This window comes from Halichoerus grypus, chromosome 1, assembly GCF_964656455.1.
Source record: "Halichoerus grypus chromosome 1, mHalGry1.hap1.1, whole genome shotgun sequence".
Taxonomy (NCBI): Eukaryota; Metazoa; Chordata; class Mammalia; order Carnivora; family Phocidae; genus Halichoerus; species Halichoerus grypus.
The window spans coordinates 138,140,593-138,284,771 of NC_135712.1; the positions used below are offsets into that span (position 1 = coordinate 138,140,593).

The following is a 144,179-nucleotide window of genomic DNA, read 5'->3' on the forward strand; positions in this document are numbered from 1 at the left end:
CTTGCACTCACAGAGCAAAATGGAAAGGTTCCCCCAAATAGCATGATTTAGGATTTATGATACGGAGAGTAGCATCTGAGAAGTCAGATGTAGAATATTTCCATTCTTCCACTGCAAACAGGCTTTAGGAGTAGTTGAGCGTTTAATACGCATGCTTATGTGTTAGCAGGCATTCCCACAGCTCCTCTGTGATCTAGGGACTGGCGTGGGAATATTCCATGGACAAGTGGAAGGAGAGCAGGAGGCGAAGCACCCACTCTTGGCTGGCGGCTCAGGCAGAACAGGAACTTGGTGACACCTCCGTGGAGACACACATTCCCATACATCTGGATAAGGGGGAAATGGCAGCCAGGTTCTGTATCTTTTGTGCAGCTGCCCTCCCACCCGGCATGTTCAGGTTGACAGTATTTTTCCTTAACGGCAAAGATGGCTGACTTCATGGCGTGGCCGTTCAGTGCTGACTCTCCTTATCCCGTGAGGTGATTTGAATCCAGCTGAAATTACAGCACTCGTTTCTTCAACCGTGGATCTTTGAAATTCAACTACTTCATGATTCACTTTACAAAGTTCTCCCACCATCTTTCTCCCTCAGCATTTAATCTGTTTCACATTTAAGTTTACTAGAAGTACAAGAGCTTTGATGAGTCCATATTTATTAAATGAAGATCAAAGGCCCTCTTTGCTTTTTTTAGTCTTTTACATCTGTGAGGGATGACATAACATTTCAGATGACAGTCTTTCTTTCCACCAAAGAATGCCTTCATTTTCAAGCATTTGCCTCTTTCTAAGCCTAAATGTTCTCCAAACTATAAGCATGCTGCCATCACACACGGAATTCCATTCAGTGTTACATTTCGAGAACACCAGGAATATAACACACCATCATTCTATACTGCCACCAGGATCCTGCTTTGTCCCTTTACTTTGCACAAAGCCCTGTGCCTAATAAGACTGGCTTCAGGGCTTATAAGAAGATTTAAGTCAAAGATTGTTATCTTCCTAAGTAGATCTTGTTGAGAAGATGGCTTTTTGCTGTATTATGTTGTTTCTGTCTAATAAAAGATCATAAACAAATTTAAAAGATGGATCACATATAGAGGGAAACACATAATAGACAAATGATTACTGTCCCAAATACATAAAGACCTAAAAGTCAGTAAGAAAAGGACAAAGAACCCAATAAAAAAGGGAGCAAAATATATGAATAGGCATTGACAGAATAGGGAACCCAAACGATCAATAAATGTGAAAGAAAACTCAAACTCACCAGTAATCGGGAAAATACAAAGTGAAGCAACAAAATACTATTTCACACAGATCATAATGGTAAAAATTATAAAACTTAATAATACTATGTGCAGGCCAGGATGTAGAAAAGCAGAAATCTGGGTAAATCGCCAATAGCACTGTTGGCAGTAAACATCTTGGAAAACAATTGGCAATGAATTTGAAAATGTGCATAGCCTATGACTCAGGAATTTTATTTCTAAGAATATATCCTAGAGAAACTGCACTTACCCACAAGGAGATCTAGATAGCTTTGATTGTAATAGTAATAATAACTGCTTGTCATAAACACTGAGCATCAACTAAATACCCATCAAGCTGGTAAGGGAGAAATCAATTGCGGTACTGTTAAGTGATGGAATCTATGCACAGTTAAGATAGTTAAGGTCTAAACGTAACAACGTGGATATAGAAAGTAATGGAAAAAGCAAATTGTAGAACATTATGTGTTATTTATAATGACTTAAAACTGTACAAATCAATATAATTAATAAATAATATAGTAAAAGGAAAAAATAATAAGATAAACTCTAATTTGTTTTTTAATTTCTGATAATAGTTGTCTCTGGGGAAGGAGAAAGGGGGATTGGGACTGAGAGAGGGGTCCATAGGGGACTTCAACTTTGTAAGTGCTGTTTTGATTTTCATTAGAAGATAAAGCAAATAAATTAAAATGTTAATGTATTTCACTTTTCAGTGGAGAGTACACTGATTTTGTCATATTGTTCTTCGCACTTCTGTGTATTTTAAAAAAATTTTTACAACCAAAACATTAACAAGTAATGGGGAGGGGGGAGGCTTAACTGGAGAAAAAACACTGCAGGTACCCATGATAATCCTTTGAAACCGTGAGAGTGCTGTGGTGGGGCTGGCCACTCAGCAGAACCACTTTCCTAAAATGCAAATGGTGGAATTTATGAAGCATTCTGAGTATTAATTACAAAGATCCAAAGACAATTACAAGAAGTGAGTGTATTTGCCTCACAGAAAATTAAAAGAAGTGGGGAAAGGTACAAATTATAGAAATAAAGATATAAAAATTGGTACATTTCCTACATTTGGTTTTTGATCGCAGGAATGATTTCTACAATCTTAAGTAACTTACTGATGAATCTGAAGTTCCTGAAAATTCAAAGTCAACAACCTTCCCCAAAGCTATTCAATATGCCAATTATCTTGCTTTAAGCAACTTGTAATATGAAGTAATTACTTTAAATTTGACTGAAATATGAACAAATAAAATAGTGCATCTCTTTGGGGCAATCACATACCATAACATGTTATATAGGCAGATAACTTTTATACGTGACTGTAGGTAAAAATGAATTAGTGAAGAAATAAAACCATGCAACCCGCTTAGTCTTTGATTTTACAGTCTTGGCAGACATGACAACAGAGCGGTATTTTCTGAGAACAGTAGTGCAAGTGTTACAGTAAATGGTGACTACTGCTGGGTTTTAGCATTGGAGCTGGAGGCAGGGGATATGGGTCCCTAAAACCCCCATAATGGGGAATGCAGGTCCTGTCTTTTTTTTTTTTAAAGATTTTATTTTATTTATTTGACAGAGAGAGAGAGGGACAGCTAGAGAGGGAACACAAGCAGGGGGAGTGGGAGAGGGAGAAGCAGGCTCCTGGCCGAGCAGGGAGCCCGATGCAGGGCTATTAGTCAGCCTCAGCTAAGTGCTGCCATTATGGACACATTGTTGTTGTGTCATCCAATTTTACAATATAAGCTGGAATTCAGATTTTTTTTTTTATTAAGTCTACTCACATAATTTTAAATTGTTGGTTGTAAAAGGCTGGAGAAAGCCCAAAATGTGAACTATCATGCACTCAAAGGAATATTATGCACCGGTAAAAAGGATGAGGAAGCCCTTAAGGTATCGATATAGAGTGATCTCCATGATACATCAAGTAAAAAAAGACAAGGTGCAAAACAGTGTCTGGAGAATAGTTGAGTGTCTATTGTGGTGGAAAGGGGGAGGTTTTTTGTTTTTTTTTTGCTTATATTTTCAAAAAGAAAAAAAATAGACTTAGGACACCTGGGTGGCTCAGTCAGTTAGTTAAGTGTCTGCTTTTGGCTCAGGTCATGATCTCAGGGTCCTGGGATCGAGTCCCCCATCGGGCTCCTTGCTCAGCGGGGAGCCTACTTCTCCCTCTGCCTGCAGCTCTCCCTGCTTATGCCCTCTCTGTCAAATACATAAAATCTAAAAAAAAAAAAAAAAAGAAGAAAAAGAATAAACCCAAATAAGTAAATATGGCTACCTGTGAGGGTGGGTTGGGTGGGAGAAGAGAACAGGGATATAAGCAAGACTTCCGTGACTCCAACTTGTTGTATAGTTTTGACTTTGGAATTATGTAGATGTTCAATCTAAGAAAAACATATCAGATCCTAAAGAAAAAAAAGAAAATCCCTGAAACAAATGAGCCTATGGATATTGAGCAGGGAGGGACTAAGTGTGAGAGTCCAGCAAGTCTGCTTGCTTGACGCCTAGACACCCAGTAGGGAAGCTCACTGTTGGCCTGCCACACCCAACACTTAGACGCTCTGCAATCAGCCCTCCCAACCAGGGGAGGGACCTGGTGAAGAAATACCCTCCACATTGAGAAAAACCAAACCAGCTACCTCTTATCAGCTTAGTCCTTAATCATAAATACAGCAGAACAAACATTTAAAGAAAACAAATAGCATGAAAGAGAAACCAAAATGAACAATATATGATCCAGAAGAAAATAGAGATAATTATTTAACAAAAGAGACCTCTAGAAAATTTCTAATTAGTAATCTTATAGAAATAGAATATTACAATCATTAAGCAAGCACAAGATGATATGAAGGAAAGCAATCATAAAGAGTTGGATATAACAATGATTATCAAAGAATCTACTCAGGAATACCTCAGAGATATTGTGGGTTTGGTTGAGATATAAAGTGAGTATCGCAATAAAGCTAGTCAAATGAATTGTTGGTTTCCCAGTGCATATAAAAGTTGTCTTTACACTATATCATAGTCTATTAAGTGTGTAATAGCATTATGTCTAAAAATACAAGGTACATACCTTAATTTAAAAATACTTTATTGCTAAAAATTGTTAGCCATCATTTAAGCTTTCAGTGAGTCATAAACTCTTTCTGGTGGAGGGTTTCTCTTGAAGATTGATGGCTGCTGACTGATCAGGGTAGTGATTGCTGAAGGCTGGGGCGGCTATGGCAATTTCTGAAAATAAGACAACAATGAAGTTTTCCACATCAATTGACTCTTCCTTTCATGAACAATTGATTTCTCTGTAGCATGCGATGATGTTTGATAGCATTTTACCCATAATAGAACTTCTTTTCAAAATTGGAGTCAATTCCCTCAAACCCTGCTGCTGCTTTATCAACTCAATTTATGAAATATTCTAAATCCTTGCTGTCATTTCAACAATCTTCCCAGCATCTTCACCAGGAGTGGATTCCATCTCAAGAAACCATTTCCTTTGCTCATTCATGAGAAGCAACTCCTCATCCGTTCAAATTTTATGAGATTGCAGCAATTCAATCCCATCTTCAGGCTCCACTTTTAATTCTAGTTCTCTTGCTATTTCCACCACATCTGCAGTGACTTCCTCCACCAAAGTCTTAAACTCTTGAAGTCATCCACGACAGTTGGAATCAACCTCTTCCAACCGCTTGTTAAATGTTGATATTTTGACCTTTTCCCATGAATCACAAATGTTAATGGCATCTAGAATTGTGAATCCTTTCCAGGAGGTTTCAATTTCCTTTGCCCAGATCCATCAGAGAAATCGTCATCTATGGCAGCTATAGCCTAAAATATGTGTTTCTTAAATAATAAGACTTGAAAGTCCAAATGACTCCTTGATCCCTGGACTGCAGAATGAATGTTAGCAGGCGCGAGAACCTTAATCTTGTGCATCTCCATCAGAGCTCTTGGGGAACCGGGTGCATTGTCAATGAGCAGTAATATTTTGAAAGGAATCTTTTTTTTTTTTTCCTGAGCAGGTCTCAACAGTGGGCTTATAATATTTAGCAAACCATGATGTAAACAGATGTGCTGTCATCCAGGCTTTGTTCCATTTATAGAGTATAGGCAGAGTAGATCTAGCATAGTTCTTAAGGGCCCTAGGATTTTCAGAATGGTCAAGGAACATTGGTTTCAACCTGAAGTCACCAGCTGCATTTGTCCCTAAGAGTCAGCATGTCCTTTAAAGCTTAAAAGCCAGGCTTTCTCCTCTCTAGCTATGAGCGTCCTAGATGGTATCTTCTTCCAATAGAAGGCTGTGTGGTCTACACTGAAAATCTGTTGTTCAGTGTAGCCACCCTCGTTAATGGTCTTAGCTAGGTCTTCTGGATAACTTGTGGCAGCTTCAACCGCTTGCTGCTTCCCCTTGCACTTTTATGTTATGGAGCCGGCTTCTTTCCTTACCTTACCCCTCATGAACCAATCTCTGCTGGCTTCAAACTTTTCTTCTGCAGCTTCCTCACCTCTCTCAGCCTTCACAGAATTGAAGAGAGCTAGGACTTGCTCTGGATTAGACTTTGGCTTAAAGGAATGTGTGGCTGCTTTGATTTTCTATCCAGACCACTCAGACTTTCTGCATATCAGCAATAAGGTTGTTTTGCTTTCTTATTATTTGTGTGTTCATTAGAATTTTTAATTTCCTTCAAGAAATTTTCTTTGCATTCACAACTTGGCTGTTTGGTATAAGAGGCCAAGCTTTTGGCCCATCCTTGCTTTTGACACACCTTCCTCACTAAGCTGAATCATTTTTAGCTTTTGATTTAAGGTGAGAGACATGCGCCTTTTCCTTTCACACGAACACCTCAGAGGCCATTGCAGGGTTATTCATTGGCCTAATTTCAATATTGTGTTTCAGGGAACAGGAAGGCCCAAGAAGAGGGAGAGGCAAGGGAACAGCTGGTTGGTAGAGCAGTCAGAACACACACATTTGTTAGGTTGCTGTCTTCTATACGGGTGCCGTTCATAGCACCCCAAAATAATTACAACAGTAACATCAAAGATCACTGATCACAGATCACCGTAACAAATATAATAATAATGAAAAAGCTTGAAACATTGCCAGGATTACTTAAAGGTGACACAGAGACACAGAGTGAGCAAATGCTGTTGAAAAAATGGTGCTGATGGACTTGCTGGAAGCAAGGTTGCCACAAACCTTCAATTGGTAAAAAATGCAATGTCTGCAAAGCATAATAAAGTGGAGTGCAATGGAACAAGGTATGCCTGTGTACAGAAAACTTAAGAAACAAAAATGGCTAAGAAACACGTGAAAAATTGTTTAACCTCACAACTCATCAAGGAAATGTAACTTAAAACTAGATATTTTTCATCCATGAGATGGGAAATACAGCATTGCTGTTTTATTCATTGTCTTAGTTTGGGCTGCAGTAACAAATGACCATAGACCAAGAGGGTTAACCAACAAACCTTTCTCTCTCACAGGTGTGGAAGCTGGGAGTCTGAAATCAGGTCTCTGGGTGAGGGGTTCTGGGTGAGGGCCCTCCCCTCTTCTGGGTTTGTAGATAGACCTCTTGTGTCCTCACAGGGTGGGAAGCAGAGAAGCAGCAAGCGCTTTCAGGGGCACTCATCCCATTCATGAGGGCTCCACTTTCATAACCTATTTCCCGAAGGCCTCCCCAGCTAATACTACCACATTGGGGGTTAGGATTTCAACACAGGCCTTGGTAGGGGGAGTGGAGAGGGGGGACACAAATACTTAGTCCATAACAGTAATATAATGCTGTATAAACAAAGCACTCCCAAAGTGTCTTTTTAAAAATCAATTAGCTATAATGGTTTTCTGGGCATTAGGAATTCAGTAGTGGTTGGGTTGGCATTTCCATCTCGAGGCGTCTCATTCTCATGAAGCTAGTCACTGAAGGCTGGAGAATCCACTTCTGTGGCTGGAAGGTTGGTGCTAGAGGTTGGAGGGAGCCTCTGGTCCTCCCCACAGAGTGGCCTTAGGGCATGGCAACAGATTTCCTCCAGAGTAAGCAATATTAGCAAGCAAGGTTGTTTATGATAAAGCCTCAGAAATCCCACATGGTCACTTTTACCATATTCTATTGGGCACACAGGCCAGCTCTAATTCAGCGTGCAAGGGACAACACAAACACATGGAGGCAAGGCTCATTGAGGGTTGGCTACCACAACTACAATATGTGGTTTTGGCAAGAATGCGAGGAAATGGGTGCTCTCGAGCACTATCACTGAAGTGTGTAAACTGATGTACCTCCTTTCGAAAATGATGGGATGGTAGACAGGTTAAGATTAAAAATGCACATATCTTTGCATATATTCTGTGTGAAAGAAATATGATGTTCACTGCAGTAGTGTTTGAAATAACAAAAAAGGGAAAAACTTAAATATCTGTAAAGAAGGGAATAAAGGAGTTAAAAAGAATGTGGCAGATCTATGGCCAACCATGTAAAGATTTCTTTAGACACGTTGTTAAGAACACAAGCAAAGAAAATTCACTTCTACTTACATAAAAAGACAAAAACCCAATACATGAAAACTGATTTTGTGTGTATGTGTACATGTATGAATACAAAACTCTCCAGGAAAGCTCTGGAAAAACACATGGAAACATTTCTGGCAGTGACTCCTGCAAACGGTGTAGTGTGGGGAGCACTTTTGCTTTATTGTCTTGTTTGAATTTTTTAACAAAAATGGCTTTAACAATTTAAACATTTAAAATCAGTAAATAACAGACTTCGAGAGACAACCCAAAATGCTCTCTCCCAATAAAGAATATGGGCTTCCGTGGTTAGACTTTATGATACTTATTTTAGCCCCTCAGAAGCCCTTTCTGGCTTACTTATGGATTTCTAGTTGCTGCTGCAACTGTTGGAGCAAGTCTTTAGAAAATTAAGAGAGCAAGGTCTCACCTTCTGAGTCTGTATTCATTGTGGTGTTTTAATGATAGGGAATGACATTAAAACACTGCTGGCTCCTCTTAGCCTCTCAGTTTCAAAATACATACAATGTCACTAGGCCTAGCACACGATGCCACTATGATCGAATGAGACACTGAAGTCATGGGCACTCATTAGACACTACAAAGGTGACCATTATTAGTTTAGGTCCATTCCAAATCTCTTATCAGAAATAAAGCACTGTTTTGGTCCATATAAAGATGTGACGGTAATACACGCTAAGTGGAATAAAACCAATCATGACTTGTGTTGGTTTATTCTTATTCTTTCCCCCCCCCAAGAGTGTTTAAGGAAGGAATGCCACCTGAGTCAGAGTTACTAGCTTAGAAGAGTGTATTCACTTGGACTATAAAATCAACATACAATTTATTGTTACAGAGGAAAAAAATTATTAAAAAAATTTTCACACAAACGCCAAAGCATCCATATCTAGAACAATCTGTCATCAAATTACAATAAATTTGTTCTCCAGGAAAGCTTACCTATACGTAGAAAAATCGCTGATTCTAGTATCAGTTTTAACATCTCAACTCGAACATTCCTATCGAAGTATCTATATTCGTGAAACACCCACTAGAACAGCAACTCATTGTTTAGACAGGTCATTTAACTTCTCTGGGTTTGAGTTTCCTCAGGGAAAAGTGAGGAGTCCGGGTGAGATGATCACCAACAACCTTTCTTATTCCAAAAGTCCACGATAAACTGTTCTCTAACCCTCCTTTAACGTGAGGCACTTCTCCTTGTAAACTGATAAAACTCACGATTTTCGGGGCGCCTGGGTGGCTCAGTTGGTTAAGCGACTGCCTTCGGCTCAGGTCATGATCCTGGAGTCCCAGGATCGAGTCCCGCATCGGGCTCCCTGCTGAGTGGGGAGTCTGCTTCTCCCTCTGACCGTCCCCCCTCTCATGCTCTATCTCATTCTCTCTCTCAAATAAATAAATAAAAAAATCTTTAAAAAAAAAAAAAAAAACTCACGATTTTCTCAGTTGTAGCTTCTTGTTCATCTTGAGAATGTGAATTCCAGCACAAATACTTTTTTAAACGGCCCTCCACCCAAACTCACTGTAACCAAAAGCAGACTGTAAAACTATCATGATGGGACTTGACCTGAAGCCAGAGTAGAAAGCTGTTCAACCAGACAGAGCCCGTTTCCAGAAGGTGGTGCAGTTACGCCCCCAGTGCTCTGGCATTCACTCTAGGCATAAGGCACCATGTACTCCTAAGTGAGAAGATCCTAAAGGACTGCTACATAGACTGAGCTCTGATATTAGTGCCACTGTGAGGGGGGTCTGCCCGATCAGCCCTTCTTTGCCTGTTCCTTCGGCCTTACCAGTTTATCGTCACTTAGCATTATACATTACCGAGAATCATTTTGCTCTGTAATTTCTGCACTATTGCCAATATTTTCTGTATAATAAAGTATCTATTATCATGTACTGGGTACCCTTGGGGTTGAGACTCTCATGGAATACGTTTAAGAAAAGTGTGCAGCTACTTTTCCTCTTCAACATTTCATCTCTATAAAAATAAGACATTTGAACTTGAATCATTTTTCTTACAGCCACAGTAAAAATTAGAATGTACTCTTTTCACAGCTGAGGGACATTCCGTCGAGACTGACATTTTTCTTACATCTTTATGCTTGCCAATCTCTAGGTTTTCTCGTGAGGGTTAGGGAGGCTGGGCCACCTGCTCATCACAGGACTCAGGTGCCGGTACCAGACACCTCAAGACAGGTAAAAAGTCAAGGCTCTCCAATTTTATGTATTTGGCCACATATGAAGCTATGATCAACTCAGGAGAATTCCAGAAAACTTTTTAATATTCAAGACTCCTACCTTTAGAGGCATGAACATTTTTTTGAAATGTAACTTTTTAGCAAGAAACTGATCCTCAACAGTTTGACTACAATGAAAAAGCAAATGTAAGACCTTTGTTCAGGATCTTAGTGCATTTTTAATAATGCACACGAATGTCCTACTGAGTTGCACAGGGTGAGAATCTGAGAATGCACTTTTCTTGTATGAAGAGTTGAGAACTCACTTTGCAGAACATCACAAAGAGTGAGAATACAGGAGCTGTGTCCTCCTCTCCTCTGCCTCCTTTGGTGCTATCACAATGCTTGCACAAACGCTTAATAAACGGTCACTAAATTCAACTGGCGAGGTTATATGGACGTACCAAAAACTCTTGATTAACATATACTGTACAATCTAGTTACATAGTTTCAAAGACAGGAACAGATCTTTATTCAATGAGGTAGATAGAAATACTCAAAAGTAAACTCGAAATGTCCACACATGGATTTATAATGTATTTCTGAATATACGCAATAAATGTTTTCATAACTCTCGTCTATTCCAACAGTTTTCAATGTTTAGCATACTTATTAAAGATTATTTAGCCAAAGTAAACACTAAAATGATATAAGGCAAAATAATTCATTTTATTTCTTAAATGCCTATGTATTTACAATCATAAAAATGTTCATGCATTATAACTTATGAGATACTATACTTTCACATTTATTAAAAATTAAAAATCTTAGGAAATCTAATTACTTATGAAGAAATTAATGGCTGATCAAAAAATGTCATATAACTATTATTAGCTTAAGATTATATCATAATCATGAATAGCATTTCATCATGAATACCTTCATTTTACTTTTACAACTATACTTAAGAGTTTTTAGATTAAAATCTCATATTGAGGCAATAAGACTTTACTTCAAATTACAGTCACATATGGAAGGGAGCTTTTAATTCAAGGTTTCATTATGGTCCATAGTATAAAGATATATTTTCATGAGGGGTACATGATGGATAGCCAGCAAAAGAAATATGCTAGCAGAGGGTAGTAAATTGCCAACTAAGCATGCACTGAACCAACAGACTACTTTAGAACATGGTAAGTCCTTGATTATTGCCAGCTTTTCTATAATGTTCAGGTTCTCAAAGGTCACCGAATTTTATAATTATCTCCAAACAATTTTCTTCATGGTCATTTAAGCTTTGTCTAAACAGCTGGGTATGTTGCCAAGCAACACCACCATCTCCTCTGCTTAATTTTGCTTCCAAAATAACTTCAGTGGCACCAGAAAAATCAAGATAGGAGTGAAGAGTTTTATCTGTTGGAGGAAAAAAAAATAATTAACACTTTGCTTTTAGTAACTTAAAGAATATAAAGAAATAGTTTTGGAATACATAGTTTATACCTAACCTGTAGGTACAATCAACCCTTAAAAAAATAAATATAAATTATTCCTTATAGAGGAAGTATGTCCTTTGAAACAAAGAAATGGCTTTTCTTCATCCATTTGTGTTTCACAATAAAAAACACAAACAGTTCTATTAGAATGAGGTTATACAAGTTTTAATTTTATTTATTTATTTTGCTGCAGTAGTATGAATGACTCTTGGGTATGAAAAGCTCAAATAAGTGCAATTATTTTTCAGAGTGTTAAATATACTCATCATGATTAATTCTTCAGTCAAATGCTTACCGCCTGACAGTTCTACTTGGGCTGTTTCAGATCGCAATTTCCACTGTATTGTTCCAGTCTGAAAGGTTTGACTACTTGTTCTAATGGAAATGCTATCTACTTTTAGGCCAACTGACCCACACTCAAACTTCCAGGAAATATAAGCATAAGATGATCCTTCCCTTCGGGCTAAATATACCTACAAAGGAGGAAGGGAACAAAGAATTGTCACAAATAATAAAACAGTGCAGAAAACACATATAGTCAAAGTCTTACTGTCATAGGGTACTATATACAAACGGTTATTAAAAACCTAATTTCTTCCCCACTGAGAAGATTTTCACTGTTAACATTTTGCATTTTATCAGCAATTTTTCCTATAGTGTATTTTGCTCTGGAAGAAAGATACTTGGATACAGGTGCCCCGATAAATATAACGCTAAGGGGTAGATGCTAACCAAATTCTAGTAAATCATATTTTCTTTTAAATTAGTTAAGTCCAGCTATTTAACATGAACTTTATGATGAGTCCTGCTGAAAATGAAGAATCCTTTTAAATGCAATTATTCTTTATCTTCTTTTCTAAGTCTGGATTTTCAGATAAGCTTTCCTAGAGCGAGATGGGCCATCTACCTAAGTTAAGAAAATAACTCAGTCATTGTTAAGTAATGGTTTAAAATATAGTATTCATGCTGTCTCTCTACATAGTATGCTCCCATTCTTTCACTATCAGTGACCCTTACCACTTTAAATATATACTATTTAAGGCATCCAAGTTTACTGGCTGCTTCCAGCTCATCTCCTCTCATAGTTTCAAGTACATTCTTGAAGATGTGGACGTGAACACTGACATCCACAGCCTTGGTCTTTCACAGGTAACTCCATTCACCCAGGCCCAAACCCCTAAAAATTTGACTCTTTAATCACTTATCCCTGATGCTCAAACTCACACAATAACTCATGCATTTCTTTGAAATAAATCTCAAAAAAACCCTTTCCTTATTTATACCACACTTACCACTATAGTCATGACTTTATGCTCATCTCTCTCCAACTGCCTAATTAATCTTTTTAAAAGCCCACTTCCTTCCTATCATTTGCATGGTCTAGAATGTATAGCAAGTAACTGGCTTGAGCTTAAAATCCGAACTCTCAGCTTTCACAGTCCTCCAGAATTTCACACCATTGTGAACTGCCAATAATTCTTTGCCCAAATGTAACTTGTATCAGGTGTATACTTAGTATGATCTTAACCAAATCATAAGTTTTCTGGGGGCACAGGCTCTGGATTCATATGGGTTTAATAAATAGTATTTAAGTATTAAAAGTTTGCATACACACATATTCTTTTAGAAACCTCTTACTTCTTGGGACAAATAGAAGTACCATATGATACATCTGCCATGGAAATGTCCTACTACCTGTTTTTAGTCATCAAGTAAAAAATCAATCGCTGCTAGCATTCTATTGATAGTCTATTCTATTTCACAACCTATAGTTTTTCTTCCAGGTTAAATATGTCAGCTAATTTAATTGGAAAGTTTTTAGAATCAGTGAGCTGGAAGTTATCAACAACTAAAAACAATCACTCCTCAAGGAAAATGACTTAAACTCTTTAGACTAGATTGCACTGGATGGCACACCTAGATGTATGGAAGTGTTGACTGCTCCACTCAAGTTTAGGGCAATCTCACTATAAACTCCTCTAATGCCCACATATTCCCACTGCAGTGTTTCTCCTACACCTGGGGCTGAGGACTGACCAGTGCTCCCTGGGAGTCACTGGTTCCATCTATCCTAAACTACTGGCCGTCTACGGATTACCTGTAATTTAATTACTACTTCAAAGCCATGCCTAGTAAAGGGGATTAACTGGAAAAGATGAGCCAAACAGTAGGGTTATTGGAAGAAAGGTGGCTGGAAGAAACTAAAAGAACTGGGGAAAAGTAATCTTAAGACAAATACATTCAGATTTATGTCTCAGTATATACTTTTTTACGTCTTGTATCTTTTTTAGAGTTCAGTAGTTTCAAATGATCCCCTCCCCCTAAAAGTGTGGGTATAAAATATGACAGATTGAAGTCAGGTTAATTTCAAATTCCTAGCTTACCCCCAGAATTATCTTAGTTATACCACATGGGTCTGGGCCACAGCTGTGGTTTTAACTGTCATAAGAAGGTTTATAATAGCTGTTGAAAATGTCTGAGACAATTGCTTGTTCTAAAATTTACATTTTTCAGTTGTAAAGGCATCAGTTTTTAAGACTCTAAAAAGTTAAAGGATAGGATAGAATTCATCATGGAATTCTTAAATGCTTAAATAAACATTCAAACACATTGTGAGCAAATAAAAGGTCTCTTAGGCTAAAGAAACAGTATATGGAAATAAAAGACTCTATTGATATTGAAAATTCATGTCATCTTTTTCTCACAATATATTCTGTCTGTACCATTTTAACCAACTAATTTTAACTCAGCATTTTTGGAGGTAGAAGCTATCAAGAATATGTATACTCAGTTTGATAACTGAAATGTGCCCAAACAGTAAGATTTATATAAATACCCAGCTGTAGTCCTTTCTATGTGTAATAGCAACAGAACCAGTAATTATAATTTATTTAGGAGAAAAAAAGTACTTTATAAACTTTCAAATATTCAATTGTTTGGTCTAGAGAAAGAAATTTTTTTTTTTTTAAACTATTGGATGTTCCTTACTTCTTGGGTTATCTTAGACAAATTTTTGGCTGTCGGCTTTTTAATTCATCGGTGCCATTTACTGTGTGCAGTTCTACAGGCTTGGTCTTGCAGTTTCGGGGACTACCAAGAGCTACCTTACTTTAGTAGCAGGAAGAGTAAAATCAGAAGTCATGGAGTTTACCCCTACAGACTTGAAATCTATACAGCACCCCACCCCCTCCCTCTAGTGACCCATCCCTTCCCTTTTTTCGGTAACTGTAAGGCATACAGTGCAGGCAGATCACAACCTATGGGTGACAATGAGACCAGTCTGTGTATGGCTTAAGGTCTCAGCTATGCCATTAACAATGCACACAACGCAAACTTATCCTTTGGATTATGGCTGTGACCACTATTTTCAAGACTGAGAACAATATGCATGTGAGCTTCTTTATGCTTTATGTTTTTCACATTCTACAGAAGATCCTTACTTAAAGATTTTCTGATTACTGTATGCCAGGCTGTTCTGTCCACTGCTATGGTTTTCTGGAGGTTTGGTTTGTACTGCACTGTTGAAGCTGTTCTTTGCTCTGCTCTTAAAATGATTTTTCTGCTTAGCCTGTTAAGATTAACTCTAGTTAAAAAAAAAAAAAAAGATTAACTTAAGTTTACTGTACAACAGACACTCTGCACATATTCCTACACATATCTAGCAGAACAACTGCATTTCAATAGATTTTAGTTTAATGCTAGTAAATTGGTATTGCTCATGATTATTTTTGGTTATTCCATTTTATCACTGAAATCAAACATAAATCACTGTCAGTCCCCACTGTATTTACATCTTTCTGTATTACGCTTATTTTTTCTATTTGTAGCCTCCGTAATTACCTCTGGATCATGAGTGTGATCATGTCCTTCCCTTGCCTGAAATCTTTCATGGTTTCCTATTACATAACTGCAAGGTAATCAAAGTCCCTGGGACCTGACCACTGTTTGCCCCTCTAGTCTCATTTCCCACTCTTCTCCCCCGTATTTCCTACTACATACTCTTCCCTAAATATACCAGACGTTTCTCACCCCAGTGCTTTTGCACATGCTGTATCTCCTGCTCCCTTCTTCTACATCCTATCTCCACACTGAGAAACTCTCCCTCTGCCTCCTTCTCCAAAAGCCTATTCAGGTATTACTTCTTCTGCAAGGTCATCATCTCTGACTCAAGAAGGGATAGTGGCTCTTCATTCTGTCTTCTTTCCCTTAGAGTCATATACAGACCCATATTCTTCTAGCACTTATCTCACTAATCTGAACAACTGGTCCACATGTCTTTCTCCTCCAGTAGTCTATGCTCACCTTGAGGCTCGACTCCTAATTTATCATGACATCCTAAGGGCCAAGCACAATGTCTGACAATGCATGTTTACTGAATGACTAAATGAATCAATTCTTGACATAATGCCACGCCCCAAAAAGTGCTAAAGTGACTCTAGTGACAAAGATGACACTTTGCAAGAAGTACCTAAGGACATGCCAAGGGATAGTCTGAATGAAGACAGAGTATCTTTGACACTCTACACAGTCTGAGGGTGGTGTAGAATTTAGGCCATATGCATTCAAACATTCTTTCTTACATTCAGCAATCTTTTTTTTTTTTTTTTTTTAAGATTTTATTTATTTATTTGACAGAGAGAGACACAGCGAGAGAGGGAACACAAGCAGGGGGAGTGGGAGAGGGAGAAGCGGACCTCCCACCGAGCAGGGAGCCCGACGCGGGGCTCGATCCCAGGACCCTGGGATCATGACCCGAGCCAAAGGCAGACGCCCAACGACTGAGCCACCCAGGCGCCCCACATTCAGCAATCTTTACTAAACATTTATCAGGCACTATGCTAGACATATGCATACTAAGAGTACAAGTGAGTAAAAAAAGACAAAGCCTTTTCTTTGAGAATGCTTACAATTCTAGTAGGACAGAGACAAATAATCTATTCCTACACAAATTTGTTAAATAAATGTCATGAAGGAGACGTACATGTACAGTGAATAAATAAAGGGGGAAATGGATCCAGTTAGCTGGGACTAGAGGGAGTGAGGCTTATACCAAGTTCCAAGCAAAGGAATAAGCGAATCTAACACAAAGGAAAGTAAAAGGGGTTCTGTACAGAAGGAAGAAGGGCAGTGCCGCTGCTATGTAGAGCAAGGGGGTAGCATGGTGCAAGGCAAGGCCAGAGAAGAAGGCAGAGGCCAAACTCAGAAGAGACTTGATCTATTTCTTACCCTACGAGCACTCAGTAATGACTGGGGTTTGGAAAATGCTTTTCTGGCTTAACAGCATGGAAAACAACTGTGAGATGCAGGAAGACTAATTAGGAAGCTATTAACACTTTTATCAAGGTGTTATCATTTGCCTCCTAAAAGATATATTGGTCTTCTTGATTCAGCTTTTTATATTCCTTCCAAATAAGACATCACTGAACAGTGTATTTGCCAAATAGTAACATTTAGTAAGTCTCCCTGTTCCTGGGAGGCTAACTCTTTGAGAGGGTAAGAATCTGTTCTAAGTATCTGAGGGCAGGCTGCATGTGATCTGTCAGGATTCCAGGCTGGAGGTTACTGAGGAAAGGTGTGGTGGGAAATAGGCTTCTTCTATTTAGTGGAGCTAGAGAATCCCTAATTGGGAACATGCTAATACAAAACTAAAAATATTGACTTAGGTGGAAAATTCAATGTTTCAATGGCAATATATTACTTCTGAGTTATTAGACTCTGTAAGTGTAATTAAGATTCTAATATTTTCTTCATATTATAACACTAAACAGAGTCATTCAACTTCTAAGTGATGTCCTTTGTACACGTATATCAAGGCATAAACTTAAAATTGAGTGGGAGCCTGTTTTTTACTTAATGGCCTCTGCATCTCATTTACATTATTTAAATCTTACTCATAAATATACCGTCTGGCCACAATGGTCTATTTAGAGAACTCCAAAACATGCCATGTACTGCATGCTTTTCCCCTACTGTTCCCTTGCTTTATGAACACCTACTCATCCTTCAGCGTCCAGCTCAAATGTCGCCTACTCTGCGGAGCTTTCCCCAACTCCCACAGCCAGAGCTAATTACTCCCTCCTTGGTGTTTCCATAGCAATGTGTTGATATCCTTATTATAGCACTCTGCATCGTGGGTAAGATGGCTGTTTATGCTTCAGCTTCCCCTGTTAGATTTTGAGGGCAGAAACCGTATCTTTATCTTTTTATCCATGTAGCTGAGAACAACGCCTGACATAACAGGCATTCAGTAAATGTTTGCTGATGAACAAATGAGTAAGACAGAGAAGAAATATCCCATAGAATCGATCTGTTTCTCATCACACCACATCTTCTGCAGAAGTCATTATTTTCTCCATTAACTTTCTCCATTAACACTGCTGGTGAGGAAGAAAGGCATACTCTTTCTTTAGTTCCACAAGGATAGCTTAGTCCTTGGATAAATAACGTCTATCCTATCCTGCTTTCTGTTCCGAAGAATCTTTAGGCTAAGAATAGTCTTCCAGAGAAGTTCATCCTCTCTCATTAACTACATAATCAATTACAGATATACACATCTTAAAATTTTCAATTTGATCTTGCTCTATTTTTTATGTTCTTCAACTGAAGAAGAAAATTCCTAAACCTACAATTTTAATAATGTTGTAAGTTATTCTTAGTTTAATACAAAAAGATCACCAATATAAGCACCAAGGTAAATTTTAGAACCAAAACATACGACTGGAAAAGAAAAGGCAAGGATCTCATCTCTGTATGTCTTCTGTATTCTGATTAATGCCTAGAACAGTGATAAGCATAAACACTAGCAGCTGTTAACCCGTGACTTACTTTTAAAATCTAGCCAATGTGTCTTACAAATGAGAAACTTCCCTTCCTACTCAAACTTTAAAAGCTCCCTATAAGCTGATTAACTCCTATGAAAATCTATCAATAACATGGTTCGATCTACTGAGGTCATGTGAATAGTTCTGTGTTCATTTCTGGTGCGTATCTAAGGGGAGGTCAGTTTAAAGGCAAAGCTTCTTACTTGTAACAGATAACCTGTGCCGACAGTGCAGGTTGGTATAAGTAAAATACTATAGTCCTAGCATCCATTCCTTTATTCTTTAGGGCACGGAGAAGAAATAACCAATATTGCTGCTTAATCATCCACATTCTTATGAAATTAAAGTGTGTTAAATGGTTAGCTCTTGGGACTTTAGATTAAATGTTAGAGTCCCCAATAGCCTGCATTTAGTAGGTAATCAATAAGTACCTGTGAAGGAATTAAATAACACTATATTTTATATATTCAGGCAAAAACTAGTCATGAGTTGGTCACACACTTATTTTCCCCATGAGTGAATTAAGTTCAGCCTCTTTGATGAAAATGGATGCTTTCCTTGATACAAATGCACAAATTTCTTAGGGACTTTTGATTAAATAAATCTTGGAAGCAGGATTTTCTTTTACAGGTTTGAAGATCACTAAAATTTTGATATATTAGTTTTCACATTATACACAACTGAAATAATCTACATTTGTTCAAACAATGACAAAGTTTTTAAACAGTTTCATGCATGAAATTACCATGTTCCAGTCTGTTTCAACTTTTCTGAATATGGATTCCATTTTCCACACACCATTCTCCCATCCAGAAATGGTCTGATTATTATTTGAAACTCGGACGTAACTATCTTTCACAACATTATAACAAAGGTGGAGCTGTTTCAAAATCTTCTCATTTTCAGAGGGGATGAACAGGGTTTCTTTTCTCTTAAAAAGAAAGCAGAATTAGTTTTCAAAATAATGGAAGACTATATATGAGGAACTGCTATGTACAGTGGTAAGAGCTTCCTTCAACTTGAAAATGAAGAGTTGGTGCCATTAAAAAATTTGGAAAATATTTTATAGGTTAAGTAGGATTAGTATGATGTGGATATAGCACCAACAATTACTAAACAGAAAATGTGAAGTACTAAACAGAAAACGAGAAGTATAAACTATATATAGCTCTGATTTATATTTTTGTGATTTGTGTTCAACCTAAATTCACTTCTTTTTCTTCATTTCTACCACCAACATCTCCAAATTGGACTCCAATTGTCTCCTAAAGTTGACTCCCAGCTATCAACTCTTACCTCTCCTATCCATGCTCCACATGGTAATGAAAGTGATTTTCTAGATATTGGGATAAATTGGGATATGTCACTTTTTTGCTTAACTCACTCCAATGACTTCCACTGTACCTAAACTCCAAACCTTTACCATGGCTACTAGGACTCTAAATGATCTATTCCCTACTTACTTTTCCAACCAATCTCATGTTACTCTTCCATTAGCTCCTCAAAAAGGTCCAGCTAGTTCCTGCCTCAGGACCTTGACACATGCTGTTCCCACTGTCTGGAATGCTATTCTTTCTACTCTCCATATACTTGATTCTTTCTCATCCTTCTGGCCTCAACTTAAAGCCATTTCATTAGTATCATTTCCTGATACCCTAAGCTAGGAGAGTGCCTGGGACACATAGCTTGAAAGAATTCTCCACATGTGTAAATCACTACAAAAGGTCATGCTTTACCTTAAAATTCCAGGAAAAATTTACATTCTAGCCCAAAATAAATTCATGTTTGTTGTAATGTAAATCCCCAGAAATCCTAAAATCACTGAGTGAATCTAAAGTCTAAGAAAGATAATATATTTATCCTGTGTCTTTATGTGCCACTAACACAATGGCCCTTGTTCTTTAGACATGGGCATAGTAGCATTTTGTTATAGGGGCTGCCCTGTGCATTGCAGGTTGTCTTACCAGACATTGCCAAATATCCCCTGGAAGGCAAAAATCACCCACCATTGAGAACCACTGTTCTAGTCTGTGTCAATGTCTTGCCACAGTATTTGCTAATCAATCAAAAGAGTAGGCAATGCTTTTTTGTTAAACATTGGGTACTAGGTATTTAACAATATGAAAACTTCAAATGTACAAGAATCAATAAGCAGAATATAAAACATCTCAGAAACAGTGTTTGTGTATATACATCACTGTCAGCATTATTAAAATAGTAACGCTAAATATATGAAAAAGATAATTCCCTAGTAGAACCTGTGAGTATTACTGTCAAAAAGGTAAAGAAAAAAAGCAGCTTATTTTTATAAAATGATTTATAATTATGAATGATAACTTCAAAACAAGCATGTAACAAAGCTTCCCAGTTCTTTTCTTCTTTATCAAAGATATTATAGGGTGCTGACAGAAGCCAAATGGAAATAAAATTTAAAAGTAGCATTATCTACTAATTTACAAAGGATAACTAATTACCAAAGGGAAAAGATACTTATGCTACTGAACATAATCATATGTGCAACTGAATAATGGAGCAAGAATAACATTAATATTTCACAGAATCTTTTATTTTTTTAAGATTTTATTTATTTATTTAATAGAGAGGGCAAGCAAGTGGGGGGAGGAGCAAAGGGAGAGGGACAAGCAGACTCTGTGCTGAGTGTGGAGCCTGATGTGGGGCTCGGTCTCATGACCCTGAGGTCATGACCTGAGCCGAAACCAAGAGTTGGATGCTCAACTGACTGAGCCAGCCAGGTGCCCTTCGTAAAATCTTTTAAATCTAAGATTAAGATAAAACTTTTCTTTCTGGAAATAATATCACCAATGTTTCCTTCTTTTCCAAACGATTTCAAGGTGCAGTTCCATAACTTTTTAGGACTGACATTTTTCATTATTCAATTTACTTTTAAAACAAACATCTACTTCTAAAAAGGAAAATTTTTTTTTTTTTAAAGATTTTATTTATTTATTTGGAAGAGAGAGCACGAGAGGGAAGAGGGTCAGAGGGAGAAGCAGACTTCCTGCTGAGCAGGGAGCCCGATGTGGGACTTGATCCTGGGACTCCAGGATCATGACCTGAGCCGAAGGCAGTCGCTTAACCAACTGAGCCACCCAGGTGCCCAGGAAAATGATGTTTTAAATCCATGTCTGTAATGGTCTCCAGTAATTGAGAAATTAAAAAAAAATTTCAAAAGAGAAGACAATCTGGGCATATGACCCAATTCATATTTTTAAAGTTTAATCAACTTACATGCCATACAAGAGGAAGCACATCCATCCATAAAAAGAAAAAAGAATGAAGACCTAATATCGATGTTTTATTTAAATTGAACACAGCTGTGAATTAAATTAGCTCTTTTAAACTGGCTTCATTTAGATTTAAACTTGTAACTTGCACTGCATCAGCAGTGATTTGAATTATCTGTTGAATTTAGATCTTGTAATTCTGTGGCTGAACCAACACTTTCAACTGCCTCCTAAAGTAAATTAAAAAGCAAACATAAAGTTTACTGGGGATAATTCGCCCATTTTGGACATATTCCTTTATTGGAGAAACGAGTTGCAACAATGGCAAATTTAGAAAAAGTAGATATAAAACCCTAATTTCTTTGGAATTTTGATATGATACCGTGGTGGGTTATTTTCCTTCTAAGCATTTTTCATTACATATCTTCTTAGACATTTACATAAAACACTTTCTAGTGAGTCAACTTTAAGTTCCCTAAGTGCAAGGGACAGGTCTACTGTATTTTTTAATGTCCATTACAGAGCACATTGCTTTTCACCTAGCCCCTAATATAGGCATATTTCCATTGTTCATTATTTAATTTTGGGACATTAATCAAGACATAACGTCTTAATATAAATTTGACAATATAATAGTAATCACACCAGCAATGATAATTTCTAGCCAATACCAGATGTATATAGCAAATACATATGAAATAAACACGTTCATCCACTGGATTATCCAGATTCTATTATTTTTCCCACTGTACTTTATAAATTTATATATATATAAGTATACATACTTATATATATTTTCGTATATATATTTAAACATATATATGAGAATATATATATTTTCATATATATTCATATATATATATATATATAAGAAAAGGTAAACACGGCTCTCTAAAACGTATTAAATCTTATTTTGAAAAACTTGAACAAGCATTTCCCAAAAGAGGATATCCAAAAATTTAAAGAACAGGCATTCAACTTCATTAGTCATCACCAAAATACAAAGTAAAATCACAATGTAATACTACTACATACCACCAGAGCTGCTAAAATGAAAAAGACAAAACCAACTACAGGTGAAGATGTGGAAAATTCGCATTCACTGCTGGGGAGAGTGTAAACTGGCCCAACCGCTTTGGAAAGCTGCTTGGCAGTATCCACCAAGGCTGAACATACTCCTAACTCCTACTCTATCACCTAGCAATTCCACTCCTAGGTATATACCCAACTCAAATGCATAAAGACATTCACCTAAAGCATGTATATAAATGTCCACAGCAGTACGATTTTTAACAGTCAAAACCTAGCAACAGCCCAAATACCTATCAATGGTGGCATGGATAAATTGCATTTATAAAATGGAATATTATACAGTAATGAGAATAAATGTGCCATAAACATGCAGCAACAAGTCTGAATTTCACAAAATAATATTGAGAAAAAAAGTATTCACAAGAGTACGTATGTTACAATTCCATTTACATAAAGCACAGTAACAGGCAAAACTAATCTATGATGTTAGAAACCAGGATAATGGGTTATTCTTAGTGGTGGCAGAAGTGACTGGAAGGGAACTCATGGTTGTTCCTCAGATTCTGGTGGTCTATTTCTCACTCTGGTTGGTGGTTACATGGGTGCTCAATTTGCGAAAATTTGTTAAGATGTACACTTATAATTTGTATATTTTTCTGTATGTACTTCAGTAATAGTTACACTACACTGAAAATTTACATAGGAAAATCCTATTTTAAAATGCCTTGCTAACTCCTGCATGTGAATACACTATGTCAATCAATTATTGGTTCTTTCAAATGTTTATGTTTTTTAATAATTACTCTAAAAAGTTCATTGAAAGGTCATGGCCTGGGGCGCCTGGGTGGCTCAGTCAGTTAAGCATCTGCCTTTGGCTCAGGTCATGATCTCAGGGTCCTGGGACTGAGCCCCACATCGGGCTCCTTGCTCAGCAGGGAGTCTGCCTCTCCCTCTCCCTCTACCTGCAGCTCCCCTTGCTTATGCTCTCTGTCAAATGAATAAATAAGATCTTAAAAAAAAAAAAAGAAAAGAAAAAGAAAGGTCATGGCCATTGCATTTTTCTGTAAGCAAAGAGCACAGTATTGGAAACAGTCAAGTGAGAAGATTATCATGCTATAATGAATTAAATACCTCTAGACCCATTTCACCTCGGGCTACTCTCCAAGCCACTGACCCAGATATTCTTCCACCAAGTTCTCCAGGTTTAGGGGTTTTGGGAGATATAAATTCAACAAGCTCCACAATTATCCTCTGGAGAAGTTCTTTTCTTCTGTTTTCTGACAAAGATATTTGCCTCTGAAATTCATGTTTTAAAAAAAGTCATTAAGATGAGGGAAATGTAGAGGTCCACCTCTAAGGAGGAATATACATAAAACATTTGTATTTTAATGGGATCTTGAAAGATATAACCAACTTTTTGTTCACACATAGTTATTTGGAAAATAAGACACTGTGGAAAACTTAAAATAATTTTACAAATTTTATGTAATTTTATGTAAAGAAATAATTTGACATCCATATCCAACTCTTCTTTACTGTCCTAGATTTTAAAATGGAGGTAGCAACTTCTGCTTCCAGCTATGACAGACTAGCTTGTGCCAGACCAACTGTCCTACCAAGAAAAGGTACAAAAGCTGGGCAAAACATCACATGCAGACACACACGTACAAACGCCTATTTAAATACAACAGAGAGCTACCAAGGTAACCAGAGCTAAAGAAGCTAAGATCCCAAGGAAAGAAATGAATTGTGGTGAACTGAAAATACACCTCTTTCCCTTCCAGGCATCTGCCAATTATTAACTGGTATGAGCAAAAGAGAGTGAGAAAGCAACCACGAAATGATGGCTCACGTGCAGAAGAACACGGCAGAATTTTTACAGAATCACAGTACTGTGGAGTAAATAAGCTGGAGTTCAAAGCCTTTCAAGGTGAGAGGCTCTAGTAAATACTCCAGATTTTCAGGTTAGGCTCTCTGAAGGGCTGCACATTAGAAGGTGAAATTCCAAACAGATGGAAAGAAACTTCACCTTGAAACTCAATCACTGGGTTAAGTGGATCTGCCCTATTCTAACTGCTTGCCAGAAGCAAAATTAGTGGTTTGGCTTTTAAATTATAAAAAAAACCCCACACATGTATAATAGTAAAAAATTTCAGTACTACCAAAGGGATATAAAATAAAAACTGAATCTTCCTTTTTCAACCTCTAGTTCCTCTCTTCAGAAGTAGTCACTGTTAACAATTTCCTGTGCCTTGTTTTCAAAAATTTCCATCCTTGGAGAAATGTGTGTAATTATATTCAAGACACAATTTCTTTGAAAAATAAAAACATACTTTTTATGTCTAGTATTACATACACTGAAATTCTGTTTCACTAAACTTTGGAAAGAGATGTTATGACAATTGAAAATGCAAAAAAGCCACATATTTAAAATAAGTCCTCAAAATTTTCAATGAACAAAAAAACATTTAACATATTAGAATATTTTTGCTTGCAAAATAATGCTACTACTTTCAGAATTTCAATGGGTTAAAAACTGGCCTTTCCTGATTATATAAAAAACTTCAAATGTCCTTTCAAAAATGCCAAATGCTCATACCTGTTTATTAAGTCCATTAATAGTTTCTCGAAGTAATTCTTCTTTAACCTCAGTTCTTCTGGAGATTACCTCATCATGTTTACAAGAATATCGCCAAGTGACATCAACCACCTCAAATTACAGAATACAGTATTTAACAAGAATACAACCATCAACCTTTTGCTAACCACCTAGAACGTATGTAATTCTTAAATAGATTTTTAAAATGCTATCTTTTGTTTAATTTGCTAAATTTTAAAACCTATGAAAAAAAGTAAAAAAGAATATACTTTTTATTCATTTTCTAACAGGTACACTTTCAGGAAAGCCTGTGACAAAATGAGATTTCCAGAACATTTAGCTTTTAAAAACTTATTTACAAAGTTGATTACATAAAATTAAACAAATAAAACCTTGCTCCATTTTTATTGTATTAAATTTATATTAAAGAACTAATTTTTGACAAAGGTACAAAGACAATTCAATGGAAAAAAGACAACCTTTTCAACAAATGATGCTAGAACAATTTGTTATCCAAATGGAAAATAATGAATTTCAACCCACACAGTGGACTATATACAAAAATTAACTCAAAATGGATGATAGAACCCAATGTAAAACTGAAAGTATAAAACTTTTAAAACACAGGATAAAATCATTGTGGCTTGGGCGAGGCAAAAATTTCTTAGATACATCAAAAAGTACAACCCATCATTTCACATCTATACAAATACTGAATCATTCATTATGTTGTACATGTGCAACTCTGTCTGCTATACCTCATTTAAAAAAGAAAAAAAGCACAATCCCTAAAGAACAAATTGATTAACTGGACATTATCAATTTTGTCTCTAAAAGTCACTGACAGAATGAAAAGACACACCACCGAGAAGGAGAAAATCTTTGCAAAGCATTTATCTGAAAAATGACTTGTATGCAGAATATATGAAGAATTCTCAAAACTCAACAATAAGAAAATGAACAACCCAATTTAAAAAAAATGGGCAAAGAGGACTATGCATGGCAAATAAGCAATAAGAAGATACTCAGTATCATTTGTCATCAGGGAAATGCAAATGAAAACCACAATGAGATACCACCTCACATCTATTAAAAGGGCTAAAATTAAAACAAAAACAAAAACAAAAACAGATAACCATACTAAGTGTTAGCAAGGATACAGAGAAACTGGAAACTCTCACATACTGCTGGTGAGAATGTAAAATGGCACATGACTTTGGAAAAGAGTTTAGCAGTTTCTTAAAAAGTTAAACATACACCTACCATATGATCCAGTCATTCCACTTCTAGGCATTTACCAAAGAGAAAAGACAGCATATGGCGATATAAAGACTTGTGTGTAAGTGTTTACAGCAGCTTTATTTGAAATAGTAAAAAACTGGAAATTACCCAAATGCCCATCAACAGGTGAATGGATAAACAAACTATGGTACATGCATACAATGGAATACTCAGCAATAAAAACAATAAATTATTTTTTTAAGGATTTTTAAAAATTTATTTGAGAGTGAGTGGAGTGAGCAAGAGAGAACACGAGTGGGGGAGGGGAAGGGAAGATGGAGAGGGAGAGGGAGAAGCAGGCTCCCCGCTAAGCAGGAAGGCTGACATGGGGCTCGATCCCAGGACCCTGAGATCATGACCTGACCTGAAAGCAGATGCTTAACCAACTGAGCCACCCAGGTGCCCAAAAATAATAGATTATTGATATGTAAGAACAACATGGATGAATCTCAAAATAATTATGCTGAGTAAAAAAAAACCAGACCACGCTCACCAAAAAGAACATACACTGTATGATTCCATTTTATATAAAACTCTGGAAGTGCAGATTAATCTATAATGAGAGAAAGCAGATGCATGGTTGCCTAGAGAGGGGCAAGAAGAAGGGGTAAGAAAGGACATAAGGAAACTTCCAGGGACAGTGAGTATGTTCACTCTCTTGACTACAAAGATAATTTCATGGGTGCATACAAATGACAAAATTTATTAAATTATACATTTTAAATATAAGCTGTTTATTGTATGTCAACTATATCTTCAAAAGCTGTCCAAAAGGAATTATATTTCATTCATAGAAAAAATTTTTTTTGCTTATGCCGTACCTCATCCTTAGAAAATGCAATGACGTAGGAGAGCTTCTTGCCCCACCCTATTTCATAAAGGAGCGGCTTATCACACACGTCTTCACATGCGTCACAGTGCAGCCACCGCTGCTGAGAAGGAGAATACACTTCTGTCCAGACATGGTCTACTCAAGAGACAAGAGAGCAACACAAAGAAAGGAAATAAAAGTGAAGTTTCTAAAACCAGAATGATTTCCAACAACTATACGCAAACTCTTAAGGATCATGTCAGAATTTGTAAAGGTCTTAAATTTTAGTTAATAGGTCTGAGCATTTTGGGGCACACAAGACTCTAGAATACTTGTTTTAATTTTTCTGTCTCTTTGAAATCCTTGAAAATGTTTTTGGAATATGTCCTTTAATGCAGTCAGTTTTAAGCTTAATTAAAAATAATGTGAGCTGTAACTCTAAAAAGGCGAACATACTGAACAACAGCATCAAAAACATCAGTCTCAGTCTTTGCTGATATGAAGGAGCTAATGCCACTTTTGAAACTGCAGTCTCTTTTGCCCTTTAATACCCAGAACCAGTAGGAGGTCTAACAAAGGATCTCTGGTTATTGATGTTCTATATTTGATTGTAAGAGAACAGGAATTGTTAAGTGAAGATTTCATTTTATCCTAAAAAACAACAGAAACACAAGTAAAATTCTGAGAACAAGGGAAACAACTTTTTAAAATGAAGATGAGAAAAGTCATTTCTAAATAAGGACAATATAAATTTCACATGGTTTTTATTACATTTTTTTTTTTGTATACTGAGGTTTAAGATTACTACATCTTTTATATTAATCCCTACAAAAATGAAGATTTCTAGAGCATATTACACGTTATTATTCATATGGAAAAAGCATTATTACAAGTGTCATGGTAAATTGTTTATAAAAGAGTGTTTGTAGTGTCATGTTTAAAGTACCTGGCAAAATGGTAAGTGTACTACAAAAATCTTGAGATCCCCACAAAAATCTTATGAGGCTGATATTATTGTTATTTTAAAAGAAGGTAAATGGAAGCTCAGAATGACAAGGCCAGAAAGTAACAGAAAATGATGAGCCCAGACAATAAACCCAATCCTGAAGTCTGCACAGCCCTACTACTCTGCTTACACTATGTTTTGTACCTGTGTAATCCCAAACATAGCGAGCTTCAAACCCTAAGGCTCGGCAGCACAGTGTAAAACAATTGGCCCACTCGCCACACCGTCCACATCTTGTTTCCAAAAGTTTCTCAGGGTTATTATATCTGTTTTAAAATAACCATAAAAAAGCTTTGATTCATTAACAAAATCAAGAATTTTAAACAATTTATATTACCTCTGTGCTAAACAGTAAATATTTCTTCATTTCACATTTTTGAAAATTATTTTTAATAAAAATATAGTTGACATATAATATTATATTAGCTTCATTTCACATTCTTAGATAGTGATTAAAGAACCTAGACTACATGAGGCATTACGTTAATAGAAGCTTTAGTGAAAAATGATTGAACAGTGGTACAGCCTTCAAGGAGTTTACAGGCCTTAGAGGAAGAAGAAATTAACACAAATAACTATTACATGGCAGAATGTGACAAAACCACACAATAGGTCAGATTGAGTGTTATGGGAGAGTGGTTGGGAGGAGAGCTTGTATTTAAACTGGCTTTGAAGGGCAGATTAGATCTGGACAGGCAGAGATTCTCTAGGAAATCTGCTTAAAGCATTAGTATTATTCTAACAAGTGGTATAATTAGCTCATGCATTTAAAAGGTAAACAACTTTAACAAACTACTCAATAAAGATTTTAAAACTTAGTGAACTCAATTCTACTTAAAATACTACTTTTCTGTCTAATGATTTTTTAAGATTTTATTTGTCAGAAAGAGTGAAAACGAGACAGCGAGAGAGAGAGCGAGCGAGCGCACAAGCAGGGGGAGTGGCAGGCAGAGGGAGAAGCAGGCTCCCTGCTAAGAAAGGAGCCCAACTCAGAACTCGATCCCAGGACCCTGGATCATGACCTGAGCCAATACCTAAGCGACTGAGCCACCCAGGCATCCCTCTAATGATCTTTTTGATTGAACTGTTTTCCTTCTTAGTGACTTAAAGGTGCTTGCTAATTTGGAAGTTGTTTTTTGAAAGATGTTTGCAACAATGTTTTAAAAAGGTACTCCAATTATAAAATTATCATAAAATTGGAGAATACCAAATTTTCATACTGTGTTGAGAAGGATCTCGGCTGATAAAGCTAAGCAAGAAATGTGCCCTAGCTGAGCAGAGATGTTGGCCATGAGCTTGTTAAAGGAAACCATTACATGAATAAACTGGCTCGACAATGACAAGTTTGTCTTAAGCAGATGCTGTTGCTTAAACTAGCTAAATTAAATGAATTTAAAATTAAGTAGTTAAGTAACTGAAAAAAGATGTAAATTTACATGAAGAAGTAATAATGGCAGAATTAGAGCATCCTATGCCTCTTCTATATACTACTTGTGCCAAGTTGAATGATCAGGTTAGCCTAGAATTGACAGTGTTCATCATCCCAACTCTATATAGACCAGCTAACAGTTAAACAAGCAAACAAGTAGAAAGGAAAACAGTAAATATCTTTGTTAGCCTGTGCCCCTCCACACTGCATTATCAGTTTGTATCTAACTGCCTAGGAAAGTTTATGAGGAAAGAGATTTAATTATATATATTTTTTACCTTCCAATATTTGCAAAGTACCTGTGCAAATGTATGCTCACTGAAGAAATAACTTGAACTAATTTTATATAATTCCTAGATATTGAATTCTGTATATTCTATCTTGTGTATATCAGAGGGCTGGTTCCTAGTTAGGACAAAACTGAGTCCCTAAGCTCCAAAAATTAGGTATTTCAAATACTTGGTATCTTTTCTTGACCAATGATACAGCCAACGTTTATAAGTATTATCAATTAAAAAAAATTGATAGGCTTGTGAATTGACAGTAACTGAAAAAAGTTAACTGAGAAGTACAAACTTCTTTAGTTTAAAATTTAGATAATGAGAATATGTTAGGTTGGGCAGGGGAGGCACCTGATCAAAGCAAAATTCTGTTGTTAAAAAGAAAATAATATGATGGTACTATACTTCTACCTTCCATATTACCATCTGATGATTATTTTAAGTACAGCATTGTCTTTACTGTCATAATTTATCAGTATTATTATTAATGTTGCTAGTGCTGTTTTTATGTGCTATCAATCATTATTAAAGTTATCAGAAAGTTAAAAGTTATATAATTAAATGAACAATACCAGATTTACATCATTAAATGTGCTAAGACTATACTCAATTTATATTCCAGAGCAAGAATAAACAAACTTTTCCTATAAAAAGGCAGTAATTATTTTAGACTTTGCAGGCCATATAGCCTTTGCTGCTAGTATTCAACCCTTCCACTGGAATGTAAAAAGAGTTACAGATCATAAGCACACAAATCAGCATAAATGTGTTCCAGTAAAACTTGATTTATAAAAATAGGATGTGGGCTGGATTTAGCCTGCCAGCCACAGCTTGCCGACCTCTGTCCTAGAGGAATATATTTCTAATAATTGAAGAGTTCATTTAATAAATATTCTTTTCTAACCATTCCATTAAGAGATCACTCTAACTTTACTGTGCAGTGGACACCCACCTTGGGAATCGATTGCTGAACTGGCATGCATCACAGTAATGATCTTCTACTCTGTTTGCACCCCACTTCATCTCATCATCATTGGGGAACAGTGATTCACCTCTAGACTTAGTCTGGCCACCACATTTGCTGCACAAAATGTCATTCACCCATTGAAAAAATTCTTCCTTAAACCAGTGTAAAAGCTCCAGCAGAAGAAAATCCTCATCACTTACATTAGTACCTGAGAAGTTAAAACAGAGTCAAGTAAGATCTAAAGCTGACAAAAACTAAAAATACGCACATGTATTTTATTCTCGAATATGGAGCCGAAATATGTGAAAATATAAGAAGATCTAAAAGGTTTTCACAAATATGATGCAAGAAAAGAACTGTCAGCATATTGTGAACCAGGCTGAAATACGATGACATAATACATTGTACATTTATAGCAGTAGGACATTTACCACTCTGTAACCTCTAACCAACATTATGTACTAACAAGTGAGCTGAACACAACAACCTCTCAGGGAACTATGGTCAATGTGTATTTGCTCTTGAAACACAGGGAGGTTAAGAAATCAGCTTAATTTTTAAAAACATTTAAAAAGGACTACATTCGGGCGCCTGGGTGGCTCAGACGGTTAAGCGTCTGCCTTCGGCTCAGGTCATGATCCCAGGGTCCTGGGATCGAGTCCCGCATCGGGCTCCCTGCTCCTTGGGAGCCTGCTTCTCCCTCTGCCTCTCTCTCTGTGTCTCTCATGAATAAATAAAGAAAAAAATCTTTAAAAAAAAAAAAAAAAAAAAAAAAAAAAGGACTACATTCAACTTGTTATCAGGTATATATACAAGTAAACAAGAAACAATCACAAAATCACAAGCAGAAATCACAGAATTCCAGACACCTTAAAAAATCAACCTACCAGCTTTTCTATCAGTGTTTCAACTATACAGTATAATCCACCTGTGAATACTCACCATAAATCACCTAAAAACACAACAATGTCTACACAGTATATAACAACCCTGGAAAGTAAGTATGGCCTATAATATTATATAAAATTGTATCTATTTATCAAATAAAAAGATGTCTCTTGACAATATTCAAGACTGTGGTACCTCTGGGAAGAAGAGAAGGAGAGGAGAAAAGAATCTGGGAGACACATACAGGGAGTTCTCATCTCTTTCTTGTTTTATTATTAAGAAGTGATCATAATATGAAGGAAATATATGGCATAATGTGAAGATCTAGTAAAGTTTAACGCTGGTCATAGGTGTTTGATACATTATACTCTATTTCTGTTTGATATAGTGCAAAATGAAAAAAAAACGATATTAGGAAAAAACTAGAGAATATAAAGGCCAGAAATATATTATGTTCCTGGTTGGGAGAACAATATTCCAAAGTTGTTAATTCTCTACAAATTAATCTGTAATTTAATGTAAACCCAATTACAATTATAAAATAATTTTAAAAGTATTTAATTTAAAAAATTTATTTAATTAAAAATTTATAAAATATTTTTTCATAAGATTTGACTAAGAACAATATGATAAATTCATTTAGTACATGTCAAAACACATCACAAAATTCTAATAATCAAAATATTGTGATACTGGTGAAGAACATACAAAGCAGATCACTGAAACAAAAGAATGACTCCTGAAAAACAGATTTCTAAGTGATACATAGTATCTAGTAAAGTTAGCCTTTCAAAGTAGTTCTAAGAGGATGGACTGTTCAATAAATGATTTGGGGACAATATAAAAATTCTATATTGAGAGAAGGAATACATAAAGGTAATAGAAGTTACAAAACAATACGTTTATGACTTTGTGATAGGAAAGGGCCTTCTTAAACAAGATGCAGACTGTGAAATCAATAATGGGAAAAAATAAACTTTCTTATATTTAAAGTTACAGCTTATGAATTTCAAAAGATACACTAAATTAAACAAAGAACACTGGGAGAAAAAAAAATGTAACATGTCTAATAAAGAAAAGTATCCAGAATATATAAAGAACTTCTATAAATCGGTAAGAATATTAGCAAACCCATTAGAAAAATTCGAAGTCTATAAAAGAAGTCCAATAATTTCATTAAGTGGAAATAAATACTCTCGGACACTTCTGATGTGAACTGAAAGGCAATTTGCTTGACAGGATCCTTTACAGTGTTAAAGTCACACACCCTTGACATTTTTATATTTATCTCAGAGAAACACTTGTGCATATACACCATAAGGCATGCTTTACAAGAATTCTCACTGCAGGAGCATTTAGAATAGAGAAAAATGGTAAATAATCTCAATGTCTATCAATAGGAAACTGTATAAATATTAGTATATGCATACTATAGAACACTATGGAGGATTAAAAAGATTTCTAAGACAAGTTAGTAAATGAAAAACACCAAGAAACTGAAGATACATGGGATGATAAATTTTATGTAAACCCATACAACTTAAACTATTTTTTCAGGTAACTATTTATGGGTATAAATACACAGGAGAAGATATGAAAAGGAACGTCTCACATGATAACAGCTGTTACCTATGGAAGAGGTGTAGGACCGACTGACAGGGAGAATTTAGTTTTTCTCATATAATATGAAAGTTTGTATTTGATTAAAAATGAACTTTAGTAATACAGCACTGCCACCGTTCTTCTCTATCAAGTGCCTAAAGCAGAGTAATCTTTTTAAAAATGCAAGGTAGATTATATCACTCAAAACCCTCCAATGAGGTTTCCATCTCACTCAGGATACAATTCAAAGTCTCTACTCTTATTCTTTGTTATCACAGCTGGTCTCCTCTGGTAGACTGAACAACGGTCCACCAAAAGATATCCACATTCTAACCGCTGGAGTCTAGAACTGTTACCAAATACAGCAAAAAAAGAAAAAAAAAGGTCTTTGAAGATATGATGAAGTTAAGGACCTGGAGATGGGTGGATTATACTGGATTATCTGAGTGGACCCTAAATGCATACTATCCTTCTAAGAGGGAAGCAGAGAGAAATTTTACACACACACAGAGAAGGTGATGTGATAGCGGAACAGAGAGAGATATCGTGGCCCCAGTGACACTGATTATGGCCTTCTGGTTTCCAGAACTGGGAGTGAATAAATTTCTGTTATTTTAGGTCACCAAGTTTGTGATAATTTGTTACAGCAGACAGAGGAAACTAATGTACCCCCTTTACTTTTCTGACCTCTGTCTTGTTCATTCTGCTACAGGCATCAGGTCCTCCCTGTCATCCTTTCAATGCGCCAAGCTCACTCTCACCTCGGGGAGGAATGGAAGTCACTGCTTTCCAGAGAAGACTTTTCTGACAACCCTGTATCAAAAAGCATCCTTCCTAGGCACTCTCTGTACTGTTATCCTGACCTGTTTGTCTTCCCGGCACTTATCTACCTGTTCTACTTGAGTATTTGGGGTTTTGTAGTCTGTCTCACCCCATGACAGTAGGGACCTTGAGCTGTGTTTGTCACACAATAGGTGCTCAGTATATATCTGAATGAATGATAGAACGACTAAACAAAGAAGCCTCATAATATTAATTAGAATTAATACTGTTGACCAAATAGTCATTATCATATTGGGAAAAGAAGGGAAAGGAAGACAGCATCCTTGTGCTTCTGTGTTATATGTACTCCAGGTATAGAGCGGCAGACTCCCAGTTAGAAGTAGGACTATTGCACGGAGAGTGAGGCCCACCTGAGGGTCAGTGCTCCTTGATCAAGCAATGTCCTGAATTATGGCTCAGAGAAATGCAAGTGGAATCCTGTCCATAGAGGATAAGAGCTCAGAAAGCTCAGAGATATGGGGCTTAAAGAGAGGCTGGACTTAGATGCTGAATTCTTTTTTATTTGTTTTTTGGTTTTTTTAGATACTAAATTTCTGTGAGAATATGGAGAATATATTAGAGTATGGAGAGTACATTTTAAAATTATAATCAAGACTTCAGATTAATACATTTAGCATCTTCAAAAATACCATACAATAGATCTCTCATAACTTTCCAGTAACAAAGATAAAATTAACAAGTGTAGGTCTTAACTCCATTCTATGAAAATCACAGACATTAGTGTGCAAAAGAGGGAATGAGAAGAAAATCAGTAAAAACATCAGTACAGGTAGCCTCATCCTTCGACACACCTTAGTACTCAACATTCTTCCTCCCATGTCTTCATATTCAATTTAGTGGGCCAACATATATTTTGTTTCACTTTCCCAAAATGACAGGGTTCTTTCCTCTTCACGAAAGGTGTTTCGCCTATATCTGGAACACTCAATCATGACAAATCTTCAGTCTTCCAAGCCAGAGCTATGGAATCATCCTTCTCTGAGCCTCAACTACCTCTAAAGGTATCTCAGTGGGTAGGGTTCCCAGGTCCTCACTTCTGCTTCAAACCAGAACACTTTTCCTAGTTTAGAAACCCAGAGTAAGATTTAACCTGGGGAGAAAATGAAAAAAACAAAACAAAACAAAAAACCCACAATCATGAATGAGAGAAAATCACCAACCTGGACAAATGAGGCTTTGTCATCATCTCAGAGCCAGAGAGTCACTGGGGCAGAGGGTGCTAGCTGCCACACAATATCCAAAAGCCAGTACTTTATTTACAGAATTCTAATTTATTTGGGATGGCAATGCATTAGCTAAAAGACTACAGATTAACTAAGTTTGGGTGAGAGTCCAAAGAAGGCTGCTTCAAGAGAACAGGCTCAGTGGTTCCATTTTGCTTTTTCTCCCTTTCGTTTTCCTGATGCCTGGTCTGCAGTTTTAGTGGCTGGAGCTTTAGCAGTCATCTTAGACTATGAGATATAACCTGCAGAATGGAAACCATGTATGCCAGAGCCAAAAGACAGAAGGGACCTAGGCCTCTGATAATGTTTCAGAGCTTACCACTAGCATCAGACTCCCTAACTCAATAATTTCTTACATGAGAAAATAAATCCTAAGCCATTGGGGTCACAAATCCCATTACTCACAGCCCAGTCTAACCCTCAATGATCCATTCATTATGTCTATAATACCACTTATTTCACTATATATTTGAATCTCCTCTACTTATGACTGTAACTCTTTCAGTATCCTACTGTTTTTATGGGCGCCTGGGTGGCTCAGTTGGTTAAGCGACTGCCTTCGGCTCAGGTCATGATCCTGGAGTCCCTGGATCGAGTCCCACATCGGGCTCCCTGCTCGGCAGGGAGTCTGCTTCTCCCTCTGACCCTCCCCCCTCTCATGTGCTCTCTCTCATTCTCTCTCTCTCAAATAAATAAAATAAATAAAAATCTTTAAAAAAAAAAAAAAAGTATCCTACTGTTTTTGTGGAACAGTACCATCCAATAGAACTTTCAGCAATAATGGAGATAATTCATATCCACAATGTCCAACAGGGTTGCCACTAGTCACTTGTGGTTAATAAGTACTTAAAATGTGTTGACTGTAACTAAAGAACTGGATTTTTAATTTTTTAAAACTTAATTTAAATATAAATACCTACATGTATTTAGTACTAGTACTGTCCTATTTTCTAGAACCTCTGCAATCCTCCCTTTCCCCCTTGCCTTTTCATTCTGGGAAATCTCATTTACTTGCACAGTTTTACCTATCACCCTAAATGTACTTCTTAACAGAATTCCAGACCTACATTTTCACCTGGTCCAGATAATGGCCAGCAGTTACTTTAAACCATTTCCCTTCAAAGCCCGTTCCTATTGACTCCTCTAATCTTCTAGTTGCCTGAATTCAAAACTGGAAAGTCCTCCTTGACATTTTCCTTAAGCATACACAATGCCTTGTCACATCAAATGTACTTACCAACTGCAAACAACATGTATTCTATCACCCCAATAACTCACATCCATTTTCTCCCCTGCTGTCACAATACCCTGTTCACCCTAATTCCTCTCTATTACTACTGTGTTTCAACTGTTCTCTCCTTGCACTCTCTTATTCTTGTTCATCTTACAAGGTATTGCTAGATCAATCTTCCTTAAGCACACCTCTGATGTCACTCACTTGCTTAAAGCTTCAAAGGTTAATGCTGCTGAATTAAGTAACCAAGAATACTTGACTTTCCTGAGCAATCGCTTTATTTCCTCCTTGCTAATGAATAGATTATACAACATTTTTGCTCTGTGTTCAATCATACTAACATTGTAATGTTAGCCTTACACTAAGACATGTACATCCTTCTAATTTCTTTGGTCCTTATTTTCTATTTCAAAACTTTGTTAAAAGTATTCTTTGTTCCATTTTATCTCTAGTTCTTTTTGGAAAGATTAAAAATATAAGATAAATTCAGTACACATTTCTCTGCCTGAAATTCAGTGTCAACCAAAATATGATCTCAGCCTACTTGATCTCTCACTACTGTTTTACCCACTCCTTACACTACACACAGCCAGATTTTATTATTCATTGTTCCCCACATAGAATCTAACTTTTCTGCCTCCACACATCCTGTTAACTACATTTGGAACAATATCCCTGATCCCTGCCTTAATAAGTCCTTTGGCATCTTAGGTTACTATTCCAACTCATCCTTTATAACCTTTAAAAAAAAAAAAAAAGCTCAGTTTTTTACTGATTTTCACAATACCATTCTACCAACCTGATATGTTATTTCTTTCCTACTTAAATTAAAACTCTATTCTAGTGCTTTTAAATTTTAAGTGTGAAAGAATATATAGACAAATCTCGTAAGTCATACTATGATATGAAGTTACAGATGGCGTATCTTACCCCTATTTTCCAAATTTTCTACCAAAAAAAAAAAAAAAAAGCCATGTATTACCTTTATAATTAGAGGGGAAAAAAAATGCCAGGCAAACGTCAACAGGGACACTGCTAATTGTGTCTCCTCTGTGGGGTTCAGCTGAATGACTAACACATAAAACATGCTTCGGTAAGTACCTGTTAAACAGGCATTTATGTCAGGGATCATCTGAAGGAACACAGTACTTTAATGTGGACAGGGCCTTTGTGATCACATGTTAATAAGCATTCTTATTTCATAAATAGTAAAAAAACTGTTAATCCAAGAAGATGAAGAACTGTCTCAAGGTCTCACAGCAATGTTGTTGAATTAAGTCTAAGCCCCAGAATGGTCTTCAAATACAAGAATATGACATAGTATAATATTATAATAAAAACAAAACTACCAACATACAATGGGCAGCAAAATACCTAAACAACATATGTAAGAAGTGATTAAATGATTAAAAAAAGGAAAAGAGATACATAATTAATCCCTCAGAGAGACTTCCGGTTTTAGCTCTGACATGTAAAGAGCTTAGAGTTCTCATTCCCATCGTTACGAAAACAAAAAACTGAACAAACCAAAATCATTGACTTTTCTTGAGCTCCTTAGAAATCACAGGGCAAACTGTCACCCTGAAATCTGGAGAGACAAGACAAATACAGAGAATCTTAGCCAAATACACAGAATCACAACCAGCCATCTGCTATATGGAACAGAAGCCACTGGAGTCATAAATTGGTAAAAACACTTAAAACGGTAATTTCAACAAATTGCTGGAGGCTGAACATGGACTAGCTTGAGTAAGAAAAACAATCTTAGGAGGGGTTCCTAACACTTTTGCGGGTTTTCCCTCCAAGAATCCCACTAGGTTTTCTTGGTGAAGAACCAAAAAAGATCTCCTTAAAGCTCTGAGAAGGAGGAGAAGATTAAGAATTGCAAAGTATGCCCAGAACGTTCTTTACGATAAAGGCCTACTCTTCAGGGAAAAAGATTTTACCAGAGCCTTTTCTGAAGTGGGGAAAGGGAACTTCCCTGACTCTAGCCACTTCTAGTCTTCCTGTCTCGTCTATGGAGGGAAAAAGTTAAGAAAGACTTGGGAAGGTCAGAGGCCTGAGGATACAGGCCCACTAAAGCACTGAGACTTAATCATCAGATTACAGGGGGCTTCTACTCCCCCGTGCCTTATCACTACACCAACAAGGCTCTGGTGTAACAACAATGGAGTCTGCTAAAAGATGCAGACTGTATCCAAGGAGTTTTTAGAAAAGCCCAAAGACAACAGGGGAGACAAGAAGAATACCAGAGGAAGTCTGAAGCTTCTGACACCTACAGCTAACATTAAACATAGCCCAACTCCTGGTTAAATGGACATAAGACCTTACATAAAGGGCCTATTGACCTCAGCTCCTACTACCCAATGATGCATCATGTCTAACTTCCAACAAACAAATACAAGATGTGTTAAAAGGCAAGAAAAATCAGTCTGAAGTGATAAAGTATCAGAACCACCCAGATTTTGGAATTAACAAAGAATTTAAAGTAACTCTGATTAATATACTAGGTGCTCTCATGAAAAAAGTAAACAACATGTAAGACAGATGGATAACATAAATAGATTTTTTTTGTTTGTTTAGAAGCTTTAAAAAAATCTAGAGGAAATGCTAGAAATCAAAAACACTGTAACAAAATGCCTTTCATGGGCTCATCAGTAGATGGGACACAGCCAAGGCCAGAGTCCGTGAGCTTGAAGATAGGTTAACAGAAACTTCCCAAACTGAAAATCAAAGAGAAAAAAAAAAAAAAAAGGCACAGAACTGCAGGAGAATCTCAAAATGGACCAGAACATCTAAGAACTGTGGGAAATTGAGGCAGAGACAGATAAAAGTAAAATAGGATACATTCATTTTGGAATACAGAAGGAAAAGAGAGGAAGAAACAAAAGAAATATCTGAAGCAATAATGGCCAAGAATTTTCCAAAATTAATGAGATTCCAAACCACAGATCTAGGAAGCTCAGAAAACACCAATCAGGAAACTATACCTAGGCATGTCATATTCAAACTGTAGAAAACCAAAGACAGAGATAATCTTGAATAAAGCTGGGGATGGGGAGTAAGTTGAGGGGATATGGGGAAAACCTTACCTAAACAGGAATAAGGATGGGAATTATAGCAGACTTCTTGTCATAAACAATGCAGGAAAGAAGACAGGAGGGTAAAATATTTAAAGTGTTGTTGAAAGAAAAACCTCACCAACCTAGAATTCTATATCCCAGTGAAATTATCCTTCAAAAGTGAAGAAAAAATTAAGGGTTTCTCAGGCAATGAAAAACTGAGGGAATTCATCTCTAGCAGATCCGCCCTGAAAGAAATATTAAAAGAAGTTCTTTAGGAAGAGGGAAAATGATATAGATCAGAAACTTGGATCTACAGAAAGGAAGCATCAGAAAAGGAATATATGAAAGTAAAAGAGAATCTTTTGTTTTCTTATTCTTGGCGTAAAAAGTAACTTCTTTAAATAATAACAATAGCAATGTACTGGGTGATTACAGCATATGACAGCAATGTTATGAGGATGGGAGGGAAGAATTGGGATGATTCTGTTAAAAGGTATCTGCACCATACATGAAGCAGAATAGTGTTTTTGAAGGTGGACTCAGTTAAAACATTTATTGCAAACTAAGGTAACCACCAGAAAAATTACATAGTCCCCTAGAAAATATAGTATTAAGAAATGACTTAGATAAAAGCTAATTACATAAAAACTCAAAGTAAAAATGCTACCATTGGAAAAATTTAACAATTAAAATCCTAAGACCATTAATGATAACACACAAATAATTATTGGTTGATGAATGTGGTAGGCATTGTTCTGAGCCATTTACATGTACTATTTCACCTATTTTTAAAAATCATCCTATTTTCAAATGAAGAAACTGAGGCATAGAGATCAAATTACTTGCTCAGTAATGCACAGTAAAGTGGCAGAGCTGAATTTATTCCCAGGCAGTGGACAGCAGTGGATGAGGAAGAACCATATACCAGTAAATACTATCTTTATTAGACAAAATGAATCAATGGTCTAATCATATGGATTAATCTTGAATGTGGTTTCTAATTCACATTAAAATTCACTAATAATACTATCATATGTTCCATAGACTTAAGTTCTATTATACCTAAAAAAACTCATATACCAATGATTAAACTGCAAACACATACTGAGGTTTAAAAAAAAAAAAAGATGTGTTAATAGATATGTCTATGAGGTACATGCAGTAAAATTTTACTACTGCTGTACTTCTTAAAAATCAAAACAGAAACAGATTAGAATTTTATGATGTATACAGCAAAAGGCAGCATTTCAGTGTTTCTCTTTAGCAATGATGTATATTAGCAATGAATGGTTATATAAAGCCACTACCTTTATCCAATTTTCTAGCTCTAGATAACTTTTCTTGAGATCTCCTTTTTAGTTCTTGGACTGGAATACAAGCCAGTGCTTTCTCCTGGAGAGCAAGGTTCTCATAGACCAGCACATGCTGAATGTTGGACCGGAGAACTTTTAGAATGACTGAGTCAGTAGTAACCTAATAGAAAAAAAATATTGGTTAGCTTTTCTCCATATGCTACAAAAATAACACATAACTGAAAACGGTGGTTCTATGACTTCATAGATAAAGAGGAATGTATGGATTCACTGAAATATAATAATACTCAAAGGCTATACAATATGTTTTAGGAGATACCCATATCTGTGTCACAGTCGAAGATATATCTATTCTTTTCTCTGAATATATTATTGAGGATATATTTAAACAGAGATATGCTAGATTCTTGATTATAAGTTTGGATCAAGATACTGCTCTGAGGGGCGCCTGGGTGGCCCAGATGGTTAAGTGGCTGACTCTTCATTTTGGCTCAGGTCATTTTTTGGCTCCAGTAATGACTGTGAAGTCCTGGGATCAAGCCCTGAGTTGGGTTACATGCTCAGCAGGGAGTCTGCATGATCTCTCCCTCACCCTCGGCCCCTACCCCGGCTCATGTGCACCTGAGTGCTCTCTCTCTAAAATAAATAAATCTTAAAAAAAAAAAAAAAAATAGTGCTCTGAGCAAAGCATCTGACAGCCTTTCCAGTTCAAATCCCTGCAAGTAACATAATTAAAACAAAAAACAAAACAAAACAAAACTCCATATGGCATTAGCAAAGGAGGAGTACTCTTAAGGGATCAGGAATTTTGAGAAATTCCTGAAAGAGGAAAAACAGATACAAATGGATTAAAGGAAAAAACTATGGCAATATGCCCCCCAAAAAGAGTGGCTATACAAACTAAAGTTTTCAAAATAATCCCAAGAGCAGAGGAGCCACAGGATCCAGATAGAAAAGGGCCTTGGAACAAACATTAGTGACACTGGCTGGGCTCTGCAGGAGGACTAGCTAGACATCTTCCCCCTGCCCCCACCCCATCATTCCTTCTCAACAAAGAACTATGCTTCTGAGAAGTGAGGGAGCTGCTTTGATTCCCCAAAGGAAAGAGAAACATCCAAGCTCAGAACAGTTGCTTCTGGTACAGACCATCTTGTAGCATGTTCTACCCCTCCCCACAGTTGCTAGAAGCAGATGCTGCATTCACAGATAGGCTAGCAGGAGCTCTCAGACTCACTGAATCTTCAACAACCCATACTGTTGCAAAGCTACACTAGAATCAACATCAGAAGAACTAACCCTGTAGCCATAGCAGCAAGCCTATCTTCAGAGATTCGACAGTATACTGTATTCAGAGAAAGACAACCATGGATCTTGGAAATTAAAAATTTAAACACTGAAATAAGAAAGTACACATGGTGTCAAACCGTAGAATAAACATAGCTAAAGAGTGATCAATTAGAAGACTGAGCCAAGACATTTTCTGAGAACGTGGCACACAAAAAACTAAATAGACACTCAAGATAAGTCCAAACGTTTCCAAATCCAGCTGACAGGAAGTCCAGAAAGTAGAGTAGAAACAGTAGAAAAGATAAACTTCTCAAAGAAATAATGGAAACCAATTTCTGAGAGTTGAAGAAAGAGCCAGTATGAATGGGGGGATAAAACAGGGCATAGAATAGTGACATTTCATAACAGGTAAGTAGAAAAACAAAATTCCAAAAGCCTTTTATGAATCAGACATCTCATTAGAAACAATGAAGCAAAATCTTTGAAATTCTGAGGGAAAATGACTGGGAACACAGGATTCCTACCCAGCCAAATTAATCACACAGGAGGGCAGAATAAGTCCGTTTTCTGATATGTAGCAGTATAAAAGTGTATCACTCCTAAATCTTATCTAAAAGAATTCTTAGAGAAGTTATTGTCCCCTCAAAATATAATATAATCAAAGTAAATAAACAGATCACCCAGGAGTAGAAACTGAGATAAAAGCAGCAGGAGTGAGTTAAAAAAATAAACTAGTAAAACCTAAGTTCTGATTATTAAAAATAATAATTGAAAAGCAAAATCTCAAATTTTCTCATAAAGAAGGTAGCAGGGAAGGGAAAAGAAAAAAGAGTAAAAACTTTCTGAGGTTCCTGTCTTGTTATGTTAGTAAAAAAATATAAAAGTAAATATTTGCATTAAAAATTTAAGGGCAGTAATAGAAGACTAAAAAAGAAGATATTTAACTTTCTAACTTTTAAAGGGAAAACAATGGAAGAAAACTGTTCTCAAAACAAAGATGGAAAAAAGGGAAAAAAACAAAAGGACACAGGCAACACAAAATAAGATGTCAGAAATAAATTCAAACATATTAGCAATTATGGTAAATATGAATGGATTAAATGTGTATATTAAAAGGTAGACATAGATTAATTTAAAAAATAAAAACCATTATCAAATCCTCCCTGACATTATCCAGGATTTTTTAAAGCACTGGGGATAGGTGCATAAGAAAGACATGATCACTTCATTGTCTAAGGGAGGGAAAGGCATTAAATAATGACAAAACCACCATTATTGGGCGCCTGGGTGGCTCAGTTGGTTAAGCGACTGCCTTCGGCTCAGGTCATGATCCTGGAGTCCCTGGATCGAGTCCCGCATCGGGCTCCCTGCTCGGCAGGGAGCCTGCTTCTCCCTCTGACCCTCCCCCATCTCATGTGCTCTCTCTCTCTCATTCTCTCTGTCTCAAATAAATAAATAAAATCTTTAAAAAAAAAAAAAAAAAAAAAAACCACCATTATTAAGTCAACAAGTATTTGTGTATAAATGTGTGTGTGTGTGTGTGTGTGTGTGTGTGTGTGTTACATACTGGAAAAATAATGGGAGACCAAAATAGTCAAGGATTTTATCCTCACAAAGTAGTCTATGGATACAGAAACTAATACTGGTACAACAATGTTCATTTACTCAAATATTTAATGAGCCTTTATTATTTGCTAGTTACTGGGGATATAATGGTAAGTTAGATAATTTATTCATAGGTGTAAGAAGAGTAAGCAAATATAGAGGATAGTGACACTGTACAACAGGGATTCTGAACCTAGAATTCCCTGAAGAAATATTTTTTATATTTGTGGCAAAGTACTAAGGATAAGAAGCTAATAGGAAAGGGAAAAGCCTAATCATATAGGAAGGAACAGCATACAGGTAGCTGGGGAGTGTGTTTATGGGAACATGCTTAGGAAATTATGTAGGATCAGAGAGAAAATCAGGGTGTTGAGAGCATGGAGAACGAAGGGGAAATGGCGGAGAGAGAAAGCTGAGGATGAAGCTGAATTGGTAAGTGGCTAGATCTTTCTGGTCTCTTTCCATTGTAATGGGAAGCTATTAAAGACACTTAAGCAAGGGAGTAAAACCATCAGATTTACATTTTCAGAATATCACTCTAGCTGTAGCTAGAGAAAGGAGGTTACAGATGATCCAATGGAGGCCGACTGCAGAACTCTGAAAGAGCTGGTGGCTTTAGTAGAAGTAAAGTGTAAAAAGAACTTAGGAAATAGGATCAACAAGTCTTGGTGACTGAACTGTGAAGTCGGGCCAGTTAGAAAAGTAGAAAAATACATTAGTAATGATCTGTGGATTTTGAGTGAGCAACTAACTGGGTCAATGGTTGAACCACTTATGGTAGAAGAAAAACCAGGAAATGATTGACTGAGCTAAAGATGATGAACGGTCAAGTAAAAATGAACTGAAAATAAGTATATTAAATTTAGCAGCATGGAGATTTTTGATGATCTTAGGAAGATTTCTAATAGTGTTAATAAGGAAAACAAGTTGTAAAAAACTTAGTTGTGTAACTGTGTCCCCAAGTGGCCTAAGAGTACCAAAGCAGCTGCACAAAATGGTCTACTGGAAAGTGTACAGAAAATATTAGAACTCCTATTTATGTTTTTTTTTTTTTTGCCAAAAAAATAAAGCAATTAAGTTATAATAACATTCAGTATTTGGGTGATCTGTGGCTAGCAAGCTAGCCTGAGGAGAGAAAGGACCAAAGTACAGAGGGAGTTAACAACAGGCATGTTCACTCCTACTTCTACTCTTAACCATATTACAAGGTTTTGCGATTCATATGTGCCTGGCTAAGTGAATTTATAGATTATGTTATATAGTTTTCACTAATGAACCCTCAACCTAGCTGTAAAAGATTATAAAGACTGGGGGCACTTGGCTGGCTCAGTTGGCGGAGCGTGCAGCTCTTGATCCTGGGGTTGTGAGTTCAAGCTCTGAGTTGGGTGTGATTACTTAAAAATAAAATCTTAAAAAAAAAAAAGACATCTCATCATCCTAAATTATGTTCTGAAGGTCTTCTGACTATAATACTGTGATTATCTTTATTTTAAAATTTTATTTATTTATTTATTTAAGAGAACACCAGCGGGGAGGAGAGGCAGGGGGAGAAGCAGACTCCCTGCTGAGCAGGGAGCCCGATGTGGGGCTTGATCCCAGGACTCTGGGATCATGACCTGAGCCAAAGGCAGACATTTAACCAACTGAGGCACCCAGGCACCCCTTACATCAATGATATATTAATACATTTTTAAAAATTAAAAATATTTACTCAATAGCTTCTGTTGACATTGTTTCCTGATACAGTATAATGGCATAATAGTACATGTATATAATTTATAAACAAAAATATATATTGAAAGGCTATGCTCAAACATTTTACTGATAGGGTACATGATTAAAGAATGGAAGCTTGCTAGACAAGTATGTGAGAAGTAAAGATACAGTGATGAGTACCGGGAGCTCTTCCGGAAACTTGCTGTAAAGAAATGAGAACTAGAGGACATGTAGGATCCAGGGATATTTGTACGCTGGCTTGTTTCTCAGATAGGAGAGTTTACAGGAAAGGTTCCTAAACACTGATCTGCTTGTGAAAAATACAGATTCCCCAATTCCTCCCCATCCCTTTCTGATTTAGCCAGTCTGGGGTTACATCTAGGAACCTGAATGTCCAGCTCATCCTGATGCCAACAGCCTAACCTTAGTTGAAAACTGGCCTTTATAAACCAAGGCTTAAATGCCAATGAGAAGAATCCCCAAGAGAAGAGGAGGTTCAAGACTGCACACAGTCCATGTGAGATTCCACAGTGAGCAGAGAAGAAGGGATGCAGGGACAAAGGAGGAGCTGGCTTTTGTTCGGAGCAGACATGGTTGCCCCACTTCCAGAAGGGATGAGTGCAACAGATGACTGAAGAAACTTACTGAAGATCTAGTGATGAGAAATCCAGGGTATTCCCAACAGGGAGGAATATGCTCCTTTACCAGAACTGATACAGAAACACACAAAACAGGTCTCCATTTTTAAAGAATTCTTACAAAAAGGCACAGCTATATTTTTGTTATTGTTCTTTAATTAAACGCAGGTTTTCATTTACTGAGAGAGGGTAAGAACTCATCTAGAGAACTTTTATTTTCAATCTGATACTTCCAATCTGGAAATTACCTCATTCGTTGTGGTTTTTATGGGCACTCAAACAATCCTGAACAATAGAGTTTATTTTCTTGCCTTATTTCTTTACATATTCTTTGGCACAACTCCATACACACGAAGAGATAAAAGCAAAGTCTGCTGATTGCATGGCAACTACAGCAGCTGGGCAGCCAGGTACACAAGGCAGCAGTTACCTGCCTGAGGGAGGTGAAGTTACTTGGAGTACAAAGAGAAGTTCAAAATGTGCAATCTGTCTGGTTTTAGGTCAAAAAGATGGTTTGCTCCACTGATCATACTTAGATTTCAATTATTTTGGTTTCTAATGTGAAATATATTCAAGACTCTTCATAAGAAAAAAATATATAATATGTATATTTTGTCAAATCATGTGATATAACCCATGGAAGCTGGATTAGCAAATTTACTTCTTTAGTAAAGGACCAGGGGTCCTCAAGCCCACCAGTCTTCCTTCTACCTTTATGTAGCCTTTTGCTTTCATGACTTTTAAATTTAGAACCTGTTTTTAAGCATAAAAGTTCTGTTTAATAATTTTTTAACCTTAGTTTTAATCAGCGTGTGACTTCAATCATCTTATTTCTTACAACCCCTCCCCTTTTTTCTATTTATAAAAGTAAATGTTGTTGTAAGAAATTCTCAGGAAATACTGAGTGGTATAAATAATAAGGAATCACCTGTAATTTCACCCTAAGATAAAATTATAGCTAAGATGTCTGTGTATAGCTTTCCAGACCTTTAAAAAATGAATGTTTATGTATGTGCATTTTTAATAAGAAAATTGAAATATAATATACATATACACAACATATGTTGTTTAATTTTGGAATTCCCAGTTTACCATTTTTCCCCCATATAATAACTCTCTTAATGCCAAAATAGACCACAGCATCATTTTTAATGGATGCTAAGAATTCCGGTATACAGACGTGTTGTAATTTAAGTGATCTGGTATGCAGTATATTTTACCTTTAAGAATGGTAGGTTCACAACAAGAAATTGGACATTTAAATCTTATGTCCAAATAGAAGACTTCTTCTCTAAAGAGATCATATAAAGATCCAGACTAAAAGGTTTCTTACGAGATTAAGTTTAAAAATAAACCAACTCATAAAAAAATAAACCAACTCATTTTATCATTGTCTAACAATACAATATTATATTTATAATTTCTACAGAATAATTTCAAATGATAATTCTTTCAAATAAATAAATGCATACCCATATACACTACGGGCAAGAATTTCTAGAGTGATTAGAGTTGATGAAAAGTCCTTAATAACAATTCTATACACATTTTAAAAGTAGGCATGTGCCAAATAAAAGTATGCAGCTAAACTAGTTGTGTAATGACTGAAGGCTTATTTTAAGCAAATCATACTTCAGAATCACATATTTTCAACCTAGATAAAGTTGCAAAATTGGAAAAATAATGCTTTTAACATTCTAATGTTCTACGTCTTTGAAAAACTCTCTCTGCTGTTTCGAAACTCCTTTTCGAAGGCAAAGGGTATAAAAATATATAAAGGGTTATTGGGAAATTATGTCCTTTAGGAACACTAAACACTCAGCATGTATAACCAACAAATTTAAGTCAAGTGAGTCATTAGGGAAATGCAAATTAAAGCCACAATGAGATACTACCTAACATCCACTAAAATTGCTACAATAAAAAAAACATAGTAAGTGTCAGTGAGGATATTGAGAAATTGTAACATTCACACACTGCTGGTGAGAATGTAAAATGGTGCCACAACTTTGGAAAACAGCTTGGCAATTTCTTAAAACATTAAACATAAACTTACCATACAGCCTAGTGGTTCCACTCCTAGGAATCTACCCAAATGAAAACACGCCCACACAAAACCTTGTATGTGAATGTTCACAGCAGCATTATTCATAATTGGCAAAGATGGGAAACAACCCAAATGTCCATCATGGAATACTATCCAGCAATAAAAAGGAATAAATTACTGATACATCCTACAATATGAATAAACTTCAAAAACATACAAAGTACAAGAAGCCAAAAGCAAAAAGCTACATATTGTGTAATTCCACTTCATAAAATATCCAGAAAAAGCAGCAAAATAAGTTTCTAACATCATCACCTTTTATTGAGTACCAATATATTCCAGTACTTTATATCTTAAAGGAAAAGCTTATTGGCAAACTTCAACATCATTGACTATCACTTTAATTATATTTCAAAATTTTACTTTGCAGTTTTAACCAAATAAATATTATAAGAGTGATGAGCACATGAGTGCTCAGGATTTATCTAGTTTATACACATTCAATGCTTTTTAATTCTTTCTCTTGCTGCTTGACTTTGGTCTATTTTAATTATCAATTAAGTACCCCCACTCAAAACAGGCAAGTCAGGGGAACATAACTGTCAAATTCTGTAGTATAACAAATAGTGGTGATGAATGCTTAAATAACAAAATACTTTTTTAAACTATGCATTCCAGTGATCCATGGATAACTAAGACTTGGTGATAAAAAACAAGATTCATTCTAATTTCTCCCAATTCCCTTAAGGAACTCAGAAAAAGATACTATGTCCCAAGGCCTAGAGAAATAAGAATTGGTAATAGACTGCCTACTAAAAGCATATGTGTAATAGGAAAGTTTATTTTCTTCTAAACTCTACATTTGTTTTGTCAATAAAATGACATTTTGTTTTTAGTTTAGTATCCAGAGGCTTTCTGGTGATTACAGAGTTTTAAAGGCCTCAAATTATATCTGAATTGCAAAGTTAAGAATCAAAAAAAAAAAAAAAAAAAGGTTACAGAACAGTCAGAAAATGTGAATTTATCTTCTGAGTCAGAACACTAACGAAATACTACTTAGTCCAGGAAATAGCTATTTTGTAAAATAAAATGTTTTCATGTATTACACTCTTTTCTGTAAAGCTGGTTAGTACTGTGCATTTTAAACTGTAACACTGAGATTCAACAAAAGATAAAGTAGGGAATCTTAAAAGATATATTCCAACACTATAATTAGAAAACGTAAGAAATGGTGCTCAAAATGAAGAAGTTAAATGTGCTTCTGTATCAACCTTAACTGCAAAACTGAAGACAAGATGGAACACACATGCTCACGAGAGGGGCACAAAAGAATCCACTGGCGCACATCTTAGATTTACTTTTTATTTCGCCTTTTTTACAAAATTGTTGTATAAGGTACATAACATACTAGAAGTATATAATTTATAAGGAAATAGATGCTGGGTTATGTACTCAACATTTTATGACTGTTAAGATGTGTAACCAAAAACCACTCTTCTAAGGAACGGACTGACTAGTAGGGTTACTATTATGTCACATTAGAATTAAGTAGTCACATTTTTCCATTATTCTGTGATAACTTTGTACTGAATGGAGCAGCTCAGATACTTTACAGAAAGAATTATTATCACCAAGGGCAAACCTTTATAGTTTATAAAGACCTTTATAGTTTACAATGTTTTCATGTATGCTATCTCATGGAATACCCACAGCCACTTAGTATCATTACTAATTGATCTGACATATTCAGTAACAGTTTCTCGAAAGCATTTGTAAACACTAGTTGTATTTATTATTATTATAAGTAAAAATTAGCTGTGAAGCTAATGAGAGGAGAAAATATTTTAAAGACTGTAAGTACACTGAAGCACAAAGAAATATGTTTTAGAAGAGTTAATCCTCCACAAAAAAAAGTTTGGAAACCATTCAACAAGAATTATATAAAAGGACAGTTAACTCTCTGTCTCTTCCCCTGATAGCCTTTACCACCTTTATTCTTTAGTTTTTAAAGACAAGCTTAGGATCTTCTCAGCATAAACAAAGAAATGACCACCAGGGAAGTGAGGTTAAAGACTCTGCAATTACTCAACTGGAGAAAATTAAGGGTAGATTTAGTAACTGACTCTATATATAAGTTCCGCTTTATGGAGGACAGTGACAAGATGTTTTACTAAAATTAAAATAAGAGGATACAAGTTGAAGCTGGCTACTGACAAAATTACTATAGAAAAAAAAAATCACAAAATTTTTGAGTGAAAATTCAGAGGAAAACTTAAGGACCTCTATCAAAAGGAATTTTTGTAAATAGGATAGTTTCCTATTAAATGAGATCAGTTAAGTGTACCAAGGATGCCTGTAAGAGATCAAAAGTTTGATTGCAGTTCTTCAGAAGTATGCATCTGTGTATGCCACTAACTAAACTTCACTAATCTGGTAGCACCCCTCTCAATAAATTAATGCATTGTTATTTACCTTAAAGAAGTGGATTTCTTTTACCAAACTGAGGGGTTGATAATGGTTAGGTTATTGGAATTAATAATCTTCATAATGAATGGCAGCAGGTAAAATTTAGATCAGAAGTTATCAGTTTCCAGTAAAGGAAATCTAATATGACTGCCATTGTCCAGCAAGTCTGTTACTTTGTTTTAGGTTAAAGACATATGCTAACTTGTTACTGATTTATGTACCAAGGCAATGGGTACATTTATGAATGACAAAATGATGAAATGCCTAAGAAGCAATAAACCAAAAGTTAAGATTTAAAAGTATAAAAAAAGACAACCATTTTCCCTTTGTTACAAATTTGACAATTTTTTAAAGACCTAAGGAAATCTGGATGTATTACAATTCTAAGAACCAAGAATACCAAGGGCATAAATTCAGGAATAAATCACAACATATCTCAAAGCTTTTGCTGTTTCAATACTTTGAATAGTTAAGAAAGGTTTAATTCTAACATTACCATTGGAGCAGATGGTCGATTTGATGACTGTCCTTCACTGTTCCCTGCATGCTGGATTAACCCGCTAGGATTTGAAGACTGTGTTATAGGAAGCTGGGTACTGGATGCAGGTTGCTGAGATAATTCTACTTTGTAGCTCTTATTTGATCCATCCAATCTGCTACTTCTCTCTATGGCAATCAGGTCTCGAATTTTTTGCAGCTGCTCCACTGAAGCTTTTTTAGGAAAGATAAGATGTGTTTCTCCCTGGAATTTATAAAATTGGGAAAAATTTTAACCTTTGCTTTATACTGACAGTCATTCATATATATCTATAAAATGAAATCAATACCATAGAATACATCATATTTTAACAATCATTCTGTTTTCCTACCATTATGGTACTTTTTTTTAAGTAGTCAAAGGTAAAAAGTGCCTATATATGAATCAGGAAGTTAAGAAAATTGGGTCTCCTCCTTTGCATATAATGCATAGCTTATTTGATTGGTTCAAAGGCCGTTAGAAAAATCTTTTCTTTTAGAAATAATAAGTCACAAAGTCTCATAAGAATTATAAAAATGCACATTCCTATCTTCTCTGCAATAGTATATGATACTACTATTCTCTGTGAAATTCCTTATGAAATAATAGTAATTACTAGAGATGCAGCCATACAAAATGATCCAGGGTCAAGAAGTTATATATAAAACAACCTTTGAATCTCCTAAACCCAAGACTTTAAAGAATAGCTACATGATTAGAAGTTTGGATATAGGGTCCACTAATTTTTCCAAGAAAACAAGAAGTACAGCCTGATGGTCAATTCAAAACTATGGATTGTCAACAGTAATACAAAGGTGGTCCAAACAAAACAATCAAACAAAAATCCTGTTCTTCAAGTGGTGATTCATTTAATAAATACCCATCATATAATCAGAGTGCTTTAAGATACAACAAACATTACAACAAAGCTCACATTGTAAAATAGTCAGCAAATTACAAAACAAAAGTTAAATGAAAATATCTTCAATCAAGTTTCAAGGCATTGAGAAGCAACAGTGTTAAAATAATTAATTCCACCAACTGCATATGAGATAAAATGATTGTTAACGTGTAGTAGACAGACTTGCAGATTTTAAGCTTAATTTAAGCTTCACAACTGAGAATGACCTATTTCCCTGGTGATGGCAGACCTATCAGAATCAACTGACCAACACATTTCTCACTAATGACATGAAAATTAATTCCATATGAATCCCTTTTAAAAAGCTAGAAGAGGCCATTAAGCTCTATATATTCATTACCCATAATAGCTGTAAAAACAAAACTATCATTTATTGTGTTCATGTGTTCTAGGTGCTATGCTAAACATTTTATGTATGTTATCTCAAGTAACCCTCACAATCACCCTGAAATGTAGGTATTAGGTTTATCACTATTCTTTATATGAAAATATGAAAGCTCAGAAAAGTAAAATAATCTGCCTGATGCTACAAAATAATTGTTGGAGTAAACCTTAATTGTTAAGCTATAATTGACTACATCTTAGACTGAACAGAGACCAAAAACCATAAGCTTGTACTAATAGTTGGAAGTGTTGAGCAAAAAGAGAATATTTCTACAGCTGTGATGATGACATATATGATTAGCATTGGATCACAACGATTTTCCAACATTAGAAAGGAACCACCTCACATCTCTGATGAGGTTTCTCTTTAGAAACCAGGTATCTAGGTTAAAACCAAATACGGATGCTTCCCATCTCATAACGTTAGTTGAGCAGCACTGAGAGAGGTAGAAGACACCATGGGCCAAGGTAGAAATCCAGCATAACAGCTATCTGGATCTATGTTCAGTCCATACCACAGAGAAGGCCCTGATAAGACAGAGATGCTGCTTGTGCCTTGCTCCCCTCCCTTCTAACTTTTCAGGACCAGTCCTAAAAGAATGTAGGATTATGGCCAAAGTGTCTATACCAAAAAGTTTCATCAACAGCACTGTATTTTCACAAAAGGACAAAATGACAGGCTTAATGCACTAGATCCAATAACATTTTAAGAAATTAATGAGAATCCCAGTATTTAACAAAATCCGTATTTCTCAACACATTTTTGCTAAGACAATTCTCACTGTCAGATGTTAAGCAAACCTGGCTCCTGCCCACTAAATGCTGGTAATATCTTTTAGTCACCAAAACAACCAAAACTGCCCTCCTCCTTATGGTACCTGATGAGAACCACTCCACTCAGGAAGCCGGAGGAGTCGCATATCCATGCGGATCCCAGTCTTTCTCAACCTCCTTCTCAAAATTTTCACAAAGAATGTAGCCTCAGAAGCAAGTAGGCCCAAAAGTACCCAGGATTTTAATATATACCTGAACATTTTGGGGATGGGTCTGAGATTCCTACTTCATCTTAAAGCCTACTGAGTTTCTTTCTAATGGTAGAGTTCAATTGCAGTTCCATTGGTTCCTTCTGCAACTTAGCCACACTGATAAAACATTTATTGCAGGGGCGCCTGGGTGGCTCAGTTGGTTAAGCGACTGCCTTTGGCTTAGGTCATGATCCCAGGGTCCTGGGATTGAGGCCCACGTTGGGCTCCCTGCTCCTCGGGGAGCCTGCTTCTCCCTCTCCCTCTGCCTGCCGCTCCCCGTTTGTGCTTTCTCTCGCTCTGTCAAATAAATAAATAAAATCTTAAAAAAAAAATTTATTGCAGATGGGTCCTGAGGTATGACATCTGAAGACAATCAGAAATTTGAAGTACAAATTAGTCTGATCAAAGCATGTTAATCTTTTCTGAAACTGTCGCTCCATTTGTGTCAAATACTACTGCAAGTCTCAATCTAGCTTGTTACCTGGCACTGGTGTGCCCAACCTTTGGGTCTGCCTGAGACGGGTTTTCTAGAATGTGGGATTTTGAGTACTAAACCCAGGACAGCCCCAGGCAAACTGGGATGGTTGTCATCATACCCAGCACTCAAATATTTGTTGAATGAAAAGACAAATATGACTCTACAGAATATGTGACACTTCAAAACTGAGAAATCAGTAGTTTCCAGTTGTCATTTACTAAATTTTTCTGTCATTTAACTCAAAAGTCTGTATTTCCTTGAACAAAATCAGCCATGTTCTCAATTTTTCCTCCTATCCCTTTAAGTTCTTTATGTTCAGATGTCGGTAACCAACAAGCAGATGACAACATAATTTATATCTCCAGGCTGACCTCTCCTTTTGAGTTACAGACTCATATATCCAACTGCCTACTTGTTATCTCTACTTGAATGGTTAACAGTGTTTCGGTTATAATCACCCAAAAGAGGAAGCAGTGATTTCTCCTGGCATCTGCTACACTCCAAGATTTCTCAATCTGAATTAATGGTACTTGCATCCACTTAGATGCTCAAACCAAAGCCTAGTAGTATCCGATTCCTTCCTTTCCCTTGTACCCCACAATCAATTCATCAAGTCCTGCAGGCTCTGCTTAAAAAAAAAAAAAATTCTAGATGCCTCTACTTTTCCCCCATCTCCACTGCCAACAGTCTTTAATTCAACAAATGTTTACTGCGTGCCTCAATGTATTCTAGGAGCTAGCAAGAGGGGACAAAAAGATAAAAGGCTCTGCCCTCACGGAACCATTTTCAAACCATTTTTGTTTCTCCTTTAGGCTGATAAAAGCTTTCTAACTGGTCTCCCTGCTTCATCTCTTGCCCCCACCCCAGAACATCCAGAACATTCACTTTACAACAGCTAAAATATTATTCCATACCTAGAACCTTCCTATGGTTTCCCATCTCACTTAGAATGAAGTCCAAGTCTTTATCACAGTCCTCAAAACCGCACACCCTGGATTCTGCTGGCCTGTGTAGCTACTTTCTGTGCCAAAGCTAATCCTGCTAGAAGTCTGTTGCATATGTGAATCCTTCTGTTTGAAGTACTCTTACCTGAGGGCTTCAGGTACCTGAAATGCTTCTTTTCATTTAGGTCCCAGCTCAAATATTATCTCCTGAAAGGCCTTCCCTAACCACTCATTCTTACGTAGCTGCCCACCTCTACAGTTGCTTTTTAGTATATCACCATGCCGTATTTTCCTCTTTGCACTCATCTTTGCTTTCATGTCTACTGTTTGTCTAACCTATTAGAACCAGGCTCCATGTGAGATGGGATCTATTTCTCTAGTTCACTACTGTACCCTTCAGGGCCTAGGAACAGAATCTGGGGAGAAAAGCAGAGAGGCAGGAAGGAAAGTACTTCTTATGGCAACTCAGCAGATCTCTTTAACAATTTCTATAGCCTTGACATTTCTGACTGCTATGGACTACCGTGTATCCACAACCTGGTTCAAGTTCTTTCAGTATTCCATAAACTAAAAATGGTTAAGCATATATACATAAAGAAAATTGACAATATTGATAACTACTTTCATTGTGTCATAAAATTAAGCTATGTACTGGGGCGCCTGGGTGGCTGAGTTGGTTAAGCGGCTGCCTTCGGCTCAGGTCATGATCCCAGAATCCTGGGATCGAGCCCCACATCGGGCTCCCTGCTCAGTGGAGAGCCTGCTTCTCCCTCTCCCTCTGCCTGCCTCTTTGCCTACTTGTGCTCTCTCTCTGTCAAATAAATAAAATCTTTAAAAAAAAAATTAAGCTATGTACAAGATTCCAGAAGATGAAAACACCAAACTTTTATTTTGATTAAAAAACAAAAAAACATACTGAGATTCTTCTCTTCTGTCACAGAAGAAATCCCTTACATGTAGCAATTGAACTCACCTTTTCTGTATTTACTCTTTTCATTTCTTACTGGAGACAGACGACTAGATCCTACTAGAATTCGTGTGTACTTACAAATCAGATTTTTGCTAAAAGTCTAAAATGACCCACAATTTGGTCTTTGGGTTGTATGTCTGACCTCCCTGTTCTAAAAGATTAAAACTTGTAAGAATTTTCCCTGTGGGAGAGTTGTTATATTTTACTGTGATTTTAAAATATATTTACTGTGACTTTTAAATGTCTAATAGGTGAAGAAGTAACTAGTTCTGCAGATTTCCAAAATGATCCATTAATTTAAAAATATTACCTTATTTAGATAATTATCCATCAACATTATAATAAATTCTTTATATATGAACGGGGGAGAAGAAACCCTTCAACTTACCTCTTCAAAGCCCATTTCAAATAAACATTCAACAGCTCCTCTGACAGGTAAGAGTCTAGTAGAAAAAGCTGTGTTTCCAATCCGGATAGATCTATATTTTTCATCATTAGGGTTTCTGATTTAAATAAAAAAAGTTTGATTATATATAACAATTTATACTTTCCACAGTGTTTTTGCACTCCTTTTTACATTTTATATTGGCTACACTGCTACAAGGTATTATAGTTCCCAACTTTAAAGAAAGAGGAAGCACAGTCCGGAAAAATAGCCTGATTCTGTGATTCTTACCTCAATATACATTTACTACCACCTTACTGTTTAATTTCATAGCTGATAATATTAATGCTTCCATAAGGGAAACCCATGCAACATTTTCATTCTATGCTGTTAAAGCCACATACCTTTATGAGTTTTTAGGTTGCTAAGAAAAAAATCTAGGTAAGCTCCAGACATGGGTGTAGGTTTTGCCTATTTTGTTCTGATGGATCTCAATCAAGAATGGTGCCTGATGCACAGATGACAGTTAATAAATACTTGTGAAATGAATGAATAAAAAAAAACTAAGAAGCTATATAAAAATGGATCACAGTTCCTCAAACACTTTACCTCTGACAAATACAAACCCAGGTATACCTTAGAGTCACTTGATTTTCTTTCTTCCCTAGACCAATGATTGCTTTTACTCTTAAGTTCTGTTTCAGCTTAAGATATATTTTTGTCACAGCCAATTTTTTTTTTACCATGATTAAGATTTTGAATAGCATACATGGGATGAGACCAGCATATGAAAAGCTTTGAGATTTTTAATAACCTTGATAAATCAGAAAGGCTGTTTAAAAAATCAGAAAAAAATACAAGGTTAAGATAATCACAGTATTGGGGCACTTGGGTGGGGCTGTCAGTTAAGCGTCTGCCTTTGGCTCAGGTCATGATCCCGGGGTCCTGGGATCGACGTCGGGCTCCCTGCTCCCTGCTCAGCTCAGCGAGGAGTCTGCTTCTCCCTCTCCCTGTGATCCTCCCCCCTGCTCATGTTCTCTCTCAAATAAATTGATTAAAAAAAAAAAGAACCACAGTATTACACTCAAAAAGCCTTCAGAACATAATTAGGATGATGAGTAATTTTTTTATAAGATTTTATTTATTTGTCAGAGAGAGCACGCACAAGCAGGAGGAGTGGCAGGCAGAGGGAGAAGTAGGCCACCGCTGAGCAAGGAGCCTGATGGGGGACTCAATCCCAGGACCCAGGGATCATGACCTCAGCCAAAGGCAGACGCTTAACCAACTGAGCCACCCAGGTGTCCCGATGAGTAGATTTCATATCTGACACAAACCCCCTCACAATAGTAGTGGCTTCTATTAGCACTATTTTAAGAAGGATTCTGAGGCTGTGTCAGGGTCCATAGGAAGGAGTGCTGAGGCCATCTGCCTGGGGTATGGAATGGGGATGGTGGACAAAGGCTAGCAACTCATTAACCATTCTTGTTCTAATTTAATTGTGGAAATTGCAACATATTTCACATTTGTTTTCCATCAAGCAACTCTCTATTGCCAAACTGTCATAAATACATGAATCTGCTTTAAACTTTTCCTTAATTTCAAAAATTATGCAAGTTTATTACAGAATATTCAGAGATAAAGCTCTAAAATAGTGTTATTCAGAATGTCCACAGACTGGTGCCCATCTATAAACTCCTTGCTAGTCATTCATGAGAAGTGCAGAAATTGAGACTACTCAGCTATTTTTCTAACAATTTGATTTGCCATGAAATTTTTATAGTACTTTACAAAGTTATAGATCCACAAAAAATTGGAAATTAAAAACAAAAACACTGTTCTTCAACACAGGTCTTTTGAGCATCACAGGTGGTTGAAAAACACAAAGAAAAATATATGCTCTATTCTTTTATTCTGTGTTTTAAATGAGTTTCTCAACCTTGGCATTGTTGACATTTGAGGTCTTTGTTGTAGGGGACTGCCCTGAGCACAGCAAGATATTTAGCAACCTGGCTTTTATGCCACATTATATCATAAGTGTGCCTCCTTTTCTTACCACTTAAACAAAAAACATTAAACTATACAATACTCCTACATTTATCAATGCCAGTTATAGATAAATGAAGCATCTTTTCATGATATTCAACACATTTCACAGGGTCATAAACATCAGTACCACCAGGATGATATAATCTACTGGTGCAAAACTGCCTGATTTTTTTTTTTTTTTTACCTATTTTTTCCCCAATAGCTTCCAGATTTTTACATGATCAAAGTCTTTCTCTGGCTTTAATTTTCTAGTTTTTCCTCCCTCTTTCACCAGTGTTTAAAAATTCTTATAAAACCTAGACTAGTTGATCTGATACAGCTTATTATTTTGATACATGTTTCAAAGTAAATCATGCTCTAGTCTAGTCAGCAATTTTCTACCTTTTAACATCTATGGGCCTTACATACCATTTATCTGTTTTTCTCACTAAAAACATAATGCAAACAAACAAACAAAAAACCCAAAAAACCAACAGTAATGTCCAGTTACTCAAATCCTATCTTCCTCTTTTTAAATATGTTGAGCACACCAGCCATAGTACTGAACACACAATAGTGCCAAAAGTTCGTCCTGAAGCCCTCACAGGCTTAGAGAACTGGGCCATAAAGCCATTAGAGCTCAAATCCAACAGATCCTATTTCCTACCCTTGGAAAAGTACCACTTTCTAAATCTCTAGCTTCACAGCATCATCTCAGCGCATCCACCATCCTTGAACTCATTACTATTCTCCTTATCTTGCAGTGTCTAAAGTACCCCTAAGGATCACCTTTATTTTTGCTTCATTTTCTTCTTCCATTAACTTAATTTCCTGTGCAGACTTTTCTCAAATATTTTTTGCTGTAATTCTTCAATGTGCAATGTTTCTACCTCTGCTGACCCTTAACTATTTCTGCAACTTGTAATATTTATCTTGCTTGTTAGCAATAATTTTGCACCCCCCCCTTTTTTTTTTTTTGGTTGTTTGTTGGATGATGTTGAAAGAATGGGACCTTGAACGGGCAGCAAAATGTCCTGACCCACTCACCACCACTTTGAACATATTTTGGTGTCTTCCTAGTTGTCTTACCCCCTAGTTGTCTTTGTTTTTACAACTGAATGGTAGAAAAAAGTCATGCTTTTCACCTTGAAAGTTATAATAGACCATATAATTAAGATCTTAAGACACACTGGGGCACCTGGGTGGCTCAGTCAGTTGAGGGTCCGGCTCTTGGTTTCAGCTCAGGTCATGATCTTGGAATCATGGGATTAAGCCCCATGTCGGGCTCTGTGCTCAGCATGGGGTCTGCGTGGGATTCTTTCCCTGTTCCTTTCCCTTCTGAGTCCCAGCCCCCCCCACCCCTGCTCTCTAAAATAAATTAAAAAACAAAATCTTTAAAAAAAAAGATTTTTTTTTTTTAAAGATTTTATTTATTTGAGAGAGAGAGCGTGCACATAAGCAGGGGGAATAGCAGAGGAGGAGGGAGAAGCAGGCTCCCTGCTGAATAGGGAGCCCTATGCAGGGCTTGATGAAGGGCTTGATCCTAAGACCCTGGGATCATGACCTGAGCCAAAGGCAGACACTTAACTGACTGAGCCACCCAGGTGCCCAAAAAAGATTTTAAGACATGTAGCTTCCTACTGAGGTCACAGACTCAGAAAAAAGAAAAACTTAAATGTTTCTATTTCAGAATTTCAGAAATGCTGATAATTAAATATATCTAACCATTTACTAGCCCTCTACCTCTTTAGAATGCATAATCTCAGAAAGGGTTTACATAAATGGAAATTTAGTACACGAGAGATCCTATAATCTTGTATTATTACTAATCAAAAAGGTGGTTTGTAGGCCATTTAAAAAAATGTTTCTAGTCCTTCTGAAAATCTATCATTCTGAGATACATGTAAATTTTTCAAAAACATCTTTAGAACCATCTGGGAACCATCTCTGGCTCTAACTCTACCATTCTATATAGCTGACAAAAAGGGAAACATACACATAATCTAGCTTGTTCAACATGAAAAACTGAATAATGGTAACAACAGATAACGTGTGTGCCTTCATTTCTCTTTTGCAACAATCTTATAATGCAGGCATTTTTCTTTCCTCTTAAAAATGAGGAAACTGAAAAAAAATGAGGAAACTGAAACCCAGAGACTTTACATAAATTGCCTATAACCACACTCCTAGGAAATGGTTGACTGGGATTTAAACCCACTGGTCTTACTACAAAGCTTACATACTCTCCACCATACAATATGCCAACAAACTGACCAATCCTCTCTAAATTTCTCCAGTTGTCAACAGTCACCTAGATTAGAAACCTGAAGTTATTTGGGTTATTTTGTCTCCTCTCTTTACCGGCTCTACTCCTTGCATTCAGTCATCAAGAACTGCCAAGCCCTGCCTCTGATAGTTCTTTCTCTATTCTATCCCCATTTATGCTTATGATTACTGTAATAGCTTCACAAATGAAACCCATGCCTTGTGTCTTCTTACATCATTATTCCACATGAAACTCCTTCATGTTTCTCTTTGACTCTAGAAAGTACAATCATTTTCTTTTGCCTCTTATGTCAAATATATGTTCTCTGCTATTCCATGAACCCATCCCATCTTACCAAACCTCCATTCTCAAAACTCTTCCACACTAGGTCCCTGGACTATCTCGACATAAACATGTAACTGCTTGAACACTGTCTTCCAATTGTTCTCTAGATTTTATGCTGTGGCTATTTTCCATACTTGCGTCTTTCTCCTAAACATATTTATTTTCTTGGAAGAAACCACTTTCCGTTTTTGGCCCTTCCCAATCATACGCAGTGCAGTTTGTAACCAATAACTGTGTGCAGTTTGCAAAGGAAATTAGTGGAACATCAAACATATTTTTTAAAGAATTAAAGGAGCTAATTATCTAAGGAACACATGTGGAATGCTAGTCAAACTATTATAAACTTTGCAAAGTAGATATTATTGAGGACAGCTCATCTTTATCTAAAAGTCAGTGAACTAAAAAAAAGAAAAGTAAAAAGTTCAAACCCATAGCATATTGTGCATGCAAATTAGCTTATGTTTTATTCTATAATTTCATTGGCTTTATAACTGTTAGTTGGGGAATAGGTAAACATCACCTGAAGCAGAAATTTGAAATGTAATCAAAGGTATTATCTTCACTTGAGTGCAGTGACAAGTATTGCTGTTAAAAACAAAACAAAACCTACTAATGAAATTCTCATTTCAGCATTCATTTCATAAAATACTATGTCAAACCCTGAGGCAGGAACAAGATATATCAAGACAACATCCCTTACACAGTCCCTTATCTCTAACACTGATTGATTTCCCAAAACAGCAAAAGGAACAGAAACCTTGGTTTTTTTCTACTCTTAAATAAGTTAGTTTAACGGATCTGTAAGATAGTGTAGCTAGAGATCAAGAAGAGATCAGGGGCTTTTCTGTTAAGAGGTTAACAACTCACTGGACTTAGAAGTGGAATAAAGCGTGTTTTCTAACTTCCTGAAGCCTAAAGGAGTTTTAATTCTAATATAAGAGCAGGGACTACTACTATTATATGCACACCTCTGAGATATTATAGGTTAGGGTTTAGACCACTGTAATAAAGTGAAAATTACACTAAAGCAAGTCAAATGAATTTTTAAAATTTCCCACTGCATATAAAAGTTATGTTTATACTATACTGTAGTCTATTAAGTCTTTAATAGCATTATGTCTTAAAAAATTGTACACATACCTTAATTAAGCATACTTTAATGCTAAAAAATGCTAACTACCATATGAATTTTCAGTGAGTTGTATTTTTTTTTTAAAGATTTTATTTATTTGTTTGACAGAGAGAGACACAGCGAGAGAGGGAACACAAGCAGGGGGAGTGGGAGAGGGAGAAGCAGGCTTCCCACGGAGCAGGGAGCCCAATGCAGGGCTCGATCCCAGGACCCTGGGATCATGACCTGAGCCGAAGGCAGACCCTTAACAACTGAGCCACCCAGGCGCCTCGAGTTGTAATCTTTTTGCTGGTGGAGGGTTTGCCTCAATATTGATGGTTGCTAAAGGTTGGGGTGGGTGTGGCAATTTCTTGAAACAAGACAGTAAAATCTGCCACATCAATTGACCCTTCCTTTCATGAACAATTTCTCTGTAGCATGCAATGCTGTTTGATAGAACATCTTTCAAAATTGGACGCAATCCCCTCAAACCCTGCTGCTGCTTTAGCAAGAAAGTTTGTTATATTCTAAATTCTTTGTTGTGATTTCAACAATCTTCACAGCATCATCACCAGGAGTAGATTCCATCTCAAGAAACCACTTCCTTTGCTAATCCATAAAAAGCAAGTCCTCATCCATGAAAGTTTTATCATGAGATTGCCGCAATTTAGCTATATCTGTAGGCTCCACTTCTAATTTGAGTTCTCTTGCTATCTCCACCACATCTGCAGTTCCCTCCTCCACTGAAGTTTTGAATCCCCCAAAGTCATCCATGAGGATTGGAATCAATTTCTTCCAAACACCTATTAATGTTGATGTTTTGACCTCCTTCCATGAATCACAAATGTTAATGGCATCTAGAATGGTGAATCCTTTCCAAAAGGTTCCAACTTACTTTGCCCAGATCCATCAGAGGAATTATTATCTATGGCAGCTATAGCTCTACAAAATGTAAATGTTAAAATAAAAGACTTCAAAGTCCAAATGACTCCTTGATCCATGGGCTGCAGAACGGATGCTGTGTTAGCAGGCATGAAAACAACATTATGTCATTGTACGTTTCCATCAGAGCTCTTAGGTGACCAGGTGCATTGTCAATGATGGATGATGTGCTATCACCCAGGCTTTGTTTCTTCCATTTATAGAGTATAGGCCAAGTAGATCTGGCATAATTCTTAAGGGCCCTAGGATTTTCAGCATGGTTAATAAGCACTGACCTCAACTTAAAGTCACCTGTTGTATTAATCCCTAACATAAAAGTCAGCCTGTCCTTTGAAGCCAGACATTGACTTCTCCTCTCTAGCTATGAAATCTTTGATGGCATCTTCTTCCAATCAAAGGCTATTTGGTCTACACTGAAAACCTGTTGTAGTGTAGCCACCTTCATGAATCATCTTAGCTAGGTCTTCTGGATAACTTGCAGCTTCTCATCAGCACTTGCTACTTCACCCTGCTCTTTTGTGTTATGGAGACAGCTTCTTTCCTTAAACCTCATCAACCAACCTCTGCTAGCTTGCAACTTTTCTTCTTCAACTTTGTCACCTCTCTCAACCTTCAGAGAACTGAAGAGGTTAAGGCCTTGCTCGGGATTAGGCTTTGGTTTTTAGGAGAAAAAACCAAAGTGGCTGGCTTCATCCTCTATCTAGACCACTAAAACTTCTTCCATTAGTAGCAATAAGGCTCATCATTTGTGTGTTCACTGGAGTAGCACTTTTAATCTCCTTCAAGAACTTCTCTTTTGCATTTGCAACTTGGCTGTTTGGTACAACAGGCCTAGCTTTTGGGCTATCATGGATTTTGACGTGCCCTCCTCACTAAGCTGAATCACTTCTAGTTTTGGATTTACAGTAAGAGATGTGCACCCTTTCCTTTTACTTTAACACTTAGGCCAATGCAGGGTTATTGATTGGCCTAATTTAAATTATTATTGTGTGTCAGGACACCAGGAGGCCTAAGGAAAAGAGAGGGACAGGAGAAGGGCCAATGGGTGGAGCAGTCAGAACACACACAGCATTTATAGATTAAGTTTGCCATCTTATGTGGGTGCAGTTGGTGCATCCCAAAACAATATTAACATCAAAAATAACTGATTGCAGGATAAAGAAGATGGAGTATATATATACAACGGAATATTACTCAGCCATAAAAAAAGAATGAGATCTTGTCATCTGTAACAACATGGATGGATCTAGGTGGCATTATGACAAGAGAAGTCAAACAGAGAAAGGTAATATATCATATGATTTCACTTATATGTGGATAAAAAAACAAAAAACAGAATCAAACACATAAATACAGAGTACAAATGATGGTTGCGGGGGCGGAGGGGGGAGTGTGGGATGGGCAAAATAGGTGAAGGGGAGTGGGAGATACAGGCTTCCAGTTATGGAATAAGTCACTGGGGCAGGGGGGGTGCCTGGCTGGCTCAGTCAGTAGAGCATGTGACTCTTCATCTTGGGGTCATAAGTTCAAGCCCCACATTGGGCACAGAGCTTACTAAAAAAAAAAAAATGTCATGGAGATAAAAGATACATATAGGGAATATAGTTAATGGTATTATAATAGAACTGTATATGACTGATGGTAACTACACTTGTGAGCACAGTATAATGTACAGACTTGTGGAATCACTATGTTGTACTACTGAAACTAATGTAACATTGTGTGTCAACTCTATTTCAATTAAATGAAAGAGCTCACTGATCAGGGATCACCATAACAAATACAAGAATGAAAAAGTTTGAATATTACAAGAATTACCAAAATGTGACAGAGATACAAAGCGAGCTGTTGGGAAAAATGGCACCGATAGACTCGCTCAACACCACAAACCTTCAATTTGTAAAAAAAAACCCCAAAAAACCAAAAACCAGTATTTGCAAAGCACAATAAAGTGAAGAGGAATAAAACAAGGTATACTTGTACTTAACTAAACAAGGGTAGCTTTTCATATCATCTTCAATTATGAGTTCCAGACTCCTAATTCCCTTTTTAGATAAAAACTTTTCAAGATCAGAAACATAAGCCATAGGAAAGACTGTAACATGAACTGAAAGCAAGGTTTCTTCTATGAGTTTGATAAATATTTATAATGGTGATTCTGATGCCAAGTCATTATTTGCATGCAAAGGTTTTCCTTCCTCAAAACACCTTGATCATAGCATTTTGGGTTTCACTAAATTAAAAGCAGAAGTGAATCCTATTACAAGGCCACTTCCCTTTTCTGAATAATGGGGTTTAAATAGTTCGGTGGCTTTCCAGGTTGGAGGTCTCAGGTCATAAGATCTGGAGGACTCAGCTTATGAGTTCATTCATGCAGAGTCCATTGGCATCCCTGTGCTTTGAAGAGCTGTTAGACCTCACAGGGTAGAGGTGAGTTGAGAAGATGTCACAGAGGAGAAAGGCAGTCTCCTCATAGGTCACAATTGTGTAGCTGTGTACACGGCACATGCTGCACATCCCTTATAGCATTTGGCGAATAATAAAGGTTCATTTTTCCTTCAATTTACTTTTAGAATCCTTAATGTTACCTCTATGAACAATATATTGCCATAAACAATGAAATGCCATGGGTTAAAACACCACACTTGTAACTAGTGTCTCTAAAATTGGGTCACATCAAATCTATAACCTTGAAACTAAGAATTTCCTTTTAGACTTCATGCCAATATACCCGCCACTTAGAAGAACAAGTGCACCAGGGGGTGAGGTGGGAGAAAGAACCTAGACAGTAATCATGGTGACCTGATAAATGAGGTAACCCCACTCAAGTACCTGGCACCTGGAGCTCCTTTAACCTAGGTTCCATTTCCCTCCCCCACACAAGCCACTACATGATTTGATCTAAGAACTGAAGTGGATAATAATTCAAAATGAATAATCAAAATTGCCTCCCAATTCCCCAAACCTGTAAGGTCCCTTAAGGATCTACAAGTGTATTTTGCTCACAAGAGAATGAAACAAATTACTCTCAGCCAAGGTAATCTTCACTAATTCTTATTGAAAAGGTCATGTTGAAAAGCAGAATACAGGTATTAAGAGAAAAATTGTAACTTTAATATCGTTAATAATATTTCAATCAACAAAAGTGGGCAGGAAAAGACCATAAAAATGTAAAAACCCCACCACTTCGGTAGTATTATGCTTTAATATTAAGGTATTCACAAAACGTTGGGGGGGGGTGGATATTAAAGCATAATACTACCGAAGTGGTGGGGTTTTTACAGACTAACTTCTCATAAGCCTGCGGCTAAGGCACTATGTTCGGGAAAATCCACGCAAAGGGAATGAAACGCTGTTACCATTTCTGTGCTGACATTAAGACAGTTAACCCGATCGGAATCAAGTGTTTAGGGCACGCCTTCTCACCTCCCTCCGCGTGCGCCATGCCCGCGACCTCCAGTTCACCCTAGAGGACCCCGACATTAGGTGCCAAGTCACAAGTGCAAAGAAACTTACTCTTCTCGGGAGGGAGTGGCCCGGCCGGGTCTCGAGGCCCCTGGCCGGTGGGCTCCGATTCTGACCCGGGGCAAGGCTCAGGCCCCGGTCCCTCCTGGCCTCGCCACCCTTCGGGGCCCGAGCCGGGCGCCCCTAAACTCAGGCCAACCAGGCGCCCCCTCACCGCCCGCGTGGCACCCCGTGCGACTCCTCAGCCCCGCACCTGAGGATGTTGTCCGCATAGGTGAGCAACAGCTTGGAGGCCTCCAGAAAGGTCTCCGGGGTGTTCTGGCACAGCTCGGCCACGGCCGGGGACGCGGAGCCCGACGCGCTGCCCAGCGCCGCTGCCGCCATGCTTGAGCGCCCGCGGCCGTCGCCGCCCCTCGCGCGCCGCGTCCCGCACTGAGCAGGCGCTACAGCGCGCGGCCTCCGGTGCGGCGAGCCGGGAGGGGCGTGGCGCTCTACCCGAAGGTGGGGGGGCTTGGCGGGGAGGGGCGGGGGACTGGTCTGGAGGGGCGGGGGCGGCCTCAGCCAGGCGGGCTCGGGGGGGGGGGGGGCGCTCCGGGAGGTTCGGGGGTTTGGACCTGGAGGGACTGGGGCATCGTCGCTAGGGCCTCGGGGCTTCGGTCAGAAAGAAGGGGCGGGGTGCTTGGTTGTCAGGGCCCGGGGGCTTCAGCTAGGAGGGGCAGAGAGCTGCTGGCCCGTTTGTCCCAGAAATCCGCTCCTTCCACGCCCTAGGGTGGGCTTAGATTGATCCAGCCACGAAGGTGGGGAAACCCCGTAGTACAACCACCCCTTTTCCCCAAAACAAAACAATCTTACAGCTTCCTCTTCGCAAACTGCCAGGTGTTCCTAGATACGTGTGGATGAAAAGACCCCAGAAGGAAGGAGCAACAAATGTTTAAAACCAAACGGGTGTCTGTATACTCTGCTGGGTTTCTGGTATATAGATTCTTTTTAGAATTAGATGAATGATTGAAAAATCTTTTTCATACGTACCAGTTCAAATAGTATGATGTCTCTGTAAAGAAGTAGTTTTCAAACCGCAGGTTGCAAAGTAGTGGGCTGTGGACTCAATTTACCGTGTAGTGACCAGCATAAAACCTACATACCGTAAGGACAGAATAGAATAAAATGGGGGGGGGGGGGGGTTGGCAGTAAAAATATGCATCTCACATAGTAAGGGTAGGTATTATTTTGTGGCTTTGTATCACAGGTAGTCATCATGTCATTAATGTCCTTTATTCCTTTTAGAAGATGAATCCTAACTTCTTTAATCCATTCTCTGCCTCACCATGTCCTTGAAAGTGTACTTTACCAATGGCTTCCTTCTTTGCAGACATACCTTTCCAACCTCAACAAATATTTTTCTTGACCTTATGTTTTTAAGGTAAGTTATTTGCATAAGTAGCTTATTTAAATGTTCTTGATGACTTAATCTTCTGTTTGCTTCTTAAATTTGAAGTTTTCTTTCAGTATCTCAGAGCAAGACCTTGAACTATGCCATCTGCTTCAATTACCATTCATCTGCTAGATATGTGGGAAAAGTTTTTAATATGTAGGTTTTTGGACCAGTTTCCAAGACTAGTGTGTTTAACTGATAGTATGTTACTAGCAGCTGTAATTAAAATTTTCAGTGACTTAACACAAGAGAAATTTCTTTTTTGCTCACATAACAGTTTAAAAAGCAGGTGTCAGGGACACCTGGGTGGCTCAGTCAGTTAAGTGTCTGCCTTCCGCTCAGGTCATGATCCTGGGGTCCTGGGATCGAGTCCTGTATCAGGCTCTTTGCTCAGCGGGGAGCCTGCTTCTCCCTCTGCCTGCAGCTTCCTCCGCTTCTGCCCTCTCTCTCTCTGATGAATAAATAAAATCTTAGAAATAAGTAAATAAATAAAAAGCAGGTGTCATTAGTCAATGGGCAACTTTCCTCCATGTAATGACTCAGGCTCCCAGGCTCCTTCCATCCTGTAGAATAGAGGTCAACAAACATTTTTTTGTTGGGCCAGATTGTAATGTTTAAGGCTTTGTGGCCATAGGGTCTCTGTTTCAACTCTTTAATTCTGCCTCTGCACTTGTAGTTCTGTAGACAGTACTCTGATATTAATGGGCATGGCTGCATTCCCATGAAACTTTACAAAAACAGGCAGCCTGCTGGATTTGGCCTGTAGTTGGCTAACTCCTGCCATAGAGCCTCAGAGACTTCTGCATTTAGTTAGTGGTTGGGCAAAAAGAAGGCATACCTGCTTCTTAACCACATGGGCCCAAAATGACATACAGCATTTTCTCTACCATATAATTGGAGAAAATGAAGCCCCATCTAGATAAAAGAGGGAAGGCTGGGAAATGTAGTCCCTAGCTGGATATGTACTACCCACAACTCTAAAGGATGGAAAGGTGCGGGGAAGGGGGCCTAGAATTATAGCTAGCTGTCTCTAACCACAAACTATATTCACCTTAATTTGAGTTTCTTTTTTCACATTTATTTATCCCTATGATAGCTTAAAGTTATTATATACTATATAGTATTTTGACTTTTTTTTTTTAAAGTAACACTTTTTTTTTTCCAAATAAATTCTTAGGAGGAAACCCAGTATATAGAAAACACCAACGTGGAGATGCTCTAGAATTGAAGCTGGTGGGGGGGGGGGGGGCGGCGGACAGGAAGGACAGAATGCCATCAGCTTAGCCTGTCTCTTGACAGAGATAATGGCCACCACGCATCTTTGTGGGGAACATGCAAGCACAGTGTGAAAACCAATGCCATAGAGTTAATACTGTGATAATAATGCACAAGTCTAAAAAATCATAGAAATCATCATTTTGAGGGTAATTTAGTAAGTTACTTTAAATCACCTGAAATTTAAATCATTCCAAATTACTGTTTACCAATATTCCTGTTGAAGTTCTTGAGTAAATACCATCTCTCTTGGATATCACCATTTATGCAGCTGTTAAGAGGGTTTATTATAAGGGACTTTGACTTGTTCTTTTCCCTGTCTGCTTCTTCCACTAAGTTGAAAATATTTTTTCAGTTCCTTTAGAAAAGTTGAAGATAGTAGGCTACTCTTAATCTCTTTATACTTTAACATCGCTTCAACTAAAGGTTGTTCTAGTTTTACATCAGCATTGAACTTTCCGTTGTTTTATTTTTTCTCCTCCAAAATAATAAATTTTTCTTTGGGATTCCAGCTTTATTAAGCACACCATCATTAGAGTTGACACATGGTGGCACTATTCTTAAATGGAATAGAAAAAAGAAATAACCCATTAAATTTCCCCAGGATCAGTTTTGACATAAAAAAGAAAACACTGACCTCAGTGAAGACTGTAACAGGAGAAGGGGTGAAGCCTTTTAGGAACTGGTACGGTGATTCACTATTGTGTGATTGCATTAAGTGATTAACCAACAATTATTTATTGAGCACCTGTTGTGTACAAAGCAGTCTGATGAAGGACATAAGAGATTTTGAATCTAGTAGGAAAGACTGAACTGATGATCATAACTTACACACAGGCAGCCCTTGAATTGATGAAATAAAAAAGTTACTGTGAAAAGAAAAAAAAGTCATTGGTAAAAAAACACACAAAGTAGTGTATATATACTAACCAATAGAAGTGTATGTGTTTATTCATTCATTTCATAATTCAGTCATTCACCAAATATTTATGAAGTGGCTACTACAAGCCTGGCACTGTGCTAGGTACTGTGAAGCAGTGAAGTAGATAAGCATTGGCCCTGCTTTCATGGAAATCATGAGTTTACAGCCGTGGTTAAATCAGCATCAGCATCACCAGCAAGGAATACGGTACTAAATCATTTTATGGCTATTGGAGTATCATAGATATTCTTACCCCTTTCCAAATCAAAGGAAAGGAGATGAGAGGTAGAAATAAAAATGAAATGACTTTTTGGTGGTTTTACTTTTCTACAAGATTTTAATTGATTTGTCACTTCTTATCCAAGATAATCTTGTGATATTACAAAAGAAAAAACACATTAAAACTGTTTCATGGGAGTTTGGGTTCAAAAGAATATATTGTAGGTCTTTTCACACTGTAATTTCAACATATTGCAAACAATGAAAAGGGACAGCAAGGTTGGATATTTCTCACAAGTTTTAGTTATTTAATAACCACATGTGTTTGTTTAATTCCTCTTAAATTAACTCTAGTTAATGAATGAAGGTCATGCTAAGAAGTGACTGAATAGGCCTTGGATCAAGGAAGACTCAAGGTCATACTGTGCTTTCCTAAACTATTTTATGGAAAGTACATTTCCAAACTCGTTTAAATTCAGTACTAACCAGGAAAAGCTAAGCTTGACCAAAATTCTTCTCTAGAGCTGGGAAAGAAGGCAGAGCACTCTTAAACAATCATTTCAAGGGGCGCCTGGGTGGCTCAGTCGTTAGGCGTCTGCCTTTGGCTCAGGTCATGATCCCAGGGTCCTGGGATGGAGCCCCGCATAGGGCTCCTTGCTCGGTAGGAAGCCTGCTTCTCCCTCTCCCACTCCCCCTGCTTGTGTTCCCTCTCTCACTGTCTCTGTCAAATAAATAAATAAAATCTTAAAAACAACAACAACAACAAAACAATCATTTCAAGACACACTGTCCAGAAAGAAACAAATATGGCTGGGAGGATCAGATGCAGATTACATCGCCAATCCTTTATCTAAAAAAGAAAAAGGACACAAACCTCATACCTGGGATAGCATGTGAGCAACGGATGGTCATCTAAATAAATACCTTGCTGCTCTTTTTTTTTTTTAATATTTCATGTTATATTTTTCCCTTTATAGATTCAGATAACTCTGAACAAATGAAGTTATTATATTTTTTAGACACTTAGAAATAAATGTCTACAATCTCTGTTTTTGTTTCCATTCTTGTTAGACATTGTGCATGGCATTTTTGAGCCCTGCCCCAGATCCAACAATATTTATTGTAGAAAAGACACTAAATAAGACTAGGCAAAAATGGGGGAACTTCACAATCATTGTACATCCTTGCAGATCTTAAAATAAATAAATAAATATATACACACACGTATTTTACAAGGTATATATATTTTGTAACCTGTATCTCCTAACATGGTTTCGACCTCTTTCCACATAATATTCACTTACAAAATTATTTTAAATGGCTGCACAGCCTTTAGTTTACTACAAAATAACCCATTTCCTGATGTTGGGCACTTCGGTTAGTTCTACTTTACTATTATAAACAACTTTGGGAGGTACAGTAATAACTTTAAGGCTACAGTAATTTCCTTAATTCTTCCCAAGGATTTCAGTAGAATATGACAGCGTCCCTTCTCCCAGCAGATGGAAATATTTGGACATCATTACCCCCCTCCCCTCCCCCCCAAAATCCTTTTCTGATGGGCAAAAAAGCTATCTCCTCCGTCCCGTGCACGTTCTTGATTATCATCGTCACTGAAGTCGCACGAAGGCCGTTCCCTCCCGTGCAACCTGAGCCTCACAGTCTCCCGCGGTCTGACCTCTACCAAGGTGACGCGAAGGAAGGGCCGCCGGCCGCACCCGACTCAGACGTAACGCGTGCGTGCGCGCGCGCGCATGAGCGGACGTGCGTGTGCAGACAGCGGCTGCGCGGGCGGCCCGAGGCCTGGTGAAGGTATCAGCTGCTTGCTACGCTTCTCCTTCCGCTCCTCCACCGCCAGATCGGGTGGGGGTTGGATCGGAGAAGGGGAGTCTGATGACCTGGGCCTGGTTTCTTTTCCTCTCGGCGTGCTTTCTTCGGGGGGGGGGGGTGGCGTGCTTGAGAGGAGGTGTGGGGAGTTGGCCACGCCCCCTCACTCCCAAACCCCGCCCCTGGGTTAAAACCCTAATTATCTCCACGTTTTGAAGATCAATGACGTTCACTTACCCCTACCTCAAAGAATAGGCTCTGAAGTGTTTTTGTGTCATTGGCACCAGAAATACTACTTAGCCTAAGGCCTCAGTAATCCTGATAAAGGATGCTTTCTGCAGTCCATAAAAAGCTGGGAGTGCCTTTATATTTTTCATGGTGTAATTCTGTTGTGGTGAATTGAATGAATCATCATTTCACCTCTTTGTCTTGGAATGTCTGAGGGTACTTACAGTCTAAAAAGGGAACTCCAAACAGTTGGTTTGACGATAAGTATAAATTAAAGTGATGTTAATGTTATTTTCCCTGTGTTCGTTAACAGCTCACACCGAGCCCCTGAAAGAAGTTTTCGGCTATTGTTTCTTAGGCCTATAAGCTATTTAAACGGCAGTGATTACCTCCTGAACGTGTTGTGATCTGTTACAGGAATGTGTTTCTGATCATCTGAATCTCAACCATGTTGTCAAACTGCTTGCAAAATTTATTAAAAATTACAAGCACTCATCTATATTCAAGATTATGCCAGCGATTATTAGGAAGTAGAAGGTTTTTCGGAACTGTGCCAACGTTCAGATTTCGTAGGCGGGCCGTCATTACAGGCATTGGCTTAGTGACTCCTCTGGGTGTTGGAACTCAGCTGGTCTGGGATCGTCTTATCCGAGGAGAGAGTGGAATTATTTCACTGGTCGGTGAGGAGTATAAGAATATCCCTTGCAGTGTTGCTGCTTATGTGCCAAGAGGTTGTGATGAAGGTCAGTTCAATGAACAAAACTTTGTGTCCAAATCCGATATCAAGTCCATGTCTTCTCCCACCATTATGGCCATTGGGGCTGCAGAGTTAGCCATGAAAGATTCTGGCTGGCACCCTCAATCAGAAGCTGATCAAATGGCTACCGGAGTTGCAATTGGCATGGGAATGGTTCCTCTTGAAGTTGTTTCTGAAACTGCCTTGATGTTTCAGACAAAAGGTTATAGTAAAGTCAGCCCATTCTTTGTCCCTAAGATTCTGGTCAATATGGCAGCAGGCCAGGTCAGCATTCGATATAAACTCAAGGGCCCCAATCATGCAGTGTCTACAGCCTGTACCACAGGAGCTCATGCTGTGGGAGACTCTTTTAGATTTATAGCCCATGGTGATGCTGATGTGATGGTGGCTGGAGGTACAGATTCTTGCATTAGTCCTTTATCTCTTGCTGGGTTTTCCAGAGCCCGTGCTCTGAGCACAAACCCTGATCCTAAGTTGGCATGTCGACCATTTCATCCAAAGAGAGATGGTTTTGTGATGGGAGAAGGTGCAGCTGTGCTGGTGCTGGAAGAATATGATCATGCTGTTCAACGAGGGGCCCGGATCTATGCAGAAGTTTTGGGCTATGGACTCTCAGGTGATGCTGGTCACATAACTGCGCCTGACCCTGAAGGAGAAGGTGCCTTAAGGTAAAGACTTGTTTTGTTTTGTTTTATTTAAAAGATTTATTTACCTATTAGAGAGAGAGAGAGCATGTGTGGGGGAGGAGCAGAGGGAGAGGAGAGAGAATCCCAAGCAGAGTCCACGCCGATCCCATGATCCCAGGACCCCAAGATCACAACCTGAGCCGAAACCAGGATCCACTCAACCAAGGGCCGTTCAACCAGCTGCGCCACCCAGGTGCCCCAAGACTTGTTCTATTTAAAATATTTCTTCAAATAAGACATTTTATTAGACTTTCAAATTGGGGAGTCCAATATAGTAGTATCTGCCCTTGGTGTACAGTATCTTTGATGTTTTTCCATTTTAGACTAGACAAAATGGTTTTGAATTCTTTGCTTTAACATGTTTGAAAGATTTGAAACCATTTGAACATCCTTAACAAACATTGGATTTTAGTTAAGGCCTGTAAAGTTGTGAAGAGGGCCATGTGTGTCTTTGCCAATTTTTCATACTTCCAGTTGTGCTTAACAACTGTCAGAGTGCTCGTTCCCACAGTCCTCCTCTTTGGCCCTTCATCAGACTCAGACAGTAAAGTCAACCCTTCTGGTTGTGTCTGGTCTCTGTGCCATTTCAACAGGGTTCTGCTGTTATTAAATCAGTACTTTCTAACTTTTCACTACCCAGGGATTCTGACTCTAGGCCTGGGGTGGTGCTAGAGATTCTGCCTTTGTAACAAGCTCCCATGATGCTGATACTGCTGGTCTGAGGACCACAATTTGAAAAGCAAGTTGATATTGCAGAAGAGATAGTTAAAAAAAAAAAAAAAATCCCTGTTAATGTGTTAGCTAATAGGTTAGCCTGCTTAGATCATATTATGTTTTTTTTTTTTTTTTTTTAAAGATTTTATTTATTTGCGAGAGAGAGAATGAGAGACAGAGAGCATGAGAGGGAGGAGGGTCAGAGGGAGAAGCAGACTCCCTGCTGAGCAGGGAGCCTGATGTGGGACTCGATCCCGGGACTCCAGGATCATGACCTGAGCCGAAGGCAGTCGCTTAACCAACTGAGCCACCCAGGCGCCCCTATTTTTTTGGTTTTTTTAAATAATTCTTTTTTTTTTTTTTAAAGATTTATTTACTTGACAGAGAGAGAGACAGCGAGAGAGGGAATACAAGCAGGGGGTGTGGGAGAGGGAGAAGCAGGCTTCTCACTGAGCAGGAAGCCCGATACAGGGCTTGATCCCAGGACTCTGGGATCATAACCTCAGCCGAAGGCAGATGCTTAACGACTGAGCTACCCAGGCGACCCTAAATAATTCTTATTTATTTATTTGACAGAGAGAGAGAGAACAAGCAGGTGGAATAGCAGGGAGAGGGAGAGGGAGAAGCAGGCTCCCTGCCGAGCAGGGAGCCCGATGCAGGACTCGATCCCAGGACCCTGAGATCATGACCTGAGCCAAGGCAGTCACTTAACCAACCGAGCCACCCAGGCGCCCGATCATACTATGTTTTAACCAGTTAACTTGACCAAGGGTTGGCAAACCTTTTCTGTAAAGGGACAAATAGTATTTTCAGCTTTGTGGGCCATAGGGTCTCTGTCACAATTATTCAAATCTGTCTTCTAGTGTGAAAGCAGCCATAGACAATACAAAATGAATGGATGTGCTCCAGTGAAAGTACAGTTGACCTTTGAACAATGCAGGGGTCAGGGGCACTGGCCCACTGTGCAGTCAAAAATCCATGTATAACTTTTGACTCCTCCAAAACTTAACTACTAATAGGCTATTGTTGACAAAAAGCCTTCCTGATAACATAGTCAACGTACACGTATTTTGTGTATGTATTATATACTGTTTTCTTACAAAAGGTAAGCTAGAGAAAAGAAAGTGTTATTTAGAAAATCATAAGGAGGAGAAAATACATTTACAGTACAGTAGTGTAAAAAATCCACATGTAAGTGGACCCACACAGTTCAAACCCATATTATTCAGGGGTCAACTGTGTTTGTAAGAACAGGCATCTGGCCAGGGCCATAATTTACTGGCCCCTGAATTATGCTTTTGAGTTTTAGTAAATAATTGCTGGTGCTAGAAGTGTCAAACACAGTAGCCAGCTACATGAAGAACTAGTTATATTTAGGTGAAACCCTTCATCACACTTCAAATTATACCCTGAGCTGCCTCTTAAGGAAATATATGCAACCCAGAGATCAGGAACTAAAACAGAAGGTGTTGACATTCATGATGTTTTCGAAGATGCTTCCAGAGCAATGTTTTATTTTTGGATTTGTTTGTTTTTTTGGCTTGGCGTTGTACTTCATTTATTTAGAATTCTTAAAGCCTAAATAGAATTTTGAAAGGTTATTTGAAGCACCAAAGTAATGGTGCAGACATATTTAGATTATTGGGAAGTATGCCAAGTTTTATATTTAAATGTGAGAAAAAATTAAAACACGGTTATAAAATTTTTCTCCACATTTAGAATCACTACACACACACACACACACACACACACACACACACACACACACAATACACACCCCACTGATAAAAAATTCCTAGAAGAAAAACTATTCTAGGCTTGAGTCAACATGGTTTTTCCCCAGGGAAAAATATCAGTTCAAATAAATGGAAATACATTTTGTTAGAGATTATAAAACCCATAGGCCTGTGTATTTATCTCATGGTGTTGAATCAGTCCAGGGTACTGGGGGTGACTCATTATTCCTGTGCAGGTGGCATTCTAGCTCCTATGGTAATCCATGGTGGGGTTCTGTTATTAGAGGAAAGGAGTCTCTTCATCTGGCATATATGTTTATTTCTTTCTCATAAGCCATATAAGGACTCCTGTGTTCGAATTAAACTTAGTTCTGATAAATTTCTTTCCTTATTTTATTAGATGTATGGCTGCAGCTGTAAAAGATGCAGGTGTGCAACCTGAAGAGATATCCTATGTCAACGCACATGCTACTTCCACCCCATTGGGAGATGCTGCTGAAAACAAAGCTATCAAACATCTTTTCAAAGACCATGCACCTGCCCTTGCAGTTTCTTCAACTAAGGGAGCCACGGGACATCTGTTGGGAGCTGCAGGGGCGGTTGAGGCAGCTTTTACTGCTCTGGCTTGTTATTATCAAAAACTACCACCTACTTTAAACCTGGATTGTACAACCAGAATTTGATCTCAATTATGTTCCACTAAAGGCACAGGAATGGAAAATTGAGAAAAGACGTATTGGACTCACCAATTCCTTTGGTTTTGGTGGTACTAATGCAACACTTTGTATTGCTGGCATGTAGGACAAATCATTTGTAATTAAACATTGATATTTAAAAAATATTATGAACTATATTAAGTGGAGAAGTAAAATGTTTATATAAATATATCAATATGTATCAATCTATATATCATTCTGTATCAATACCCATATACCCTTTTTTTTTTTTTAAAGATTTTATGTATTTATTTGAGAGAGAGAATGAGAGAGAGAGAGCGTGAGAGGGGGAGGGCCAGAGGGAGAAGTAGACTCCCCGCTGAGCAGGGAACCCGATGTGGGACTCGATCCCGGGACTCCAGGATCATGACCTGAGCCGAAGGCAGTCACTTAACCAACTGAGCCACCCAGGCGCCCCTACCCATATACCCTTTATCTGTGTCAGGGTTTCTCAGCCCTGCCACTATTGATATTTTGGACAGGATAATTCTTTGTTGGGGTAAGGGGAGCTGTCCTATATATTATAGGATGCTTGGCAGCATCCTCATCTTTACCCACTAGATTCCAGAAGCATGGTCTTCTCTAGTTGTGACAACCAAAATGTCTCTAGACATTGCCAGGTATTTTCTGGCTGGCAAAACAGTCCCCATATGAGAACCACTGATCTCTGTTTTCCTAATACTCTAGGTCACACAGCTCTTTGATGTTTCACCTGCTCTTGTCTCTTCCACAAACATTTGGTGAGTAGCTGCTCTGTGCTAGGCAAGGTTGTTGCATTGTAGAACTCCAGGCATGCCATTCCCATACCACATAAGGAGAAGGAATACAAATATAACGGAGTTTGCCTCAGTGATCAGCATTCTTTGAATAAAGCAGTCAGCCAGCAATGAGCTCTTTACTCCTTCTATCTAGCTAGCTCTCTTTTCTTCATATTATCTATACAGAGATGCAGTAGATTAGTGGAATTTCCCTAAATGTCCAAGTTGTGAGTTCTCTGAAAGAAGGATTTAAGATTGGTTTGGTGTTTCTTACTCTTTTTGTATTTATGGTCGCAGCTAGTGATTAATGGAGATAAAGGTCCTTGGGAACTTGTTAGTGACTTAAGCCACATCACCTCAGCCCACCTTTATTGCAGCTGTGGTAGATAATTTCTGTGTCTGCTTCTAATGTCCCCTGCCAGTGCTGATGGTGCCGCTAATTTTCCACCCTGGGGCTTTGTCTAAAGATGTTCTGAGATCTCATTCATCCCCATCTGGCTGGGAGTATTGGGAAGGGGACAGGGACAAGTTCCCTAGAGCAGCAGTCAAAACCAGTGAGGGATGGGGTTAGTGGTTAAGTGTGTCAGCCTCCTCTCAGAGGGATAGCTCATGTTCTCTGAAGTTCCTCAGGGGGTTTCTGGTCAGATAAAACTTCAGTGCTCAAGGCATTAACCAGCTCAATAACCTTCTTTACTGGCTTTTACCCCCTACCCTTTCCTCCTTTCCTGACTTTTATCCTGCTCCCGGGAATCACCTCCCAAACAGACTTCCTTGCATTAGGCTCTGCTTTGTGGGGGACTCAGACTAAGGCAAGAAGTATGTGTTGAAATGGGGTTTATATAGCAAAGGGATAGAGTGAGTAAGTGGATAAATGGAGCATGTATATTTCTGCAGAACTGAATAGTGTTCCACCCGTTTTAATAGGCTGGATATGTCTGCCTACTGACCTTGACTATGGCACTTTATCCCCTGTATGACTAAGACTGCAGCCATGTTCATTCAGTTATAATCTGTTTTAACTGTCACTGGCACATATTAATTTACTCAGCCAAAATTTGTTGGGTGCTAACTATGGCCCTGGTTTTGTACTGGCCACTGATGATAAAGTGATATGTCAGGGGGAAGGTTTCCTAAAAGAAGCTGAGCCCATAAGGGTGCATAGGTCTCAGCCAGGTTAAGGGGAAGAGAGGAAAGGAAGGAGGAGTATTGCAGTCTTGAGGAATAGTGTAGAAAGGTTAGAAAAGCTAGAACATTTGTACTAAACATAAATACATACAGCCTGAGATTGGGGGTGGTGGTGGTGAGGAATAGGAGATAAAGCAAAAAATCTGCTGGAAGTCAGGTCACAAGGAACCTTACAAGTTCTGTTAAGGACATAAAAGTAATGGGAGGTCATTTAAGGTAAGGCTAGGATGGTTTTGTAAGGTGTCGACTTGGTTAGGCTGACCTATATTTCCTAGAATTCTGTTTATGTTGTTGGTTAGTGCTGGCCATAAGAGATTCTTGTGGGAGATTTGGGGGGCCGGGGGTGAAGCAGCAGCCATTTTGTAGCAGATACATGTTGGGGCTTTGCTGGCTCACCTTGATGACGAGGCAGTGGCTGAACCCGCAACTGCTTTCCCTTCCACTGGATCTTCCTTCCGTTTCCCTGACTCCTGGACCAGGTATGTGTCTAGCTCCATGAAGGGCCCCAGCTTTGCCCCATACCACCGCCGTCAGACGCAGCAAGGCCTGAGTGGTTTCAGTTCATTCCCGCGGTGGTGGGTTCCAGCTTGTTACTGAAACTTCACATCCATCTTCCCTTCCCAGCTGCCTGCCCTGTGGACTTCCGATTCCAGCATCAGAGGATAACAGGTGAACATAACAGCCTCATAGAGACTGTTTAACCACTTCTCCCAGAAGAGGAAGCTTAGTGGGACAAATAGCTCCTAATGCTGCAGTAGGTTTCAGGTTCACGCTGGTCCTCATCCTCCCCATAATCCACTATTCATCCTAAATTCCTCCTTGCACTCAGCTGTTACCTTGGCAGGCCTTGCTGGCTTTCCTGGTGGTGTGACTCAAACCTTCATTCCCGACAGCCTGGGCCCTAGGCAATCATACCACGCCTTTTCCAGACAGCAGTTGCTGTTTGTGTCTAGACCACTGGCATCAGGAGGCAAGGAAATACCAGAAGGCGCCCAGGTACACCACTTAGATTCCACACATACTCTCCCTGTCCTCCTTGTAAAGCAGCGCCACCTTCTTCAGCTGATTAGGGTCAAGTACCACAGCCAGTATGCTGACTTTCTGGGCTCTGGGCACAAGGAGTCCAAAGTGTCCTAGTGGTAACTATAGTTTGTTGTTCAGTGAGACACTTTCTGTGTTTCCTGGCAAGAGTATGTATACCCTTTGGAGACCAGAATTCTAACACTGCAGAGCCCAGAGTTGCAAGGATGGGAAGTATAAAATTCACCATTGTGATTGAATCATTGGGAGTGATGGTAAGTGGGTCCACTCCTGTTCCCCACACCCTTTGTGTTCTACTTACTGGGGACTTGGCCCCATACAGAAGTCTTTGATTTTAGCATATACTACATCTTGAAGATGGCACCACATTCAGGATATTGCTTCTGAGCTACTCATTAAGGTTTGCCTTTAGAAGACTGTTCCAGCATTCTCTGAGGCTGGCTGCTTCTGGATGGTATGACATGGGATACAACTCATGGATCCCATGTCATTGGCCTGCTCCCATGGTCCATCCCCTTTGCTGTGCCAGAAGCCCCCCTGCTCAGTATTGGAGGAGTCATCAAGAGGATGTGTGTTACAGAAATAACCAAATTCCCACGTTAATCACATTGTAATGAACTCTTACCAGATCTCAACCATAGCTATTTTTAAGTCTTTTGTCATTTACAGACAGTTATTGTTGTACTCCGATGCCCTTGCAGAAGTGTTCCTGCAAAAGTGCTTCATCTTCTAGGAGATTCACGGAAAAGACTGACAAATACAGGTGTCTGTTAACTAAGATCATACTACTGAACTAATAAGAATTTATAGAACTCCAATGGAAAAACTGATGATGTCTATAATTTTTATGACTTTTTATTGGAAACGTTGATTTTTTTGTTTTGTTTTTCCAGATTTAAGAAAACCTTTTTTCTCTTTTTTCTTAAGCTATCAGCAGTTTGCCAACATATACCTTTATGAACAAAGTTGAAACATTTATCTTTTCTTCCCTACCTGATCCCTCCAGAATTTGGAAACTCTTAATGTGTATTATTATTTTCACGTCCATATAGTTATTTGCATAAGTTCAGTAAGAATCTGTTGTCCTTGTAACAGGAAAGAACTACAGCAGTCAGTGAGTTGAACTCAGAGCAATTTGGCTGGTGATCACTCATGAGCCCTGGCCATTAACCTTTGTACTGACAGTTGGGCTATTCTAAAGGGATTAACCCCATGGCTTGGACCAGCGGGAAGGTGAGAGATGGATGATCATGAATAAGCCCTTGTGAGGTCAGGATATGTGGAAAGACATTTGGGTTCACCTGCAAGGGCCTTAGACATTTCTCACTGCCTTCTACATCCCAGCTCGTAAGGCACTGATACTTCCTGGCAATCAGGAAGTTAATGCCATTGCTCTGTATGAGCCCTCGCACTGACCCTTCAGTAGATGCCACCTTAGTGCCCAGGTGGAATGGCATATTGCCAAGAATGTGAAATTGCCCTTGAAATACAGACACTTGGTTAATGCAGTAACAACATGTCTTGTGTGTTCTAAACAATGCCCAAGGCAATTGCCAAAAGACTCTAGGGCCGTTCACCGGAGTTCCCAACCGATGAGGGATTGGCAAATTGATGATGTTGGCCCTCTCCCTCCAAGTGAGGGTTCTAAATATGCCTTGGTTTGTGTCGACACTGTGTCTGGCCTAACCCAAGCATTCCTCTGTCACTGCACAAACCATTGCCACCACTAGGGTATTAGAGAAGCTAAGTACCATGTAGATACCCTCATCAAATAGATAGTGATCAGGGGTCACATTGCAGATGTCATGATGTACAAAACTGGGCAAAATAGTATGATATCAAATGGAGGTTCCATCTTCCCTGTAATCTGCAAGCAATAGATTAAATTACTAGAGGGTAAAACCACCTTGCCCAGGTAGACTAAGGTACTATCCCATGTTTTCTTTTATTTTTATTTATTTATTTATTTTTTTAAAGATTTTATTTATTTATTTGACAGAGAGAGAGTTAGCAAGAGCAGGAACACAAGCAGGGGGAGCGGGAGAGGGAGAAGCAGGCTTCCTGCCAAGCAGGGAGCCCGATGTGGGACTCGATCCCAGGACCCTGGGTCATGACCTGAGCTGAAGGCAGACGCTTAACGACTAAGCCACCCAGGTACCCACTATCCCATGTTTTAATACATTTGAATGATCAACCAGTAGCGCCTGCTGCTCTGTATGCCAGACTGAGGACCTGCTGAGATACCCAGTACCACAAAGGTATGGGAATTGTGGGAAACAGCCCTCCCCCCAACTGTCACCATGGATCAAAGTGCTATGCTGCTGAGAATACCAAGTCCCATGATGTCTGGGAAAGGTGTTACTGGAATTTGCAATGGGATGTCCCACCAGAATGGATGAATAATTACTTTGCACCCCTGGGTGTGGAGGAACTACTTAATCTCCACTGGGATCCAGTTGTCCTCTGCAAGCTGGACCTTTGAAATGTACTATACCTGGAATGAAGCATGCACCATTGTAAACAGGGAGAAGGTAGAGGTCCTGGTCTGGCATATCCGGCCCCCAGTCCATCTCCTCATGCCTGACCGTGCTGCTTCCCCCAGGAAACAGGCAGGGTATTATAACCAGATCAAATTCCTAAAGCTGCCAAACTCACTCTCCTCTAGGCCAGATGGACACATTCTGTTTTCCACTGGTACGATCATTTGGCCATTGTCTTTGTTCCCACCATTGGCCTGGAGGGCATGATAGCTCACATAGAAGGCCTTACTAAATTTACCTAGGGAGCCTTAAATGATAGCCAACACAGCCTGTCCTTACTGAACACTGAAATGTCTCTAATGAGAAAAACTATCCTCCAGAAAAGGATGTCCTTGAATGTTATTACTGCCTTGCAAAGAGGCGCCTATGCTGTTACCCAAGAGAATGCTGTGTGTTCATACCTGTTAATGCTAATACATTAGCAGAGTCACATGAGGATACAAGTGAATATTCTGAATGATCTGACACCCTTCTTTGGTGACTTAATAAATTGGTGGTTTGGATCATGGGGTCTTTGGTGGAAAAAGTGGTTCTTTATTTTGGAAATCGTTATCTTAATCTGTGTTCTCTTGCATGTGTCTGTATTGTTGTGGCATCTGCCTCCAGGGCAGCCAGGTAGCTGCCACGTGAGTCACTTCCATCCCAGTGAAACTCCTTGCTGCCTGCTCAGGGTAATTTGCAGAAGAGGCCAGGGGAGGGGGAGGGGGCATGTAAGATTTTCCAAGGCAGGTCAGGAGGGGTAAAGTGTTGGAGGAGGTCATCCAGAGGACAGAAACACCAGTTGACCCTCGGGCTAGACCTGGGCAATTAGAAGCTCCTGACTCCCCTCCCGTGTCCTGGAAATGTACATTCAACCCTAGGTTTCTACAGAGGGAGGCAGTTTCAAGGACACAGCCTTGAGCGAGCAATGTGTTGTTGAGACTATCTGGGCAGTTACATGACTGAACCTCACTAAGGCCTCTACATAAACTTTAAAGATTCTCGCAGCTGATGCAGAGATCCACTGGAAACAAGCCTCATAAAGTTCACTTACTTGTTAAGACAGCTACCTACCAATCAGGAGTGGCCAGCCTCTTTCTTCAGTCTTTCCTTGCCTTCAGGTGGGTGCAAGAGGCCAGTTTCAGATCTTGTTAGGGAAGCGCCCGAGTTTGCGAAGCACCGCTCAGAGGCTGTGTTGTGTGGGGTTCCATGCCTGTGGATCTGGTATTCCGTGAGCCTGCGGATAGTGGTGCTGGCTGAGGCTGTGGGCAGGACAGGCACACCCTCCCCTGAAATAGGTATCTGTACCTATGACCATGAGACACAGATGCTTCTTTCTGAGCTACGCTGGACATTCAGAGGCCATGGTACAGTAGTTCCCCATTACCCGCAGTTTGGTTTTCCGAGGTTTCAATTCTCTGCCTGCAGCCAAGTCCAGAAGCCAGTCATCCTCCTGATGGATGGTCAGAAAGTCAGTAAGAGCCCAATGCTCAACACCCGCGACGTTCACCTCATGTCATCTCCTCACGTAGGCATTTTCTATCTGCCGTCAGCACAAGGAGAAGGGTGAGTACAGCACAGTAGAGTATTTTGAGAGCGCACATTCACATAACTTTTATACAGTATATTGTTATAATTGTTCTATTTTATTACTGACAGTCTCTCACTGTGCCTAATTTATAAATTAAGCTCTATCATAGGTATGTATGTATAGGAAAAAACATAGTATTTATGGGGTTAGGTACTGTCTGTGGTTTCAGGCATCCACTGGGGGTCTTGGAAGGTATCCCCTGCAGACAAGTGGGTGCTGCTCTAGCGAAATTGTACTTAGTAAATGGAGGCAGCAGTAGCTAGACCCATCTGGTAAGTGGGAGTCCATATTGGTGGGCCCATATGTAGCCCCCATTTCTGCCGCTGTGACTACTTCATTCATGTGTCTTTCGTGCGAGTTCTGAGGTGGCCAATGACAAGGCTGACCAATGTCAGTTGGCAGAGTGCTTTTGTCTACCTGGTTGTTCAGTTCCTCTACAGTGGTGGGTCTTTTCTGGGGGGTATAAATGTGTGATACAAAAGTCTTTATTCTTCAACTAAGTGTCTGTGTGTCCGTCTGCATGACTCTGCACCAGATATTCTTATCTCTGATCTTTCCGTCTCTTTCTTTCCAGACCCCTGACTAAAGGCCAGACTTTTGGCTACTCTCTAGGAATCTTTATATAGTCTTACTTCTTGGGCTTCTTTTGTACAAAGTAGATGGCCGGTTGTGTTGTTTGCAGCTTTGCCCATTAGGAAGATTTCCCCTCACCAATGTCTTTCAAGTCTACTCGTTAAAAGATAAAATGAAGCATACTAAACATTTTCAGAGTTTATCTGAAAATTTATTGATTCAGATGGCCAGTACCAAACGAGAAATGGTTAGGAGCGTTCCGCCAGCAAGAGCTCAGGGAGAGATTTTATAGAGAAAAGGCAGAAGCAAAGCAAGGCAATTATTGATTGGCTATAGCTGATATCCTCGTTGGCTGTTTGTGATTGGTTGTCCTTAGGTTTCTATTTAATAAACTTGAGGCATATACAGGCTTAGATTTTGGTTTGTTTACATCAGCTGCCATGATCTTGGAGCCACCTCAGTCTAATAGCTCCTCATTTAATTGATTTAACAAGGTGAATGTGGCTTTAAAGCGGCTGCCATCTTTTTCAACTTGAAGATTTTATTTATTTATTTGACAGAGAGAGACACAGCGAGAGAGGGAACACAAGCAGGGGGAGTGGGAGAGGGAGAAGCAGGCTTCCCACGGAGCAGGGAGCCCGATGCGGGGCTCGATCCCAGGACCCTGGGATCATGATCCGAGCCGAAGGCAGTCGCCCAATGACTGAGCCACCCAGGCACCCCTCAACTTGAACTACTACAAGAAATATTTAGGAGACAGAATCAGCAGGATCTGGTAAATGATTCCCCCTCAACTTCCTCCCCAAATTCTTTGCTTCTCCCTAATCTTCTGTATTCTCTATTCCCTCCTAGAATATAAATTTTACCAGAGTACGAATTTTTGCTGTTTATTTTACTGCTAGAGTTCCTGGTACCTAGAGTAGTACCTGGCACAAAGTAGGTCCTCAATAAACATTTGCTGAGTGAACAAATGAATTAATCTCGAAAATTGCTCTACCAATTACCTGGTTGCTTAGACCACAAGTTGCTTAGACCACAAGACTAGTAAGAGTCATCCTCGATTCTCCTGCTTTTGTTTTCCCATTTCCAATCCTTCAGCAATTCCAGCTGATCCCCTGAACAAGTACAAGGGCCAACTTTTTGGTCTCCCTGCTTCCGCTAATCCAATGCTTCCTAAACAGCATTCACTTTTGTCATATTTACCAAATTGATCTTTGTATGATATAAATCAGATCATGTCATTTCTCTGTTGAAAATCTTCCCATGGCTTCCCATTTGATGTAGGATGCAATTCAAACACCTGGCCAAGGCCTGAGACTCTACATGATTTGGCCCTGACCTCCCTCTCCAATCTCACCTCATCCTACTCACATTCAAGCCACACTGGTGTTCTTTCTCTTCCTCAAATACACAATGCTCATTTCTGCTTTTCTGCTTGCTCTTTCCTTGTCCTGGAACATGATTTTTTTTTTTTTAAATTTATGTGCAAATTGGCTTCCTCTTGTTATTCAGGTTTCAGCACAAATGTCTCTTCTTGGCAGAGGTCTTCTTTGGTCACCCAATCTAAAGTAGCCCCCTGGGACGCCTGGGTGGCTCAGTCAGTTAAGTGCCTGCCTTTGGTTCAGGTCATGATCCCAGGGTCCTGGGTTCGAGTCCCACCTTGGGCTCCTTGCTCAGCGGGAGCCTGCTTTTCCCTCTGCCTGCAGCTCCCCCTGCTTGTGCTCGCTCTCTCTCTGACAAATAAAATCTTAAAAAAACAAAATAAAATAAAGTAGCCCCCTCTCTTCCTTACTAATCCCTCTCCATCCCCGAGCCCTATGGTATTTCTTTTTATCTCTTGTTACTATCAGAAATTATCCCCTTTTAAGGGTGCCTGGGTAGCTCAGTCAATTACATGTTTGCCTTCGGCTCGGGTCATGATCTTGGGGTCCTGGGATCGAACCCTGTGTCCAGCTCCCTGGTTGGCAGGGAGTCTGCTTCTACCTCTCCCTCTGCTTCTCCCCCCTGGCTCGTGCTCTCTCTCTGTCAAATAAATAAATAAATAATTAAAAAAAAAGAAATTGTCCCCTTTTAACAATATATTTTCTGGGCTTTTAAAACAATCTCTCTGTTAAAACATAAGCTTCATGGAAAAAGAAATCTTATCAATCCTTGGAACAAAGATTGTATTCCCAGAATCCAGCAAAGTGTGTGGCACACACCAGTGTATACACACAAACATATATACCACAAATATTTTAGTCCCAACAGTGACTAAAAATATCTTTGTTCCAGGAAGGTAGTGAGGAAGAGCTGTTCATCCATGGTCTTAAAAAACCAAAAGAGTTGTTATTAAGGTAAGAGTTGCCCATTCAGGTTCTTAAGTACAGGGGAATGGACCTCATGACCATAATTAGTGGAAGCTGTCATGCTTTTTTTTTTTTTTTTGACATAGTGTTCCATGATTCATTGTTTGCGTAGCTGTCATGCTTTTTCTCTGTTTCGTTACTTGAGACTCAGCTTTGATGGTTGGGATCAAATAGGAAAGCTCATGGTTATCTTGATAGTTTCTTTAGAATTGCTTATAAGCAATGTTATCTTGAATTGTAAGAAACTAAATATGCTGTCTTGAGCAAAAATGCCTTTAAGTCAGAGTTCAGCCCATTTTTTTCTGTAAAGGGCCAGATAGCAAATGTTTTTGGCTTTGTGTGTTATGTGGTCTCAGTTACAACTTCTCAACCTTCCCCTTATAGTTCAAAAGCAGTGATAGACAATGCATAAATGAGTGGGTGGGTGTAGCAGTATTTGGCAGGGATGGGGCAGATTTGGTCAGTGGGCTGTATTTTTACAGTTCCTGCCCTAACTCTTCAAGGAAGCACATTCTCTTACATTCTCTGAAATGTTTAGCCATCTAATCTTTCTGCACCAGTGAAGTGTCCAGAAACTTTGCAGTATAACCTTAGAAAGGTGGATTTCAGTACTGCAGTAATAATAGTAATTATAAGAACAATAACTAATGCTTATATGCCACGCATTGTTTCAAGTGCCTTTCTTAATATCTTCTCATTTAATCCTCATAACAACTATGTAATTTTGGTAATATTGTTGTCCTCATTTTATGGATAAGGAACCTGAAATTAAAAATCTGGTCCAAAGTTACACAGTCAAAAAGTGGCAGAGCAGCGGCTCAAGGGTATCTTCTGATCTCAAAGAACATCTTAACCTCAAGAATATAACACCTGCTCAAAGAGCAAAGGTTGAAGCTCCCTATTAAGAGAAATCATACAGAGGGGCGCCTGGGTGGCTCAGTCGTTAAGCGTCTGCCTTCGGCTCAGGTCATGGTCCCAGAGTCCTGGGATCAAGCCCCGCATTGGGCTCCCTGCTCCGTGGGAGCCTGCTTCTCCCTCTCCCACTCCCCCTGCTTGTGTTCCCTCTCTCGCTGTGTCTCTCTCTGTCAAATAAATAAATAAAATCTTTAAAAAAAAAAGATAAATCATACAGAAAAGGGGTAGATAACTCTTATGGAGTTTTGAGTTGGGCGAAGGAACGGTGGAAAGTTTATTGGATGCCTCCTTTTGTCTATTGGGAAAAGAACAAAGATGTGACCTATTTGGGTTTTGCAGCTATTGGTAGATTAAATTAGAATGTTTAAAGTCTGATAATCAAACCCCAACTTGAAAATCAAAATAATCCTCTCTAGGTGTAAATATTCTGCTCTTTCCAGGTACAATATTTGTATATCTTTATTTAGAATTTTAAAATACTTAGAATTTTAAAATTCACCATTGTATCTTAAGGGAAGGACCTACTAATTTATAGGTAAAAACACTGATGGTATATTTTTCATATAGCACAGATGATATGTGATATATGCTCATTTTTTAAAAGATTTTATTTGACAGAGAGAGAGCACAAGCAGGGGGAACGGCAGGTAGAGGGAGAGGGTGAAACAGATCCCCCACTGAGCAGGGAGCCCGATGCGGGGCTCGATCCCAGGACCCTGGGATCATGACCTGAGCCAAAGGCAGACGCTTAACTGACTGAGCCACCCAGGAACCCCATATATATTTTTTTTTGAGAGAGAGAGAGAGAGAGAGAGAGAGAGCGAGCAGTGAGCAAGTGCAGGGCAGGGGAGGGGCAGAGAGAGAGAGAATCTTAAGCAGGCTCCACAGCCAGCACAGAGCTTGGTGCAGGACTCCATCTCACAACCCTGAGATCATGATCTGAGCCCAAATCAAGTCAGACACTTAACTGATTGAGCTACCCGGGTGCCCCGCTATATGCGCGTTTTTAAAAATCGAAGCAGCGTGGAAGAATATAAGTCAACTCATTCTCCACACGCCTCATCACTGGCTAAAAATATGTTATAACCTCAAAGTAACTGATATACATGTTGCCATTTTGGTCTGGCCCGACTTCAGAAAACAGCACGCGAGAATCTCATTTTTCCTCTCACTGCTTGATTCCACCCTAGCCAAGCTCTGTTAACTATGGTCTGATGGCGAACAACCCACCTGAAGATCTCCTTGATTTCCCAGGGTTGTGCGGTGGGCAGACTGGGAGATTTGGACTCAGTAGACCTAGATTGAAATCACTGTTGCTGGGCCTTGGTTTTCTCATCTGTGAATGGAGTCAGTAATACTACTTGTGCAACAATGATTTTGAGCCTCAGATAGGTTGATCAGTAATACACTGAGTGTGATCATCTGTATGAAAAGCGGCTATTATGTTGAGAGACGAATATGGTCTTTTCCATATTAATGAATTCTCCAGGACCTTTGTTGCTACATCCAGAAAATTCAATTGCTTTTGGATTTTATCATCATTTTTATATTTTATACCTATATTTGTTTATTATTACTATTATAGTATCATCCTTGAGACCTATTATTAAATGGAGGAAAGCTTTGTCAAGGTAAAAAGCACCATATCCAGACTTCAGGAATTTCCCCTAAAATAAGCGTTTTGAAGTGTAGAAATGTTAACAAAGAAGCTTATGAAATTCCTGGTGAAGGGATGAAAGGTTGCCTCTCTTGGCTGGCTCAGGCCCACCCCTTCCTAGCAGCAAGGGGGATTAGATGACCTCTCAAGGTTCCTTGTAGCCTGGGTTTTGTTTTTTGATGTCTATTTAAAGATTATGCTAATACTGCTGATGTGAAATCCTTTGGACACAGTGGTGGTTGAAAATACTGGCTTCTGACCTGAATCTATGCCTGCCTGGTTCAAATTGTATACTTGAGATTAGCAGGACTCAAACGCTCATGTTTTATACAAGCCATTGGGTCTTTTTTCTCCTCAAGAAGATTTTTTCGTTGTTGTATTTTGGACGAATGCAAGAGGGAGAAGGTTGATTAAAAAATGCATTCAGATACAGAGGAATTTAGATTATTGTAATAACTAAGCTTAGTTATCATATTGCGGTTCAGAAAGATGAATAATAATGTAGAATGCAAAGATCCAGGAGGTAATCCTCCCAGACTAGACATTACTGGAGCAGCATATTAACTAGAAAAGAGTCATTGTTAGTAGAGAACAGAGAGAGAATTCTACAAATCCCTAGGCATCTTATACCTAGTAAGTAACTTGTATTGTATTTTAGGAGACTGGGCTCTGGAGCCAACTAGCCTGGGTCAGATACTGGTTCTGACCTTTTACGAGCTGTGTGACTTTGGCTATTTATTTAACCTTTTTGTATCTCGTGCTCCTCATCTGTAAAATGGGGATAATAATAGTACCTACTTCTTAAGGTTGTTTTGAAGATTAAATGAGTTAGTACATATAAAGCGGTTAGCACTGTTTCTGGAATATAATGTGTTCAATAATAGTGATTAATTCAGGATCTTAAGTATTATTGTGTTTTGTTTGTTTTTTGTCTTCTTTTTTTCACCATTTTCTTTACCTTTATGATGGGAAATAGCAAACATTTAAAAATATAGAGCAAAGTATAATAAACTTTCATGTACTCATTAGCAGTTATCCATTTATGGGCAATCTTGTTTCACCTAAATGCCCATTCATTTCCCCTACTTGATTATTTCGAAACAGATTTCATACATCATATTACTTCACATATAAATATTCCAATATGTATCTCTAACACAGAGGTAGCGAATTACAGCCTAATGTCTGTTTTACAATAAAGCTTAATTAGAACATAGTGAAGGGGTGCAGAATATTCCATGGGGCATAAAAATTATTTTGAGCTGAAGTCATTTGAGAATAGGCTTTTCTTCTGTCAACTCCGTTATCTGCCTAAGAGCAGAGTCTCCCAAAAGAACTCAACTCTCATAAATTCCCTCCCCAGGGATTTCAGCACAATGAAAGATTGATTCTTATTACAAAGAAGTTGGAACCACATCTAAACAGACATTGTCACAAAACTATCATATCTGTCATCTATTTTCCTAAGGGCCCATTTATCTTTCCTAAAAGTCATTTGGTTTCCCATAAGTGTCCTTTGCCCCCCCTTCCCTTATTAAGGTGATACATAAGTCCCAAATTCTGACCACCTCTTATGTGTGTGAACTCTAATGTACGTGAATAAAAATCTGTCTTTCCTAATCTGTTTTTCATTCAGTTTAATTCACAAGCCCCCATTAAAAGAATCTAAGAGTATAGAGGAAAAGATTTTCTTTCTCAACAACAGTGATGCCTATTCATTTACTTATGGTGGATGGTTGCTTTTGTTCTATAATGGTGGAGTTGTGTAGTTGTGACAGAATGTTTGGTCCACAAGCTTAAAATATTTTCTATCTGACCCTTTTTAGAAAGTGTTTGTCAACTCCTACTCTAAATGACAGGGATACTCTCTTTTTCTTTTAAAAACATAACCACGATCCATTTTCACACCTAAAAGCATTAATAATAATGTGTTAATATTATCAAATATCAATTGGCGTGAAAATTTGCCCAAATAGCTCATAAATTTTTAAAAATATGGACTTATTGAAAAACAGGATCCAAATAAGGGTTAATACATTTGGAAGAGGTAGCTCTTAAGTCATTTTCAATCTAAAGGAGTCAGTCTCTTTCCTCCCTTTTCCCCTTGCAATTTATCTGTTAAAGAAGCAGATCATTTGTTTTATAGAATTTTACACATTTGTATGTTGCTGGTTGCAAGTCTGTTGTATTATTTAACATGTTCCTGTATCCTCTAGATTGCCTAGAAATTAGTGGTTAGAACTAGAGACTTGACTTGATCCAAGTTCACAAGAACACACACCTTTCAAGGATAGTATGTACCTTCATGAGTTAGCACATAACGGCTCTCTTTTTGTGATGTTAGCAAACAGGCCAAGTTTTATAAATTGCTAATTCTGAATAAAAGTCAGCAGTGGAGGCAATGTTTCTTTGAACAGGGCAAGGCCCACCCACTATAATTTTATGAAATGATTTGTATTTATCTTTACTGATTGGGCATCATGGCATCTGGAAATAGGTGGAGATGAGCAGACCTTCACTGGGGCAAACCTCTGACTTCTACCCATTCTAATCACCTTAAAATATATCTGGAATCTATCCGTTTCTTGCCATTTCCCAGGCCCCTGCTACCCTGGTCCATGTCACCATTATCTCCTGTCCATATTCACTGCAATAGCTTCTTCACAGGTGTCCCTGTTTGTGTACTTGCTTCCCTATGACACGGTCTCAACTCATCAGCCAGAATAACCCTTTTAAAACCCAGGCTACGTCAAATGATTCCTCTGTTCAAACGCCTCCTATCGTACCTGTACTACTCAAAATAAGTATTGAAGTCCTTACAATGGCTTACCAGCTTCTAAATAATCTACACCCACCTCCATTCATTCTACTCCAGCCCTGATTATCTCTTTTCAGACCCATAAAGGCACCTGTCATATCCCTCCACAGGGCCTTTGCATTGGCTGTTCCCTTTTGCCTTTAGTGCTCATCTTCCAGATTCCTACATTACCAAGTCTCTCACCTCCTTCAAGTCTTTGCTCAAATGTCACCTTCTCAAGAATCACCCTATTTAAATACTACATTCTGCTTCCCACTTCCCATTGCTTATCACACTCACCCTGCTCTACTTTTAATTTTCCAAAGCATTAGTTACCTTCTAACATACCTTATAATTTACTCATTTATTTCATCTGTTGCTTATATATTTGTTTCTGCCAAAAGTTCTTTGTTTTGTTCACTGAAGCATCCCCTGTGCCTAAATCAATGTCTGGTGCATAGAAAGTCCCTAAAACGTATTTGCTGAGTGAATGAATGAATTGCTGTCACTTATGCCTATAAAGAGAACACAAATACAATCCATAAACCAAAGGACCTCTGACTCACATGACCCCTCCTGCAATACTCATAGCTTTTCTTCCTCCCAGCAACTGGTCTGCGTGCCAGGCACTGCGTTAAATGTTTTCCATGTATTATCTCATTTAATCCTTCAAACAGCCCTAAGGCACTGCATTAAATGTTTTCCATGTATTATCTCATTTAATCCTTCAAACAGCCCTTAATCCTTAAGCCCTAAGAAAGTAGATGCTATTATTATTTTCATTTCCAGATAATGAAACTCAGGCCTAGGAGTTTAGCTCCTGCCCAAGCTCACATAGTTTGTAAGATGCAGAACCAGAAATGGAACTCAAATCTGTCAGACCCCTAAATCACTGCTTTAAACCACTAGGCCAATTACTTCCCCAGTGGGTATAATTGCTCTAAGTTTGGCCATTTATGGCAATTTCCCTATTCATTCATTCAACAAATATTTACTGAACACCAACTATGTGTCAAGTTCTTAGGATATATTAGTAAGCCAAACAAAAATCCTGCCCTCACTGAGTTTTTATTACCTTTACCTCTTTTAAGAGCTATGATTCAGGGCCAGGGTAAAGGGGGAATCAGGTAGGCTCCTAGGCAGCATGATCTTAGGGTCATAGACAAAGCTCCCTCATCTAAAATCACTCTCCTTCATCCCATTTTGTCATAATATTCTATCTGAAGTATGTGGATTGACAATACTTTTGGTGAGATTTGAAAGGCCTACCTTATTATTTTTTTTAAAGATTTTATTTATTTGTTTGTCAGAGAGAGACCACAAGCAGGGGGAACGGCAGGCAGAGGGAGAAGTAGCCTCCCCGCTGAGCAGGGAGCTCGATATGGGGCTCGATCCCAAGACGCTGGGATCATGACCTGAGCAGAAGGCAGATGCTTAACTGACTGAGGCACCCAGCCATCCCAGGCCTGCCTTAAAGTACATTTTTTTCTGCTTAGATTCATTTCCACTTTATAGATGAGAAAGCCAAGGCTTAAGATGATTATGAGGCATTCCTTTTTTTTTTTTTTTAACAGAGAGCGCACATGTGAGCAGGGGGCAAGGGACAAAAGGGGGAGAGAGAGAATCTTAAGCACACTCCATGCTCAACTCGGAGCCCAATGTGGGGCTCGATCTCACTACCCCAAGATCATGACCTGAACTGAAATCTAGAGTCAGATGCTCAACTGACTGAGCCACTCAGGTGCCCCGATTATGAGACATTCTTTAAGTCAGTTAGTAAATGACAGAGCTGGGATTTCTGGCTCCAAATTTTATGCTCATGATATTATAGCAAACACTGGAGAGGAACATGGTGAGCTAAGTGGGCTGTGGGGAGTGTTCTGGGTAGCCAGATAGATAAGAGGAAAATTAGAAGATTAAGGGTCCCTGGAAGCCCCAGTCAGCCCATATGTTTTCCTGGAGCTGGGTAACAGGGTCATCTTTGTAGAACAAAAATTACGAGGGCAGGTCAGTGTGTTCTCAGGGTGGTTGACCAGTGAGAGAACTAGGGAAGGGCAGGAGCTGAGGCCCTATGGTGGATGCTGTGCTTGGAAATACCAGGATACCTTACTTCAGATTGATTTCCAGAAGGCACATTGGGAGAATCAGAGAAGGGCATAGAGAAAATCACCCTGATCTGATCCATGGCACTCCACCTTACTTTACATGGGACAGCTGGACCCCACTGAACTCAGGCTGCACCAGGTAACTTTGCCTTGATTTAGAACAGAAATGTCGAAAGAGCAAGGATTCTGTTAGTTTACATTATGTTCTTTGTGTCTACACTGGAGAGGGAGTGAGTAAGATGTATTAGAATGTACAATGTGTCCTAGACAAAGCTTTGGATTCAGAAAGTTTCTTTGAATTCTGGCTCTGTCATGTGCCACACTAGTCATTTAAATTCTTTAAGTCCCATTTTTCTTATTTGTAAGAAGGAATATTCATTCATTCATTAAGTATTCATTAACTTCTATTGTATATAAAGAACTGTATGTAATAGGTGTTGGGGATAAGATAATATATATAAAGTGCCTGGCACATAGTAATTATTCAATAAGTGGTAGCTATTGTTATTGTTGTTGTTATTAGTGTACATAAGTAAATCAGCAATGAGTCTTTTGGAATGGTAATAGGACAGATATTATATCAGTTAGTCTTCCAACTAACTAACTAGAGGCCCCAGCCTCGTATCCTTGTGAAGCTTTATCTGCCGGGGGAATGATTTTTTTCCTCTCCAACTGGAAGTACTACATCTTTCTGTAATGGCGGTATGACTTCTGACAACCCTGGTCAACTGTATCCCAAAAGGAAATTAGGCTGGTTGCACTGAATATCATTCTTTTTCATGATGGATGGTTGATATGGATTTGCTAATAATTTTGATCTGGTAAAGAGTCAGTCAGTAGAAAATTAGAAATTTTAATGAAGATTCCCATTAGCTGTTCCTCACAAATAATGGAGCTATAATCTAACTTAATATTCTTGGCAAAGCAATTCTCATTTCAGTTCTCACAAGTAATTATTATTTAGTGTTTATATCACTTTGTATTTCTTAAGTGTTTTCAATTATTTTTTCCATTATTCTTTGGAAAAAAAAAAAAAACAACCCAGAAAACAGAATCCTTTGAAGCATCTTAGCATGTTAATCTCCATTTCACAGATGGGGGAAGGTGGTTTAGTTCTTGAACAAACACCAATCTGTCCTGTTATACTTACAAAAATAATGCAAAGTTCTCACCTAATGAGTGTTCATGGCCAGCACCTTCTATTAAACAAGAAATATGTTTATACACACATGCACACGCGCACACGTGCACACACACACACAAATAGAAAAGATGTTCTTGGATCAATGATTGTAATACTCAGTAAAGAAAAAAGACTCTTTCTGCATGATTTCTCTCCAGAAAATTCATGTGTTGTACAAACCCAGATTAAAGATAGTGATTCCATCATCTCTTTGCTGGTTTCCTGCCTTCAGAATTTCTAGTCTCCTCCTTGTCTTTTTCTTTATTCTTTTAATTCAGTTTATCAATAATTCATTCAACGCTTGCTGTTTCGCAGCCACACAATTTCAGTTACATACAACTGTAAGCATTTGTTTGTGGGTCACGCACCTGTGGATTGTCTGGGCTGGTTCGCTCCATGCTGAAGGGGCAGTGTCTACTCAGGGTATGTTTTTCTTGTGGCCCAGGCCTAAATGCAACAATATAAGCAATGTGTAAACACATTTCATTTTTATTTATTTATTTTTTAAAAAGATTTATTTATTAGAGAGTGAGAGAGTGCACATGAAGGGGGAGGGGCAGAGGGAGAGAGAGAAAATCATGAAGCAGGTTCCCCAATGAGCATGGAGCCTGACTCGGGGTTTCCATCCCAAGACTCTGAGATCATGACCTGAGTCGAAATCAAGAGGCAGCTGCTCAACCGACTGAGCCACCCAGGCGCCCCAAACACATTTTAAATCTTTGCTGGTGGCACATGTCATTGGCCAAAGCAAGGCACCTATGAATGTTAGACTTAGGGCTGAAACATTTTAATAATGCTCTACCCCCTATGTTAGCCCTTTGCAATGTGATTTTAAAATCTTCTCATCAAGAGGTAGAATCCACTTTCCTGTGCCTTGAATCTGGGCTGACTGGTGACTTGCTCTGGCTAATAGCCTGCTGTGGACCAGACGGGATGCCTATTCCAAGCCGAGTCACTAAAGGGTTTTGCATGCTTCTCTTCTCTCCTTGCTGCTGTCCTGAGAATAAGCCCAGGCCAGCTCGCTGAAAGGTGAGACCACAGAGAGGAGAGTTGAGACCTCCAACGTGTCCTGCTGGAGCCATTGCTGAAGCACGAGCAACCTGCTAGCTGACTGCAGACACAGAAGTGGGCTCAAATGAACTAACTGCCTGGTGGCCCCGTAGATCTATGAGGAATAATACATGGCTGCTGATTGAGCCACTAAGTTTTAGGTGGCTTGTTAGGCAGAAGTAGTAACTTCAACACCCTGACCCTCCCCATCTCGGGCTCCTAGTACCATAGTGTCACTTTCCCAGATCCTTCATATTCTTGGGGCAGGCTACAGGTGATAAAATATTTGCTGAAGCCTTCTCCTATTCCCCAAAAAGTGTCTCCACGGTCATGAGATTCTTGTGCCCGAGGGATACACAAACCCAGGGGCTCTTCCACAGTAAGCAGGTATAGTGGGTAGCTATTTCTTCAGGAAGATTATAGGATACTAACTGATTTTGGAGAATGTATCACTGATATGATAAAAAGGAAAGCAAAGCACACAGTGTTTTCTGTTCAAGCCGACAGATGCATTCTGATTTCTATAACAACAGTAATTAATTTTAGCTGGGTAGAAAATCCATTTTTCTGTGAGGAATCAGTGAGCTATAGGGAAATTTGTCTGTAGCCATTGTTTGGAATTTTAGTCTGCATGTAGGAGGCACAGTAATTTTACAATGACAGCTAATATACAGGGAAACTACCCCAAGATAGAGAAAGCTATTTGGCACTATTGTGTATTTCTGGAAATATGTGATAATGGGATTGAAATCAAATTGGAAGGTAAGAGGCTTGGTATCAGAGCTCTACTTTTTTCTCCCCTGTTTTATTTTATCAGCATTAAAATGCAATATAAAAAGAGAAATGTAAAGAGATAAGTGTGGTGACTTACAGTTGAAATTTTTACAATTATTGACCTTATTGAAGGGCATGATCTTTAGGGTTTGAGGAAAACATCCTTTTATGAAAGTGTCAGGGAGATGCTCTATTTCTGCAGTTATTCTATAATCCCACTGTAAATTTTCTGTGGTTTAGTGTTTTGTTTTTTTTTTAACATTTTATTTATTTATTTGACAGAGAGAGAGCACAAGTAGGCAATCAGGCAGGCAGAGGCAGAAACAGAGGGAGAAGCAGGCTCCCCACTGAGCAGGGAGCCCGATGTGGGGCTCGATCCCAGGACTCTGGGATCATGACCTGAGCCAAAGGCAGATGCTTAACCGACTGAGCCACCCAGGTGCCCCTGTGGTTTATAGTGTTTTGTTATCAGTATTTTTCTGCTCCTAACTGAACTCTATTATAATAGACTTACTTTCACATTTGTGGACAAGCATCCCATACTCATTTTTATGGTGCACTACTGTGGTTGAACTATGGTGGTGGTTCTAATCAGTCTATTAAAGCGGTGGGGAATATGTCACAAGTGAAATCTGTATAAACTAAGAGCTACAACAGAATGTTCCATATTGTTTTTATATGCACCGATAAACCTATTCATCTACTTGGAAAAAGTTTCTCAGATGTGGTGGTGGATTTGCACTCGTCATGGATATTCACCTCATGTCCCTGCTGGACGGCAGGGACATTCTTTTTTGTTGTGATATCAGAATTCAGCCTGTATAAACATTGAATAAGTGCCTCAGTCATTCTGGGGTTACCAGAGGATCAGCTTCCAGCAAGCCTCTTTGTAGAAGCAATGGGAACATGAGGGATCCAGGTCGTCTTTGCCTACAGACCCTTACTTGTAAGTTTTCCCAGTATAAAGTCTTTGCTTTCAAGTATTTCGAGTGATATTTTGGAATTCTTCCTGAACCTTTGAGCTTGATAGGGAGTTAATCACAAAGGGACTCAAGTTGCATGATTACTTCTTTCTTCTAAATGACTCATTAAGGGGAGAACATAAATATTTCTACTAAGAATGTGAGTGTAGAAACTTCTGTGTTTTGTTCTTTGCTCTATCACCAGCACTGGGAATAGTACCTGACACTATTGAGTAGAAGCTCAACAAATAACTGTGATTGAAAAGAAATTTGAAGAGGATTGAGACCAAGAAGTCTAGGTGAATTGTCATACTAGCTGAAGAAACTCTGAACAGTTACCTCTTCCTTATATTCCCTGGCAGAAGACTACTGCCTTGGGGAAAGAGGGTTACATTATCAGTTTTGAAGATAAATGGGCTTTGTGCTTCCTGTCACTTTTTATTTACATGAATCCTGGTCCTCCCCATCCTTTTAGGCTCATGTCAAATTCAACTCCAACTCCAATGTATTCTTTTATGATTACTCCTCTCACGATCTTCCCTTTATCTAAACACATGGGATCAGATATGCCTGTGGGACCAGAGTAAGTTTGATATGCCTCTTGTGCCTGAGAATCTTGTTAAAATGCAGATTCTGATTCAGAAGGTATGGGGTGTGGCCCAAGATTCTGAATTTCCATCAAGCTCCCAGATGATGGTGCTGCTACTGGTCCACGGACCACACTTGGAAAATGAAGAAGGAAGATGGTTGACATTTAAGGAACAACAATTAAATAATAGGCAAAGGAGAAAAAAAAAAACTGTTAAAAGCCAGAAAAAGAAGAAATCAGAAAGTTACTGGTGTCGTGGAGTCAAGTGTGGAAAGATTTTCATGACAGAGGACATGCTTAACTTGGTCAAATGTTGCTGAGAAACAATAACAAAGATAGAACAGGCTGTGTTGGATTTTCCAGGAGGAGGTATCTTCGGGCAGTTTTAATAGAGTAAGGAGGGTAGATTGCTACAAAGGGATGCAGAGAAAGCAAGCAGTAGCAATAATTGGATGTGTATAATTTCAATACAATAAAAGTTTGAACTTTAGATGCTGAAGAAACAGAGGAAGCAGAGAAGAAAGGTTGGATATGCAAGGGGTGATGTGATTGATGGAGAAAAGCCTGACAGAGGCAAGAGGTGACTGCAATTAGATTTAGACAAGAGGCCAAAAAGGATGGATAAAGGTTGAAGCCTGGAGTTTGAAGGAGGAAACAGGGGTAGGGAAATGGGGTTCTTATGTAAGGCTTCCATTTCTCTATGCAGAAAGGTTGGGGTTGCCCAGGGAGGAATGACAGAAAAAGGTGGTATGCAAAGGTAGTAGACCTAAAGAAAATGGTGAAGATATGAAATTGCTTTTGAGGACAATGGCAAAGGGAATTGATCAGGGGCAGGCTCTTTTGGGTAATACTGCGTTTCAAGTTGAGATTTGAAGCCTTGAATTTGTAAATGATACCAATGCTCAGAGTTACAGGATTTTTCTCCAAGAGAGAGCTCAACAATCTGGGTACAGGTGCAGAGAAGATGACTCATTGCTGTGTGTTCGCTGGGGAGGTGTAATAGTCCACAAGAGGTGTTTCAGGTTCTTGGCACACATGCCTGGGTGCACCCACACCCACACATAATCTTGGAATTGCCTTTTAATATCAAAGATGGGATTTTTATTTATCATATTGGTAAATGAGTCTTTGGATTAGGGAAAATCACCCTGATTCCCAGCTCAAAGAGTAACAGGGAGCTGCCACCAAAACTTAAAAATCAGGATATTTTATTCTCTAGACCTTTACTATTTAATATGGTAGCCTCTAGCTACATGTGGCTATTGAGCACTTAAAATATGGCTAGGGGCACCTGGGTGGCACAGTTGTTTGAGCGTCTGACTCTTAGTATCTGCTCAGGTCATGATCTCAGGGTCGTGGGATCAAGCCCCACATCGGGCTCTGTGTTCAGTGCTCAGCATGGAGTCTGCTTGGGACTCTCTCTCCTCCCTTTACCCTCCCCTCCCCCAAAAAAAATAAATCTTAAAAAAAAAGAAATATGGCTAGTCTGAATTGAGATGAGCTGTAAGTATAAAACACACATGGGATTTCAAGACTTACTACTAAAAAAAGAACATCTTACTAATAATTTTAAAATATTAATTATATGTTAAAGTGATAAGATTTTGGCTATATTAGGTTAAATAAAATTTGTTGTTAAAATTATTTTCACCTTTTATTTTACTTTTTTTTTTTTTTTAAAGATTTTATTTATTTATTTGACAGAGAGAGACACAGCGAAAGAGGGAACACAAGCAGGGGGAGTGGGAGAGGGAGAAGCAGGCTCCCGCTGAGCAGGGAGCCTGGTGCGGGGCTTGATCCCAGGACCCTGGGATCATGACCTGAGCTGAAGGCAGACACTTAACAACTGAGCCACCCAGGCGCCCCTTATTTTACTTTCTAAAGTATAGCTACTACTGGAGAATTTAAAATTAAATTTGGCTCACAGGATATTTCTATTGGATGGTGCTGCTCTAGATTGTTCTTTGGATCAATTAATCTTTATTCTCAATTACTCTTTATTTCTGCTTGTTATGTTAATCAGTGTTCTAACGGTATAGATAATCCAAATCTTTCCTGAATTCTCCCTGCGTTCAGATGACAGCTGATTTTACTGCCCACTTTTTGCTTGCTACCATCTGGAGGAACAATTGAGTCACATTCCCTTGGGTTAACCAGCGAATATTTGCCAGAAGTCATTTGGATGGGCATTAAGGAGGGCACGTGATGTGATGAGCACTGGATATTATACGCAACTGATAAATTACTGAACACTACATCTGAAACTAATGATGTACTCTATGTTGGCTAATTGAATTAAAAAAAAAAAAAGAAGTCATTGATTGGTAACCTGCCAGTTATGCAGAAGCTAAAAGCCTGACCCAAACAATGAAACTAGTTATTTCTGTGTGCTGAGCTGATTCTCTCTTATGGAGATGGACTTTTCTTAACATTCATACAGTAAGTCCAGAGCAGGATTCTGATTGGCCCTCCATGGGTCACATGCACATTCCTGAACCAGTCACTGGGGTCAGGAGGGCGTGGCACTTAACTGATTTTGTTTGGGTCACATGCCCAAGCCTATGACTAGTGGGGAAAATTTGTTACCAGAAGAAAGGAGAGAGGAAAGTGTGTACGCTGAGTGGATAAAATAGTAGGTACTACAGTCTGCTGTGATCAGCAGGAAGTCAAGTCTAAGCCTCTCACTTAGGGCAGGCTGTGCCTCTGCTTGTTTGACTTTAAGCTGGCTGGAGTTCACTCCCACAAATGTGTGCCACAAAGAATACCAAATCATCCTGAATCGTAGACGACGCAGCCTGAAAACAAAACACTTATGCTCTCTCTGATCCGTGTACTCGTCTAAAGTCTATTTTTTAGTATTTGCATGGTTGCATTTGGCCCTCCAGCATAGAAAGGACTTAGCTGTGAATGCTGAGTAATTATATGCTGCTGTGACTGAACCATTATAGGTTACAGTGTGCAATCTGTCGTAGAAAAACAGCCTTTGGCTTGATCCTGTAATTAGTCCATATTTGCTGTAATTATGTTCCAGAAAAATGTCTCTTGGCCCACTTTAAACATATTTTAAGAAGACTAAAATCCATATTGTTTTAAAATCATGTTCTACTATTTTAGGAAAAAAGTAATGCTTGGAGTTGGTCAAATGAGGCTTGTGAGTTCTCTTTGGTAGGACGATAATCTGGAGATGTAAGGAATTTAATTGCTTCTCTTTGTCAGCAGATTTTGATTTTGTTTTTATGGTATACGTATCTTTACCTGTTGATTTCGAGATTTGAGGACTTGATCTGTCGACAGTCATTGAAACAATGTGAGAATATCTTTAGTTTCAACTTGCATTTAAGTTGATTTTTATAGCTGTTTACTATTCTCCATTGTTCCTCCCTTCGTTATGCCATCCCTGTCAGGAAAGTCATGATAGATAGAGAAAGGAAGAATTAGAGACATTAAGAAGTTTTTCTAAGGTCATACAGATAGTAACTCGCAGAGCTGGGACTTAAACCTATGCCTTCTACATCAAATATGATACTTTTGGCTCATTATGACAGGCTACCTAGCTAACAGTGGTGTAAACAAAAAAGACATTTAATAATCTCACATTAAAAGAAGATTGGAAACCAATGGTTCTAGGTTAGTTCAGGGAGCTAGACTGATGTCTCTGATTCTCTTGATCTTTCCCTCAAAGCAACAAGATGATTGCAGTAGCTCCAAACATCACATCTTCACATTACAGAATCAATCTAAAGCAGAAAGAGAAAGATAGGAGACCTCTTTTTCTCTCTCAGTCTCTCCCTCTGCCTCTTCTTTTTTCTCTCCCTTCCTTCTTCCCTATTTCTCTCATTCTCTGTTTCTCTCTCTCCCCTCCCCCCTTTTTCCTTGATTTTGTCTACCTCTCTCTCTGTCTTTTCATCTCTCACATTCTTTCCTTCTTCCTCTCTTAGGAGATACAGCTTTCCAATAAATAATTCTGCAAATATTTATCTATATATCTCATTGGCTAGAACTTGGTTATATTTTTATCCCTAGTAACAAGGAAGGCAGGAAAATAAATATCTGGCATTTTTAGTCTCTCTCAGTGGAGGCAGATTTTGTTGTAAAAGATGATAGTATTGCAAAACGAATGTGTGGTTTGGTAGCCATGTCTACATCTCTGTACTCCAAAGTCCAGTGCTCTTCTAATTTTATCTCATCAGATTTATTTTTATTGCTTAGAAATAGAAATAGAATTTATTCATTTATTTAGAAACCACTTCTCGAGAGTCTACTCTTTACCAGACAGTGTGGTAGGGGTTCTGGGGCTTCAGTGATTAATAGATACTGTTCTTGTCTTTAAGGAATATACAATCAGTGAAGGAAGGCAGGACCTGAATGGTCTTTAAGGAATATACAATCAATGAAGGAAGGCAGGACCTGAATGAAAATGCTTTAAATGTAGGTCAACATCTAAATGCAATTGTACCGAAAAACTGAACTATAGAATTTTAGAGTAAAGAAGCAAATATTGCCTTCAATTGGTATTTGGTATTCAAAAACTAAAATGAGTGTATCACCAATTCAGTATTCTAGGAAGCCTGGCCGCAATATAGTGTTTGGTAATGATGCAAAGTTCTTGCAGTGTATATTAACATACAGGCAGCTGGAATCCCTATTTCTGGTGGAAAGTGGAGGACAATGAGTTGAAAATGTGGCAGTTGAATTTGTGTGCATGGTCATAGTAAGCTCAGACTGAGTTACATACATTAGATTCTTTTGAAAACAAACTATATGCAGGAAGTTTAAGTAGTCTTGATGAGTAGTCACCTTGAGATATTGACCAATTTTGGATCACCATACTAGGCTTACTACTTAACATCATTCTTTTTGTTGTTTTTCTTTAGTATACATTTTTTTTGGTGCCCCGTAGCCAGAATGCTTGTAATTAGGGGCATAAAGTTGTTTATTGACTGCGCACAGTTTTTGGAGCAGTTTCAAGCCAGTAGAAGCATGGACCCAGAACACCTATGTGGTCATTTCAAGCCATTGATGCTAACATGATATTAGGTAACATTAGAGGTAGAAATTCTTCATATCATTTTCTACTTAGAGAATATTCCTCAAAATATGAAACTTTTGGCTCTTTGAGAGTAGACTCTTAATCATGTACATCTAAAAAAGCCTCCATGACCCTTGATATAGTACATTGTATACAGTAGGAGTTCAATAAATGATTGTTTTATGAAATGAATGATTATATTTTAGAGGATTATAGCAAATTATTAAAAATGTCTCAAATTTGAACATCTTCTTTTTGGACATCATGACAGAGGCCAATAAAAAATTGCATTTATAATACAAATACATGGAGTAGTGAAACAGGTTTGGCTTAAGAATTTTTCAAAAATATTTAATATGAAATAAGACACAAAAGAGTATAAAGTATAATATAACAAATACCCTTGTACTTTCCCCCCAGTTAATTAAAAAGTAAACTTTTTTCCTAAAGATTTTATTTATTTATTTTAGAGAGAGAGGGAGGGGCAGCATGAGCTAAGGGGAGGGACAGAGGGCAAGGGAGAGAAGCTCAAACAGACTCTACACTGAGTGCGGAGCCCAGCAAGGGACTTGATCTCAGGACTCTAAGATCATGACCTGAGCTGAAACCAAGAGTCAGATGCTTAACTGACTGAACCACCCAGGCGCCCCAAAAGTTTGTTTTTAAATGTATATTTACTCTCTTTTTTTGTGGATAAAAACTAGGACTTCCAATCTAAATCTTGACAATGAATCAGGAATAAAATTAAGAAGAAAGGTCTATTCCCCCTATATTTAATCTTAAAGAGGAGTTACTTATTTTTTGAGCACTGTATTGCTTCTGTAAAATATTTAGGCATTATAAAAAAATCAAATAATACAGAGAAAGAAATAAGCATCTGAAATTAGAGTTCAGAGGAAAGTATAGATGACATTGTTTGAGATATTTCTTATGCATATAACATGTGGAAATATGTATGTATTTTACATAAATGGGTTCATACCACTCATTCTACTCTGTAAGTTGCTTCTCCCCTGCATCCCTTTCCAGTCTACTACATGTAGTAGACATCTTTCCATTTAATCTTTTTTTTTAAGAGAGAGAGAGAGAGAGAGAGAGAGAGAGAGAGAGCGAGTGGGGGGAGGGGCAGAGCAGAGGCAGAGAGGGAGAGAATTCTGAGCAGACTCCATGCTCAGCACAGAGCTTGATATAGGGCTCAATCTCACGACTCTGAGATCTTAACCTGAGCCTAGATCAAGAGTTAGATGCTCAACCGACTGAGCCACCCAGGTGCCCAGGACATCTTTCCATTTAAAAAAGGAGAGGATTGGGGTGCTTGGATGGCTCATTCAGTTAAGCATCTAACTCTTGATTTCGGCTCAGGTCATGATCTCATGGGTCGTGAGATCAAGCTTCGTGATGGACTCCACACTCAGCGGGGAGTCTGCTTGAAGATTCTCTTCCTTGGCCCCTCCCCGGCTTGTGGGTGCACTTTCCCTCTCTCTCTCAAATAAATAAATAAGTATTTTAAAAAGATAAAGAAAAAAAGTATCTACATCAATTTTAATAGCGGTATAAATGATCATTTTCTTATATCATGATGTGCTTAACAAGGCCTCTATTCATGGATATTTACATTTCTAATTTTTCCATATTGTAATCAGTATGTTAATGAATGAGTCCTATGCATAGTTTTGTTTTTTATCCTTTTAAAATATTTCCCTGGGTAAATTCTGAACAATGGGTATGGTAGATTGCACCAGTGGCTGGATTTTTTCCCTCTTCATTGTATCTGTGCCCTTTGCCAGGTTACTTTCCAGCACTCTTCCACTGTGAGCAGGATGTAATGTCCCAACTTCGGGCTCAGATGACTTGCTTTGGTCAATGGGATGTTAGGAATGTGGTGCAAGCCGAGTCTTGAAAAGTGTTTTTGCAATTGAGCTTCTGCCATTGCCATGAGAAGGACATTCCTAGCTAGCCTGCTGTTTCCAGGAGAGTGAAAGCAGAACTGGCCCAATTAAGTGGATTCAGTAAAGCTCTGACTAAATCAGAGCCACCTACCCAACCCACAGACACTTGAGTGAGCCTGGTAAGATCAGCAGAACCACACAGCCAATCCACAGTGATGAGAACACTGAATGATTGTCTGTGTATGCCAATGAGGATTTGTGGGTGTTGGTTACAAAGCATTAATGTGGCAATAGATAATTGATACAGTGGGATTTAGCTATTTACTTTTTTATTGGTACATATATTGATTTGTAGTTTTTTAAGCCTTGATATATTTTTTCTGGACTTTTTTCAAGGTGATGAATGCAGTTCAGTGGAAGCGATTTTGTACATCCATTATAATTAGATAAAAGTAAAAGAACCAAACAAACAAGCAAAAACCTCGTTGGTGGTTTACAGACCTCATTCCTATCTTGGCTTTTGCATTTATCTTGGCTATTTTTCATGTCTATGAAAATCATTTTAATTGTAAAAAGGAAGGTGAGTGATTATTCAATTATAGAAAGAAAATGGAAAAGTTAAATTACTAGGAAAAAGGAAAAATCACCAAATTGATAAACCAAATTTATTTTTAAAGTTGGCTTAAAAGATTGTTAATTTACTTATATTTGTATCAGTGTAGTTAACTCCTACAAATGCTATAGCATTTCATTCTGACCATTATTCTAAATACATTTAAGGCTGTACTCTGGCCTCATTTTTCTAGTCCTGTACCCATGGCCCCATATTAATATTTTTGCTGAACTAATAGAAAGTTTTTGTCCATTCTCACTTTAGACTTTGAAATGAGATCATTAGTTCCCATCAGTTAAGCAGAATTGAATTTCATTGCATATTCAGTCCAATTATCCTTGAAATCCACCAATAATCCCCAAACCTCATCTGAGTGATTAGTATCCATGTTTTCTATACCAAGCCTTCCACTCAGAATTGTAATTAAGAAGTAAGATGGACATTTTAAAGTTTCACCTTTTTGTCCCTTCTCACTTCTCACCACTTTCTGACTGTCTTGATTCTTTTAGACCATCCATTGTGCCTGGCTTCTGTACCTTTCCCATTCAATATGAGGGATCTCAGTATGATCTCAATACAATCTATCCCTTCAACCACATCCTCATATCACCATGTTGCCTCATTTGTTTATCTTTCTCCTGCAGCTATCCTGCCAGCCCCTCAACCTACGGCAATCCAACCTGGCTCCAGACTTTCTTCTTCCCATCTACCATCTACACTGCCATTGGTTATTTTTCCAAAATGTGATCACATTCCTCCCCTGATTAAAAACATCCAATGACTCTCTTCTGCCTACAAATTCTGGGCATGGCATCCCAGTCCTTTCGCAATCTGTTGGCCACCTGTTTTCTGGGTTCATTTTTCTGTTTCTGGCTGCGGGGAACAGAGGGAGCTAAAGGGACAGCCGGGGTAGAACTGGCTGTCAATCGAGGCTGGGTGAGTGTGACAGCTTGTGACATTCCAGGCAGGTACCGCATTCTAGGGGGCTGCACTCTGGAGGAGTAAGGGCACAGTTTGAAAGTGTAGGGAGGTGTCTTAAACTGGATTTCCCCTAATTTCCCTTCAAGTTCCTGCAGAACTTGAGATATGTTTGCGTGAAGTCAGTTTATTTGGAAATATGGTCTCAGGGAGCAGGGGTACAGGATGGAGGAATGAATCCGGAAGGGAGGAAAAACCACACCCACAAGGATGTGTTATTGAGTTGAACGAGTGCTAGAGGCATCTTGTGTTGGATCCAGTGAGACTTCCTGAGGAGCCTTATGAAATGCATCTAAGGACTGTTTTCTTGGTGGCGATGCAAGAGAGAACCATTTACTCTTTGACTTCTGTTCCCCACGGTCATGAATGGCTTCACTGATGTTAACTTCCTTGTACATCTGGATTAAGAATTCCATGTGATTTGGAAGACATCTTGGCTTAGCCTCAAAAGAATCCCTGGGCAGAAAGCAAGTGGTATGCAGTGCAGCTTAAGACAGGGCATGTTCTAGTTGCTCTGGGACAAAGGAGATCAAAGAACTAGTAACTATAGAGAACTAGTAACTGCAGCAGCAGCTAAAGGAAGAGATAGGGTTAAGAAGATTCTGAAATGTGCACAAGAAGCCTATGATTCTGGGGGGATATGCTGAGCTGGAGTCATTGAGAGAAACCCAGCTGGAACAAGCTGGATATGAGCAAGGCCTCTGCTCAGAACCTTGCCATTTGCTCATGACCAAAGTCCTTATAATTGCCCACAAGGACCTGATATGATCTGTTTCCCTCTTTACCCCTCTGATCTAATTTCTGTCTTCTCTCCCATCGCTCACTCCTTTCTGACCACACTGGTCTCCTTGCTGAGGCTCTAACATGTTCCTGCCTTAGGACACTTGCCTGGGCTCTACATGAGGCACTCTTCATGATGAGTGTCAGATTCCTGGAGGTCCATCTCTTTCTTCCTTAACATCTTTGTTCACATGCCACTCTTCCAAGGAGGCTTCGCCTGATCACTTATTAGAAATGGTACCCTTTCTTACCCTCCTGATGCTCCTTACCTTTCCCATTTCCCATAGCACTTCATCACCTTTTAACATACTATAAAATTTACTTCCTTATTAAGTTTATTATTATTTTTTCTCTCTCCCTCTATAGAAGGCAAGCTCCACAAGGACTGGCAATTTTCGACTGGTTTGTTGGTAAATGTATCCCAGGCACCCGACACATAATTGGTGCTCAACAATGTTTAATTTTTGAATAAGAAAATAAAACAGCAACACCGAAGTGAACTGTGCCCTTAGAGAAGGGGCTCACAGGTTTTGCCTTTTGTGCTTTTTTGGAGTCCACACAGTTTGTAATCCAGTCAGTAGGAACACCAGCTGCCTGCTCCTAATTGGAGCAGGGACAGAGATGGGCTAGAATTTTAACCATGACCTTCCTTTTATTGAAATTCAAGCAGAGCAGGGGTGGAAACTAAGCAATTTGTTGTCCTAACAGATTTACGAATGACAAACCACAGCTGAGAAGCTTTGAAAAGAAGGCAAAATCTGTCCTAGAAGGGAAAACAATCATGATTGTGATATATTTGATCATGCTCTATTTGTACAATGCTCTAACTTGCTGTTTATTACCTAAGCATTATAATAATCATCTGCAGTAGGTAGAGATTAAGATCCCCACCTAAGAAAGAAGTGTTTATTATATATTTGTATTTAAAGAAAACTGAGGTACAATTCACATAATGTACACTTAGCCATTTAAAGTGTACAATTCAGGGGCGCCTTGGTGGCTCAGTGGTTAAGCGTCTGCCTTTGGCTCAGGTCATGGCCCAGGGTCCTGGGATCAAGCCCCGCATAGGGCTCCCTGCTCCGTGGGAAGCCTCCTTCTCCCTCTCCCACTCCCCCTGCTTGTGTTCCCTCTCTCGCTGTGTCTCTCTCTGTCAAATAAATAAAAAATAAAATAAAATAAAAATAAAGTGTACAATTCAGTGGCATGTAGTATATTCACAAATGTTGTGCAACCGTTCTATGTACTTCCAAAGCATTTTCATCATCCCATAAAGAAACCCCATACTCATTATGCAATCAATCTCCATTACTCTCTCCCCACAGTCCCTGGCAACCACTCACTTGCTTTCTGTCTCTGGGGATTCACTTAGTCTCGATTATTTCCTATAGATGGAATCATACAATACGTGAACTTTGTATCTGGTTCCTTTTACTTAGTATAAAGTTTTCAAGGTTCATTAGGTTTGTGGTATGTATCAGTATTTTATTCCTAGTAATGACTGACTACTATTCCAATGTATGATATACCACATTTTGTTTATTCATTCATCATGTGATGGATATTTGGGTTATTTCCACATTTTGGCTTTTGTGAATAGTGCTGCTATAAACATCTGTGTACAAGTTTTTGTTTGAACACCTGGTTTCAATTCTTTGGGGTATGTACCTAGGAGTGGAATGTACATTTATTTTTACCAGCTTTGTGCTGGGAGTTTATTTCCTGTGAGACAGACACATTAATTAAGGTGGTATTAGATACATTAGCCAAATCAAATACTAAGTAATGTTAAGAAAATTAGAATGCTGAGATGAGAAAGCAAAAATTTCAAATGAAAATATGTAAACCACAGATTCCACATGGTTGCTACAATTAAACTGAGAATTTGACTCCGAGGCACCTGCCAGGTGTCACAGGCTTTTTAAAGTTAGAAATGAAACCAGAAGTAAAATGTTTATACAAGTCATGAAATCTAAGAGATGGGTTTGCCTACATAAAAATGAAGAACTTCTGTACAACAAAAGAAAAAAAAAAAGTTAAAAGGTAACTAGGAAGGGGCGCCTGGGTGGCTCGGTCGTTAAGCGTCTGCCTTCGACTCAGGTCATGATCCTGGGGTCCTGGGATCGAGCCCCGCATCGGGCTCCCTGCTCAGCGGGAAGCCTGCTTCTCCCTCTCCCACTCCCCCTGCTTGTGTTCCCTCTCTCATTATGTCTCTCTCTGTCAAATAAATAAAATCTTTAAAAAAAAAAAAAAAGGTAACTAGGAAACTGGAGGGAACTATTTACAAATTGGTAATAAAAGGTCAATATATAATATGTTAACAGTACCAACAAATCATTAAAAAATAGCACCCAATATATTAAAGGGTAAGCAGGCATTTTGAAAAAAAGGAAGATTTTTTTTGAATGGGGGGGTGTCTAGTAGATTGGAAAAATAATTAAAAAGACAGATAACATTTAGTGTTGATGAGGATGAGGATGAAAGGTCAATGTAAAACAGTGTTGGTGGAAGTATGTATTTGTAAACCTTTCTTGCAGGGCAAACTGATAGCATGTTGTTGGTGAAGAACAGACACACAGTTGACGTAAATCAATGGAACAGAATAGGAAACTTAGAAATAGAACCCTCAGATCTTTGACAAAGGAGCAGAGGTCTGCAACAGAGAAAGAATAATCTTTTCAGCAAGTGGTGCTGAACAATGGGAAATCCATATGCTAAAAAATGAACCTACATACAGACCTTACACCTCTCACAAAAAGGAACTCTTTGTAGTGCAAGTTTAAAATACTAGGGATACAAAGAAAATCCTAAAGGCTACCAGTGATAAAAAAAAAAAAAATTACCTACAAAGAAAAGAAAATTAGAATGATATCAGACTTTTCATCAGCAATACCTGATGCATAAAACAAATGTGCAGTATATTCAGGGTCAAGGGGAGAGTTCTGTGGGCAGGAAGAAATGGACACAACTTATACATGCATCGTTTGGCTATGAGAGGAGGTATTGCATTCTGTAGCTTCTAAGCCCAGACTTAAACCTAGACAGAAAGCTAGAGTGTAGCCAAAGCCTAGGGATGGGGGTACAATTAACTTGTAAGAAAGAGGAGTGAAAGCAGGACATGCTAAGGGGAAAATGATTAGTGCATTCAGTTGTGGCTAAGCTAATTAAGTAATGTGCATCTGGACAGCTGCAATTTTCCTCAATTGTGTATTTATTCTCTTTATACCAATCGTGGCAAAGCAGTTACCAAAGTTATTCATTTAATCCCTGGGCCATACTGTACTTTCTATAGAGCCTGAGCAGCTGACAGGGTTTGCTTTAGAGAAAGCCTTCTGGTCAGTGTGATTGCTCAGAGCATGACAGCTTCTTCTGCTGTAAAACATGATTTGGGGAGAAAGGCTTTTGCTCAAAAACAATGTAGTGTAGCCTAGTCAGTGATTCAAAAAGTATAATGCTGGGAGATGCAATTTCATCATGTGGAAAACTTTTGATGTATTAATCTCATCCACTCAGCAAATGCAGTCTCGCAATTAAAAGCCCTCCATATACCACCAGATGGAATTTTATGCAAGCACACAGAGATGTGTGCCAGGAGAGTGAGGGAAGTCCCAAAGCACAGCTGCCAGTCGTACCTGACCTAGGACTCAAAGAACCAAATTTATACGTGAGTGCTTGCCAGACAGCAGACTTCTCTTTAGCCAATTATGTAAACGGAACGTGGAGAATGATTTGCACCAGGCACAGTTTCGGGTGAAAGCCCCGCTGTTGTAAAGCTCCATCCTAAAACAGGCTACATTGTTTTAAAAGTTGTTTTTTTTTTTTCCTTCCTTTCCACTTTTGATTTGATTTCCCTCACTTCTGGGGAAGCTGTCTCTCCTTCAGCAGTGGTGGGCATACAGAGTAAGACCTTTGTTAAATTGATAACCTTCATAAAGACATAAAATCAGCAGGAATATTGGTATTTTAATCACTCAGTATGATATGGTTTTAAGGTCAACAGGTAGGAATTTTCAAGAATTGGCTAAATAAGGTTTAAAGCAGAGTGACCATGTGCAGTATTTTGTTTTTTTGGTTCCTTAAAGCCAAATAAAATCCCAGAAGATGACGATCATGGAACATTCCGTTAGGACTGTAGCAAATGCCCTGCTTATTTGTGTCCAGAAATTATCTCGGGACCCCCATGCATTGAAAAAGAGTAATTTTTAGGGCAACATCAACCAGACAAGCTTGGTTTTACATATTGTGCTCCTGCCCAAGTTTTCATTTGGAGAAAACTTAAAAAGTATGTGAATAACACCACTGCCTAGATGGAGAATGACTTTAGGAACCTCAATTCAGAGACCACATAGTGACTTACCTGATTTTGCAAAACAATTTTGTTTCCAAATATGTGTAATTTTATGGTTCCCTACTCTCTTTTCCCAGGTGTTTAGCAGTAAAATTCCCCTGGACTGCAATTGTATTTAACAGCTTCTCTTGGGGGGTAGGAAAGGAAATATAAAAAATAGAAGTGGTAGGTAATGAAACTACTAGAAACAATATGACGGTTCATTAAGGAGTTCAGTTATAAATTAAACATACAAAATCAGCAGATTTTTTACATAAAAACAACATATTTTATATAACTGTAGAAATTTATTTGGGAAATATAATAGAAAAACATATTCCATTTATAATGGCAACATAGAACATAAACCATACAGAAATAAACAACCTGTAAAGGTCCTTTTGGAAGAAACTGTAAAACTTCAATGTGGAGCCAAAAAAGAAGTCGTGAATAAATACATTAAGTGCTTTTTTTTTGAGATAAGACTGAATATTTATCATGCTTTTGTTATTTAAATACAAATCATGGACATTTTCTTAAGACAGTAGATGAGTTACAACAGGCCTTGATCACATGCACAGAACCTTACTGAATGGGTATACCTACCTTAACCAGTTCCTAATGGTGAATGTTAAATTGTTTCCAATTTTCTGTATTGGAAACAATGTAACAAGAACTTGCTCATAAATGTATTTCTATATATCCACTTAATAATTTCTAGAAGTGAACTTGCTTGCTCAAAAAGTCTGCACATTTAGTATTTTGGCAAATGCTGTCAAATTGTGCACTGAGAAAGGTTTACCAATATACACATCTACCAATGCTGTTTTACAGTGCCTTTTTTTCCCCCATGTCCCTCTGACACTGAATGTTATCTGTCTCTTAACATTTTTTCTCAGTCTAGTAGATTCTCCCCAAATGCAACTATTTTTTTCCCAAATGCCTGCTTCAAATACAATTATTTTTTTTCCAAATGCCAGCTTATGCTTCAATGTGTTGGGTTTTCTTTTAAAAAAATTGATTTGTAGGTGTTATTTATATATTATGGACATTAAGTTTTTGTTACCTATGCTGCAAATAATTCCCTCCAGTTTCCTAGTTATCCTTTAACTTTTTTTTCCTTTTGTTGTATAGAAGTTCTTCATTTTTAGGTAGTCAAACCTGTCTTTTAGATTTCATGGCTTCTGTAAATATTTTACTTCTGGGTTTCATTTCTAACTTGGAAAAGCCTTTGACATCTGTCAGTTGCCTAGGAGTCAAATTCTCTGTGATTGTAGCAACCATGTGGAATCTGAGGCTACCAGTTTATGACTCCAGCGGCTTCTCCTCCAGGTAAGCAGATCTTGGCTGTAACTCTATGCATGCACCTGTCTCTCCAGATTTCAGGGTGTTATCTGCCTTGTTACCACAGGTCTGTGATGGGTCCAAGAAAAACCATTGATTTTCAGTTTGTTCAGCTGTTTCTTGTTGGAATTTGAGAGTGATAATTTTGAAATCTCTCTCTTTTAAGATTTAATTTATTTGACAGAGAGAGAAAGAGAGCATGTGCATAAGCAGGGAGAGCAGGAGAGGGAGAAGCAGGCTCCCCACCAAGCAGGGAGCCCGATGTGGGGCCTGATCCTAGGACCTTGGGATCATGACCCAAAGACGCTCAACCAACTGAGCCACCCAGGCGCCCCGACAAGCTTGGTTTTACATATTGTGCTCCTGCCCAAGTTTTCATTTGGAGAAAACTTAAAAAGTATGTGAATAACACCACTGCCTAGATGGAGAATCTTTTTACATATTGGAGCTGAAACTGGAAGCTTTTTATTGTAAATTATTTTTATGTAAGTGGTAAATAGGTTTATGTAGATCCAATTTTAGCAAGACAAGGAATTCTGGGTGAGAAGCAGGTCTTGGCAGGGCATGGAGGACTGGCATATCAGCAGTCAGTGGTGTCTATGTAACATCTGAAAGAGTTTTTAGACAACCAAGGGCAGATGCTGAGCGGTTGGATATATAGGTTTGAGTTAGGTAAAGAGCTAGGGCTGGAGATAAGATTTCTTTTTTTCTTTCTTTTTTAGAGAGAGCACGCAAGCTAGTGGAGGGGGAGGGGCAGAGGGAGAGAGACTCTTAAGTAGACTCCGCACTCAGTGCAGAACCCCCCGCAGGGCTTGATCTCATGACCCTAGGATCACGACCTGAGCCAAACCAAGAGTTGGTTGCTTAACTGACTGCACCGCCCAGGCACCCCCGGAGATAAAATTTCTGCATCAGCATAAATGTGATACTGAAAATCTCTGGTAGCTTCCTGTCTCCCTCAGCTGAAGTCCATAGAACTGGCTCTGGTATTACCCTGACTTCCCCTTCTCGTCTTGTTAGCTGAGCTTAAGCCACACTGACTTCTTTCCTAGTTCTTAAATAAACAAGGTCTACCCCTGCCTTTGCACTTGCTGTTTCCTCTGCCCATAATGAATTTTCCTCCTGGTATCTTCCCACACTTTTCCTCCGACTCAAAATCACCTAGTTAATGATGCCTTGCCTAAAATTCCTTACGTAAAATTCAGCCACCGGTCCGGGTCCTCATGTCTCCCTTCTTGTTAAGGTGTGTCATTATCTCACATCCTCTCTGATACATGTTGTTTATGCTCTATTTCTCCCAAGAGATGTAAGCGCCATTGGGAAAGGAACTTTTCCTGTTTGCTTCACTATAGCCTCAGGTTTTAGATCCACATTTGTAGGAGTAAAAAGAAACAGGTGAAAATAAGTTTAAAATGTATTGTATTTAAACCATTCTATCTAAAGCATTATCATTTCATGTAATGTAATCATGTAATCACTATAAAAATTAGTAATGAGATAATTTACATGCTTTTTTATGTTTTTTACATTTAATTTTATTTTAACTAAATTCAATAAATTAACATATAGTGTATTATTTGTTTCAGAGGTAGAGTTCAGTGATTCATCAGTCTTATATAACACCCGGTGCTCATTACATCACATGCCCTCCTTAGTGCCCATCACCCAGTTACCCCATCCCTCCAACCCCTCCCCTCCAGCAACCCTCAGATTTTTTTTTTTTTTTTTAAGATTTTATTTATTTATTTGACAGAGAGAGACACAGCGAGAGAGGGAACACAAGCAGGGGGAGTGGGAGAGGGAGAAGCAGGTTTCCCGCTGAGCAGGGAGCCTGATGCGGGGTTGGATCCCAGAACCCTGGGATCATGACCTGAGCTGAAGGCAGACGCTTAACCACTGAGCCACCCAGACACCCCAGCAACCCTCAGTTTGTTTCTTATGCTTAAGAGTCTCTTATGGTTTGTCTCCCTCTCTGATTTCGTCTTGTTTTATTTTTCTCTCCCTTCCTCTATGATCCTCTGTTTTGTTTCTTAAATTCCACATATGAGTGAAATCATATGATAATTGTCTTTCTCTGATTGACTTATTTTGCTCAGCATAATACCCGCTAGCTCCATCTACGTCGTTGCAAATGGCAAGATTCTTTTTTATGTTTTAAGTATTCAAAGTCTAGGGTGCATTTTACATTGATAGCACACTTAAATTGCACTAGCCACATTTCAAGGGCTCAATAACCACATGTGGCTAGAGGGTGCTGCACTGGACAGCTCGATGAGGCTTGCGGGCTGTGTTAGGATTGGGACATTTTTCTTAAGAAGTGGGATGTTATTGAAGGGTTTTAGGTAGAGTTTAGGAGTGACACCATCAGTTTTTATATTAACACAAATCACCGTGGCAACAGAGTAGAGAATGAATTGGAGGGAATCAAGAGGGTTTGCAGGGAGATTGGGCTAGAAGGCTATGAGACAGATCGGCTGAGAAACAGATGTGGTCTTTGGACTAGGGTGCTGGCCATGGGAGAGACAGAAGAGAGAAAATTCAGGAGACATTTAGTCAGTACATTCCCCAAGGCTTGACAATAATTGGGTCAAGCTAACTTTGTAAGTCAGGTAACAGTTTGATTATAATAATCTTTTGTCCCCTGTAAGAGATCAGGTTTGACTGAAACTCCCTTTGAAGAGTTTCCTCTTTATTTCCAGATATCGGTTATGATTTGTGCAAAGTTGTGGGAATACACTGGTTCCGGTGGCACTTACTTTAGTTTTTAATGGATAAATCTAAATGGCCACATGATGGTGCCAAAACCTTGGTAGTTAGTATGGCTTTTCAGGCCAGCTTGCAAACTCCTTCTACATAAATATTGCCATCTTCACTTAGTTATTTTATTTTAAAAAACAAATTCATTGAAGATAAGTGGAATTTTTTCAAAGTAATGTTTTATTTCTCATCATGTTCTTAGGTCAATAGATAAAACTGACTTCGTTCTCATTATTTTATCCTTGTAAAATTGGAGTTTTCTAAAACAGGGTAGCACATTCTCAGAGTGGTGCAGAAGAAAGTTAAAATTCCATATTTATTTATTTAAGAATGAGGCCAGTAGGATCTGTGGATTCCTTTCGGAATGCAGAAATTTCTCCAGAGTACTTTGGAAGATATACCCTGCTTCAATAAGAGATACTTATAAAGCTGTGAACCCAAGATACCACAATACAATATTTGAAATGACTGGTTAGAGGAAGTACTATGCCCTGTACATAGTAGATTCTCAACGGATATTTTCTAACATGGTGACTGCGAGTATCAATTAATGAAAACCCAAGCCACCTGTTGGCCAAAGTCTGTCTCTTTTTCCAAATTAAGTAGCCAGTTTTTGTTGAATACAAAGCATGGAATAGAGAGATTGTAAATATTAGAGATACAATTTTTAGCACACCTTGAAGACCCCCAAAGAGGTCATTTATTCACTCAACAAATATTCTCTGAGTGTTTAGTATGGGCTCAGGGCTATGACTTTAGGATTGGCAAATGACCCTTAATGCTATTAGATAACCCTTCTAGAAATGTAAATGCCACTAGCACTCACAACCGCAAGAATCATCAAGCATAAACCCTCAAGTCCTATCAAGGTCTAGAATAATAAGTGCCAGCAAGTCCCAAGAAGGCTTCACCATGTGCTGGTTTCACAAAGTGCCAGAAAACACCCAAACTGAGATCGTATGTGCCATTGGAGTATTATCAAGTGTTAGAAAGTGCCAAGATATTGACATCTAGAAGTGCAAGTTCTATCAGCTTCTAGACCAGCGGTCAGCAAACTATGGCCTGCAGGCCTACCATCTGCTTTGGTAAATGAAATTTCACTGGGACATAGCCACACCTATTCATTTACACAGAGTCCGTGGCTGTTTCTGTGTTGTAGTAGCAAAGTGAGGAGTTGCAACAGAGACCTTTTGCCTGCAAAGGCTAAAACCTTTACTATCTAGCTATTTAAGAAAAAAGTCTCCTGACACTTGCTCTAGACCCACATATGCCCCCAATCCATAACCACAGGTATCCTTAATTCCTAGAACCAGATTTGCCTCAACTACTTTAAATCACAGTTGCCACCCAACACGACCAACACCTAGAAGCACAGCTACATCGATGAGTAAACTTAGAGAAAACCGCCTTGGGAGGACGGATTAAGAACTGGCAAGAAAGTCTGTAGACTCTGTTTTTGTATTTCATTCAGAATAAGATTATAGAAAATAGAGATTATAGGTTTTGTCAAAATTCTCACATTAATTGTTCTTGCCTCTAATTGTGACCTTTCTTGGGGATATTGTTTTTGTAAAGGAAGAAATAAAGAGGAGGAAGTATTGCATTTTTCTTTCATATGAATTCTTCTTAGATATTAATTCTTAGTTTCGGGAGTACTGATTTCATTAACCTTGAAATATCAGAATGTGGATAAAAGATTATGAATATAAATGAACTCAGAGTTAGAACTTGTCGACATCTCCTTTAATAGCAATCTAAATGCTGTCAGAAGGGAAGCTGCTGTGGCAAGTTTAGTGACCAGGCTGATATGAGGGCCCAAAGGCACAAATATTATGTCACATAATGCTCGTCTGTTACTTGTTTAATTACTTAATTAATTTTTTGAAGATTTTATTTATTTGACAGAGAAAGAGATAGCGAGAGCAGGAACACAAGCAAGGGGAGTGGGAGAAGGAGAAGCAGGGTGAGTGGGAGAGGGAGAAGCAGGCTTCCCGCCGAGCAGGGAGCCTGATGCGGGGCTCGATCCCAGGACCCTGGGATTATGACCTGAGCCGAAGGCAGCTGCTTAACCGACTGAGCCACCCAGGCACCCCTAATTTAAAAAATAAAAAGGAAAAAAGCATTGCCTCTGGATTTGTGTAGCAGGTTAGAGATGGACCAATGGGGTCCATGAATCTGGAAGGAACAGATTGGCTGATATCTGGGACTTAAAAGTCAGTCTGCAAATGAAATGCCACTGAGAGTGAGCAAGAAATCAAAACTATATACCCAAAGTCCCAGGTGATCCTTGGGTGCCATCAAAGGGAAACAGCAAAAGGCGTAAATTAGAGTCTGAAGTGCTCTTCACCAAGTATGTGGCACTGGGCAAGACACTGAAATCTGAACCTTGGCTCTTCACAGATAAACTGGAGATCAGCATCACTGTCGGATCACCTTCATCACCACTATTATCAATCTCATCATCAACATTTCATAGCATCTTCACTGGTGTTTGGAAGTTGCTTGTTGTGGGTCACCTCTACATAGGTACTCTCTTTTAATTCTCACAGAAGGCATAGATTATGTTCCTCTTTTGACAGGTGGCATAATTCAAGCTTAACGTAGAAGTGACTTCCCAAGGTCACGCCGGACTCAATGACAGAGCTGAGCTGCTCCGTGGCCCATTGTTTTGCCCTGTGCTAATGAAAACTGCTTTGGTGTAACTTTTTTGAAAGGAATGTCCAAAGCATATTAATAATCAGAGTAATCTGGTAACCTCACTTCGGGAATATCAAGGAAATACGCCTATAAAAGTAAAGTGAATAAAGACATTCATTACAGCATTATTTATCATGGTAAATAGTTCCTAAATGTTCAACAAAGGAGAAAGGATTAAATAAATAATGGCATATTACACAGAATCTTAAATATTCAGCATGAGGCCTATTTAGTAATATGGTGTAATGCATAAATCCACTATGGGAAGAACTGGAATATACCATTTTATCCGCATTATGTTGCCAATTCAGTAAAAGTTTGCATACATATGAAAAAAAAAAAGAGTAGAGAAGTATAAAGAAAAATGTCAAATATTTTTTCCTGAGGTGGTGATATTTTGGGCAAATTTTTCTTCTGTTATTGTCATTATAACCTGTACAAAAAGTGAACAAATTTGAAATGCAATATACACATAGACCTGCTCCACGTATCTAACAGAATCATTGTGAAGAGCAAACAAGAGAATATGAGTAACTGGGTAAACTTGATAAACTATAAGACAATTCAAATACTGTCGTTAGAAAGTCAGACCTGTGAGTGAGGAGATCTCTTATATTCAAACTGGAAGAAGCCCTGGGATAGCAAGACAAGCAGGATTGGCTGCTCTTCTTATCTGCTTTCATTGTCTAGGCCAGAGATCAGCAAACTATGGCCCCTGGGTCAAATCCTGCCCACCACCTCTTTTTGTTCGGCCCTCGAGCTAAGAGTGCTTTTTACATTTTTAAGTGGTTTCAAAAAAAATATCAAAGAGTATGGTTTCATGACACAGAATTATATGAAATCCAACTTTCAGTATCCATAAGTAAAATTTTATTGGAACAGAGTCACACCTATTTATTTACATATTGTCTATGGCTGCCTCAATAGCAGAGTTGAGTTGTTGCCATAGAGACTGTATGGCCCACAAAATTTAAAATATTTACTATCTGGCCTTTTACCAAAAGAATTTACTTATCTCTGACAGAGGCCAACTCAGTTCTCCAAATCTTATCCTGGCCTCATGAGATTTTTACTCCGTAGATTTTTCTCAATTGCCCTTACATGGTTATAAATGCTGTCTTTTCTTAATATTTAGATTTTTTAAAATGTTTTCCAAACATTAGGGGTGAAGGTCAGTGGGTGGCTGTGACACTGAGTGGGGTTACATGGCGATGTTTGCTAACCTGCAAATATATGTTCCGATAACCACCCATTGGGAGGTCAGGAGATCCAATCTTTGATCTGTCCAAGTTTGACCACCTGGGCTTCTGTTCCCCCACCTGTAATAATGGAGTTGACCACATGATTTCTGAGGCCCCGTCCAGCTCTACGTTCCTACAAGGACTTGTGTCATTTTAATACTTGGTGGTTCTTCACGGCATAGAGTGTTTTGCTCTTTTTATGATCTTCCTGACTCTGGGACAAGTAACCAATCAAGTTTAAGGCCAGGAATCAAGACTTACATGCCTACCTGGCCCAGACGGGTCAAATAAATGAGAGAACCCACCTGAGGTGATAAGAGGTTGCGTCAAGCGTGGTGGCAAGCTACGGAGCGAAGGCAGCAGCTATAACCAGGCTCCAGCCGACTCTTATATTTTGCTAGAGTTCTCCTATTTTTAAGAGATAATAGAACATATGGATTTTAATATGAAATCTTCTAACGTTTGAATACATAAAAATACAATGTAAGCGCCCCCCCCGCCCCGCCCCGATCCCACCCCCAATCCCTAAATACAGAATGGGCCTCCCAGTCACCATTTTAAGAACTCTTATCTCTGTGTGTGGGAAATTCTTACGTGGCTTCCCACCGAGATTGCAAAGAAACATTTCTTCGGGAACCCCGTCCATCACAATACCCTATCTTTAGAGTGTGACATCAAGCTGAGGTGGCTGACATGTTCCCAAATGGACTTGGGTTGTAGTCACTCAGAACTTGAAGGATTTAAAGAGGCTTCTAGTATCATGGCTCTGATTTGCTGATAATATTGTTTCCAAAACTTTTCAGACGAGTAATCCTGCCCAAACCCTCCAACCACCCCTAACTTTGTACCCACTTTGAAGCTGATCTTTTCTTTGTTTGGTTTCATGCAGTTAGCTAGACAGACTGTTTAGCTCAATTAGAATGGGAGCAGAGAGCCTGGGCCTGCCGTGTAAACAACTTCTAAACACACTCTCCTTTTATTTCTTCTTTTCTGGGTTGTAGGCATATGCAATGGGTTTATTTATTCAACAGATGTCTATTGATTGTCTTTTGTGAATAATAGGAATTGCTGCAGGTACTGGGGACATAACATTGAACTAAATAAAATCTTAGTCTCATTGGACTTACATTCCGGAGGGAGAGATAAGCAATGGATAATTACATATGATGTTAGATATTGACAAGTGCTAGGAAGAAAAATGAAGTCAAATAAGGGGATGGTGCATAGTCTTTGCAATGGTATGGTCCTGGAGGGCCTCTCTCAGGAAGTGACATTTGAGCAGAGACCCACATGAAGTGAGTAAGCCGCTAGAATATTTCTAAGCAGAGGGAACAGCAAGTACAAAGGCCCTGAAATAGATTTCTTGTTGTGTTTGAGGAATGACAAGGGTGCAAGTGTAGATGGAGAGCTGTGAGCCAGGGGAAGAGTTATAGGAAATGAAACTGAATAGGTAGCCAGATACCAGATCATATCGGTTCCTAGAGACATGGCAAAGACTTTTACTTTAAGGATGTAGGAAAGCCATTAAGAGGGGTGATATCATCTGATTTACCTTTTAAGAGGCTCCCTCTGGCTGCTGTAGGGGCCTGAGTTCACAGCAGGGAGACCTGTTAGGAGACTCTTGCAATGGCCCAGGTAGGTGGATGATGGACTTGGCTAGGAGAGGTGGATATGTGCAGAAGGAGTTGGATTTGAATACATTTACAGTAGGTAGAGGTAACTTCTGTTCATTGTTTAGGATAACTCAAAGGCCATTTTCTCCAAGGAAAACTTCTTGTACTGTTCTTCTATGCTAGGCTAGGTTTCCCTCTTCTGTGATTTCTCCAAATAGCCCATGCACACCTCTATTGGACACATGATACTGTATTGAAATGCTCTGTTGTGTTTTTAAATCTGTCCGTAAATTCTGTAGTTTGAGATCCAGGACCATGCCTTATTTCTTTCCAGTGCCTGGATTGCCTGACTCTGACCTTCTCATTGTGTGAGAAAAGTAACCTCTACTTGCTTTTCTATTATTATTTCTATTATTTCTATTATGCCTGCACGTAATTGGTGTTTAATGAAAGTCTGTTGAATAGATATATAAATTGATAAATTAAGAGGAAACATTGTTGGGAAGGAGGAAATTTATAGGGATATAGCTGAATAGAGTATCATACCCCCCAGTAGTGGATGGTAATTTTGGTGGAAAGCTTTCGTGAACCTCAGCGAGCCTGGATTTGCTTCATGGGTCAGGCTTTTCTTGGTGGTCTTCTTACATCCCAGTCGAACAATTAATTGAAAACTTCCCTTCAGGTAGGTAGAATCTCAAGACACCTTCTGTGTCCGGGACTTTATGATATAACAAATTATCAAATATGCAACTTCTGAAGTTTCATAAAAAATACTTTAAGATTTTCTCCTCTTTTGAGAGTAGATAGTAATTTAAAATTTATTGATGGTGTAGGGATAATTATAGACATGCCATTTATCTCTCAGTTCCCCTGAAACCGAAGCATTTTAAGTAATGTGCTATATGTTTGTATAGCCCCACAGCCCATGTGTCAAATTTTCCTTTTCTTTGTATATGAGACATAGAAGAAAAAAGTGTCAAAAATGACCTTACTGGAGAAATGCTTTGCTTGTTGTTCATTTTCATGTGGCAATACTATAAAAGGAATAACATGAATATAGTTTTGAAATGAAAAAGGGAAGAATAAAGTGAGCAGATTTGAGCCAAGGAGTGGGCTGTCAGGGACGAGACTACTTTTCAGGGCTTTATTCCTTATTACCGGCTGCCTTTCTGGATTTGACCAGGGAATGTGGGGTCACATCATAGTAAGAACTAACTATCTTTCATTTGTTCATTTACTCCATCAATAAGTTAACAAACGATGGCCAAGGCATGGTATTTGCATCAGGCCTAGTGAGTACCAACTGGGGGATTCTCTCAGCGAGGGCTGATGTTCCGTTGTACATAATAGAAAACCAAGTAGAGGTTACTTTTCTCACACAATAAGAAGGTCAGAGTTAGGCAATCCAGGGCAGTCATGACTGCTCCACGAAGGCTCTTTCTGGCTCTCTTCTGCCATCCCTTGGGTCCTTGCTTTCATTTTCATGCTTCCAAGATGGCTGCTTCTCCTCCAGGCCTGATATTTTTCAGGTATCCTTTACCAAGCACCGTGAGTAGCTCATGGCAGGCACTGGAATATTTATTGCATAAATGACTAAATGGGGATTCAGTGAAAACATCTGCAGCACAAAAGTGTATAAAAGCAAAAGCTAAGTACTCCAAATTATTTAATAGCCTATCATATCATTGTCAGATGATCTAAGCAATTTACTTTTGCACTGTTGCAGGCTATGTTCTCTGGAAGTAGACACAGACATGTAGTTTGTGGTGCAAGATATTTATCAGGGATTAGTACCTTGAAACGAAGAGGGCCGGAAGCAGCGTTAACCAGGGGACAAAGGTGACATGCAGTGGCCGCCCAGCGAAGCTCTAGGGCAAGCATGGCCTGTTACAGTTGTTTTGCATTGGGTTGAGGTGGCTGGGTCTCCATATCCCTCCCCACCGTCCCAGACCCCTGAGGTCGGCTGCTCCGGGAAGGGCATGGGCTTGAAGGAGGTGGCTCTTTGTAGCGGAGACTGTGAGGGAGCTGAGAGCTGTACTCTGATGACTGCAGTCCTCACAGCTGGGCAGCCAGTCTTCTCCTGAAGAATAACCTGGGTGGCCGTATCTCCCTATCTGCTATTGCATGACATTTCACTTTACTCGTCATAACACGAAAATAAAATAACGAGATCCAAGAAATAAAAAGAAAGAAGAAAAGGTGGGGGGTGGGGGGGGGTGGGGGGACGAGGCAGAGAGCTCAGTTCCCTAGCAGAAAACTCAGCTTGAGGAAAGAAAGAGATGGGTGTGGCTGCAGCAGTGTGGAGGTGCCTTGGCCCGTATAGATGCAGCATCAGTAACGAGGGGTCCTCCGTGGACAGAACTCTCTGCTGGCCTAGCGGGTTTCCTTGGCAGCAAGTCCTATTTAAACTGAATTGACCGGAGGAGCATGGTTTATATGCAAGCTTCCCACTGTTTCAGCTCTAACACCGAGTTTGCAGAGCCTGAGGAGAGCCCCACCTTGTGGTTAGAAGAGGAAGTAGCTCATTTCAGGGAGTGAGTGGTTTGCTTTCTGGGCCTTAAGAGAATGCGATCCAGCGGATGCTTCCTTGATTTTATAAAACGCATCAGTTATTTTTCTCTGGAATTTGATGATTAGATCCATTATCTGTATATGGATACTCAGCAGTGCTTGCTTTCATGATCCTTTCACTTTGCCTTTTGCTCGCCGGATGCCTTCCCGTATGTACGTCCTTCCTACACAGTCCCCTCACCTGGTATGTTGTCTTGGTCGCTTTCTTACTTGCAACTAACCAAGGACTGAGCTGAGTTTGGCTCAGAGAGTATCTGTTCTCAAGTAATGAATGATTCTTGTTAAAGGAAATGCCTACAGGACCCCAGGGAATGACTCAGTAATGGTGTATTTTGGCCCCTTTGGCCTAAGGTGGCAGAAATATTTGGGAAGCGGAGCAGAACAGGAAGCGAGGGGCCAGACTTGCTTAAACCTAACTCAGTTTAATAGAGAACGAACTCATGGTCACCAAGGGGAGACGAGTGGGGGGATGAGTCAGATAGGTGATGGGGATTAAAGAGTATACTTATAGTGAAAAAATAGAATAAAATAATAAAAAAAGATAAAAACCCTAACTCAGTTTATACTGTTTCTATGAAATAAAAAATATAGTACATTTTAAAATTAATTATCTGCATATAGTATGTTTTGTTTTGTTTTTGAATATTGCAAATAATATGTTCCCTCTTCCACCAATCACCCTCCTCAACCATGTGAGCACTCAGAGCTATCTACACCCGGTCATGAAAGCATTATGAGAGGAAAATGAAGTCACTTTGGCATTGACATTCTCAAATCAAAGCTATTATTAAAAAAAATAAAGTCCTTCCGATGAGACCCTGGACATTTCAACAGTAATCCCTTGTTTTTAATGAGATGACCTTGTTTTGGTTTTGTATTTTATCCTTTTTATTGTGTGTTTATTCTGTTGCTATTATTTGTATTATTGCTTTTGAAGATTCTGAATAATGTCTTAATTATTTTGGTAGGAATTTGTCATCAAAAAGCAAATTGCTCTTATTAGAAATGTATGGTTGTGTTTTGCTCTGGGAAGGAATATTTAAAAAGGCTCCACAAATTTATAAATAGGACAGTTTACTTTCAGCCACGCAAGATGAGCTGTCACCTTTGTGACCTCCTCCAGTGGGATCAAAGCCTGTTTGAATCCATTCTGCACATAGACTAGATGAGCAGAAATTATCCCTTCTCTTTGAAAAATTTGCATTTTTAAAGTCATTGTTTTCTGATTATAAAAATAATGCAACTTAATTTATTATGGAAGCTGTGAAAAATAGAGAACAACTATATGTACAAAGTGAAAATCTCCCATAACCCTATGCAGAAAGAGCTATTGTTAATAGTTTGGTGTGTATATGATGAGTACTTTAAATTATTTCTATTACGTGTTATGTATAATATATAATGCTTGTGTATCTGAAATTGTATAGATAAGTAAACATAATCTCATAATTTACCCTTTTCATTTAATTATTCAGAGTATTACTATTTGTTAGAGCATACTTCCTGGTGGTTGCAAACAATTATGACATGTGGATGGATCAACTTTCTTTAAGCAATTGTTATTTTTGGATATTAGGTGTTTTCAGTTTTCACTGATACTTGGATATAAACACGTTACTATTTATAGTCTTTGAGATCTAATTTTTGTCTTAGAATACATTCCTAGAAGTGCAGGTGTTGGGTAAAAAGGTAGACAGATGTTTGAATTTTTTGATACTATTGACTAATTGTGTTCCAGAAAATGCATACCATTTATATATTCACTTGCAATATTAAGAAAGCACATTTCCCCATATCCTCCACAAACCCTGGTTATTGTTATTAAAAAAAGAAAGAGAAGACTTGCAGTTGGATAGACAAATACTAGGGTTTACTAATAAGGATGGACAATTTTTCATAAGTTCTCTGCCCTTTTGCTGTAGAGGCATTTGATGTTTTCTTATTGTATGACCTCTTTAGCAATTTTTTTTTTTTTTAAGATTTTATTTATTTGACAGAGAGAGCACAGCAAGAGAAGAAATACAAGCAGAGGGAGTGGGAGAGGGAGAAGCAGGCTTTCCACCGAGCAGGGAGCCCGAGATTCGGGACTTGATCCCAGGACCTTGGGATCATGACCTGAGCCGAAGGCAGACGCTTAACAACTGAGCCACACAGGCACCCCTGACCTCTTTAGCTATTAAGAATAGTAACTGTCATAAATGTTACACATGATTTCCAATTTAACCTTATTTTTGGTATTACTTGCCTATTAATTTTTCTGTAATGTGGTATATCTCTTTTCCCCCCCTTCATTATCTCTTTTTGGTTTTTAGGTTTGAATATTTTCATTCTACTTGACACCAAAGTTTTCTTCTTGGAAATTTTAGGCCCTAGTAAGCAAACAGGGCAGCATTTTGGGGGTACAAATGTAGGTGGGTAAAGAAATGTATGTTTACCTTTTTTTTTTTTGTATCATACTCTGGCTCCAAGTGGATTATTGTTTCATCTTTGAACTTCTATGTAGTATTAAAAAAATCAGTACCTCATGCCTTTTTACTAGGCTATTTTAATGTGCTCTAATGTTTTTCTAAGAATTTCATGCCAAATCTTGAAAATGTGGGGTAATCATGTGGTGGAGAGAACATAGGCTTTGGACTGAGACACACCTGACCTGGAATCCTGGTTCTTTTTTTTTAAATAATATCAAGAGTTTAGTTTTTATTATAGTATATAATTTTTTTAAAAATTTTATTTTATTATGTTATGTTAATCACCATACATTACATCATTAGTTTTTGATGTAGTGTTCCATGATTCATTGTTTGTGCATAACACCCAGTGCTCCATGCAGTACGTGCCCTCTTTAGTACCCATCACCATGCTAACCCAGCCCCCCAGGCCCCCCAGAACCCTCAGTTTGTTTCTCAGAGTCCATAGTCTCTCATGATTCATCTCTCGCTCTGATTTTCCCCCCTTCATTTTTCCCTTCCTACTAGCTTCTTTTTTTTTTTTTTAACATATAATGTATTATTTGTTTCAGAGGTACAGGTCTGTGATTCATCAGTCTTACACAATTCACAGCGCTCACCATAGCACATACCCTCTCCAATGTCTATCACCCAGCCACCCCATCCCTCCCACCCCCCACCACTCCCAATAACCCTGTTTGTTTCCTGAGATTAAGAATTCCTCCTATCAGTGAGATCATATGATACATGTCTTTCCCTGATTGACTTATTTCGCCTAGCACAATACCCTCTAGTTCCATCCACATTGTTGCAAATGGCAAGATTTTGGGGTTTTTTTTGATGGCTGCATAATATTCCATTGTGTGTGTGTGTGTGTGTGTGTGTGTGTGTGTGTGTGTGTGTGTGTATATATATATATATATACCACATCTTCTTTATCCATTCATCTGTTGATGGACATCTTGGCTCTTTCCATAGTTTGGCTATTGTGGACATTGCTGCTATAAACATTGGGGTGCACGTGCCCCTTCGGATCACTACATTTGTATCTTTGGGGTAAATACCCAGTAGTGCAATTGCTGGTCCGTAAGGCAGCTCTGTTTTCAACTTTTTGAGGAACCCCCATACTGTTTTCCAGAGTGGCTGCACCAGCTTGCATTCCCACCAACAGTGTAGGAGGGTTCCCCTTTCTCAGCATCCCCGCCAACATCTGTCGTTTCCTGACTTGTTAATTTTAGCCATTCTGACTAGTGTGAGGTGGATTCCTGGTTCTACTTACTAATTGGTGGTCTTGGGTAGTTTATGGGATCTTGCGTCCAGTTTCCTCATCAGAAAAATGAGATTGATAATCCCTGCCTCCTGAGGTATGTATGACATTTTAGGGGGGATTTCTCTTCCTCCTTGTCTGTCTGCCTTTCTCTTTCCCTTCCTTCTTTTCATCCTCTCCCTTCCCTCTCACCAGTTTTTCCTTTCCTCCCTTTCTTTCCTTGTATATTTCTGTTGCATGAGTGAATGAGTAAATAATACTTGAGACTAAAAGCTACTCAATAAATAAAAGTCTCCTTTCATCTTTTAGGTCATAGGAATATCTTAGGTCTTTATCTGCTTGAAATTCTCTTCAGTGCACCCAAGATTATGCTTCTTTGATTTCTTATAACTAATGGATTTAGATCATTTGGATTTACTTTGCCCTGATTTTATTACCTTTCCCTTACACTCACTGAAGTTTATCTGTAGACATTTTATTCCTATCACCTTGGCTTACTTATATTCCAGAGATATTTGTTCATCTGCAAATGTGAGTTGTCCCTTCCTTCCTTCCTTCCTCCCCTCCTTCCTTCCTCCCCTCCTTCCTTCCTCCCCTCCTCCCCTCCTCCCCTCCTCCCTCCCTCCCTTCCTTCCTTCCTTCCTTCCTTCCTTCCTTCCTTCCTTCCTTCCTTCTAGAGCATTCACTCTTCACATAATTTAGAAAAATATTAAATGCAGAAGCTATCATGTAGCCTGGGGAGATGCTTTTTAGACATTGTCACTTATTCAGGGCAGCTATTGTTTTTCTCTAAACTAAATAAATGGAACAGTATCAGAGCTACTTTCTGGGGCATCTTCTCAACTCACAAGTGGCTCCTTCACTGCCTCCCTGATGCACAAATGTGGGCCCTGCAGCCATGTTTGCACTATGGGATCCCTGCCCAATACCATTGCTGGTTGCTCCTGATGGGGCCAATCAGACAGTGTCTCTTGGAGCTAAAGACCTGGAACTAAGGGACTCTACCTTTCCCAGAAAGTAAACTCAGGGTTGTGAAGTGGCCCTCATACACAGTTGTGTGACCTGAGAAACAGCAAAATGGGAATGCTAGAGAGAGAGAGAGAGAGAGAGAGACAAACATACAGAGAGAAGCCATGAGGGCTTTTGAGGCGGATCTCAGTCCCTTCTGGAGGCCAGATTGCATTTTTGCACTTGGAGTTCATGAGTTACTCCTTCATCATTAGGACAAATTCTCATTTTTCTTAATCTAGCTCTAATTAGCTTCCCTCATATGCAGCTTAAGAGACCTTTATCTTTTTTCTCTTTTAGCTCAACTATGTGCTATTTGGTTAGGCTTTAGCTAAGTCTTCTATTAGCTCTCCCTATTTGGATTCCAGAAAGTATTCCCAAATGGACTTTCTCTTTCTCCCATTCCCTATAAACTGTTTTCTTCATTGATGATGATTCTCTAAAACCAAATAGAATCATTTGCACACAAGAAGAACATGTCCAACTTGGGTTTGCCTCCCATGAATATCGATCTTAATGACATCCTACCTGGATAAAGTTGAACTGAAATATTTCTGTGTTTATTTTACAAAGAGACTATAGGAGGGATGGCAACAATCTTTGAGCTTGATTACATTTAGTTCTCTCTGTGCATATCCTTGTTCATGTTTCCTAGGGTCTTGCTTTACGCACCTATGCTTTTCATAATTGTAGAACTTGCATTTAGATATATTGTCTCATGCTTGCCAAGTCCATGTTCTGTTTTCTGAGAATTGTTAGGCCCATCTTGAAGCATCCTGTGACTTTGTCCCTCTGATCACAGCTTTTTAGACCAATGGTCTCTTGACTCAAGCTGTGGCATTTGGACTTTCTCTCCTAGAGATTTTAAATGGTAACTCAGAGATGTAAGTCAGTTAGTTGGAGCTGAGTGTTGAAACGGAATGGTCATATCAGACTGGAGCTCTGTAACTGGGACAGCTGTGATCAACCAGAATCTGAAAGCCAGGAATGCTTGTGTGCTGAGAAAAAATATTTAAAAAGACTGCACAGAGAGAATCTGAGATGAGCTATGTTGTATAATAAAGAATTTGGCCTTTGTTCTAGGTTCTGGGCACAGAGCTTCTTGGAATTTCCCAAGTGATAGAAGTGTCTTTGTTATTCATGAGCCCCTTGGATCACACTTGAGTTTATGCAAATGAGATGTCTCAAGGTTAGCCTCTAAAACAGCTTCAGGATGGGGGCTGGCCAGCAAAGAGACCAACTATGTGATTAGGAGGTTGGGACTTTGAGCAGTCTGACCTCTAGGAAGAAGTGAAGGACTAGAAATGGAGTTCAGGCACATGGTCGATGATTTAATCAATCCTGCCTACATAATGAAACCCCCGTAAACACTCTGGACACTGAAGCTCAGCGGAGCTTCCTGATAGATAAATGCATTGATGTGCCAAGAGGGTGACATGTCCTGATCCCATGGGAAGAGGGTATGGATGCTCTGTGTTTAGGAACTTCCCAGACCTTGGCCATTGTGTCTCTTCATTTGACTAGTCCTGATCTGTATCCTTTATAACAAAACTGTAATAATAAACATAGCACTTTTCTGAGTTCTGTGAGTCAGTCTAGCAAATTAGCAAGCCTGAGGGGTTTGTGGGAACCCCTGAATTTATAGCCGGCCAGTCGGAAGTGCAGGTGGCCTGGGGACCCCGATGTCTGGCTGGCATTAAAATGAGGGTAGTCTTGTGGAGGACTCAGCCCCTAACTTGTGGGCTCTGTGCAGATCCAAGATAGTGGCACAATTAATTTTCAGTATCAGTTGGTGCCAGAATAAGCTCTAATATAGCTCCAGAGAATTAAGAAGAATGACTTCAAGTCCTGATGTTCTGTTTTAGCACCTTCTGAGGCTTGGCTATACTTCTTTCTCTTGGGTTCTATGTGGTCTGTTGGTATTTTTCTAATAGACTACACGTTTTGCTTGAGCTTGCTGGAGTTGGCTACTATTTCCACCATCTCTTACCGAGAGAAAATAGAACTTTGAAGGAATGGGACATGATATATGAGGCTGTGATTCACTAATTCTTCTTCAAGTTCATGTATTGAATTTCAAATATTGTAATTCACATTTTTCTTCTGTTTGCATTAGTGAGAAATTAGTTTCTACAGTAAACCCCCACCAATGGAGATTTTTGAGGAAAGCATGATTTTACTACTCTCTGAAACTGTACAACCTTGGTCTACCACTGAAGTTAAGTTTTATGGGCCTCAAAACTTTCTCCAATTTTGTATTTTGACTTTGAAGTTTTAGTGGCTTCTTGTCTAAGTCCAAATTGTCATAAACTCTTAGAATGTGAATGCAGGAGTGGACCCGAGGGATCATCTTTATTATTATTGTGATAATAAAGGACCCTCTAGGTCCCTCTAGGTCCTTCCATGGAGTTGCAAATGGCAAGATCTCTAAGGAACAGAGAAGTGAGATCTGGCCTCCAGATCATATTACTTATTACTGGCAAAGTCAGAATTTGAATGATTTCTTTATTTTACTGAGTCAACAAATTTATTCTGACTTTTCAATGATAAACCTGTTTACTAAGGATTTAGTTATTTTTCTAGTGCTATAAATGAATGTGAATATTTTGTTATAAATTTTTCAAAAATGTGGCTGTGTGTTAACACCAGATCTTACCAGGGAAGCTGCTTCCCATGGGAGGCTGCCTCATCCATGTCTGCTTTGGGGGACCGATGTTCAGGTAAGTTTCAACTTACATCAGTGAACCCTTAGTAGGATTTGAATCTACTTTTTTCCGTGGCTTCATTTGTTTGAGTTTATTGCTTAGTGAATCTTTGCACAAATTCTTATACTTTGAATGAAAATGTCTATGTTTTTCTCTTTTCTGTCTGTGGAGACCTTGAAAGAGAAGAGACTGACCTTTTTTTTTTTTTTAATGTCAGACACTGAGGTATAATTTACATATAGTCCGATTCTCCCTTTTAGGTGCACAGTTTGGTGAGTTTTGACGAAACAGTTTTGTAACCCCACAACAATCAAGTTATAAAATATTTCCATCATCCCCCCAAAAACCCCTCATGCCTTTTGTAGTTGATACCCTCTTCTGACCCCCATTTTCAGATAAACAAAAACAGGGTTTACTACCAACATTACCAAAGGAATGTCTGAAGACATAGTTTAGAAATCAAGAAATACACTACATCAAAAACTAATGATGTAATGTATGGGGATTAACCTAACATAATAAAATAAAATAAAAACAACAACAACAACAACAACAACAAAAGAAATCAAGAAATAGCTGAGATACTCACTATTCTTTCTATTTTTAATTTCTTTAATAATTTTAAGTACATAGTTTATAAATATTTTTAGGTTGTAAAGTTTCCCCTTATTTTTGTATGCTCTCTCTCTCCATCTCATGGTTGTTCATTTCCATATGTGATTTGCAATTTTTGATTGTGAGTTTATCTTTAACTTGGTTTTATCATGCTGTCAATGTCTGAGTTGCAGTGAGTTAGAAACAGCACTTCAACATGATTTTGTTTGCTTCTGTCAGTGATTCATGTTTCATCACTTCTAGACCAGATTTCTTGTGTTAATTTCTTTGCTTGAGATTCCTGCAATGTGGGGGAATCCCTGTAACTCCAGGTACTGACTCTGCGACTATATAACAAGCTACCCCAGAAGCTATGGATTAAAATAGCAATTTATTATTATCACTCACATAGTATTATCTCTTGACTCCCCCTGCATATAGGGCAAGATTGGGTTTTAAAATTGTTTTTAGGAGACTTTCTTTTTTTCCCAAGGTTCCTGGACACTTTGCCTTCCATGGGGACAGAGTCTAGTTTCTATTTCATGGACCGGATGCCTGGGTCTAGTTTCTGGTTCTCTGTAGGGGTCCTGGTTCTAGCATCACTGTCCCCAACCTGAACTCCACGCAGTGCAGTTATCTCCTAGAGCCTACAGTTGGGTCTAATACCACGTAGGGCTGCTGGAGTGCCAGGTTGAGCTATCTTCAATGTGTAATGGGAAGGGGGCCCATATTAGCCCAATCTACCCTGTGTCTAGTGATGTCCCTGATCTCTGTTCTTCAGTGGATCTTCCTTTCTAAAGGGCTTTGTCCAATTTTTCAAACATCTTCCTTTTTCTTTCATATTTATTTAATTATCAGTATGAAACAATCTGCTGTTTTCACTTTGTTGAAACTGAAGTATGGTTGACACACCATGTTTCAGGTGTACAACATAGTGGTTCAACAACTCTATACTATATGCTGTGCTCACAGCAAGTGTAGCTTCCATCTGTTACCAGACAACACTATTACAATACCATTGACTATATTCCTTATGCTGTAACTTTCATTCCCATGACTTATACATTCCATAACTAGAAGCCTTTATCTCTCTTTCCTCTTCATCCATTTTGCCCATTCACCCTCCCCTTCCCTCTGGTAACCACCACTTTGTTCTCTGTCTTTATGGGTCTGTTCCTGCTTTTTTGTTTGTGTAGATTTCACGTATAAGTGAAATCATATGGTATTTCTCTGTCTGATTCATTTCACTTAGCATAATACCCTCTAGGTCCTTCCATGGAGTTGCAAATGGCAAGATCTCATTCTTTTATTAAGGCTGAATAATATTCCATTGCATTTATATACACCACATCTTTATCCATTCACCTGTCAATGACACTTAGATTGCTTCCATATCTTGGCTATTGTAAATAATGCTGCAATAAGCATAAGAGCTCATATATATTTTCAAATTAGTGTTTCTATTTTTTTTGGAGGGGGTAAATACCTAGTAGTGGAATTATTTGCTCATATGGTATTTCTATTTTCAATATTTTGAGGAATCTCCATACTTTTTTCCACAGCTGTTGAACCAATTTACATTCCCAGCAACAGTGCACAAGGGTGCCCTTCTCTCTACATCCTCACCAACACTTGTTATTTCTTGTCTTTTTGATAATAGCCATTCTGACAGGTGTGAGGTGATATCTTATTGTGATTTTGATTTGTAGTTCCCTGATGATTAGTGATATTGAGCATCTTTTCATGTGTCTGTTGGCCATCTGTATGTCTTCTTTGGAAAAATGTCTATGCAGGTCCTCTGCTCATTTTAAAATTGGATTATTTATTTATTTATTTTTGGTGTTGCGTTGTATAAGTAAGTTTTATATATAGGTATTTATTTATTTAAAGGTTTTATTTATTTATTTGACAGAGCGAGAGAGCACAAGCAGGGGGGTGGGAGAGGGAGAAGCAGGCTCCCACTGAGCAGGGAGCTGATGCGGGGCTTGATCCCAGGACCCTGGGATCATGATCTGAGCCCAAGGCAGACACTTAACCAACTGAGCCATCCAGGTGCCCTCTTTTTATATTTTGGGTATTAACCCCTTATCAGACATATCATTTGCGAATGTCTTCTCCTATTCAGTAGGCTGCCTTTTCATTTCATTAATTGTTTCTTTCCCTGCACAAAAGCTTTTTATTTTGGTACCCAATAGTTTATTTTTGCTTTTGTTTCATTTGCTTGAGGAGACATATCTAGAAAAACGTCACTAAGGCTGATGCCCATGAGATTACTGCCTATGTTTCCTTTAAGGAGTTTTATAGTTTTAGGTCTCATTTAGGTCCCACTCTTTTTTTTTTTTCTTTCTTTTTCGAGAGGGAGAGGTGGGGTGAGGGGCAGAGGGAGAGAGAGAATCTGAAGCAGGCTCCACACTGGGCGTGGAGCCTGACACAGGGCTCAATCTCACAACCCTGAGATCATAACCTGAGCTGAAATCAAGAGTCGGACGCTTAGCCAACTGAGCCACCCAGGTGCTCCTCATTTAGGTCTTTAATCCATTTTGAGTTTATTTTTGTGTATAGTGTAAGACAGTGGTCCAGTTTCCTGCTTTTGCATGTAGCTGTCCAGTTTTCCCAGCATGGTTTACAGAAGACACTGTCTTTTCCCCATTGCATGGTCTTGCCTCCTTTGTCATAAATTAGTTGACTATATAAGCATGGGAATATTTCTGGACTCTCTATTCTGTTCCATTGATCTATGTGTCTATTCTGTGTCGTATCATACTGTTTTGATTACTATAGCTTTGTAGTATGTCTTGAAATCTGGAATTGTGATACCTCCAGCTTTGTTTTTTTCTCAAGATTGCTTTGTCGTTTCAAGGTATTTTGTGGTTCCAAACAAATTTTATAATTATTTGTTCTAGTTCTGTGAAAAATGGTATTTTGATAAGGATTGTATTGACTCTGTAGATTGCTTTGGATAGTGTGGACATTTTAACAGTATTAATACTTCCAATCTATGAATGGGGAATATCTTTCCATTTGTTTGTGTCATCTTTAATTTCTTTTATCAGTGTTTTGTCATTTTCAGGGTAGAGGTCTTTCACCTCCTTGGATAAGTTTCTGCCTAGGTATTTTATTATTTTTGGTGCAATTGTAAATGGGATTGTTTTCTTAGTTTCTCTTTCTGCTAGTTCATTTTTAATGTATAGAAATGCAACAGATTTCTGTATATTAGTTTTGTGTCCTGCAACTTTACTGAATTAATTTTATTAGTTTTAATATTTTTTTGGTGAAGTCTTTAGGGTGTTCTAGATATAGTATCATGTCTTCTGCAAATAGCGACAATTTTGATTTTTCCTTCCCAATTTGGATGGCTTTTATTTCTTTTTCTTGTCGGATTGTTGCAGCTACAACTTCCAGTGCTATGTTGGAAAACAGTGGTGAGAGTGGGCATCCTTGCACTCCAAGCAGGGGGCACTTTGGCAGGGCAGTTGGAGCAATGGTAGGTGCAGTCTAGGGAGTCCTGAGGTGTTTTGGGATGGAGTGCCTTCACTTGTTTTTTTTACCTGTCCCTGTGGGTTGATATACAATTCTAGCTGATTAGTTATCACTTACAGATAATTTTAATTTCTTCACACTTTTATTTAGATTAAAAGAAGTTAGGTTACATATTGTGTTCCTTTACCTTACATACAAAAATTATATATATTTGCTACAGATTCTCTTTTGATCTTTGCTTTTGTTTCTTCCCCTCCTGCTTGCCTGTGCAAAGATTGATATTACCCCAGTAAGACGCATTCCTCAAGGATTATTGCTAATGTTACTTTGTGCGTTGTCATTACTTAATCTTCAGCGTGGTCTGTGTACTCTCTGATTTACAGCACTCTGCATTCTATTGTTCCATCTTATGTGATGCCTGTAAATGTTTTTATGATTTCATTATGTGAGAGATTGCAGACTAATTTTTAATTTACCTCTTAGTGTTCCCCTAAGATTGTCATACTAAAGAATGAAACTCAATTCTTTGTATAATTCCAGCTGTCAGCCGGGAACCAGGCAAACAACACACTACTGAAAGAGAATTAGAGCCATCTGCCTGGAGTCCCTTAGTAAATGGATAAGTCACCAACACCAAGTTTTTTAATAAGTTGAAATTACAAGTTGCATTGCAGACCATTTATATGTCCATCCTTGTGTTGCATGTAAATATGAAGCAATATTGGCAAGAATCTGTATCCATATTAACGGTCCATATTTGTGAAAAAGGCCACCAACCAAATTTTAATAGACTATTAGTCTAGGGCTACTTTTCCTCTCTAAACAAAGGATGACCGTGCTTTCCAAATGAAACTCAGGGTACAGTGACTGGTAGAATTGTAGTTTCGAAAACAAAGAGAAAAACACTATAAAAAAAAATTCAGGTCATGTGGTCATTATACCTTTTAAAATGACGTGTCGCATTCTTTCCACTTCTCGTTCTGTCTTAGTGCATAGTGCTGTTACTATTTGAGCTAAATGCTTGCCTGTTTCACCTCTAAAGCTAGATGTTTCCCAGATAGTGAAGATGTGAGTTAAAAGAAAGTAGAAGCCAGGTCATTTAAGAAAAATATAACTTTTCTGAAAGCTGAAGCATAGAGAAACTGTCATATATAAAAACAGAGATGAACTTTACATTAGAAAACCAATTCTAATGTTAACATATCATGATGAAAACAGGATTGATTCCAACCTGTTTAATTCTAGATTCTATAATTCTAATGCCAAGCAGCAAAAGAGGGGAAGGAAGCAAACCTAACTTGACCTCTCTGAGCCTTAGTTTCTTTTTCTATAGAAGAAAGATAACAGTACCTCATAGAATTGCTACAGGGATTAAATTAAATAATGCATGGTAAAGCAATGTGTATACAAAAGCCAATATATAAATGTGTTTTTTCCCCCTCCTTCTATCTAGCCCAAACTTTCATGGGAGGTGATTGGCTATTTAGATTTGAAAGAACTTCATTGTGATAGCAAAATTATAATTAAACAGATTGGATTTCCAGATGTGCCCAAATGTCAATGAAGCCAATATTTAAGCAGAGCTTTAATGGACTGAACTGTAGTTCCATAAGCCTTGGGTAATTGAGAATTGACTGTAAACTGAGAGTCACTTTATGTGCTGCATTATGTCCCTGTATTACCAGGGACGGAACAACTGAAGGCTTAGGGGTAAGCGAAATAGCCTGGCACCTGTAATATTTCACGAGGAAATGTAACAACATAACAAATAGCACAGTGCTGGTATTAATTGTTTGAGAAAGGTTTGATTTATCTCTCCGGAAAATTTCACCCTATGTGTGGCAATTGTCGCCAGAGTGTGGATTCTCTACGGTGTTCAGTAATTACTAAATTATCTCTAATGCCCATGCCCCATCCTGGCCTTTTAATATACACTGTTCCACATTTTCGATTGTTCCGGGCTCCAGCCAAATCTCAGGTATGTGCAGCAATAGGCATTACAGAGACAGTGTAAGCCAAACTCCCCAGATGCTCCCAAATATCATTTTAATTTTCAGATTCTTCCTCCACCAAACTTTTTGTTAGAACATCCAAGGCAGTGGATGGGGGAAACGGTGAATTTCTGAGTCTGCTAGAGGTGATAACTATAAATGACATGTCCCCAGTATTGCTAGCTATAGGTAGAGGTAATTTTCAAAATCATCCCTGTAACTCCAGGTACTGATTATCTACTGCTACATAACGAGCTACTCCAAAACATATGGCTTAAAATCACAATTTATTATTTTCTCTCATGGTTTTGTGGATCAGCTGGGCTCAGCTTGGGGTCTCTCATGCAATTGAAGTTACACAGAGGCCGACGCTGCATTTATCTGAAGGTTCAGTTGAGTTGGAATGTCACATGGCTCGCAGTTGATGCTAACTGCTGAGAGCTCAGCTGGGGCCTCCCAAGTACCTACCAATGGACTTGCCTTGGGTCCTAGAGCTTTCATGGGATAGCAGCAAGTTCTTGGAGGGAGCAGCCCCAGAGTGACCCTTCTATGAGGCCAAGGTGGAAGCTGCAAGGCTTCTTACAATCCTGTCTCAGAAGTCCTAGAGGGCCACTTCAGCCACATTGTATAGGTCAAGTAAGTCACAAAGGCCATGCTCAGGTAGAGTAATGAGACTTCACTTCTTTTTTATTTATTTATTTAATCTTTTTTTTTAAATTATGTTATGTTAATCACCATACATTACATCATTAGTTTTTGATGTAGTGTTCCATGATTCATTGTTTGCATATAACACCCAGTGCTCCATGCAGAATGTGCCTTCCTTAATATCCATCACCAGATTAACCCATCCCGCCACCCCCCTCCCCTCTAGAACCCTCAGTTTGTTTTCCAGAGTCCATAGTCTCTCATGGTTCGTCTCCCCTCCGATTCCCCCCCCTTCATTCTTCCCCTCCTGCTATCTTCTCCCTTTTTTTTTTTTTTTTTTTTTTTAACATATAATGTATTATTTGTTTCAGAGGTACAGGTCTGTGATCCAACAGTCCTACACAATTCACAGCACTCACCACAGCACACACCCTCTCATCACCCAGCCACCCCATCCCTCCCACCCCCCACCACTCCAGCAACCCTCAGTTTGTTTCCTGAGATTAAGAATTCCTCATATCAGTGAGGTCATATGATACATGTCTTTCTCTGATTGACTTATTTCGCTCAGCATAACACCCTCCAGTTCCATCCATGTCTTTGCAAATGGCAAGATTTCATTCCTTTTGATGGCTGCATAATATTCCATTGTATATATGTATACCACATCTTCTTTATCCATTCATCTGTCAATGGACATCTTGGCTCTTTCCACAGTTTGGCTATTGTGGACATTGCTGCTATAAACATCAGGGTGCATGTACCCCTTCGGATCCCTACATTTGTATCTTTGGGGTAAATACCCAGTAGTGCAATTGCTGGATCGTATGGTAGCTCTATTTTCAACTTTTTGAGGAACCTCCATACTGTTTTCCAGAGTGGCTGCACCAGCTTGCATTCCCACCAACAGTGTAGGAGGGTTCCCCTTTCTCCACATCCCTGCCAATATCTGTCATTTCCTGACTTGTTAATTTTAGCCATTCTCACTGGTGTGACGTGGTATCTCATTGAGGTTTTGATTTGGATTTCCCTGATGCTGAGCGATGTTGAGCACTTTTTCATGTGTCTGTGGGCCATTTGGATGTCTTCTTTGGAAAAATGTCTGTTCATGTCTTCTGCCCATTTCTTGATTGGATTATTTGTTCTTCGGGTGTTGAATTTAATAAGTTCTTTATAGATTTTGGATACTGGCCCTTTATCTGATATGTCATTTGCAAATATCTTCTCCCATTCTGTCGTTGTCTTTTGGTTTTGTTGACTGTTTCCTTTGCTGTGCAAAAGCTTTTTATCTTGATGAAGTCCCAATAGTTCATTTTTGCCCTTGCTTCCCTTGCCTTTGGCGATGTTTCTAGGAAGAAGTTGCTGCGGCTAAGGTCGAAGAGGTTGCTGCCTGTGTTCTCCTTTAGGATTTTGATGGACTCCTGTCTCACATTGAGGTCTTTCAACCATTTGGAGTCTATTTTTGTGTGTGGTGTAAGGAAATGGTCCAGTTTCATTCTTGTGCATGTGGCTGTCCAATTTTCCCAACACCATTTGTTGAAGAGACTGTCTTTTTTCCATTGGACATTCTTTCCTGCTTTGTCAAAGATGAGTTGACCAGAGAGTTGAGGGTCCATTTCTGGGCTCTCTATTCTGTTCCATTGATCTATGTGTCTGTTTTTGTGCCAGTACCATACTGTCTTGATGATGACAGCTTTGTAATAGAGCTTGAAGTCTGGAATTGTGATGCCGCCAGCTTTGCTTTTCTTTTTCAACATTCCTCTGGCTATTCGGGGTCTTTTCTGGTTCCATACAAATTTTAGGAATATTTGTTCCATTTCTTTGAAAAAAGTGGATGGTATTTTGGTGGGGATTGCATTGAATGTGTAGATTTCTCTAGGTAGCATTGACATCTTCACCATATTTGTTCTTCCAATCCATGAGCATGGAATGTTTTTCCATTTCTTTGTGTCTTCCTCCATTTCTTTCATGAGTATTTTATAGTTTTCTGAGTACAGATTCTTTGCCTCTTTGGTTAGATTTATTCCTAGGTATCTTATGGTTTTGGGTGCAATTGTAAATGGGATCGACTCCTTAATTTCTCTTTCTTCTGTCTTGTTGTTGGTGTATAGGAATGCCACTGATTTCTGTGCATTGATTTTATATCCTGCCACTTGACTGAATTCCTGTATGAGTTCTAGCAGTTTTGGGGTGGCGTCTTTTGGGTTTTCCACATAAAGTATCATATCATCTGCAAAGAGTGAGCGTTTGACTTCTTCTTTGCCGATTTGGGTGCATTTTAGTACCTTCTGTTGTCTGACTGCTGTGGCTAGGACTTCTAATACTATGTTGAATAGCAGTGGTGATAGTGGACATCCCTGCCATGTTCCTGACCTCAGGAGGAAGCTCTCAGTTTTTCCCCATTGAGAATGATATTCGCTGTGGGTTTTTCATAGATGGTTTTTATGATATTGAGGTATGTACCCTCTATGCCTATACTCTGAAGAGTTTTGATCAAGAAAGGATGCTGTACTTCATCAAATGCTTTTTCTGCATCTATTGAGAGGATCATATGGTTCTTGTTCTTTCTTTTATTAATGTATTGTATCACATTGATTGATTTGTGGATGTTGAACCAACCTTGCAGCCCAGGGATAAATCCCACTTGGTCGTGGTGAATAATTCTTTTAATGTACCATTGGATCCTATTGGCTAGTATTTTGGTGAGAATTTTTGCATCCATGTTCATCAAGGATATTGGTCTGTAATTCTCCTTTTTGATGGGGTCTTTGTCTGGTTTTGGGATCAAGGTAATGGTGGCCTCATAAAACGAGTTTGGAAGTTTTCCTTCCATTTCTATTTTTTGCAACAGTTTCAGAAGAATAGGTATTAATTCTTCTTTAAATGTTTGGTAGAATTCCCCTGGGAAGCCATTTGGCCCTGGGCTTTTGTTTGTTGGGAGATTTTTGATGACTGCTTCAATTTCCTTAGTGGTTATAGGTCTGTTCAGGTTTTCTATTTCTTCCTGATTCAGTTTTGGTAGTTGATACCTCTCTAGGAATGCAGCCATTTCTTTAAGATTACCTAATTTGCTGGCATATAGTTGCTCATAATATGTTCTTATAATTGTTTGTATTTCTTTGGTGTTGGTTGTGATCTCGCCTCTTTCACTGAGACTTCACTTGATGGGGAAATGGCAAGATCACATGGCATGGAGCACTGGGTGTTATACGCAAACAATGAATCATGGAACTCTACATCAAAAACTAATGATGTAATGATGGTGATTAACATAACATAATAATAAAAAAGATCACATGGCAGAAGAGCACATTTGAAGGGAGATATTGTGGTGGCCATCTTTGGAAAATATAATCTGCCACACTCGTTTCATCTACTCCTATTCTAGCTGCCAGTAGAACTCACCTGTATCAGGAAAGCTCCTGGGCTCCCGCTAGTTTAATTACTTTCTCCATTTACCTGTGAACACGGAATAATTCACAATTAATAAAATGTATAGAGGAAGTCAGAGGGTATTAGTGTCACAAATACATCATGTTTATTTCACAAATCGGACTTTTGCATTCTTATTCTTGGTGTGCAGTGCCTTGATCAATATGACATTCACAATGCTTTATTTATGTCTACGTTGACCATTAAAATCCTGTTGCCTTCCTCACCTCTGCTTTGACCCTTTTGTGTTTCAAATTGACTTACTCCTGATCCCTGATATCCACAGGAATCTGTGTATCCACATCGATGGCTCTTAACAGACTCTTAACACCTCTGTCTTCAATGTTTGGCTTCCAGGACTAGATGATATAATTTAGCACAGTGCCTGGCACATTCCAAGGATTATATATTCCAGGATTATACCTGACAACTGCTAGCCTAGGTTCTTTAGCTTCTGCCTTCAGGCAGAATATACCTCAGGATGGAGGTATATTTATGCCTATAATCTGAATGTGTCCTTTTGGTGAAAAACAAAAAAAGATTCTTTGCCACACAACCTTTGGTATCAGGGCCTTAAGACTTCCTACTGCTTCAGTCTTTGATGCCTGCTATATTCTTAGGCTATTATTCTCTCCAGGTGTTTGTTATTCCTGTATTTCAATGGCTCAGGAGATATATTTTCTCTAGTCTCAATATTTAGTGTGTTTCAGCAAGGATTCAGCAAAAGCTTCTGTTATTCATTTAACACATTGATGGAAATACTTTCAGGAATGGAGGTAGGGGAAATCCCAAGGGCTTGAATAAGTGTTTTATTTTATTTATTTATTTATTTAAAAGACTTTATTTATTTGACAGAGAGAGACACAGTGAGAGAGGGACTACAAGCAGGGGGAGTGGGAGTGGGAGAGGGAGAAGCAGGCCTCCCGCCGAGCAGGGAGCCCGATGCAGGGCTCGATCCCAGGACCCTGAGATCATGACCTGAGCTGAAGGCAGACGCTTAACGACTGAGCCACCCAGGCGCCCCTTGAATAAGTGTTTTAAAGGACTTAAAATAACGGATGCAAATGGAACATAATTGGATAAATGGTCAGAATCTATAACCTGTACTGAGTCTTCATGGGTCTCCAACCTTAGTTAAAATCCATTGGTAATTGGAGACTAGATTTTTTTCCCCCCAGGAATCTTCCTTTGGGTAGTGTCATATTAAATTTCCTTCTACTTGCATCATCTAAAGTCTCTCTATTTTGTATAGCTAGAAATGATTGTATAGAATGTCTTTTCCAATTTGGGAAAACTGGAAATGTTCTGCTTTATTAGATAACAGTTTTCTTGATCTCCTTTCAACTTCTACATTAAATTTGAAAGTTTTTTACTGATCATCTATCATGTCTTAGTCCACTGTAGGAGTCTGTGAAAATGTGGGTGAGGGACATCATTAAGAAAAATAATCCTTGTCCTTGATGGCTTGTAGGGCAATAGAGCAGATAATATGTTTACCCAAATAGTCAGGATACAGGCACACTGTGTTGATATTTGTTATTGAGACATACAGTTTTTGTTAGGTATCATTTGA

General features: G+C 38.7%; 2 protein-coding genes across 4 annotated transcripts; one reads left to right on the top strand and one right to left on the bottom strand.

Annotated features, from left to right (window-relative positions):
* Positions 1–10,473: 10,473 nt before the first annotated feature.
* NGLY1 (N-glycanase 1) lies at positions 10,474–67,083 on the bottom strand. 3 transcript variants are annotated; one of them, XM_036109174.2, is made up of 12 exons: positions 66,893–67,081; positions 56,489–56,603; positions 51,357–51,602; positions 41,096–41,261; positions 30,919–31,141; positions 28,401–28,522; positions 27,261–27,406; positions 25,159–25,269; positions 23,691–23,855; positions 19,028–19,213; positions 11,757–11,934; positions 10,545–11,381 (listed from the first exon to the last, which is right to left on the bottom strand). In XM_036109174.2, the coding sequence occupies exons 1-12, from the start codon at positions 67,021–67,023 to the stop codon at positions 11,206–11,208; spliced, it is 1,965 nt and encodes a 654-aa protein (XP_035965067.1). In that variant the 5' UTR covers positions 67,024–67,081; the 3' UTR covers positions 10,545–11,205. The 3 variants fall into 3 exon arrangements, with proteins under 3 accessions (XP_035965089.1, XP_035965077.1, XP_035965067.1); XM_036109196.2 differs by lacking the exon at positions 11,757–11,934 and having other exon boundaries at positions 10,474–11,381; positions 66,893–67,083; XM_036109184.2 differs by lacking the exon at positions 23,691–23,855 and having other exon boundaries at positions 10,474–11,381; positions 66,893–67,082.
* A 4,552-nt stretch (positions 67,084–71,635) lies between these two features.
* OXSM (3-oxoacyl-ACP synthase, mitochondrial) lies at positions 71,636–77,322 on the top strand. Its single transcript, XM_036109204.2, is given in 4 exon segments — positions 71,636–72,299; positions 72,856–73,967; positions 76,836–77,102; positions 77,104–77,322. Coding segments are annotated over 3 exon segments (1,377 nt in total). The 5' UTR covers positions 71,636–72,299; positions 72,856–72,990; the 3' UTR covers positions 77,237–77,322.
* Positions 77,323–144,179: the final 66,857 nt, after the last annotated feature.

What these genes read in the sequence shown, in the direction of transcription:
- NGLY1 (XM_036109174.2), bottom strand. Translation starts at nt 67,023, where the DNA reads ATGGCGGCAGCGGCGCTGGGCAGCGCGTCGGGCTCCGCGTCCCCGGCC. An exon ending in ATCGACCATCTGCTCCAATG is followed by an intron (nt 41,262 to 51,356) that starts GTAATGTTAGAA and finishes TTTTTCTATTAG; the next exon opens with GTTACTACTGACTCAGTCAT. An exon ending in CTATGTTTGGGATTACACAG is followed by an intron (nt 27,407 to 28,400) that starts GTACAAAACATA and finishes TCTCTTGAGTAG; the next exon opens with ACCATGTCTGGACAGAAGTG.